A 144,179-nucleotide genomic window follows, 5' to 3' on the forward strand; every position below is an offset into this window, starting at 1 on the left:
TAGTTGTTTGTGATTCTATTAGTAATGTTATCTTTTTTTTTAAATTAATTAATTAATTTTTGGCTGTGTTGGGTCTTCGTTTCTGTGCGAGGGCTTTCTCTAGTTGTGGCAAGTGGGGGCCACTCTTCATCGCGGTGCGCGGGCTTCTCACTGTCGCGGCCTCTCTTGTTGCGGAGCACAGGCTCCAGACGCACTGGCTCAGTAGTTGTGGCTCACGGGCCTAGTTGCTCCGCGGCATGTGGGATCTTCCCAGACCAGGGCTCGAACCCGTGTCCCCTGCATTGGCAGGCAGATTCTCAACCACTGCGCCACCAGGGAAGCCCAGTAATGTTACCTTCATTCTGAAATTTTTATAGAAATCTTTTAAAACCATTTGTCCATCTGTTAGAGTTAGTTTAATTAAAACTACATAATATAACCTGTAAATCTAATTAATTGGCCACGTGTAAATTCCACAGTATGCTAAACTTTTACAGGTTTCTGGTAACTGACTGTACTGCTGAACTGAATGAATAAGCATTTTCAGAACTCTAATGAAAAACTGATGAACTCATAAAAGTGCTAACAAAAGATCAAGATGAAAAAAAAAATTAATTACATGGGACTGAGTGAACTGATGAGGATGAGTATAATTTTTGTGACTTTCTGTCTGAATTTAAAAAAAAAAAAAATCCCACAAGGACTCAGAGGCAAAGAATATACAAATCAATTTTAACTGCAAAGTAAAGGAGCTGTTACAGTGGAGGATTACTGGACTGAATGTCAATATTATGACATAGTATGAGTGTGTTTCATGTTTGGTAATTGCAATCATTGTTGCTTTTGTTGTGGTCATCCATGTACAATGCTTGGTGTCAGTCTATTTATCTCTTGTAAAAATAAAATACAGTGTGTGTGTGTGAAAAAAAAAAAAACAAAAAAAAACAAAACAAAACAAAACAAAACAAATACATTACTGTCCACCTTCTTTCTCTGAGGGCACCTCACCTTGTAAGTGCTCATGACCATTGGACAAATGGCCTATGGGAGGTCAACAGTGTCTGTGTATGTTAGGTATTAGGAAAGCCTTGTTTCCGTTTTACTTTTTCATTTAAAAGATATAATATGCAACACACAGATCATTTTGTGGCTTGTATGCCCACTTTCTAGAGCCTATGAATTAATCTAGTGACTGTCAATGGAGGGTAGGGAGATGAAGAATCACCAAAGAAACTTTTTCACAATCAACATGTACATACTACTTCTCCACTACCCCTGGTGAGGATCGTGATACTAGATTCTAATGGCCTTTTACCCATATATAAAGAGAAAGAAAGTTCCATAAATGTAAAGACAACTGGCTGTCCAGAACTGAAGGTTATAAACGACAGTAATTCCCCCAGAAGAGTATTCTTTTTTTGTGTTTCTTCAATTCCGTTTTTTTTCTTCTCCCACTTCTTAAATCATAGGCTTTCAAAAAAAACCTTGTAAAATTATGTGTAGGCTATAATTCCAATATGTGAGAAGAAATATCCATATGAAAAGAGTTGGGAGAAATAATACCAGAAAAATGAAAGTGCTAGGTCATAGAATTATGAATTTCATTTTTTATGAACTTTTTGTTATTACTTTAAAGCCAGGCTGCCAAGGTCTGATCCCCTCCATCACTTAATTTCTCAGGGCCTCTGTTTCACTATCTCTAAAACAAATGTGTTGAACTAGTTGGTCTCTAAGGTATTTCAATGTTAACATTATGTAAGTTGTATGTGTCTGAAAAATTTAGGGGGCAAACTAATTTTTCACTTGAAACAAATACTGGTAAAAAAAAAACATTTTAGGTGTTCTTCTCAGAGTTCAAATGATTTTGTATTTATTGAGCATTTTCCATAATCCAGAAGCTGTGCTAGGAGCTTTACATGTATTGTTTCCAATCTTTATAGCAATATTCAAGAAAAAAAATTACAATCCCTCTTTTATCATAATTCATAGCTGACACTGAATTCAGCTAATAAATGACTGAGCTGGGATTTGAATGTACATATGGCAGACTCTAATGTTCGTATTCTCTCTACTACATTGAGATTGTTGAGGCTAGTTCTTTAATAGACCTGTGAAATAGATATGAAAAACTATGTATTCTCTTACTTTATCTTGTGTGTGTGTGTTGTGGTGGGGGGCAATAATGAGAAGAGGCAAAAAATGATAATGATTTTCATCATTGTACAGCATACTCCTATATTACTGAAAGGAATGGAAGATCGTTCTTTCTCAAACTTGGCCACTATGTTTGGTTTTAGGCTGACCTGCATAACAAGTAACATGAAAAATATTTTCTACAGGTGTTTTTTATTTTCCTGTATCTTTGTAAACTATTGTGTATGTGTGTGTACACTATCATATATATTTATTCTTGAATGTAATTCCACATAGGTGGCAACAAGTCTGTTGCATATTTCATGCTCATTTAAAAAGAAATCTTACAAGATTTCCATGTATTATGGAAAGATCGACATCTGTCCCCTATTTAATTAGGTCCATCCTGGTTATGTTAAATGTGTTCTAGCTCCCGTTAAGAAAATTCTGTAAACATACATGAAGAAGAACCTTGTAAAAAATGAATTGTCAGCAAGAAACAGGAGAGATTTAAACAAAGAAATTCCAAGGAAAGCTTAACTGAGAAATATCTCAAACCTGAATGCTTAGACTGAATAAAATAATAACCCTTCCCCTTCACCTCTCATGACTAATCCACACCAAAATGCAAATGTAACTTGAAACCAATTGTTTTGGAGGCTTCAGAAGTTTGGTTAATTTTTCCTTCCTGTTACTTTTCACTTTGAAACACCTTTTGGCTTCTGGGATCTGACTGGAGCCAGGAGGGGAAATGCCAAAATTCTATGGGGAAGGCTTGTTCTTAGGGTAATTTAGACCTAACTTGAGGAAGTCAACTCTTGCTATAAATTTTATGTTAAAAAACTGAAATTTCCAGTGGGTTGAACAAATGCAAAAATTGCAGATAATAAAACAAAATTTAGATAATAATGCAAAAGTAAGGAATTGTCAGACACTTCATGGCGGTGAGGGGTGGAGTTTAAGCTTTAGATCTTGAAGCTTGGGCTCTCCCCTTTGTTTTACCATTAATTCAGTTATTGTTTTCAAACTTTTCCTCTAAATTTCCCTACCTTAAATATATGCAGCAGTAAGATCTCTTCATGCCCAATCATTAGGGATATACAAGCCTTCTAAGGGTGTGCAAATACTTTTTTTTTCATTCACTCAGCAAATATTTGCTTGCCATCTACATGCCAGGAGCTAGTCTAAGTTCTGGGTATATAACAGTGGAAAAACAAGAATCTGACCTATGTACCTTAAATTCCAGTGGGGATTAAACAAATAAATATATGTTAGATTGTATTAAGTGCCATGTAGAAAAATGAATCTATGTACAAAAATATTTTATATAGAGTGGTTGGGAAAGGTCTTTCTGAAAAGTGACCTTTAAGCAGAGACCTGATGGAAATGAGTGAGTGAGCCATGTAGATACCCTAGGGGAAGCGTCCCACAAAGTAGGACTAGAAAGTCTGAAAGTCCTATGTGCTTATGGGTTTGAGAAGCTGTGAGAACAATGTGCTGGGGAGGAGTGAACATGGAGGAGAATGGTAAATGACATGTTCAGGGTATGAGCAGGAAAGAGATACTCAATTTTGAGTCTAGAGTACATGCTTATACAGAAAAGAAGCAGTAACCAGCACAGTCACTGAAATTGTTGCTGTTCTCCTGTGATTTAGGAGCACAATTGAAAGCACTCTGCTACTTGAGTTTAGAATTACAGTCTTCCCTTCACCAAATTTGTCAGGACAATTGGCAGGAATGTAATTTAAAAGGAGGAAACCTAAATACACAAGAAGAGGTAGAAAGCTTGTTTGAACAAGAGGAGGAGACAATTGGAAAAAATTAATTCCCCCCAATTAAGCTATGAATTTTCAACAATTGAATCAAAATCCCAAAATGATGCTTCCAATTCCTCTTTTTCTTCTCTTCGCTTCCCTAACCTCCCTCCCTTGCCCCTCCTCACTTTCTGTTTCCTCCCCTTCCAAAAGGTTACATGCTGTATGATTACATTATATAGCATTCTTGAAATGACAGAATTATAGAAATAGAGAACAGATCAGTGGTTGCCAGTTGTTAAGGAAGGGGTGTAGATGAGAAAAAGTGGGCGTGGCTATAAAAGGGCAAGATGAGGGATGTATATGGCAATAAAAATGTTCTCTCATATTGACTCTTTTAATTCCAGTATCCTGGTTGTGATATTTGTCCTATAGTTTTACAAGATACTACTATTTGGGAAAATTAGGTAAAGGGACACAGGATCTGTGTGTATTATTTTTTTACAACAGCATGTGAACCTACAAGTATCTGAAAATAAAAGTTTACAAATTTAAAATAATGAGCATCGTGATGCTGGAGGACAACCGGCACTCTTCCCCTCGCGTCTTTCTGTTAAGGCTGTTCTGACACCAAATTTTCTACGGCATGTTTATCCCTTGGTGCAGTAAAGCAACATTATCCATAATTTAAATTCACTGGTACTCTCTTAGGCAAGCAAGCTGTGATGTACCCAGTTGAGAGCAGGAAAACCACCCAGAAGAGCCAAAATAGTTTTCAGAGGAGCAAGATAATCTGAAAATTCATATAGAAAAGGGCCACAAGGTACCTTGGAACATTTTTGATGAAGAAGAAGTTAAATAGATCTCTCTTTTCCCCCCTGTTTGCCAAGAGACCAGCAGAACATGAGATTTTCCATTTCACCAACTCTTCTTCAATACTTAGTGCTATCAGAATTTCGAATTTTTCCTAATTTGATGGGTGTGAAGTGGTCTCTTTTTGTTTTATTTTCTTAGAAATTTTTAGGAGTTCTTGATATATTCTGCGTACTAATCCTTCTCAATATTATGTGCTGCACATGTTTCTCAATCTGAAAACTTGAGATTATGTGAAATAGTTTCTATACTATAGATTTTATCTTGTTTAAAATTTTGTTAAAACTTGCCTGAAACTATCTGGCATTATAAACCTTTAATTATTACAACTGTGTGTTGCAGCTGTAGGAATAGACAAAAATTTTAACAGAGAAAACTAATCAAGAAATATACCCACACTTTGAATTTGATTTATGATTAAAATGGCTGTATGTCCCAGTTTGCATGGGACTATCCCTGGGACTTATGCCTGTTGTCCAAGCATAATTATTAATAATGCACTTTTCAGTTTCAAACACCTTTTGGTTTAGATGCAAAATATATACAGTCATCCTATATATATGAGAGAGGTGGACCTAGAAGTAAATAGAGATATCATTGGCTATCCATATTGAAGAGAATAAAATTTTATCCCTATTCAACACTAACAAAAATACATTCCATATGAATTGAAAATATAAATATGAAAGAAATCTTCATAACTTTTAGAAATAATTATGAGAAAAGCTTTACAACATTAAGATGGGGAAGAATTTCTTTAAAATGACATGAAATCACAAACCACATTAAAATAAAAAAAATTATCTTTTGGAGAAACTTTGGAGAGCAACTTGACAATGTGTGCAGAAATTCAAAGATGCTCAAACCCATCTCTAGATACACAATGAAGAGACCTTTTGACCTTGTACACCAAGGGACGTGTATGAGACATTTACTGCATCAGTGGTCATAAAAATTTAGAAACAACCTGTATGTGCAACAGTCTGAGGATGGATAAATAAATTGTGGTATTTTCATAAAATGGAATGCCATGTAGCAATTAAAACAAATGTACCAAGTAAAAATTTGCACAAAATTGTATAGGAGGAGTATCTTTGCCTTTCCTCTCCTAATTGACTCGGTCACTTGTTTTCTACATCTGCATCCCAAGGTTGCTGAAGACACATGTGCACATCTCATCAAAGATTATTTTTGTGAAAGTGAGAAAAGAGGGACATTGTATACTTTTATATTTTAAGATTTATTAGCAAACTCAGAATTTAAAAAAAAAAAACCTGTGTATAGCATGTTGTATTTTAGCCACCCAGTTATATCTTAGATATAACAAAGAACAAGATCTTCAAAAAAATTCAAGGGTGCATATTAGAACTTAAAACACTTCCAAAATTTTTAGCCTATCCTATGTTAAACTCATTAAGTAATATAAAAATATAGTAGTTCATATAATATTTTAGAGCCTCCATAAAAGAAACATTGCACATATAAGGTGATTTAAATATGTACTAAGTTTTCTTGGATCAAACTGTTAGTTGTACCCCGTGACTACGTGTAAGACTTGCTTTAATCTAAGTTTATTTTTACATCAAAAGTCTTGTAATCCCTGTATCTATTTCTGACCTTTGGTTATTGAAATATTTCCTCTAATCCATTAAATGAATAAATCCATTAAAGTAATATTTACCCTTGTCTCATGGAGGGTTGGGTATTTCCACTGGGCTTGAGGAGTGTTTCTATTTTTCATCTTTGGTTTCACTACTGGCCACTGTAACTTTACCTCTGTGTTAAAACTGGCTAAAGGAATTTCTGTCCTGAAGCAAATCATTTGCTTCCTGAAATTGGCAATTTGATGTTGAGGAACCAATCCAAGGAACTCCAAGGTCTGGGTCATAAATAGTATCTAAGGTGAAGGGGAATGGTGGTCTTGTTCTTTGTCAGCCCTAATTTTCTTCTTCATCTCTGAGCAGAATATCTGTCTCATATGTCCCCTTATTCCTCCTTTTGCCTCTTTTCATGCCTCACAGATGATAGAGTACTTAATGGGAGGGTATTGGGGCAGGGATGATGGCAATGAGGTTTTTAGTAGAATAATTAAGGACCTATTCCCTTCTACTTCATATTTCACGAGAATTGGGTTATATTGATGATACTATGAGTTGTCCTATTTGAGACCTATTTGAATAATTTATTTAAACATGTCTTTCATAGAAATACCATACTTTGCATTTTATTCTGTATTTCTTCAGAGGCATTCAGAGTGTGCTCATCACAATATAAACTGACAAATACCAACATGCTAAATAACAGTGTGGAGTGCCCTTTGACTTGTGAGAAGCGCTGTACCTCATTTCTTTGACTGGCTTTTGCTGTGTGGTAATTGTCAGGGAAACATCTGGTTACTGTCACATATTTTAGTATCCGATCTCATTGCATGACATTTTGTTCTGTGACATTTAGTTCCCACTTGGGACTTGGAACTGGAAACCTAAAATTAAGTTTCATTTCCAACATAATAATAGGGAATTGTCCTGGTTAATGATGTTTGAGGTTCCCAGTAATGGAATTTCAACATAGCACATTGGAAAAAATAATAGTAAATTGTTATCTGTGATTTTCTTTACAAAAATACAAATACTTAGACAGGTCCCAGAAGCTGTTTGGAGGGGCTACTCTGGAACTTTTCTTAGTCTTGAGAATATTATCCTTTGCTTTTTAGACTCATGATAAATAGAAACAAACTCTCTTACGGTGAAGTTCATATACCTACATATCTCTCATTTACCCTTTACATGGACATTTTTTATTCCTGTAAGGAAACATTTAGGAATATTCAATTTGAAATGTTTGAGTATACTTTTCTAGCTTAGGTTTTCCACAACAGAATTGTGTCTATCATGCATTCTCTCTGCTGGTTCTTTCATAAAATAAAAAGGAAAGATTTTAGACAAATTTCCATTTTGCCTCTGCTTGATTTTGGCCATTAGCTTAGTGTCCATGTGCCTCTAGTTCATATCCTGGACTAAATGGGAAACCCATTCTTACTTTCCTATGCTGTTGGCTCAAGCGAGTCCTAACAACTGCTGCTTCCCTCGTCAATTTGTTCCTAGGAAGTGTTGTGTGTCCTTAGGTTTCTCTATTGGACTTATTAAACTCACATGTTATTTAAGTTAAAACTGATGCAACCATCATTCAGAAGAAGGGGTAGCTGGTTTGTTACAGTTTTGTTGAATAGTCTCCACCTTAAAAACAAACAAACTGCACTTATAGGATGTTTTAGATCTAGTTCCAGAGGAAACAGACTCTGTGATGGAGATTTGCATGTAGGAAGTTTATTGGAGAGTGCTCTTGGGACATCTTTGAGGGGTGAAGGAAGCAGGGTTAGGCAGAGGAAAAACAGCTGATCTGGGATGAAGTCTCAACAAATGTTTCAGCTGGTCCCACAGGGCTGACCCCCATTGAATTATTGGTAATTGAGCAAGAGGACAAGGGTTTTATACGTGACAGTGAGCTGTCATTGGTTGTGGCTGCCATAGAGGAGGGGCGTGCAACTTACTTTCAGCATCTGGGGAATGAGTGCCCAGGTCCTGAGAAGGGTATCTGGGCAGTGCACCACCTGATAACTAGGCAGGATTCTAAAAGCTGAATTGTTGTCTTGGAAACAAAGATGATAGGCATATTTCCCCTCATTTCCCAATTTATTTACAAACATATTAAGAATTTAGCAGGAGGTAGGTGGCTGCACAGTGCAGAATACGCAAGATATTTTTATCTGTTTGTGTGTGTGTGTGTGTGTGTGTGTGTGTGTGCGCGCGCGCTCCCTGTTCCCCGTGTGTTTAACAGCTATCACTTTCACTTTCTATGAAAATGAGGCTTTGTTGGGGGGAAAAAAGCTGAAATATTGCTAAACCATTGCTATATTAAGACATATATAACTTTTCTAGAAACTATCATGCTTAGAGTGTGTACCCTTAGTTTCAAGTGAATATTTTAAAACATCAGTCCCTCTTGGTTCTTAAACCAAACTTCCCACAGACAGTGTCATCTCCATAACTGAAGTAAGAAAGCTATGTCCCTTTCTAAGTTATCTTGGCCTCCTTCGTTCTGATGCCTCAGAAAGCCCATCTTTCCAGGGGAGAAAATTGAGGTTCAAAACCAAAGTACCTCCTCATGAGCTTGCCTAGGACCCAGTAATCCACAGTGCTGAGAGAAGCATGATTTTAACATACATTGATGGTGTAGTCGATGGTCAGAAAAATGTTTCCTGGGAAGAAAGAAATAATACACGAACTGAGCCTGAAATCTGTGTAAGGAAGTAATCTCTTGAGAGAATGTGGAGATTTTGAAGGTGACTCAGACATTATTTTAACACATTAGGAAATTTTTTATAAATATTTACCATCGACCAGCAAGAGGGCAGAAAATCAACATGTACTGAGTACTTACTGCTTGCCAGTCATTATACAAGACAGTTAACTAATATAGTAACATTCAATCCTTACTACTGTTGCAAGTGTTATGAATTATTATCCAAGCTTTTTGTTCATTCATTTTTTAAAAAATTTATTTATTTATTTTTGGCTGTGTTGGGTCTTCGTTTCTGTGCGAGGGCTTTCTCTAGTTGTGGCGAGCGGGGGCCACTCTTCATCGCGGAGCGTGGGCCTCTCACTGTCGTGGTCTCTCTTGCTGCGGAGCACAGGCTCCAGATGCGCAGGCTCAGTAGTTGTGGCTCACAGGCGCAGTTGCTCCACGGCATGTGGGATCTTCCCAGACCAGGGCTTGAACCCGTGTCCCCTGCTTTGGCAGGCAGATTCTCAACCACTGCGCCACCAGGGAAGCCCTGTTCATTCATTTTTATCTTAAAAGAGGTAAATTTTCTATGTTTGCACTGCTAAAAAGTGGCAGAGCCAGGATTGAAAAATAGTCTCTCTGATTGAAAAGTACATACCATTCCTCCCAAAAGAGTATCTATAAAGAGAAACATGTCATTTAAAATAAAACACCTTCATTATCCTTAGAATTACATTTCTGAAAAGAATTGATAAAAAAATTGGGTTGTAAATGGTGTGGATCTGATTTTAAAAATTAATTTTTATTTTTTATTTTGGTAGAGTGCCCATATAATAGAGAGAAGAGTAATTTTGAATCAGGAGATCTGCATTCATTTCCTGGCAGTGAGCTCTGGGAAAGAAAATGAACTTCAACTTTATCACTTACAAAATTAGGGTGTAAAAGTAGGATGTAAAAGTAGAATGTCAACTAATTTACTGCATTTCATACTGGAGACAAATCTGAACAAATCAGAACTATGTTGTGTCCCAGAACCAATCTGTGATATTTTGAATGTCAGGTACTCTTGTGGTTACATGAAACATTGGTTTAGCATTGGGTTATCCCAGAGTGATTTTATCTCTGTAGCAGACATCTATTTTTTTGAAGGCCTGTTAGCTTTTTGCTTGTTTATTGTACAAAAGAAGATGGAAGTTCAGATGGTAAAGAAAGGAGGATAAAACACTGAACACTGTAGAAATCCTGGATATTATTGGCTTCGCCAGTAAATGATCAGAGAAGGAGAAATAATTGAGGAAAGAAGGGTTGGCAAATATGACAATAGTTACAAAATGTCCTTGTAGTTTTTTGGTACATAACACAAGCGTTCCATTGTTTTATACATCATTGATTCTGGATGGATTTACTAAAATTTTTGGAGAGGGCACCCGTTTTACCCACCCATCTTGTAGTTGCACACAGTAGGATGACAGGAACCTATTCAGTCATGTATTTGGATTCAAAAGTTGACTCTGCAGTTCTACTGGGAAGATTAAGATTTTAAAAATGGAAACTAGGGTTATAAATTAGTGTGTGTCCAGGTAACTACCTCTGGTGTAAACTGCTATATATGGGATGAAACGGAAAGTCACTTGGATCAAAACATGCTTGGAAAGAGGTAAGAGCTGGGTAAGAGAGCAGCTGATTTCTAAGGTGAAGAATATTATTAATAAAAATATAGTCTCCTAATGTTCTACTCTGAAGTGAGCGATATTTATTTATATATATAAATTTTGATATATTAGCCAATTCCATTTAACAGTCATGTCTCCTTTATAGTCTAATTCCAAATATTTTTGAAATAAATATAATTATTTAGATGTTAACTCATAAAAATTGTTATAAATTACCAGGAATTAATGGAGGCTACCATAAATAGGTTTATATTTGTATGTACTAGTTTGATTTTGTTTTTTGTTGTTTCTCTGGTTAACAGAGAAGGTCAACGTTTAAAATTATAAGAACTCCCAATAGAATATCTATTCATCACTAAATTTTCTGGCCTACATAGAACTCATCTAAATTGCATATTGAGACTTAAGTCAGATATAGTTATTTGATTTCTGTCATATTTGGGGTCATTAAGAAAATGATAAAATAAATTTTGTAGAAAAGTGTGACATGATTCTGGGTATATTACAATCTATGGGTTGATTAAGTAAAGATTTATTAAGCAAAACTGTTTATTGGATTTTGTGGTGACATGGCTTAGGAGTTTGTTGAGATTGCTTGATATGAAGGTTAGTGTCAAACAATTCTGTTGTATTGACAAGAAAGCCTTATGGTTCCAGATGTGCCAGAGCACCTCCTAAACTTGAGTTCTAAGGGTCTTAAGTTACAGACTCTGTATTAGTTTTCTCGGGCTACCGTAACAAAGTACCACCATCTGGTTGTATTAAGCAACAGAATTTCATTGTCTCACTGTGCTGAAGGCTAGAAGTCTGAAATCAAGGTATTGGCAGAATTGATTCCTTCTGAGCACTATGAGGGGGAATAGCTTCTAGTGACTTGCTGGCAATCATTGGTGTTTCTTGGCTTGTGGACTCATCACCCCAATCTCTGCTTTCATGTTCATATGGTGTTCTCCCTGTGTGCATGTCTGTGTTCAAGTTTCCTGTTTTTATTAGGACATCGGTCATATTGGGTTAGATGTTCACCCTAGTCTAGTTTGACCTCATCTCAACTAATCACATCTGCAAGGACCCTATTTCCTAATAAGGCCACATTCTAAGATCCTGGGACGTCAAACCTTACTAGGGCCTATGTTTAAATTTTGTTTTAATTTTTTCCCAGTAGTAGGAATGAATAACTTAAATGATTTGGAACCATTAATTTTATCACTAGGGAATATTCATAAGCATGGAGAAAATATAACTTAAAAAAACCCATAGGAGTGTGCAACAATAATTTCAGGTACTCAATATTGTCTCCAACAATCTCTACTAGTATTACTGTGGAGTCTATACTCATTTGATACAGCTGAAGTAGGTATTAGTTTAAATAAAGCCTATATTTTTCTTGTGAGTCTAATAAGGAAATAGATTTGACATAGCTATTTAATGTCACCTGGAGTCAAAAATTAGAAAGAAAGATAAATTCTTGCAGTTGAAATATGGTGATTTGACTATTTCTTAGGAGATCTTGGAGGATGGAATGCAGAACTCTCCTAGGGTAAGATGAGGAAGGATCACAGATACTGACTTTAAAATACTAGTATTTTTTTTTTTTTTATGCAAAATGCTCCAGTTTTTTTTTTTTAATTTTATTTATTTATTTATTTTTGGCTGTGTTGGGTCTTTGTTTCTGTGGGAGGGCTCTCTCCAGTTGTGGCAAGCGGGGGCCACTCCTTATTGCGGTGCGCGGGCCTCGTACTATCGTGGCCTCTCTTGCTGTGGAGCACAGGCTCCAGACGCGCAGGCTCAGTAATTGTGGCTCACGGGCCCAGTTGCTCCGCGGCATGTGGGATCCTCCCAGACCAGGGCTCAGAACGTGTGTCACCTGCATTGGCAGGCAGACTCTCAACCACTGCGCCACCAGGGAAGCCCTAGTATTTTTTTTTTAAGAGCGTGTTTTATTTTATTTTTTTAAAATTTATTTAGTTTATTTATTATTTTTGGCTGCATTGGGTCTTCGTTGCTTTCTCTGGTTGCGGCAAGCGAGGGCTACTCCTCGCCGCAGTGCGTGGGACTCTCATTGCGGTGGCCTCTTTTGCTGCGGAGCACGGGCTCCAGGCGCGCGGGCTTCAGTAGTTGTGGCTCGCGGGCTCTAGAGCGCAGGCTCAGTAGTTGTGGTGCATGGGCCTGGTTGCTCCGCGGCATGTGGGATCTTCCCGGACCAGGGCTTGAACCCATGTCCCCTGCACTGGCAGGCGGATTCCTAACCACTGCGCCACCAGGGAAGTCCCCAAAATACTAGTATTTTTAAAAAAATACTACTTAGTTTCATTTGTTTCCTACATGAGGGTAAGCTTGCATTGTAAAATGCATTTTACATCCAATTTTCAATTTATCAGGAAAACAAGTAAGATGTTATTTGTATCTTTACTTATTTGCAATACCATTTGTCAGTGTTTCTCATTTTTCTCAGTTGGAAAGCTCCCTAATAAACAGATATTTTTAATATCATTTTTATAGATATTGGCTTAAATATTATTGTTTAACATATTGATAGTGTCATGGAAAAAATGGCAATTGAAAAGTCTTTTAAATACCAGGTGTTTAAATACCAGATGTTAAAATATTTTTAATGTTGAATTGATAACCCTTAACACAAATGCCTCCTGTAACCATAAGAAGTAGTCTTTTTTTGATTTATAATACCTCACGAAACACTGATTTTAATTTACTGCTCCTTGAAAGACCTCTCTGAGAATATTTGTATTGTCAGCAGCTTAAATTGACCACAGAAATGATCACTAAATAATTTCAAAAATTGTGAGATTATTTAGGCATTTAAGATGTGTATAAAGTAATTAAAACCAAACTTTAGGAGGGTTAGGGCCTTACCATAGTTGGTTATTCTACAACTGGGGTCGCTGCCTAAGTTGTACGAAGGCCTATGCTCAATTTACAGTTGTAATGAGGAACATGGGATGTCTTGATTCTTCATTTGCTGTTCTCATCTCTAGAGGATGCAATTGCCTATATTAAAACATGAACATAGGCTCTTTTGTGGAGGATAATAAAAACATGTAAGGTAATACATGCCACATGCATAGATGGTTGGCATATGGCTTTTCTCTTTGAGTATGGAATTGTTGCCCTTAGCTGCTATCATGGAACAGCCACATGGAAATGTTCATTATTAGTCACTTAGGAATGAGACCAGTTCCTTTGATCTCATTAGTTTGATCATGATTATTCCACTTTAACATGGTGTTTTGTAAAGGTGCTTTCAGTAGATTATTCACTTGCAAGGGCATTTTGTGTTTTATTATTTTCTAATCATCCGAAGAAAAGAGATATTGATGTTATAAAGCTTTTTTTCTCTCATACTGAATATATACAAGACATAGTGAGAGACATAGAGCACATTTTCACTTTTTCTTTTTTATTTTACAATTTAAAAAAAAACAAATGGCATGTGAGTTTCAGATTTTTCTCTTCACGTTGACATATTTGAAAATACTAGTACATACTCTTGGGATAAATATAAAGAAATACTTATAATGTCATGTTGTGATATAGACTGATATTTAGTATGAGAACCACCTTTTGATTCAGTGCAAACTTGCATTCATCTCAATGACCAGTTTGCAGAATTATAGTGAGCGTGCCTATATTCAGGGCCCTATTCTTGGCTTTAATACAAAACAAAATGAATACAATTTCTCCGTTTTAAAAAATGCCTTTAAAAATCTTGATCTCTCTGATTTGAAGAAAAAGATGATGCCTAATTAGAATTAGCAAAAAATGCAAGATTGTCAGTAGTCTCATTTATATAGATGTAGCTAAGAACTGTTTTTGTTTTTACACCTGCCCCGCACCGCCCTTTCCTTGGTACACTGTTATTCACCAGTTCCAGTGGTATGGGCTGCCAAAATCCCCACGGTGTAGCTCTGGATCATGTAACTGAAGCTTGGCCAACCATAGTGCCCATATGCCTTGTCCTGCTGTTTCCTCTGAAAGTTGGTATCTTATCCAAACTTGGCCAATAAGAGGCATACCTTGGATGTTTCCGTTTTGGAATCTTGAGAAAAGGAGGTATGAGGTTTTGGGCTTTGGAGTTGGAAGAAATGAATGGGAGGCAAGCGGTAGCCAAGCAAATAAAGCCAATCAGCGGTAAGAGTGCCGGAGAGGAAGAGGATTTTAGTTGCTTCATGTCTCAGTTCTGGTGGAACTCAGAATTGCCCTTTTCCTTCCAGTATCTTTCCAAAATACCCTTCTTTTGTTCTTACGGCTTAATTTGTTTTAAAAGTCCTGTCTAGTGAAATAGACAAGAATCCTTAATCAACAGGATACTTGTTTGCATGTGAATGCGTTACTTCTAATGCTCTAGATATCTTCTCTTAAATATTTCATGGCTTCCTACAAATATCTATATTCAAACAAAGTTTGGATCAGCTAAAACATTCCCTGATAAGGCAAAGGTAATTTTTATTTTTGCTGAATAATCATAAAACCTGAATTAAGAAACATCCAAATTATTAGAACTGTGCATATTAATGATGATCTATTTAAATAGTGTCCACAATCTTGCTTGGACCCTGGACCCAACTTGCATTATTATGTATTTTTTTCTCTCTACTTTTCAAATCAAACTCATTGGCTTACTCTATCCCCTTGAAATCAGATTTTGCAGCCTCCTGGCTTTCCTCCAAAAGTCTTTCATTGTTTCACAAGCTATCCTTGTTTTTAATTCATCCTTCTTTATCCACTGTGCAAACTAGGTGGACCTGAATACTTAAGGAAAAATTGAAAGCATTTGTTTGTTATTAGAGTACGGATAGCTGACTCACACATGTAAAACATTAAAGAAACCTTACAAATGTTTGAGTGATTTTTTTTCTGTTGTTGTTGTTTGGGCCTGTGGGGCATTTAACCACATCCTGCCAAGCACACAACACATGAGCTTCTCTCTTTATTACCAGGTATAGTTTTAGGCTAATAAAACAAACAAGGCCAATATTTTCATTTTCTTTTCCCAGCATTTTTATTGATTCACTTAAATGTAACATACTATACACTGTTCAGCCTTTTGGGAGGTAGGAGGAGGGAGGGAATCTATATCTTTATGAGGAGTCTCCTCGAAAATCAACACTCAGATGGGCAAACATTTGTGGCTGACGCACCTTGACACTGTAGCCAAGGGTCACACTTCCTACAGAGACAGAACTCCCAAAATCATGATTTTCTTTTTAAACATATGACATTTAGGACTGGAGCTGCTTTTCCTTCAGTAGCACAATCCAGCTGCAAAGAGGACTAGAATTCTATCCCAATACCAAGCAAAGATGCCATTTTTAAATGTGGAGAATCTCATTACTCCTTACCAAACGGTTTCTGTCTTTCTCTCTGTCAATGTGTGTGTTTTGGGGGTGAGTCAGGGGAGAGGTGAAGGAAATGTTTTCTATCTTTGGCTTCTGCAAGCTTTGATACATTTTGCTAGAAGCTGTTTTACTGTTTTGAGTACTATAATGATGACTGTTTACACATAGTCTCTTGGTAATCTAAATGGCTATGTGAAATACGAATCCAGTTTGTGCCCTATTTGCTGTTACCATGGTCATCTAATACTGTATTTGTCTCACCAAACATTTAATTTTGGTTGTGGGTGGTCCATGTTCATGTGTCAGGTGCAATTATTATTTTAAAATAAAACATTAAAGATAATCTAGTTCTCATAGGAATGCATTACATTATAGCTCTCAGACTCAGTTACCAATTAAATTTTAACATACAGATTCCAACCACAAAATTAAACATTTTTAGAATCCCATTTGTCAAAAAGCAAGTTGGAAGCCAAGTACCATAAAATGCAACTTTAGCCATAAGGCAAAACACTCTGCCTCAAATGCATTTCCTTTGAAATCCCAACTTTTTAAGGAATGAGAAAAATATGACCTTTTATGGGATTACTTTATGGGAAAGTTTCTTAATAAAGCTAATTCTTAAATAACAGATTAACTGGAAGTGCTGGTTAAGCATTGACACAATTAAGTTATTAGAGAAGATCACAAAACACCAGCCTTTCTAGAGGTTAAACTTTAGTAAAAAGACACATTTAGTGAGTCTTTCCTTTGTACCAAAATACTGTGTCCAAACAATAAAAATAAACAGACCTTTTCAAAACAAGAAATATGAAGATAAAACTGCAGCATCAATATAATCTTATAGTTATCACTTAAAGTATTTAGAGCAAATAGTATTTTTCTACACTTTTAAAAATCACTACAGACACTGCAAATAAGGCTTATGTATTTATTTAGTGGAATACTATGTGACGAGGACTGGTACGCTCTTATGTACTGTTTTCTATTCCTGCTCTAACAAAGTGAATTTCAATAAGGTTACATTATGGAACCTTCCAAAGCTCTTTAAATTTACAGAAAATAAGTTTTATTGGGTTTTGTAAAGACTAGATCATACAGCTTGAACAGCTTGAACAGGTTTCAGTATATGGTTACACATATACCAGAATATATTTGCTCAGTTTAAGCCCCTTGGAGGGTTGCACTTCATACCAAATTCTTTGATAGTTCCTTTGGGGGAGATTCACTATGTGAGACTTATAAAGTGTTCTTATATATGCAGACAGCCTCTTCATCACTTACCACTGTGACATATGGCCAAAAAATCATTAGTAAATAATGAGGCTAGGCTACTAAAATGTATGTAACAATTAACTTTCCTTCTTTTAATATCTTGGAGACCCACTGATGTATTGAAAGAGAAGAATTTGGCCTTCTGGTCTATTTCTTAGGAAAGGAAGCCTTAGGAGTGATGTATGCTTTTAAATGATGGCAAACATCTCTCACTCAAGCCATGCCATAGCACTGTCATATTTATTGTTGATGGTTCTTATGGCAGAAGTGCAGATTAAGTCAACTGATAGCACATGGGGCACTCACACTTTTTCCCCGATTTTATCTCCTACTCTTGAAGTGTTTGCCAAGTTTTAAAAACACTTTGCCATGAACATGCATGTGGTGTGCTAAAGAAAAAGAAAAGGTAAATCAGAGGGCAGCTGATGAGGATACTCTTTAAAACCCCAAAGATATTTAACATCCTATTAAATAAATAACTTAGAAAGAAATAGAAAGGGATGAAGGCAGAATGCACAAGCATACCATACTATTTGTTTTGTTAGAATAGTTTTACACTACCATGTTTATATTTTTTAATCCTATCCAATTCTTCCATGATGCCACGCCCAAAGCTCCTTTGGTTGTGCATATGATATGACCCAAGTGCTTTCCAGTAAATGCTTGCGTGTCTTACTGCTCATTGAATCATTAGGCTTGAATGAGCAATGAAAGTCTTTGATATGAGTTCGTATTCCATAAATAACTTTCCCGAAGATCATTCAACAGACTGTTCCTTGTCCTTTAAGTTCTATCTCAGAGGTTAAAAACAAAAACATAAACAAAAACTTAACCCAAAAACTCAGCCACAATATTATTCACTTAGGAATAACTTCCATCCCATTTGATCTGCTTATATCTCAATTACAAAGCAGGACACAGAACTAATTAAGAGAACATCATATGTCAGCAGAGAGTACAAAAACCTTCCAAAGCCTTCCTTTCTTTCAACCAAGCAGATACTTGCACTGTGTCTTTTCCTTCTGAGCTACTATCTTCACGAAGAATACCAACTATGCCTGGTAAAAGAGCCTTTGGTTATACTGCATCCACAAACATTGCCTTCCTCTATGAGTGTACCACCATTGGAAGAAAATGAGCTGAGGTGTTTTTCCTTCGTGTTTTCTGTCCTCTCCTGGGAGCTCCTTTTCCATTCAATGCCACATACATTTGCCTCCCATTGTGCTGCCAGTTAAAGGATGCATAGGTATTGTATCCGTTTTCCTCAATCCTCTCCTTCAGCTTACAGTCATTGTTAAATTCTTTCTGCAAGGGAAAAACAAAATCTTTTATTCCTATGGTGATGATACTTGATTCTATTTCACACAAACCATCCAGAGAACTCCAGTTCCTGGGCTTTATTTACTGTTGCCATTTGTACATAAGTTGTGCACTTAATACAAAATGTCAACAACAGAAGAGTAAAACTCATAAAGACAAAACAGATTCTACATTAGAAGGCATGTGATTTATTTTAATCTGTCATCATAACCACATATTGGGGCCCTTTTAAAAAGCTGATGGGCTTTGAACATGACATGTTTAAGTGCCTAGAATGATTATTAAGAAGCAAGCATTCCAGTAACAATATTTGTGATGAGCCAATGATAAAGAATGTTGTTATAATCCTTTTTTTCAGACTAATAACTGGGATTCCATGGGAAAAACAGAATTACAGGAAAAAAGTGGGCTTATCAAGTTTGCAAATGTTATCTAACTATAAATCCACAATAAATACACACACGTTGATAAGAAAGCAGATCTTAAAGCAAAACCATAATAGCTCTAGATAACCAAGAGGCCCTGGGAGTGAGGGATGTCCCTATCTTCCAAATACCAGATTTCTCAATTTTGTAAATTATTTACAATTTTCCGTAACTTGGAATTTTGACCAGTTTTACTCTGAGGTTTAGGAATAGTTGAACAGTAGGACATGAGACAACCTTGCTTTGTGAATTTCCATGTCAAAGAAACTATAAATCTGGTGACTAGCACTGCTTATATTGTATAAGCCTGAAGACTTGGATCCTGGGAAATTCCACTTTACAGACAGTCCTTTGGCTTTGTTTCAAGTGGCCAAGTTTTTTAAGGGGATCTTTTGTGACAAAGATTGATAACTCATTCATTTTAGAAATCCAGATTCTCACTCTGGAGTTAATAACAAAGAGGAGATACCTCACTAATCTCAAAACTCTGACTTCAGAAATATCCCTTTCCCCTTATACCCAAACTAAAGCAGTTAAAAAGCTAAGGAATTGGGGCTTTTGCCCTTCTGGGTCTATCTTCTCTATGCAAACCAAGGGCATTGTAGGCATCTTTCAGCTGAAACTTCTACTAGGCAGTTCAGTTTTTCTCACCTCAGCACTTTTGGAAATTTTGACTAAATTCCCAATTCCTGAACGTGTGTATATTTAAATATCCAGGTTTCTGCAGGCTAGATCCTAATTTTGAACATTATCACAACTGTAATGAGCAGGTATATTTTATGTTAATGTTACCAGTTTAAGCTTTGTTTTCTGGAATTTATTTATCTTCTGTGCTTCTCTTCTATAAAGAATATTTAAATGTAATGTTCAAGTAACGACTTATTTGGTTGAAAGTAAGAAGAAAAGGTAAATTATTTAAGGTAATGATTTTAAAATAAAAATTACGCCTTAGAGAAGATTTGAATCCTTAATTTGAGTTTATTTTTTTCTATTTATTCATCCTAGTCTGTCTAAAACTGTATGGTTTTCAAAGCAGAGAGGGTTTTATTTACATGAATAATTGTATTTTTTCAATAAAGAAGGCGTTATTTTAGAGACTACAGAAGGATTGAGGTTATTTTAGCTGATTTTATATTTGAAAGGGAGCTATGTATAAAAAAGGTAGGAATGGATGCTAAATTATTTTTCCTCCCGAAAATTAATTTATAGAACAATGTTTCTGAAAGTGAATTACACCTGTATCAGATTCCTCATCTCAGGTGTTTTGAATATTTAGACCATTGGTCAAATTTTTGTATCAGAATCTCTGGAGGAGACCTAGGAATCTATTGTTTACAGCATTTAGGTGAATCATAAATATTAAAGTTTAAAAAAAAATCTAGGCTAGAGCAAGATCTCAAAAGTAGGGTTTTGGTAGTTTAGAAAAAGGTTTTGGATTTCCTCAGGATACCAGGGAAATTTCTTCGGTTTTTACACCATGCCCTACAAGGGCTTGTCCTCTATACTTCAGTTTTATAATCTATTTACTTAATTCCATCTGTCAGAAGAAAACTCAGAACTCAGTATACAATAGTATACAATAGACACATTGCTCAGAGGGTGAATAATGAAAATATAAGAGAGAGAATTTTCCCAAAAGGGAATCAAGGAAAATATTCAAGAGAATAGAATATATAGCATTGGTTTAATCAATCCCTCTGGGTTTTTGCCTAATTGCTATTTTGAAGAAGGCTATGGAATCAATGGAAATTATCTGAAAAAAAAAATAGGAATTACAAGAGTTGTCAACTGATACACAGAATATATAGGATGTGTACTCATGAATTTTTTTTTTTTGGTATACCCTTTAAATGCAAAGTTCCTAGTCCTATTCTGCTCTAAATAGGACACTGAATTTGAGTAGATTTTTAATTTAATTTTGAACAAGCCATACTTTTTTTACTCTTCCTGGTGGTAATGCAAAATTACAATAACAGTACACTATGGTTAGAGAATGAGCTTCTTTCTGAGACAGGCTGAAAGTGGAGTGCATCGGCTATGATGGGCTGAGCTACTTGGAAAGGTAGTTAGGTTAATGCATTGCTCTACTGCGTGCTGAAGAAATCATGTGGGACAAGGCAAACCCTGTCCTCTTGAAGTCCACAGTCTACTGGGAGAAGACAGTCAACAACCAACACATTATTGAGAGACATATCTGATAAATGCCATTGTAGATCATTAAAATGGTATGATGTGATAGAAAGCAACTGAGCATCTACATAAGAAATAGAGAGAGAATGAAATAATTCATAGGCCTTAGAGCTCAAGAAGAAGAATAGGCACAGTGTGTGAGCTATGTTGGGATAGAAGAAAAAAGTGGGGGAATGGAAGGAAAAGTATTAAATATTTTTATGACAGTTCATTTGAGAGCTATCCATTTTCCCTTGATGTCACCTTTTTAAAGAAATATACTTTATCAATTAAAAATTATTTCAATATTTTTTTGCAATTAAAACTTTTACATTTTTCTCTCTCAATCTAAATTTTTATTAGGTTTTACTTTAAAGCATTGGTTTTGACTATGCATCAGTATCTCTTCAAAGAATATGTGCCTGGACCTCTTACTCAGTAATTCTTATATAAGAATTAGGGAGGGAAGGGACCTCAGCATGTTTATTGAAAAGAAAAACAAAAAAATGTCTCTAAAGTGGTTATGCTGTGAACTCCCAAATGGAACCACTTTTTAAAATGGTCCATTACTCTTCTAGGCTCATTAGTAGAGCTACCTATAATGGAAAAATTTAACTAAAAATTTTCTGACCCCTTCACCCAAAAAGCATTTATCCTAGTCAAAGAGGTTCACCCAAGGTATGCCTGACTCCCCAATTATAAGTGGATCTGATATGAATGAAATACAAGGCTATTGTATGTCCAGACCAATGATGGAATCAATTTCCAGTGACTCTCAAATTGTGGGTACCATACCAGGAGCATTAGGGAAACCTGGGACCTTGTTAGAAATGCAAAGTCTTACAGATTTGACTGAATCAGAAAATCTGGGAGTGTGTTTTAACAAATCCACTGAGTGATTCTGACACTTACTTAAGTTTGAAGGCTGCTTGCCCTAGGCAGGCACTGCAATCATCCTTATATAATCAACACAATAAGTTTATTTACACATTTTAAAGTGATATTCCCTGATACTTGCTATGGAACACAGGGATGTATGTACTCAAAGCACTGGCTGGGTACCAGCTCCGTAACTGAATTAATCATTATTGTTTAGGTAAATAAAATTCTGGAGTTGATTGAACAGCACAGAAGATGTGGAATTTCCTGACGTGTCTCCCCATTTCAGATTTTAACGGAATACAAAACACCCATGCCCTCGTTTTATCTTCAGCTATAACACATACACACAGAGTATGTGGTTTTCTACTCAGTCCAAGATCTTTGTTTTCGATGATCCTTTCCCAAGTTGTCTGCAGCAACCATGACAATCTGACCAGGTGCTTCCGTGAGAGTCTGACTGGTTAGCTCAGAGCATTCAGAATATTAGCATTCAGAGCACTGACTGATGAATGCCAGCAACAGTCTGTGTGGTAGACTAATGGGTGAACAACAGAGGAGATTACAGAGTTGGAAGAGCTGCCTTGCCAGCCCTTGAAACGCTGGTGACCAGCCCTCTGTGGTTCTATTTACTAGCAATAGAATGATAACAAAACTATTTAATGTCTGGGGGAAACACTGAAAAACTGTGGTAATAATTTACTGAAGTGGATTTTTCAAATAAAAGCAGAATACTTACTGAGCCATAGAGTTTCCCCTTCTTGTTCATGGCTAAATAATAGTTGCTGTTAATGGCTTTGACGGCAACAACTCCAATTTCCACTGAAGTTATCTCCAAGATACCTAAAACATACAATTTAAAAAGGCTAAACTTAAAGAGTCACATAAATTTAGTTGAAAGAAAGAAAAATCAGAAGAAATTATTGTTTATTTTTTGATGCCTCCAAAATCAAAAATTAAAATAATTGGGGGAAAAAACCCCAGCCTTTTCCACTGTGCCTAAAAACACAGCAACAATATGGAAAAAAATAGTAAGTCTTTAAATGAATTCCCTTGCATTTTACTCTGTGCATATAGGGGAAAATATTGTTTTAATTAAAATGCTTCCTTTGCTAACTCTGCATTTTCAACCCCATAAATATTGAAACAGCTCTGCTCATCTTAGCCTAGGTTTCACAAAAACTTATCAGAGCACACATCTGTACTATGGTATTAAATTAAACCTATAGCATATGTCAATAATATGTCAGATTTACTTCAACCTGTAAAAACAGCGGTAAACTGTTTCTTCTTTGTAGGACTCTTAGATAAACTGAATCTCTTGGCTACATTTAAATTTATAAATTTATTTTTGGCAAATGTGTTGACATTCTGAAATACGGAGAGACTAATCCCAATATACACATTGTCTTTAAAATAGCAGAATCACTACTCTGGGTTGGGAGAAAATCCATTAGTATTTTTTAAAGTTTTAGTTTCTTGTTTCCTAGAAGGAATGAAAAACTAAGGGAATTAGGAAAAGATAGACAAGAGATCTTTTCCCCTAATAGACAAGTTTTGGTTGGTGCATCTAAAGATAATTTTCTCTGAAAAGTTGGTAGGTAAACTGTCTACTTAAAATGCCCACCTAGTTTAGGTTAAGGAGACCTCAGGTCCTAAACCTACTTCTTATTTTTAAACCCTTGGGAAAGCTTTCTCAGGGCAGAGAAGCAGCACTGTGGTTAGCAAAGTTCTCTGAATCCAGACTGAATTTGAATCCTGGCTTTGCATTTAGTAGTGAATGACCACAGAAGTCACTGAACTGCTTATGTCTCAATTTCATTTGCAAAATGAGCAGCATATTAGTATCTCCCTTATAGTTTTGTGATGATTAAATGAGATAGTACATATAAAATAATTAGAAATTGCCTAGAGCTTACTGCCTCCTTAATTATTATGAGAGGAAAGTTTTCCTCCAACAGTTACAGAGTTTGAAGCTTCTTCAACAAACTGTGTAAATCCTGAACAGAACATGTAAATTCCCACTGGCTTAGCCCATAAAATCTGAAAGCCAATATACGTTATCATTTATCCTGTACTTACTATCGTAAAAAACGCCATCCTAAATGTGGTCCACAAATTATGTTTATACTCTCCCTAGAGGGAAAGAGTGTCTTGTTCTTAAGACATGGACACCTTCTTTCCTTTCTTCACAGGTTGACAAGCCATGTCATGGCCAATAGAAATGCTTTCATGCCCCCAAAGCAAAGCTGACATCACTAGAGAGACTTGTGCCAGAACTACATGCCATAGAACATTCTGTTCTTATATCCTACAGCAAGCCTGTGACCTAACACAGCACACCTCCTCATTAATAGAGTGAGACAGATCTCATTTGGCAAGCTTAAACAAGGAAAGATTGTGAAGAGTGAGGGAGACAGTATCTGTATTTTTTTTGTTTTGTTTTATTGGAGTATAGTTGATTTACAATGTTGTGTTAGTTTCAGGTATACAGCAAAGTGATTCAATTATATGTATGTCTGTGTGTCTGTGTCTGTGTATATGTTCTTTTTCAGATTCTTTTCAGTTATAGGTTATTACAAGATATTGAATCAGTATCTGTACTTTAAACATCCCTTTTCCTTATACTGGTAGTTGCCCTCAAGGTACAAACACATACACACATTTATTTGCACATTTAAAAAAGTACTTTCTTGTACTTTATTTCTTTAATTCTTCTAACAGTCATCTAAGGAGGTATGATTATTCTCAATTACAGATGAAAAAATGGATGATACTGAGGTTTTGTAACTCACAAGGTGATAAAGTGACATAGGTCTGTAATGAGGGACCCAACACCTAAGCCTCTCACTTTCAGACTATTTTGCTCTCCATCTCTGACTATTTTGCCTCTCCATCATATCTCCCGCTTCTTTCCCATTTACACAAAGGAATTCTGCTAGAAAACCAACTGACATAATGACTCATCGAGATAATAGTCTTTAACAAACTAATATGCTTTTCCTCCCAAGGATCTGGCAGGCCACAGAGGATGATGCCTGAGTCTCAGAGAAGGAAATCTAATATACTTTATTTATGTCACAAGCAGAGGATATAGAACAAGGTAGTGATAAGAATCTGGGGCAAAATATTTAGGCTGCTATTTGCTTTGCCTGCCAAAAAGGCAAGTAAGTACTATCAGTAAATTATAAGGTGTTCCCTATGTATGCTTTTGTAACTGGAAATTGTTAGAATGAAAAAGGTGGATTTCAGCAAAGAATTAAAGATTTTTGAATGTGAACGAGAAGTAGTGGGATTAAGCTATAGTAACAGACTGAGTTGGCAGAAGCAAAAATGTTCTGGTGTAATAAATATTACCGAATCTTTGATTGATTATTTCTGAGAGTGCGCTGCACATGGTAGATCATATTTATGCTCAGAAACCCTTGGGTTTCTTTCTGCCTTGCACAAAATAGGAACACAATATTCAAAGAATTCATCAATCAATTAACCAATTTTCTTACTCTGCAATCAGTTAAAGCTAGCTTGAAAAGGTTCAGTATGCTTCAAAATAGAAAGAGGAAGACCTGGATGATTTAAGTCCTTTTGAGTCCTGAAGATGAACTTTTGGATACACCATATGTCAGTAAGTCATAATTTGATAATCTCGTGGGTAATGGACAATGACATATCTTTATTGTAAATATCTGTGAATGTGTGACTTTCTAAGGAACTCAAGTCTAAAGGACTTGCCTATTTTTTCATGAAGAATCTCTCCCATATTCTCTGTTCTTTGGTGAGGATGATCAAGTTTGCCTATAAAAGTATTTTTGGAAAGTATGTTTGACAGTTGTTGGATTAATAACTTATAGTTCTATGGGTGTATAATTTGATGCAAAATTGAATGCCAACTGAAGCAAAGCCTGCCAGGGGAAAGTGAGGAACAAGGCAGGAAGTTGTCAGAAGTAAGGTTGGGGAGTTGTCAGTCTCAAGTTATCAACCATCTTCTACAGACTCTAAGAATTTTGGCAAATATGAAATATTTTATCTAAAAATATATAACTTTTAAAAGAACATATTAGAAAAAGCCAATTTTCAAAGCAAATTCCTTTAATAATAGCAATATATTAAGTTTATTTTGAATTATATTTGAAATCTTAAATAATAAAGTTTGATAATCAATATAACAAAAGTGATTGTGACAAAAATCAGCTCCTGTTAATTGGCAAATTCTACCTAATGAGGTAGCATCACCATAGTAATGGGGAGGATTTTGCAAACTGATGAACTCCAAATGGAAATAACCTAGACATCACAATTTTCATGTAAATCAGTTTTTCTTTTAACTTTAGGGCAAGAGTTATGTTTTGATGAACCACTGAGTTGTCAGTCTGAGGACGTAGCCATTCAAAAGCATTTTTCTCAGTTTATGCCTCTCATCCTTCTCCAGAAGAGAAGCATCTGACTTGTTTTCTCTCCAGCAATTACATTTGACCAAGACTACTCTTTTTGGGCTATGATAATAAACAAGCTATTGGCCTAGATGGTAACTTTCTCCTTAAATACCTTTTCATGGATATAACAGGAGAAAGAAAGTAAAAGTCATTTAAGAAAATGGATATATACAGGGGGGAAGTTAGATGTAAAAAATAAATGCAAAATCCCATTATCCTCTCCTAGATAAGCAGAACATGAATATATAAATAAATCCTGGAGATTATTTGAGTAAATTAATTCTGCTAGCATGTACCTAGCACCAATGTGCAGGGCTTGTGTTAGCTCTCACGATGGAGGATAAAAAAACAAACAAGACACCATCTTTACCTTCAAGGAGTTTTAAAACTGGGTAGCATAAAGACAGGAATAATTTAAGTAATTACAGCACAAAGAAAATATATTAAGTGCTCTATTAGAAATAAAATATGTTGCCATGGCTTTAAGTAGTAAAGAAGTCGTCCTGAAGAAGGTGGTTGGTATTTGAGGTGAAACTTTCAGGGGGTAGGATTTTAATAGGTGGGAATTGAAAAGTCGAGGGGAACATTTTAGGTAGAGAAAAGTGAAAGAGTAATGAAAGGCATGGAGGAGGGGAAAGAGCTCAGTATGTGCCCTAGCCACCGTTGGCTCTCCACACCGATTGCACTTTGTGGGGAACACTCAGTAAAAGTAAGGGTTCTGCTTCATTGAGTAGCAATGATGCTCTCCCAGGTGAGAAATGTACTTTTTTTTTTTAAAAATTAATTAATTAATTAATTAATTTGGCTGCATTGGGTCTTCGTTGCTGTGCACGGGCTTTCTCTAGTTGTGGAGAGCAGGGGCTACTCTTCATTGCAGTGCGCGGGCTTCTCATTGCGGTGGCTTCTCTTGTTGCGGAGCATGGAGTCCAGGTGCGTGGGCTTCAGTAGTTGTGGCTCGTGGGCTCTAGAGCTCAGGCTCAGTAGTTGTGGCGCACGGGCTTAGTTGCTCCGTGGCATGTGGGATCTTCCCGGACCAGGGCTGGAACCCGTGTCCCCTGCATTGGCAGGCAGATTCTTAACCACTGTGCCACCAGGGAAGTCCTGAGGAATATACTTTTCAAAAAATTTATTGTGAAACTTGGAAGCAGCTCAATAAATGTCAGAGCCTTATGAATTCAGAATCAGTCACATCTTACTTTTGTCTAAACATTTTAACTCAAAGTAGATATTAATGCTATATATAGTTTGATAGTTTTAGTCAATGTGCTGAAACATATCATGACTAGTATAAGATGATACACAAATCCTGTCCTCTCTAATCTAAGTCTCTTTCTTCCCCATGAATTGTTCAGTGGCCCGAATAGTTCTATTATATACTAATATAGAAAGACCTACGGAGTGCCTTGGCTTGTTGTCATATTTACACCGTATACCTCCGAGATTCTGTGGCCATACCCAATAATGAGGGGCTAAATGGCTCCAAATATGGTATTCAGTTTAGAATCACTGTGGGTCTATCTCCTTAATTGTGTATCTTTCTCAAAGAACTGTAGTAATCATAGTGGTCTTTTTAAGAAAATTATTAGAACAGTGCATAGTTCATAATATGTGCTCAATATGTTTTTATTGAATGAACAAATGAATCGTAAGTGGTCAGTCCAATGACTGGCTGAGGAAAGAAAAACTGGGTATTCATTAAATAATTTTTTTTTCTTTTGACTGTAATCATCTTTGTAAAATCTTGAGATGAATTAGCAATTCCACATCCAAATAAAATGAAATTAAAGTTAGAGGAAATGCCAAAATGTGTGCTTCAAATGAAAAGTTGGTGAATTATAAAATATAAATGCTTATTATTCCTTTTACGTAAATTATAACAAAGGCAATGATAAGGATTGTTTTACCTATTTAAATACTTTTCTCCAAAGTACTATTCTATTCTCAAAGTACTATACTATTCTAGCAAACACTTGATTTTTAGATTTCAAAAGTATTTTAGAGAAGTATACCTTTTAGTCCACACAAAGGAATTCACTTCCATACAGACTAATTTTCTAGGTAGCTAAAGTTTTTCAGCTCTCAGACTTTATTGATTAAAAAAAAAATAACTTGGCTCCTAAATCTTCAAGTTCACTCATTTCCTTGTTCATATATGGAGATTACTAGTCACAAGTTTGTTTTTCTTGATGACATTAGCACTGATGGCTTTCTCTGCTGTGCAAGTACATTGCTCTCATGAGCTTCTACATTAAACTGCTAAATTAATATGTGATCTTGTTAAAATTGAATGAAAAATATGAGCAAGGTTTGGAGATTTTTCTTTTCTGAGTACAGGACATGAGGCTTTATGTAGAAACCTTAGTATTTCTTTTTGATAGGCTCTCAGTTATATTCTGGAGAGTGGATATCTACACAAGTGTAATGTTAAAATTCTGGAGTAAACATAAAATATATAGCTTTAAGTCTAGAACAAACTGCATTTGTTTCATTATAGACATAAGATTAGATATTTTTATGTCTACGATGAAACACATGTAATTTTTCTTATGTAGTGAAAATTATAACAGCTAATTCACAAATAACTTAATGGAGCATAATTTTGCTTTATAAACACTAGTGTTGAAAAAATTATACAGAAATTATTTCAGCTGGTAGTTCATTTACACCCTGGAATTTGTTGACAACTTGATTCCACTCATGGTTCTTGAGCATAAAATGCTACTTTAGATCTAGAAAGTCCAACAGATTCTAGGTCTGTATGATCATGTCCAGAAAAAATACACAGAGGTTTTCAATAGCTAAATAATTGTCATCATATTAATTAGAAATATTTCAAATAATGTTTTCACCTCTCTTTAATGTGAAACAGAGCTAAATTAAGTGAAGCCTCAACACATTATGTGAACTGTTGAACTCCCGCACAGCACAAAGGACTTTCCTGAACACTGTGCTAAGAGACTCAGTCAAACTTTACCCTGGCTTCCAACCTAACTAGGCTGTGTCCCTAAAGGTGACTCCAGCCACCATGCTTAAGAAAATGCAATGCTGCCAAACTGAATTGTTCCAGCCCCCCTTGCCAAACTATTTTCAGTAATTCTCCATTCCACTCCCTTCTGTAATGTTCCATTTCCACATAGCCACTAGTCTCTTTTTTGTCCCCCCTTTATCACTTCCCCATAATCCCTTTTTGTTCCCTCTCTGTTCTCCCTTAAAAACTTCAGTCATCTTTGTCTTAGTTGGAGTTGAGCTCAGTTAATACTCTAGTCTCTCTCCCTTCCTGCAGTAGTCTAAATAAAATCTGTCTTGTAACCTTTAACAAGCGTCTGGTGATGGATTTTTTTGTTTGTTAGTTGGTTGGTTTGACAGTTATGTGAGATTAAAAAAAATCTCACAAGGATTATGGAGTAGAAGACTGTCACCAAAGTCAGGGGTAGCATGTGCAAGCAAAATAGTTCACAACTGGTATGTGTAAAAGGGAAGAAAAGTATGGTTTTTTGAAAACTGGGAGAGGAAAGCACCTAGCTGAAAGGTAACAGAACTATGTTAGTATCTCTTAGCTTAAGGGTCCACATGCTTTACACTTGTTTGGGATTGCATATTTGCTTGGAGACCCTAGCTTAACTGTATTGAAAGAATGTCAAAATGTACCTGAGTAATTGCTGTATATTGAGAGTAACTGGAACAACAGCAACATTTGTGATATTAATTTTATCTTGTATCAGCTACTTATTTTCCCATCTCATTTCTCTCCATATACACTCCCTTCTCCCTCTCCATCCTATCCTCTCTCTGTCTCTGTCTCTCTTACACACACACACACACACAAATGCAATAGGCAGCTAATAACCACACACACAAACACACGCACATTTTTTAAAGGAAATAGCAAAGTCACGTTTCATGTGATGAAATTAATAGAGGAGACACAGGTGTAAATGAGAGGGAAATATTGGAAGCTCTAAAAAGCAGAAGAACTTGGCTTAATAGCTCTGCTTCTTAACTAGCTGTGTGACCTTGGATAAGTCAAGACTCAGAGTCTTGGTTTCCTCATTTGCAAGTTGGGGCTAAATGCCTACAGCTCATAGGATTGCGTAGAGTCTCAGACAGTGTATATTGAATAGATATTTACTGTCTGCTGAGTCAGAATGGTGTCAAGTTTACCAGTCTTCTACACCAGTGGTTCTAAAACTTGATCATGCACCAGAATCAACTGGAAGGCTTGTTTAAACAGATTGCTTGGATTTTTGATTTGGTAGACCTGGGGTAGGGCCAGAGAATTTAAATTTCTAGCAATTTCCTAGGCAGTGCTGATTCTGCTGGTCCAAGGACCACACAGTGTTCTATACACTACATTCAGAGACAGAGCAGGCCTTTGATATAAAAAAGCATTGACAGAAGCATGTGCAAAGAAGCAAAACCACAAACTGGAATAGATGCAAATAATGGTAGCAACTTAACATCAAAGTAAAATTGTTAAAGAATGTGGAAAGAAGTACTGGGTTTTTCTTTTGCTTGTTTTTGATAGGTGTGGGATTCAACATATGCATAACTGAGATAATGTGGATTTGGAATTCGTGTACAAGTATAGTACATTGTTGTCTATAGTCAGTTTTTTGAAGACTTGCAATAAGATTATTAGCAGAATCTTTATTTTCTTCTCCTCAATAAGGGTGTGGAAATGCTGGTGGAAATGTAAGTGCCTTCAGCTACCCCTAAAGAAGTATTTTATAGGCATTCTCATAGGGCTAATTGTGTTGACACTCTAAGAATTAAATGACTGTATGGCTCCCTTAAAATTATGCCGATGGCCAAGAAATTGCTACAGATCTGTAGGGATTCACTTGATCTTCCACCCTCTAGAATAATCTCACTACCTTTAAAGGGAAGATTCCAGAGTGGGCTAATCATTGATCTAGATCTGGTCCACCTTGTACTATTATAGACTCTGGCTGCCTTTTCAGCATAATGCAATAGAGCTATTTAGTTTTTCTATCAGCCACAGTTCTTTCAGATACCCTTGACATTCATTTAGAATTGCAGACAGAAACAGGACCTACATTAGCAGAAAATCTTTACCATCCCTATATAAGGAGATATATCTTTGGCAATTTGCTACAGTACAAAATGACCTTTTACATTCTCACCTGGTACTTCAAGTCATAGGATAAGCTCAGTGACTAGCTTGGTCTTATTGATGAGTATGGTGGCAAATTCTAAAACATTTCTCAATTTAAGGCTATATTTTAATTGACCAATACTGTATGTAATTTAACCATTGTCATTGACCTAACATTAAAAGTATCAGAAGCAACACAATCTTCATCTCATTATTGTATTTTTATTACAAATGAAATGTGACTCTGAGATCTTCCACGATGATCGTTAGTCAATAAATATTTGCAGATGGCCATCTAATGTGGCTCTTCATGACACTGTACTAGATCAATAGATTTAGTAAACTTAGTATTTTCTAAGTTTTTTTCCTCACTAGCAGAGATTTTTTGGTTGTTCATTTAACTTTATTGCGCTGTGTCAGGACATAGACAATTACTAATATTGTGACAGTGCTGTGTTTTCAGACATTACTTCTGTGTTCTCAGGGTAGATTCACAATGAGACATAAATTACATGTTTCTAAGAATAAGAATTTATTTGAAATTCTTGAGAATTTTCCATAGTAAGTACTGATATAAATTTAATTTGAAAAATGAGAAAAAATTGTAAGCCTAATTTTGCATGAAATAAAGACCTAGAAAAGCTTGTGTGACTCTGGAGATAGGAACCCTCGCTCTACTTCCAACTAACAGTAATCCTGGAAAAAGAACACTGGAAATACTTACATGTTTGAGTCGTTTGCTGTGACCCAAGATAATTGACATTGGATCCCATTTTACAATGGAATAAATGGTGGAAAATATCATAAAACAGAAAGAGAGGCTGAAGATACACTCAGAAAAGCCCAGCACGATGCATTTGAATGGTAGGTAATAAGGCCATAATAAGGCAGAGAGTAAATACGGAAAATATTTCTTCTTGAAAGGTAAAGTTATTTCTGTGTCAGAAAATATATTTATATATAAAGTTTTATAAAGCTATTTTTCCCCCCATTTCCTTTAGTAAACAAGTTCTTCAAAAAATTCTAAAATGTTAGAATTCCTGATTTCTTGCCTGGGCATCCAGCCACACCCCACTTTGGCCCTACTCTTATTATGTCTCCTGTATTTCACATTTGGGGAAGAAGCCTGAGGGAATCCTTATGTGGTTTATGTCTCCTCACTGAGCATTGGAGGGAAGGAAATTTTCTTTCTTTCTTTCTTTCTGCTATTCTGTGTAGAAAGGTTGGTCTAAATATCAACCATGTGAAAATAAGGGACAATCACTGCAATCTTATTGCTGCTGGAAAAATCTACAGACAATGCAAAAGAATACTAGAACTGTGTTATGTACTAGAAAAAGCCAACCAAGTCTCTAAATTAGATCTATCAAGATAAGGAGGCTTTGGTAAGCATATCAATTGTGATATTCCTCTTCCCCACCCCCCAAAATGAGTTATCATAGATTATTTTGAGAAATATTCTTGGTTCAAACAAAACTTCTGATCAGTCTAATTTAAAGCACAGATTTTAAAGCCTCAAAATCAACTAAAATTACAAAATAAGAAAACTTCATGTCATTTATTTTAGTGAGAAAAGTTCAGGTCATTTAAGGCTTAAGAAAAAGCTGGGTCTTAGCAAATTGTAGAGTCAGAGAAGAGCTTGATGAAATCTAGAGATTGTCTGGTTTATCTCTTTCCCTTCTGTAATAGATGACACCAGGGGACCTAGGGATATCCAGGGACTTATCCAAGCACCTCTAAAAGATTACTTAGAGCCTGAAATAAATAGTTAGTACATGTTCTTTCTACTACAACGTGAGCCTCCTATAAACATTTAAAAACTGTTGGCAGCCAGGCAAAAGTTTTCTATCTACTTAATGTTTTATAGGCTAATTTATCTTGCTCGTTACACAGAAACAATTCATTCTAGTTGAGCTTGACCACTGTATATTTTATTTATAAAGGAAGAAAAAATTTAAAAGCCAACGTAAAGGGTTAGAGGAATTATTTCATGACATATTTTGCTAAATGATCACCAAGTCAATATATTTACTCTAAAGTTATTCTTATAAAATGTCTATAACATTTACTAAAGTTTTAATGAATTTCTTTAATACAACTAAATGTAATATAGAATATCTTTTCTCCTCAATTTAACGAAAAGCAGAAAATGGGTCAGTAGAGCACATCTTTTTTTTTTTTAAATTTCTGAATTTTATTTTATTTATTTTTTATACAGCAGGTTCTTATTAGTTATCTATTTTATACATATTAGTGTATATATGTCAGTCCCAATCTCCCAATTCATCCCACAGTAGAGCACATCTTGATGTTGGATTTCTAATAAGAAAAAGTCTTACTTGATGCATTGAAGTGTTCACAATGTTAACTAAGCATGAACAGCCCTGAGTAGTTTAAAATACTTAATGTAGAACATATTTTAGAGTTCAAGCTCAAGGCTCACTTTGAATATGTATTTTGTAAATTTATAAAGCTTTTAGCACGATATGGAATGGTATATAATTAGTTTCTTTACTCTTTCAAAGATTCTTCCCATAGTTACTTGGGTAGTGGATAATTATAATACTAAGATATATAAACACAACTATTTAGTAAGTGTATTTTTATTTGATTATGCACAAAGACAATTTACCTATTTATATATCCTTGTCAAACTGAAACATTTGTTCATTTGCCATACATAGAATTATATATTGCAATAAGGAATTCTGACTTCTGCTAAAAAGGCGAAGTTTAATCAAGATACTCAGGGAAGGTCATAGCTCTCTGGACATTGACCAAAAGGATGTCCTTTTTTTGGTCAAACACCAAGGTAGAAGTCATTTTGTCTCCAAAGTTCATGAAAATGCCCTGCCATTTGCCACACAACTGGCAAAGAAAACAGATCCCTTAGGTTGGAAATAGAAGACAGCATCACACATTCATTTCTAGTCACTAGTAAAGCACACAGTCAGTATTTTGCAGAGTACACTGGAGGGAATACTTTCATAGAAATTAATATAAGGGATTTTCCTGGTACTTAAAAAGAGTATTTTGAGACAGCATAAAAATTAAAATTAAAACTTAGTGTAAAAGTCAGACACAACATGGGAAAAGCAACATTGGGCTAGGAAGAGATGTTTTAAGAACAGATGTGCCTTAACTACGGGTAGCAGAAGAGTATTACTCCTTTAGTGAGATGCAACTGATGATTGATATTAGAACCCAACGTATATCCTTTATTATTCTTTGTAATTATACATGGGAAATGAAATATTATGTACGGTTTTCTAACTCTCACTGACTATTTTTGTTGTTTCACTGTCTTGAGTTGACAAGCTATAAAGAAATTACTAGACAGGATGAATTCTACCTGACGCATGATTTATCTTTTCCCATGGTTGACAAAGACCAGGAATTATCTTAATATAACATCTTATTTAAAAATCAGTGCTTAAATTGGTTTAAAATAGTATACTTTTGAGAAAGAACACACACCCTTTAAGAAAAAACACAAACTATTTGACCCAAGTTTGAAAGTGAAAACTGATGGATAAGAGAACGTTATATGTAGGTGCTGGTTCCAAATAATCAACAGGACCATATAAGAGAGCTTTAAAAACTGCCGAGGGCTTCCCTGGTGGCGCAGTGGTTGAGAATCTGCCTGCCAATGCAGGGGACGCGGGTTCGAGCCCTGGTCTGGGAAGATCCCACATGCCGCGGGGCAACTCGGCCCGTGAGCCACAATTACTGAGCCTGCGCGTCTGGAGCCTGCGCGTCTGGAGCCTGTGCTCGGCAACGAGAGGCCGCGACAGTGAGAGACCCGTGCACCGCGATGAAGAGTGGCCCCCGCTTGCCACAACTAGAGAAAGCCCTTGCACAGAAACAAAGACCCAACACAGCCATACATACATACATACATAAATAAAAAGAATGTAAGCAGACAAGAATATCATTAAAAAAATTAAAAAAAAAAAAAAAAAACTGCCGAGAGGCAAATAAGTAGAGTGATATATAATGTGTGTGTGTATAATATATATGTATTTCAGACAAGTGTTATTTCATACTCATCTTGATGCAAGTCTTAGTAAACTGTTATGAATAAAACATGCTGAACATTCAGCATTTGAGAGTAGAAAATAGATTATAACTACTATGTACTTGAGTTCTCATGCATATAAGACATGCTTTCTGGTATCCAGATTACAGGGGAAAAAACAGAGAGAGGAAACCAAAAACTAAAAGTTAACAGAGAAGAACCACAGAATTAAAATTATTCTACCGACTTGATTTTGTATATCTTGCATTAAAATACATATCCAAACCATGCTAATTGCAAATGGCTCACTGTATTCAATTAAATTTTATTCAAAATTATTAAAATCTTTAAAAATTTGGAAAAAGTATTCACAGAAAAGTTATCTTAAACTTCTTTGTAGTATACGTCAGTTCAGCTGGATAAAACTCCATATATTATATTTTGAAGAACTGTTTCCACTTATGTTTATTTGTCAAAATCTGAAAGCATTTCCCCTAAAAGAAAAACTCTCAATATTATTTAATTCATATACTCAATTGCAAGAAAGTATTTGAATTGATTTGCTCAATTCTGACTCACTTGTTTTGTCAAATAATTGTTAAATTCAACTGAAATAAAATAACTAATTTATAAAATTTATGGTGAGTAAAATTTTAGTGCATGGATATAAGGTAGAGAAAAACAGAAGCTGAAAAGGACAATACAAATTTGAAAATAATTTGTCAAATTGTCATCAGATTGGCAAAACACATTTAGGTAAAGTGGTTGGTTGGTTTTTTAGCAAGTCAGGTTAATAAATTACTGGAAACATCTATAAAGAAGAATGAGCAACATTCAACAGTTTCATACCATTCAATTTCTATTGTAAATGTTTCTTCTCCCACTAATTCTGGTAGGTCAGAAAAAAATTGTGATTGTAATACAATTGGATTTAGTACAAACGTTGAAATATTTCAGTGTATATTATTCTTGGGTAAAATTCAAAGTAAACCTTGTTTATTTGTTTTCATATAAGAATCTTTACAAATAGATGTCAAATATAGTGTCATAGTTTAAGAAGGGTATATATTTGATGCCTCCATATTTTACCAAAACAGACTTAGAAATTCAAGACCCATGAGATGACATACATTTCATAGTTACTGTTATTAAATAGATAGATGAATAGAAACATGTACATCTACCTTACATAAACAAACCAGTGAGAAAAACAATTTTTTAAATTTCAAAAAACTAAAACAAAAATAGACATTCTCTTAAAAAGCTTGAAAAGTTTGATTAAACTATGGCAGAACATGGAAATGGAACTCAGGGTTAGAACTCTCAAGAAATTTTTACTTATGGAGAAGTTACAGCTGTCATGTAGCTGAACTTATTTCTTTATGCATTTTGATACAAGGACTAGGCATATTTTTATGTCAAGGAGAAGTTCAGTATGTAGATGAGAACTATGGTGAAGAAAGAGGAGAGTGCCTTTGGCTGGAGGTAGGAAGAGCCTCAAGTTGCCCTTAGTTTATTGAAAGCATGACTCTTCTATTTCTCCAAATGGGCCACATCTGTGCTGTCAGGACCTAGCCCATAGCAGGTACCAAACATATAATCATGGAACAAATTAGTAATTCATCTGAAGGAACTCATGTGCAAAGTACCAGTTTCAACTTATTTTCCTCTGGAAAGAGGAAGGGAAAGCTCTTCTCCATTGGCAGGTATTTGAGTGTGCCAACTCTACCCAGAGTACTCAGTGGGGTAAAATCAAAAGCCAGTTCATCTTCACCTTCCATGGCAGGAATATAGAGGAACATTCCACCCTCTGCACCCCCCATCCTGTCCCAATTTGTCTTCTAACCTCAAACATTATTTTGTGGATGTACATTCAACTCGAAGTAAAGCACAGGTATCTTGAGGGACTGATTATCAAATGCGACCCTATGAAAATCACATTGACAAATATTTGATGCTTTCTGTGTATGAAAGCCACCTACTGAGCATAAAACGAACCACTGTGACATGTGTGTTATAGGAAGAGAAAGAATAAAATGGAGCCCCAAGCCTAAATTATTCTGCTCAGTCTTTTCCTACTAAATTCTACTCGCTTCAACCACAGCAAAAGCCAAGAACCACTCTGTTCCCTTTCCTTTCATAGGTGTACAATCATGGGAACCTGTTTTAAAAGGTTTAAAAAAGAAGTCTCCTAACCACAAAGTCCAGTATCTCAGTCCACAACCTGGATGTTTTTTGCCTCAGAAACTTAGTCAAGGATGTTAAGGTAATGAGGTCTGCTGCAAATGTCCAAATATAAACAATTGCTTGCTGACTCTAAAACCCGAGTGTTTTCATCTTGAGTGCTTAACAGCTTTCTGACATGGTGGGAGATCCTATCTTTATTCTTCTAGCCAACAAAAAGCTTTCTCATCCCTCTTTGCCTTCTCAGTCAACACTTTAAGTCTGGAGGTTTGACAAAGTCTTTATGTGGAAAGTTAAAAGCTACTGAGAAGAGTACAACCATTTCACGCCCTTCCTCTTTCATCATCATCAGCTCCTCTTTTTATTGTTTCTCTAACATGCCAGTTGACAAAAACAGCCGCTAATAATTATGTTTGCAGTACTAGGCTATGTGATCTAATTGCACAGACTTGTGCCACATGTCTCGTCCAGTTACACAAACTTGATTTCCAGAAAGACAGCTTCAGAGACACTTTCTTAGCTGTCTTCCCACTCACAAACTTCAAGGGATGTGCACACTATGCTGTTAAATGGCTGTACCTGAAAACCGTTTTCATGTTTTTTTCTTTCACCTTCATTCAACCCCTCCAAGAATACTGACGTTTCTGTAGAGTGAGCAGTGTACTACTCTTTGGAATCTGATAGTTTTCTTTTTTAATTGCCCTTGCTAGCTAACTACTTTGTAAGGTAATCACGTGAAAAGTCAGAGATATTTTTGACCTTTAAATTGAAGCAAAATATCAACACACTAACTTTTTTGGTAGACAAGATTTTCTGGCAAATTTAGTACAGGCAGAAAAAATATATAATAAGTTACTTTCTTTGCAAGATACTTTTTCAGATTCTTTACATTTCCCTTTTCCTTACTATAACCTGAAAATCTCGCTATGTTAATAAATAATTTTAAAAATATAAGGAAAAAGCCATATAAGGAAAATTATCTCAAGTAGATTTCTACCCAGAATAACTTGACTTATTTGAAGAACTGATATTATTGATGAAGATTTTGCTCTTACTGTTGGCAAATAAGTGCACCAGATTGATTTCTTATGACTTGGACCAAGTCTAGTTTTCATTGTTTGTTGAAGCAGATCTTTTCCTAATTGGCTGATATATTTTGATCATAGGCTTTTAGCTTGACATCACTGTCTTCTACTTTGACACCACTGATCTAAACCAGCACCCATTCCACATGATAATCCAAATGAAAAATATCACAAAATGAGCATGTATCCAATATCAGAAACATTTGCTTTGACATTTATGGCTCAGACCTTCTAAGTAGTTTTGGCATGGTCTAAACTAGACCATCTAGTTTCCAACACAAAACAGCTGGTTTAGGTGGCAAAATCTTGTCAAGTTAAAGCACCCAACCCTTAAGAATGAATAATTGCCAAGATCTTGTTCCAATTCATCTTTCGTCTCTACTGAATCTGGACAAATGACTGTAAATTTGCGCCAAATTCCTCTTCCTAAAATGGGCAGCCTGGCTTCCCACGGAGACATAGAGTTTCAGAGCATTAGTGTCCCCAGGGTATCTGTCAGTACAAAGCTGGTCTAGGATAAGCCACATTAATAGCAGTTTCCTCTTGTCATTCTTAAGCTGTCTTTTTATATTTATGAGCTCATCCATATGAGTTAAATGTTTCACATTTTTTTTTGCTACTTCAATATTTATCTGATACTTATTCAAAAGCTGTAAGTTTTTTCATCCTTTAGTAAATAGCATTTCAACATTTCCCAAAGTATTGGATTTTCAAAAGAAAGTTGGCTAAAAGAGCATTATAAACAAGGTGCAAGGAGACACTGGTAGTTGATACTTCTCTTTCTCAACATATGGCTTATGTTACAACTGAGCAGGTTCCCAGCTTTTATCTCTGGGAGCTGTGAAGTTGACTGCTTATAAGGTCTCATTGTCTAATTAATCCTTACTTAAAATTCACCTAAGTAAGTCTAACATGGATAGGAAGTTGGTTTCTGTTACTTGTTCCACCTTTCACCCTACCACACATCTGGGACATATTCAGTTTAAGATCAGGTCCAAGCCTTTTGGCATTAACTACCTCAAAACATTAAGATATCACCAGCAATTTGCCTCTGCATCAGAAAATTAAAAGCATATTTGAGATATAAACATGAGTATGCCACTAATATTACTGGCAATAATTGAGAGCTATTCTTTTATTATAATGTAAAAAAAAGAATATTCTCAGATAAAATAAGTAAATTAAGTCCAAATGGTAATATTAACCTCCTAAAATAACTGCTTATATGCTTTTATATGAATGCTAAAAAATAGTTTATTAAATGCTACTGTTTTTCTTTATTGTTGTACTGTTAATGGTAGAGAAAACACATATCTTATACAAATAGTATATAATTGGTTTATGCCTTAGGAAAATCAAAATTACAATTTAAGTTGTTTAAATTATAGATTATGGATTACTAGCTCAGTTGATCAGACATCATCATTCTTTTCCTAAGATTATTTCCTTTTTAGTTTAAAATGGGAAAGTCAAAACCTACTTAGACCTTTTACTTTAGACTCTGCTCCAATCTTAGCAGCTGTGTTTTGCATTTATATTCTTGATAATTAAAGTGAGCTTGTGGGTAACTCATTATAAACAATTATGATGTAAAATTATGACAGTTGATTAGGACATCATTTATACACTGCAGCTAAAGTTAAGAGGAGAGATGGGTAAATCAGGACTCTGAAAAATTTATTCGGGAGCTAGATTTAAATTTCTTTGTGAAGCTAGAAATTGAGCAAGATTAGATATTCCTTCAGGGAGATGAGCTCCGTGCTTTGTGACCACCTAGAGGGGTGGGATAGGGAGGGTGGGAGGGAGACGCAAGAGGGAGGAGATATGGAGATATATGTATATGTATAGCTGATTCACTTTGTTATAAAGCAGAAACTAACACGCCATTGTGAAGCAATTATACTCCAATAAAGATGTTTTAAAAAAAGTAGATACTCCTTAAAAAATTTATGCTCTTATTTTTGGAGCATTTTTGTTGCTGGGGTCACTCCACCAAAACTTTGCTTCACATTTTTTATCCTGGACCTTTGCTCAAACACTGGAGCTCTGTCTAAGAAACTGCTTGTATTATATCCATCAGCATTCAAATGCTTATGCCTAACTAATTTTATGTGATTTTAGTTTTTATTAAATAATTGCATTGACAAGTTAGAGAAAGAGAAAAGGAAGAGGAAATTGAAAATGTGGCTCTTTGTGCCTTTAATTGGAGATTCAGAAATTCTTCTCATGCGATTTCCATGTTTGGCTCAATATTTTCTAAAAAGGCATTGATATTTAAAGCATTCTTTAAAAGGTCATTTTGAAGACATGTGAACAAGTTGTACTGAGGGTGTTATATGTGCAATTAGGGTTCATTTTTCTGTAAAGCCTTTCCAGCTTCTTAGATGAATAAGGATCTGCCAGCTCAGTTTTCATTGCCTTCTGTATCTTTTGGTCTGACATAATGTTGATCTCATTTTGCATGCAAAAAACATATGGGGATTGAGAATTAAAAGCAGTTACCAGCCAAGCTATTATAACACACATAACTAAAGACCACCAAGAGCAGAAATCATGCTAGCATCATGCTAAAAGGAATATGAAACAGTACCATGAATATTATGATTACTTAATACTTAGTGATTGGTTGATATTTACATGTGGACACTTAAGGGACTGGAGCTAGAGACATCTATGCTGTGCTTTTTGTTTTTTTGTTTTTTTGATGTGGGCCATTTTTAAAGTCTTTATTGAATTTGTTACAATATTGCTTCTGTTTTACATTTTGGCCCTTTTGGCCCTGAGGCATGTGGGAGCCTAGCTCCCTGACCAGGGATCGAACCCACACCCCCTGCATTGGAAGGTGAAATCTTAACCGCTGGACTGCCAGGGACGTCCCTATGCTGTGCTCTGACAGTAATACAACTGAGTATAAGTAAGTGAAGGAAAAAAAAAGACAAATGCCTCCGTTGCTATCTCCTCCCTCTCAGGAAAAAACTAACAATATTAAACACATCATCTGTGTAAAGCACAAGTATGAACTCCATTTACCATGAATACTACAGAGATTTGTTTAGCATCTTGTTAAAATCTTTTTACTATTGGTAGGGAGTCTGTTGGTAGTAGTTCCAGCTTTGGCTTGGCAAACTGTGAGCTGTATGAGTTTGAAAGGGGCAGTTAACCTCTCAGAGTCTCCTTCCTCATCTGTAAAATAAGGAGGTTGCCCCAGAGGTGATTATCAAAGCCTTTTCCAGCTTTACAATTCTATAGTCTATGAACAAGAGCCAACATTACAATTTAGGATTTGGCACTTGATTTTATACTATGCTAGTGCCATGGAACTGCTTATTTCATTAATCTCACATGTTGAATTTCTCTATGTAACCTGGTTTGACTTTGTTGTTTTTCCTTTAAAGGAACTAAGCATACTATCCCTTTGGCAATTGTGGGTAATTATAAGAATTTTTAATCATACTTGGGAAACACATGCAGTGCCTAGTGGTGCACATGTCCTACTGCCCTCTAGTGGGTGAAACCATATCTTCCCTAGATTACCTACAAGACTGGCTAAGATAGAGCTGCTCAAGCTTTATTCAAATCACCTGAGGTGGGGTTCCAGTTTCTGCAACTCCCAAGTAATTTCACTGCTGCCGGTCTTAGGACTACACTTTGAGTAGCAAGAATTTAAGTGACTAGTGTTCTTTGGCACATACTTGGTTGAAGTAAGGAAGGAAGCATACTCAGCATGGGCTAAGAAGTATGTTTCTAGCTAGTAGAAGAGGAAGGAGGAGGAGAAAAAGGAGGAGGAAAGAGAAGGGCAGGAGGATAAGAAGAAAAGAGGAGGAGGAGGAGGAAATCAATCCACCAGACTGAAAGGGCTCCTGTGGCAAAGCCACATTCCTCTTGCTCACTAGCCATCTCTAGGAAGTTTCTAAGTCTTAATACGACAGTATATGCGTTTGGACTTACATAGTCTCCTTCTAATATTTTATTATATTTTCGTTAATTAACAGATAGGCCTGCAAAATAATTAGAACTAGTTGAACCTGTCAGGATTTTACAACTCTATAATTATGTAAAAACACACATTAAAGCCAATCTAGATAGAAAATATTCACCATATTTGTGTAACTTATTACATGAGTAGGCTGTATTGATGAAACAATGAGTACATACGGCCAGATGCACTGAACTCTTGCATAGTGGGATTTCTTTCCAGAAAGCAGTGGTCTAAGTTTAGCAGCAAAAAACTATCTATCTATGTTCAAAGCACCGTCCTAGGTACTAAGGGTATAGAGCTGAACAAGGAGGACAACAGTGGTCATGAGTTCATTTCACAGAAGGGAAGAGAGAAAATGAACGTATAACTATGATAAAAGTTAAAACTTATAGCTCCAATTTATAGGTATCCCTATGTACTTGACCCTATGCTTAGAACACTGTGGTCATTAACATTGATAGCTGCATTATATGTCCCATTATATACATAAGGAAGCTAAAATTGAAAGAGCTCAGCGTTAAGGTCCAAACTCTTATATGACATCAAATGTGCAGGCTCTGAAGCACTAAATGATGTTGCATTTCATTGGTCTTCAAAATGTTAACTAACCAACTCCCTCTGTGTGATTTGATTTCCATATTCTCAACAGCTGCCTCTTTAGTCTGTTAGCAATGGAAGGAGATAATGCTGAGGCTGCCAGTTTGAATAATAAAAGACGTGTGTTGGATCCCACTATCTCTGTGTTTGTATTCTATGTGTTGGGCATGTTATTGTAGGAAGAGGGAGGAGCTGGCAGGAGGAGGGAAGGCAGAGCCTGACACTCTCATCTGTATTTTAGATCTGGTTTCCTACTCCATCAGAGCTTTCCTTCTCTTACACCAAGTCTTCTGGGCCTCGCTCTTTTTTTTTTTTTTTTTTTTTTCAGAAATAAATGGTCACCTGGTGCAAAGGTGATTCTCATCTCTCTTGCTCCTACAACTAGGAAGGGCAACACTTCTGTTCAATAATAGTAAATGTTACTTCCAATTTTTCTTACCAGTATTCCGCTTTCAGTAAACCTCAGTTACTTGTAACTTTGTGATGCCCTAAATCATTTTTCTCAATGAGGATATAAATGCCTTATCACTTTAGTCTTTGCATCTTCTCCCGTTTTACCTTATTATCCCTGCATTCTAGAGTGAGAACCTATTTGAAAAATACTGCTTTCACTGGCCCTTTCCTCAAGTGTGTTTGGAATATTTTTAGGCCACCTCTACAAAAATTTCTTGAAACCCAAAAAGAACATAAGTTTTCTCCCAATTCACTAAAAAGAAATGCCTGTCACTGCCTCACCCCAACTACGAAGGGGAATATGGCCACTTCATACAAGAAGAACTGAATTCAGAAATGCTTTAGAAGCTTATCAATACACATGTTATTAGAAGTCATATTAAAGAATGTCAATCATTTGGATTAGGCAGAATGACAGGATGGTTAAATGAATTACTTGGCTTTATACAACTGGTGGTTAGCCCAGCTGAAATTCCAATGCAAGTTTTTTCAATCCCAGCCAAATGTTCTTTCCACTAGCTCTAGAAAAATGGTGCTCTGCAAGGTAGTTACCATCTGAGGTGGTAATGCCTGGCAAACAGGAGTGCTGATGCCTGGTATTGCTTAGTTGGTTGGAAAATAAAGATACTGGTCATAAACCCAGGGAAAGCTCAGTGGAAATCGATCATAAATGCTGGGGAGTAAATCATAACTGACCATGAGAAAAATCCCCATAACAAGACCTTTTCTTTCTCTCTCCTAATCATTCTCACTTGCACATTCCCCCTGTTAATGCTGTAAGATTTTTAATAATATAATATTGTATTTGGTTTAATTTAATCCCTTCCACATAGTGCCAGACTTAGAATTTAACTTCAATGTAAAGAATGGTGAATAATAGCACGGGGATAAGTTAAAAATCTAAATACCTTGTATTTTTCTAACCATAAGTTATAAGAACTTATGCCTACAGGTGGGAATATGTAGATCACAACATGACAAGGATATTCATAACAATGGTCACTCACCAGGAGACACTCATGCATCTTAATGATGAGAGGAGATGACCTACTCCACTTTCCCTTAAGCAAGTGCTATTTGATTGGAAAAGTCTCCAGATTTCTTTTTTGTATCAAGAAATGTTGATAATTTTGATAATTGAAAAGCTTCCATTTTGGCTGTATCTCCAATCCTGTTCATATCTAGTGTTCTACTTAGTACATATCTTAGTATATAATAAAAACTCTCTTTTTATATTAAAGACACTTTATCAAAATAAAAGAATATTTAAACGAAAGTCTTCTTGGGAATTCTACTGGGAAGAAACATTTAGATTTTATGATCCCAAAGCTACAGGCCACATACAACTTCTGGCATGCTAAATTTATTCAGTGATTTACATCTTGAACATCGTTAATGGAGATCAATGAAGTTCTATTTAGGTCACTATTTTAATTCATTTTGTAATACAAGCTAATCATAGAAAACAAGTCCTCTATACAAATTCACATAGTAGTTAAGTTATATGCTTAGACTTTTCTTGTATGTTTAGCTTTAATTTACTGTTTTCTTCCCTATTGACTATACATATCAGAAGAGTACAAGTTGTGAAAATGGAAAAAAAATTCTGTAAACAAACTCTAGAGAATATTCTATATTACATATGCATACCCATTTTAAGAACTCCTATAACTATTCATATTCTTGAATATTAAAAGCATCAGAATATAATTAATGAATGTTAATAATGATAATGACTTCAACACCAAAGGTGACCCTCAAACATCCTTAGAACCTATATTCTTCATTACTTGATTCAAACTGAGAAAAAGGTCTACTTTTAATGAGATAAAATACTACCATTACTACCACTACTATTGTAAAACAATTTCTCCAATCCTAAAAATGGCTCTAGGAACCAGTGGTTATACTTGTGAAAGTTATTAAATATTCTAAAACAGGTAAACCCATGCTGTATTAATAATTCCAATTTATTTTGCCAAAAAGCATACCTCTGACACTGAAATATGATATAGTACAAAGAAAGCTACCATTGAATCCTAAATAAACTACTAATTAGTTGATTTCAATAGCACAGTATAGGAAGATGCCATTATCATCAAGTGAGATTTATCCAGCAATTTAAATATAGTTTGATATTAGGTAAACTACACCCATTGGCAGAACTAGTATTTAACATTAACCAAGAAGTTCAGGTCAATGCAATACAGCAAAATTAGACAAAGATTAGAAGAATATGTATTGAAAAGAGTAAGCAACACAGTTATTACCTTTGAGTGATAGGATTAGCTACCTTAAATGGCAAAATAATCTACTGAAAACCTTAATAGTTCCTTACTTTGGACAATTATAGGATATTTAAAATTAATAGCTTTTTAAAAATATGCCAACCACTATTAGAAAAGAAAATGAAAATAATCCCCTTGTTTACAAGGGGAAAATAATCCCCTTGTTTTCATGAGAAAAAAAGCAAGAAATAATCATTAGAGAAACATGCAGCACTTATAAGAAGAAACATAAAATTTTGAGAGATATAGAAGAAAGATGAGTATAAAGAGATAAAATATTGTAAACATTTCAGTTTTTCATTTATTATGTGCTTAATACAATTTCAATCACAATTTCAACATTTTAATTTGGCAAAGTGGTCTTATACTTCATTGGGAAAAATAAATAGTTAAAAATAGTCAAATTTTCCTTTAAAATATGTAATTTTGGTAACATTTTACTTTCAGATAATAAAATATATTTTATAGATACAATAATTTAATCAATGTGAGAAAAGTACAGTGAGATTGATGGATGGAATAAATGGCTCAGACACTAATTATCCTATGTATAAAAATTTCCTCCAAGCAGAGGATGAGTGGACTTCCATTCAGAAACTTGACATGACCTTTTGACACTCTTCTATTTGCTCAAGAAAATGTCAGTTCTACCCTAACTCTTCAAATTGTTAATACTTGTTCTGCCCTCAGCTGGCTGCATTCATTAGTGGCCCCCCTGAGGTTGAATATTCTTGAATTTATGCCTACTCAATATCTTTCAAAAGCTTGTATAAGAGTAACAGTAATTATGAGGGATATGCAATACATTCTTAGGAATATTTTTAAAACTATACTTGAATTAAACTCATCAGAAAACTAAAGCCATGGGCTTGAAAGTAGCAGGTTAATACAATGGAATTTTTAGTGTTGTTCTGTTTGTTATAAAGATATAGTAAAAAATATATTTCACCATAGTACATAGTGTTCTTCTTTATGGTTTCACTGGGCAGAAAATTTGTGATTTTTAAAAATTTGTGATTTTTAAGAACATTAGCTTTTTATATCTGTGAATTCTGAATCCCATAACACACTAAACTTGCCTTTTCTCCCTAACTTTTTGAAAACCTAAGGGGCACTATTTATGGCCTATTCTTTGCATAGGTATAACATTTGAAGGCAGAAAATTTGTGATAACTCATTCTTGACTCTATCTACAATTTCAATTATTATTTTTTCTTTGCTTCATTTTACTTATTTTGCCTTTCTTTTATCCTTTATACGTTTTCTTAAGTAATTTGGAACTAGACACAGTGTAAATAAATGATAAATAATAACAGTATGTCAAATATAGTTTACAATTAAGATAGCATAAAAATTAGAAATAGAGTCATTATAGGGTGCTGGATAATTACCTATTTGGGCAAAAAGGGGAGTTATTGGATCCTTTTCTCAAGTCAATAATAAACTCCAAGTTAATGAAAACATTACCTATGAAAAACAATACCATAATATGATCAGAAGTAAAAATATAGGGAAGTAGTCTAATCTCAGGGTATGAAAAACATAAAACACACTGACAAACTGTCAAAGTGAAAATTATGGATTTGAATATTTAAAAAGTTAATGATTCTGTACATCAAAATACATAATAAAAAGAAAAGGTTTTAAAAAAGAGAATATTCTCTACCACAAATTTGACAAGGGAACTAACCTAAGTCTTTAAGAGCTCACAAAAATTGATAAAAAAATGGTAAACTAAAACTCAAGAGAAAATTGAGCAAATAATATAAATATATAATTCAAAAGAAGAAAAATACAGGTTTTAAGCATATAAAATATTTAGTCCTCTAGTTAGTAAAATAAATCCAGATTAAAACAAGGTAAAATATTTTGCTTATCAAATTAGCTAAGATGAAAAAAATATAATAGCCAGTGTTGGTATTGGTTTGGTGAATTGCCGATAGGCCTGTAAACTGGAACATTTTTAAAGCAATTAAGCACTTGCTAGAATAGCCTTCAAACTGTTATGACCTTAACCAAATAATTTCAGTTTTAGAAATCTATGCCGAAGAAATGGTTACAATTGCCAAAACCAGATTTATGTATTAAATGTACATTGAAATTATTACATAATACTGACAAAACAATCTAAAGTCCAACTAAAAGCGTTAGATAAATCATTCTTCTAACTTATGATTACATATTTTATTTCCACTAGCAATCATAGAAAATGCCAGAAACATGTTAGAAATAACATTATTTAATGATCTGAGGAATTGCTAATAATGTAAGCTTTAAACATGGTACTGTATGATCACAATTCCATAAAAATGACAATTCGACATATATAGTTATATATCAGAAAGGAGGAAGATAATCTAAAATAACAGTGATTATTTCTGAGTGTTGGCTTTATTGGTGATTTTTATTTTTCTTTATAATCTTCTGTATTTTCTACAACCAGTATTTAGAACCTTTTTCCCAAGCATAGAATTGACTTTTGGAAAAGATGACTTAACAAAGTTGAGTGATACTAAAAGAAACAGAAATTATGAAGTTCCATGTAGACCTTGTAGAGTCCCTGCAGTGACAGGACCTCCTGTCTGCCATTTAGAGGAGATAAATGCTATATCTCCATAGGAAGATGGGGCACAGATAATTCAGATTGACAAAAGCATCTGTCCAGCATGCTTAGCTTCCTAAGGCTTTGATGTGTTTAAAAGATCAGCAAAGCTTTCCCTTTGCCTTCCCTCACTACAGCACAAGTTCAAAGAAACATTTATTATGAAGAGGCTAAATTGTAACAGAAGCTTCTCTCTAGCTTTGAATTACAATGTAAAGTTTATCTATAACTTTATATCAGAAATGCCCCAACAGCTGAGTTAAAGTACTCTATTAATTTTCATTAGCGGTTTGTGATTTATATGTTCTGTTTCAAGTATCAAAGACAAATAATAGAGACATTTTATTGTTCTTCAGTGAGGAATGCAAGAAGATAACATAGAGAATTAATGTAGAAAAGCAAGCTATATTTAGGTTGAGATTGTCTAACCATCTACTTAATAATAAATTTAAAGCATGTTAAGAATGTCAATTAGAATTTGGATAGCTGTTCATGTAAAGCCAAATCAATGAATCTAATTTCCTGTTCTTTTAGGGCCAAATATATTTAATTTTAAAAAGCCCCTTTCTGTTTACTATTTTCCTTTCTAAAAGTGACCAAAGAAAACAATGAATATGATTTAAATATGGTATTTTTGAAAATTTCCAAAATATCTAAAGTCTCAAAACAGAGATTAAAATCCAAGCACAAAGAACATTTAAAAAATCTGATTATTGTCATTTGAAGCCTGTACATCTAAGGTTCTACATGTTGTAAAGTGATGGTCGGAATAGATAAATCATTTTAGAATTCAGTAATACAAGTAAATGTAGATTAACCCACCCCTCAAATATGTTACACATAATTTAAGTAGGGTTTAACTTCTAAATGTACAAGTGATTCTGCCCTTAAAATATATTGAAGAAATGTGAGGTTGGGGAAAATAGAAAAACAAAACACAAAATAAAAATTTAGTATAAAGTATTCTATTATGGAAATTATCTTTTTTTTTTATACAAATGGCTTGTGCTCTGCTCTAGCAAGAGAATTTTCCATGTCGTGTATTTGCAAATTATCTAAAATGCAGTGATAACCTCCTATCAACACTCTATATGTGAAACTGTAACCTATTCGGCCCATGCTGAGAAATTCCACTTATTTCTTCCTTTTTCACTTTGAAATTCTTTGAAAGGTGTCCTCTTATCTGAAAGGTCTCCTCTGGCCATTTGACCCCTATCTTTAATATCTTGCTTTCTGCTCTTTGTTCTTCAGCGCCTCACTTTCTCACTTTTGACTGCATTCTCCCCCTCTTACAGACTCCTTATTATTTTGAACAAAGGATACCACTTCAGGCCATCTGCCCCCATTCTTTTTACTCTCCTATCAACACCCACCTTTTGCCTCTGAAGACTCAGGTCTCCACTCTTACACACCTCTTTAAAATAAGGTACAACCTTGCTCATTTCCCTCAACTTTACAGGTCTTTCTCCACTATTTGGTTAAGAGGACAGAAAATGGTAAGAAATAAGAATTCATGGGAGACTGGGAGTGAGAGATTTTAGAATGCAGTCATATCTTTGCCCCACTCACCAATTGCTGGTCTTGCCAAAGTGACCATGAAATTTTCCACTTCACACACATCTACCACTTTGGACAATTAAGGAGGAGTGGCAATAAAGATGAGAAGGATATATTAAAAATGACATTAGCAGTTGAGACCAAAAGAGTAGGTGCAGGGAAAAAGCAGAACTATGCACCAACACAGAACTGGAAGGTGAAATGAGAGTGGCCCAAAGAACAGGAGTGACATGCCTTAGATTTGCTTCTTTTCCAATTTCCTCAAGGATTGCCTGAGAGTTATAAACTTGAGTGAGAGTCATTAACCTTTGAAATCTACCCTCTACCCATACAGTTCTCAGCTCTTAGGTTTTTGGTAATCCCCTTTAACTCTTTAAAAAACACACCCCACTGACATAATATTAAAATATTATGAAACAATAAAATATTGAAAGTTTAAGAACATGGCATATACAGGCATTAAGACAAGGAGTGTTAACCCCAGGACATAGTTAAATGTTTCTTTATCATGATGGCTATAGGTATTATCTTTTGTCAAAGAGATAGTTTTTCTTTTCATTATTCCAACAATAGTAATATATAGATTGCTAGCCTGTAGTGTTCACTTTATCACTGGAGAGTGTTACCAAACATGAAATTCATTTGGGCTCCAATGGAATAGCTGTCCTATTTCTAGGATTTTGGATCTACCACCTTGAATACATTCAGAAATACAGAAAAGAAAATAGAATTAGGATTTTATGTATTCTCCCTTACCCAAAAGGGAAAAAAAAAGACATGGAAGTCAAAGGTAGAATCAGCCCAGGAAGAAGAAAATGCACTTCTCTATATAAATCCTAGAAGTTAACATGAGAACCATCCAAATGGGTTTACACGATGATCTGAAATATATCTTCTATCTAATATGAGAAAAATTTATTCTAATCAGTTCTTCCTTTGTTCTTATTTTTCAGCATCTCTGGGGTCTGTCTGATCTATAAGGTTCCAGAGTAAAAGGTTGCACATGAGTTCTAGGTGAAATAAATGGCAGTAAATGTTTGTTAATATAATAACTATTATAGTATAATGTTTTATAATAGAATTTACTTTTTTCCTATTTATATTATACAGATTCATTGAACATGTGTTCTTGGAAATTTAATATATGTAGTAAATACTGGGCTAGATAAAAATTGGTTGGATTTAGCTTTTAAGGAATTCTTAGAAAGAAGAATTAAAAAAAAATAGAACTACATCACTCAATTCTACTTCATTAGGTTATGGATCTGATTTACTGAATAAGTGAAAGACCAACAACATAGTCCATTATTTTACATATGCAGGTAGGTATATGAATTATAGATAGCTAGTCTCAGCTACTCATTAGAAAACAATGGCACAACATTTATCAGAGTTTACAAGTAAGTGAGTTATTTTAAAACTCAAGACATTGGACGAAACAATGCAAGTTCGATAATGTCCACATTATAGACCACCCCCACTATAAGGGAGTCATCTTGGAAGGGATTTTACACCATTATTTGAAGACCTAAATCAACTAGGGAACCGTTAGTGTTGCTCAGTACAGTCAGCAGCATGGAGGATCGGCTCTAGGAACTGTTGTAGATACTGGAATCTGTAGGTGATCAAGTCACATAGTTGGCCCTGACAGTTGGTTGGAGCTGACTGTCCTGCTATTATAGGACCCAAATGTAAGAACAGAAACATTTGTGAATATGAGCTGCAGTGACTAGGGGGAAATCATGGGACAGTGGATTGAGCACAGAATTTAAAACCAGATAGACCTGTCTGCCTTCTATTATTATTTGGGGGTGATATTAAACAACCCTACTTCATAGGATTTATATAAGAGAATAAATTATTTAATGCATGGAAAGTGTTCAACAAATAATGGATATTCTTATTTCTATATTCTAACTGATCCAGCAGGCTTTGCAAAAATACCTTTGGTGATGACGAAGGCAGAGCTGGGAAGGCAGCATTGTCTAACATAAGCTTTAAAAACTAGGCACGTATTCCTTAATAACCCCATTATACCTTTAATATTTGTGAATTTAATCCTATTTGGAAGTTAGTGAACTTATACTTTCAGTGGATACCACCTCTTGTTAGTTATGCCTTAGTTAACTGTCTCCTCTATAAAGTTATATTATTTTAGTCTTAAATTTGATATTCATAAGCATCACAGACAAATCAATGACCACTTGTGAAGTACCACATATGTATTATTTACTACAGGATACAAGGAAGTGGAAGTCACACTCTAGCATCTAGATCTTACTTTTAATTAAGCCACTCAAATTCACTGAACCCTGTATTAGGCACATTCTATCAAGGGGCAAAAGAATGTTTGAAAAGTTAATAAATATTAGATACAGATGTCCATATGTAATATATATGATGTCAAGTAAATTGCATAAAGAAGAACTTCAACAGGAGTTCAAGAGAACAAGGATTTTGGATTAGGAAGGTTATGGAAGGTTTTATGGGAAAAACAGAATCCATTATTCAGAGTATTTACTGACTGCCAGCTTTAGGTCAAGCACTCTAGTAAAACACAGGCAGAAGGAGGGAGGCAAGGGACCCTTACGGTAAAGGAAATGAAAATATGATGACATTCTTTATAACCTCACCCATGTTAAAGTTCATCTACATTTTAAACAAATCAATTACATACTTTGAGATATTTCAAGAATTTTAGGTTGGGGAATGTTTCTCCTTAGAGGAGTTCAGTGATGTCTGCAGACTGAATGACATCACTCTTTACTCTCCAACAGTAAAAATGCTGCTGCGTGCAGACAGATCAAGGCAAGGCTATGACCAAGGAATCATGGAGGTGGAAAGATATAAATCCAGACGTAGGACCAAGAGGACAAGCTAAGTTGGATGGTCAGAAATCTGGACAGAGAGCAAAGGGACATCTAAAGAGAACAATGAGAGAGGTGAGCATGACAGCACAGAACAGGTATCAGCTCTGAGGCTGAGGGAAGCTGCTTTCTCAGCCTAAGTACTTCAATGCATTCCACTGTCATAGTCCAGTTTTGAGGCTTAACCCAACTTCATCCCTGCGTGGTAATAAATTCAGGTAGATAATGACACCATGTGCAATTAAAGACTAACCATTAGCAGAATAGCATTTGGAAAAATTGTACTTCACACTAGGTTTGCTATAAAACCAAAGGATATATGATTTGAAATTGTTTTAAATATTAACTGAATGGTTTTTGTTTCCTAAATTTAAAACACTGTAAAAATGACAGATTTAAGCTGAGTGATATCTTGGGTAAAAGTTCATTTTTTTCTTTTTAGCAAAATTAGGGTTTTATAGTTTTGTTTTGTTTTTTAAACAACTCCCTGACTGATTTCTTCCTGGGACAAATATTTTGTATTTTCAATACTTAGGATTGAGAGATTACAAATTTTCTTTTAAGATGACTTTCTTTGAAACATTTGCTAATAATAACAGTAAGTTTCAGCATTGTTCTAATTTTATGGTATGTGCTGGGTCAGTGGTTTTTAGGGGTCAGTAGAGGAAAGGAAGTGTTTGGACTTTCAAAGGATTTCATTTGAAAAATAACTTTTTGAATTTGGATAAAAGCACTCATATATTCCTAGTAACTTTCCGGATTCAGGCTACAGTAGTATATACAATTATGTGTTGGCTTCTTTTCATATTGTATATGGACCTCCCTCCAATCTGCATGCCTAAAGGATCTCAGTTATTATGATCAATGGTCCCCTTGCTCATTGTCTGTAACCTGAATAAGCATCGTATCTAATGAATATACACTATTTCTCAGTAATTGTGGAAATTTTGTAGTGATACAATTGATTTTAAAGCATTTTGTAGTGATGAAATTTATTTTAAAGCATACCTACTAGCCTTCCATCATTAGGTAGTTATAAGATTTCATATGGGAGTCTAAAAATATATTAACCTTAAACAGAGTCTGTAAATGTTAAAAGGTTGTGAATTACAGTATATTATTTGATTATAGAAAAATAATAAATGATAGAATGAGAAAATTTGATTTGAGAATACTTTGGGGAAAAATAAGCAAAGTTAAACTGAACTAAGATTATAGTGCCTGAGAATATCAGATTTCAGCCAGATTTTTTTTAGTCTTCTGTTTATAAGAATATTAATACATTAAAATTTTGCATTATCAAAAAATTTTGCATTATCTTTGAACTTCTGCTCATCTTAGCTCAAGCAAATGACCATTACCATCATCAATGTCTGCCCCAGTACAGGATCATTCTCTACAGTATGTCTGGGTATTGCTAATCTTCAAACATTCCTTTGACCTCAAGCTTTTCTCCAATTTTTCTCCATTTTTTTCTCCCCTTCTCAGCAAAGCATAAGTTGTCTACATATACCCGTTTTTCACTTTTCATTCTCTTCCTCAGCTCAGTGAAACTGGGCTTCATCTTGGCACCGTTTCATCAGGCACCAACAAATTCCATGCTGCTAAGTTCTGGTGGTCTCTTCTAGTCTTACCCCCAACTCCCGTGGCATTTGAAATCACTGTTCTTCCACACTTCTAGAAACAATTTTCACACTTGCCTTCTGAGAATTCGCTCTTTGGATTGTTCTCCTATCTCTTTGGTACTCTTTCTAAGTCATTCTTCTATCCTCTCCCCTTGCTCTACTGAATATGGAGATAATTGGGTTGACTTTGGACTCAGACCCAGCCAGGTATTCTACGCTGTCTCCACAAGGATCTCTCAGTTTCATGACTTTAAATTCCATACATATGATGATGATACCCAAACATACATCTCCAGCCCTGACTTCTTTCCTAAACTCATAAACCTCTAACTACTTGCCAGCTGCTCTTAAATTTTAATAGTGATCTTAATATCTCCAAAATTAAACAACTGATTTTTCCTCCCAAAGCTGTTCCTTGCCCCCGCAGATTTCTTCATCTCAGTACAAAGCAATATCATTCACTCTTTCTCTCATCTCTTCACCTCCCACCCCCATTTACTGTCAAACATAAAGATTTGTTTGTTCTGCCTCCAAATTGTGTCTGGACCCTACTACTTCTCTACAGCTCTGTTGTTAGTGCAATCCAAAGCACTAACATTTTTTTCTACCAGCATAATGCTTTCATTTTCCCTCCAACTATCTCTTGTCCACAAATAAAGTGATTAAAAAAAAAAACAAAACATAAATCCCATGATGTCATTCATATATATTAATTCCTTCATTGGCTTCCTATTAAGTTAGAATAATTGTCAGACTCCCGAGTATGGGCCTCGGGAACCACAATCTGCTTTTTAAACTTCTCCCACCATTCTCTCCTTCACACACCATTCTCCAGCCCCTCTGGCTTTCTCTCTCTTTCTTGAAAATATTGATTTCATTCTTCAGGACTCTTGCACTTGTGTCCTCTGCCTGAGCTTTATTTCCCCTGATGTTGACATGGCTGACTCTATCCCATCATTCAGGTTTCAGTACAAGTATCATTTCCTCATAGATAAATACTTTTATATAAAGAATCTATCTTAAAGTAGCTCCACCCTGAATTTCTGCAGTGACAGAAATGTTTGATAATCTGTGTTGTCCAATATGTAATTACTGAGTACTTAACATGGGGCTGGTGATAATCAGAAACTGAATAATTTAATTTTCATTAATTAAATTAATCTAAATTAAAATAGCTACTTGTGGTTAGCAGCCACCGTATTGATTAGTGCAGTTCTAGCATAGCACTTCATTCTATTTTTTAAAAATATAATTTAAAATCATAGTATCATTTTTAAACTTGTTGATATACTTTTGAAAAAATATTTTTCTTCTCTACAGTATAAGCTTCATAGAATAGGAACATTTTTGTCTGTTTGCTTCTATGTACTCAGAACCCAGAAGAGGGCCTAGCACATAGTAGGTACTCAATAAATATTTGCAGAAAAAATAGATAAATGAATGAATGGATGAACCCATCCCCTCTGTTTCTGGCTGAAGTCAGGCTGGTGTTGTAGTATCTTTAGTTCAGACTATTGATAATAGTTTCCTCCCTGGATGACCTCATCCTACTTCTGCCTCACTCAAATCTCTCCTTCATGTCACTAAGTGATGATTTTGAGTTACTTCTGTGATCAAGTGACACACTCCTGCTTAAAACACTTTGGTGTAGGTCACTATCATGAGCATCCCTAAATGATATGGTGACTTCTGCATAGATGGCTCTCCCCACCTCTCATCTTACACTCAAGCAATACTGAGGTACTAGCAGTTTTCACACATCTTAGGCTGGTGGGAACAACCCTTCCTCTTCATGTTTGGCAAATCCTCATGTATCCTTCAAAAACCCAAAGAAATGTTTTGTATGATGATTCACCTACAGCAAATCTTCCTTCTCTTGCTGAGGATAGCCCCTTTGTGTGTGTACATTTAATACCTTATTCATACTTTGATGGCCACATGAATATATTGTACTTGGTTTCAGGGACTGTGGTTTACTTTTATAACCTTAGCACAGAGCAAAATTCTAGATGTAGCACTTAGTAAGTGCTCCGTTGATAATTGTTAATTAAATTCAGCTCATGTCCTTATAGCAGGGTTCCATTGTACTGATGGATGGGACCCAGTGGGTCTGGCTCAAGGCTTTTATTTTTCCTACAGAAAAGTAATTATTTTCTTCCATTTTTACTACATAGAACAATTGTTTTTAGTGTCTGAGTAATATGATTTTTATTTATGTTGTGGCCATATTATATTTTTATTGAATTTAGAAGGTAAATATAGGAGTCCTCCATACAACCATTCTGCAATATGTCATTTTTCTTAAGACTGTCAGATTTTGGTGTAAAATGTGTATAGAACCTGTCAAAGTGAAAATATTTTACAACTATGAGGATAGTTAGAAGATCTCAAGGATTCTACTTGCCTTCTAGCTATACCATGGATGAGGTGGTTAGTAAGGCATAGCTAGTCTTGCAACATTTCTTTAAGGAAATGTGTGAACTATTCCAAAGAGTTGTGCATTTAAAGGCGGGCCAGCAGTGAGCTATTAAAAATGTAATTTTCTTATATGAAACCACTGATGATAGTAGGATGAAATATTCTATAAGTATTAAACAAAGCTAATGCTAATAAAACGGACTAATGGAATAATCCTACCACAACAGGAGCAGAACTAGAGACAGAAAAAAGGACACTGTTTTATTCTAGCCGGGCTGCTAACAAAACACTACAGACCAGATGGCATATAAACAGCAGAAATTTGTTGCTCACAGTTCTGGAAGCTGTATATCTGAGATCCGGGTGCTAGTGTGGTCGGATGAGGGCCCTCTTTTCAGGTCACAAACTTCTCATGTCCTAACAGCACACAAGGAGCTAGGGAGTTTCTTAGGATCTCTTCTATAAGAGCACTAATCACATTTATGAGGGTGCCGCCCTCATGACCCAGTCACCTCCCAAAGACCCCACCTACTAATACCATCACCTTAGGGGCTTAGGATTTCAACATATGAATTTTGAGGAGATACATTCAGATCATAGCAAGCACTTAACATGGGATCTGTACTTCATAATAATTCTGACACTAACTATGCATATTTGTTTTTGCCCTATCCTCTAAATTGTAAAGAAAATTCAGCACAAATTTCTATCACTCCTGTCCCAGATAAGGCGTAACCTGTCATCCTTCCTGTTATCTCTGGAGGTTATTAGGAGTAAGTTGCAGATTTAGTAAATAAAAATACAGAATGCGTAATTAAATTTGAATTTCAGATAAACAATGAATGACTTTTTTAGTGTAAACATATCCCATGCAATATTTAAGACACATTACCTATGGCTCTAAATTCTTGTTTGCACTAAACTCTCAATCTTATGTGCCCACTAAAAGTTCAACCACACTTTCCATGAATCTTCTCTTCTTTATGCTCACACTGCTTGTGTGAGCTGTTTCACACTGTGAAACAGGGCTTCTTTTCTGTAATGTTCCTCTAAACTCATTCAAGGCCTTTGTGTATATAGTGGGCTTCACTTAACATTTACATTTGAAACTAGGGAGAGGATACAGGTCATAGCGGTTTAAATAATTTAAGATTAAATAAAAGATGTGTTTATTTTCTAGCATACTTTAATCACACTCCCTACCCCCTTCCTACTTTTCACTATGACCAGTTGCTCACTACCCACTTGTCTCCATAGTCTTTTGTCTCCTATTTTGTTTCACCTCCTTTTTTTTTTTTTTTTAATTTTTTAAAATGTTATTTATTTATTTATTTACTTTTGGCTGTGTTGGGTCTTCGTTTCTGTGCGAGGGCTTTCTCTAGTTGCGGCAAGTGGGGGCCACTCTTCATCGCGGTGCGCGGGCCTCTCACTATCGTGGCCTCTCTTGTTGCGGAGCACAGGCTCCAGACGCGCAGGCTCAGTAATTGTGGCTCACGGGCCCAGTTGCTCCGCGGCATGTGGGATCTTCCCAGACCAGGGCTCGAACCCGTGTCCCCTGCATTGGCAGGCAGATTCTCAACCACTGCGCCACCAGGGAAGCCCTCACCTCCTCTTTAATTTCTTCAGCTTTCTCTCCTGTCTTGCTACTCAGCCCAGTAGCGGTTTCTAAGTTCACATGCAATGCAATTTCGCCATCTTATCTTCTTCACCATCACTTTATAGGTCACTTCTTCATGGCCTTAATTTTTTAACAAATAGCAGTTCTTCCCTAAGAGCTACCATACACACACACACACACACACACACACACACACACACACACACACGCACCTTTGGCAAAAATCACTTTATTTCCCTTGCTGGAATGTAGTCTCTTTATTTTGAAATCAAATTAGACTTGGCCTAGGTGTATATGTCATACCAGTTTGACTCATACTAGGTTTTGAAAATAGTTTAATATTCTAATTTTACTCTGGTTAAATATCTTGAGAAAAAACTGGAAAGCTGTTTGGGAATATGTGTTGGTAACTTTAAAAATTTGAATACTCTTTGACCTAAAAAGTTGGCTTCTACGAAATCATTTGAAGACAGTGAAGCTGAGTGGCTAAGAGCATCGTGTTTTGAATCATACAGACAATCCTTGTTTTGTCATCTACTAGCTATGGAAAATCTAAGTCATGTTTATCTGAGAGATTGGGATAACAAGAATATTAAACTAATAAAATTATTTTGAATATTTTAACTATTGACATATATATTTCCTAAATATATATCTAATAAATATATATTATATGTAAATGGGTAAACTATGATATAGATATGTCAGAATCTTATAGGAGTCTTAAACTAATATTTATGAATATTTTTAATAATATGAAAAAGTGTCCAAGAAGAAACAAAGTTATAACCAGGATAAAATATAGTATGTACAGTATGATATCCACTAGGAATATCTGCATAATATAGAATTATATAATCATAGATACAGAGAAAGGAATGAAAGGAAATTGACCAAAATAAAACAGCAGTCACCTCTGGGTAGTGAAATTATGAGGAATTATTATTTTAATAACTCCTTATATAGTTCTAACAATGGACATGCAATAATAATAGCAATAAGAAAATCATATATGTGTATATATAAACACATGCATAACACATACATATGTAACATGAGTATATATAATATATATGCTTTTAAATTATATATAAGAAATATATTCAGTTTAAAATCATCAATAATAATTTTTGAAAGAAGATTATTTTTATTCTATCCATGGTTCATTACTTGAAAAAAAAATCAGTATGTTTAGCAAATAGCTTATTAAATAACTATAGTAATTCTTGGTTTTGATTCATGCTTTAGATGGCAATGCAGTTATATATATATATATTTTTTAGGAGAATGTTTTTAGTAGCTTACATGTTGAGAAAACTTGTTTATATTTGCATCATTAGGTAGCTTAGAAAATAATGCTAAATGAAAACTGTTATATGTATTACATTGCCCCTAAGAATTTTAAAAGTACCTAAGTAAATATTGAAATTAATATTGAAAATTAATCTTCTCAGGTCAGATTGCTTACTCTGGTTGTTAAATTAATAAAAAATAAGCTAATTCAATTTAGCCCATGTTGAAATTTGAATTCTCTTGGATTTTAAGTACTCCTATTCAATCTTGAGAGAAGATAATCCATGATATGAGTTTCTTATTTACTGACTCCAAATACACTAATCAGCTGCACAAGGCATGCTTTAAAGACATGACAGTGTCTATGAATATTCTTACATAAAAGACTGGCTTAAATTATCATCCAATGATAGACAGATTAGATAGAGAGATAGAGAGATGAATAACAGATAAAATGAGTTAGGGATTTGTTCTTATATTTGTAATGCTTAGAGTCTATGCTCAATGAAAGATAGTCTCTGATTTATTCCATTTGATATGATCTAACTTGTTTGTAAAGTTAAGTGGTTTTCCAAGTATTTAAAAACAAAAATCTTTTAAGAATTGAGACCTATAGTTAAAATTTGAATTAGAGAATCACAAATACCGTGTGCACTTAATTAAACAGAGATACATGCTACAATGTGTGCTTCCCTTCTGAAAACCAGAAGTATGTAATTTCCAGGCCAGCTCATCGTTGGAATCTCATCTTCTCGAGGAAAGATGGCTTCCAGGTTACCACTGGCTAAATTTCTATACCATTTCTATTGATATTTTGCTACTACCAATAGTTTGGTATTTTGCAGATACTAGACTGAATCGTGTAAATTTCCATTTTTTTACATAAGATTTGGAAGAATATAGTCAATAATACATGATTCAACCTAACAATCTGTGCCAAAAGATGCACAACAGGTGTATTGCTTTCTTCAAATTAAAAGACACACACCATTCACACACATACATAATCTAGAGTTAAATATTTATTGATTTATGTCTTTTTTTTTTTTTTTTTTTACTTTAAGGTGTGAATTTTCCAATAACTAGGAAACTGTGTTTTAATATTAATTCAGTGGTAAAAATTTAGAAGCTAGTGGATATTTGTAGAATCAATCAATTATTTTATTATTACTGATGCCATCTCAGGCTAAGGAGGGCCAGAACTTATAGTCCACGTAAGAGGAGCACATTTGGGGTACACTGACATGCGGGAGGGTAACTGTCATTCAGCCCTGGCCACAACATCGGGCTTGATGAACAAAAAGAACACCATGCTACTGACCCACTTAGCAGGTGAGGGCTTTGGCTTTTAGGAGCTTTTCTGAAGTTTCTGATGCACAAGTGCAGGATGTGTTGAAATCTACTGTCGGAACTCAAGGGTTCAGTAAAAGAACTACCTGTATACAATGCAAAACCTGCCACAGAGGAAACTCATGCCTGACACTCCATGCCCCCATGCAGCAACAATGCAGAGGTGGTATGGCCCTTACCTGGGCCAGGGTACAAGCCAGGCTCTTTGGTTTTGGAAACAAAGTATCAACTGTAGGAACTCTACCTGACTCCTACCAAGCTCCTATCAGAACTTTGATTGAGATAACTGATTTTTGAAATCGGTAGTCTGAAGTCCAGGAGTATCTATCAAGGTATTCTAAGACCCGTCCCTGCATTAATTCAGATCACCAGGAGTATATGATTTGGACATTACCCAGGAAAGTTCTAGGTTCTGTAATTATGGGAACCTAGGCCAGTTGATCCCTCTGTGACTCCTTTTCCTCATCCGTAAAATAGGGATATTAATAGTATCTAACACAAGGATTTTTCTCAGGTTCAAATGAGTTAGTGTATAGTATGTGCTCAGTAAATGCTTGCATAAGTTGTTACTATTAAAAATAAATTCTCAGACTTCTTACTTAGGCTTGTTACAAGAATGGATAAGAGAAACTTTCTTAGCAAAAACGTTTTGGAGTTAAAAAGATTTACCCTTAATATGACATAGTGCCATGTGTAGGTAGAATGAAACTGCATAACTCAGTGTTTTCATTTTTCTCATGGAGATAATACTAACTCACCTTCTAGAGATCTTGTGATGATTATAAATTAGATTATGTGGATACAGTATCTAGAACAGTGTCTGGTCAATAGTCTTTTCTCGGTTAACATTAGTTTCCATATCTGTAATCCATCCTCCCTCTTCAGTATCCACAAAAGAATCCAATGCCAAGAAATATTTTTATTGTCCAGATGACCTCTCTGTTATTGTTGTTGTGGTAGTGGTTGTTCATTTTTGCTCTGTTCATTTTACTTTGGCTTTTTGTTGAGAACTATGTGCTTTGTTCTGTGTTTTCTTTTTTCTTTACATTTTAATAAGTTTAGAGCTAAATGTTATGCTCAATAGCAAGCCCAAACATAGTTTCTAATAAAACTATTGCAACTAAGCCCTTATTATATAATCCCTATATATTCTTATTTCCTTATTTTAATGGTTTTGTTTTGCATTTGTATTTTATTTTAAATTGCTTTGAATCCTTTGGCAATTAGGTAGAAATAATAAAAGAAATCCTGAGGGTACTTTTCAAATATCATAATGAGAGCTTCTCAGATACCTTCTAAATTGGAAGATTCTGTTCGTAAAATTGGATGTATCTGGAAAATTTTTCTTTGGCAGAAGAAGCTGAGGGGTAAGGAATTTGTGGAGGCTCTACAATCTCATCCTATTAGCTTTAGGATTAAGTGAACTGTCTTCTAAGTCATCATTGGGGGAGGAAACTCAGTAATTTATCATGAAGAAAAAGGCTCTTATTTTCCTTGCTAGAATGCAGCTAAGCTTGAAAGGGTACTTTTCAAGTTTATCCAGCTAACTCATATGTTTCCATTTCTAAAATGAAATGAAATTGTAACAAATGCACTTATTCCATAAATAATTTGAGGATTTTTCCCTCTATCTTTGTCTCTCATACTAGAGCAGTACAACTAAGTAATAAAATAAAGAATAAAATAAGATGGTGAATAACAAGCTATAACTCTCTGGGATTCTTTTCTTAGTTTAGGTGGATTAGAGTATGTTGGATCTACCTTACTTATTAAATGTTAGAAAGTTCCCTTTTCTTAGGGGAATACAAAAAAAAAAAAAAAAGAAAGAAAGAAACAGAGGGCTTAACAAAGAACATACAAGATTCTTAAATTGCATCTCTAGTAACATTTAAATCTTTTCAAGTAAAACTCGTAATGGGTGATGTGTTAAATGTCTGTGTTCTCAGTTCTTACATGTTTTTGTCTAGCATGCATGTTACCTTAATATTGTAATGAATGGCATTTCTCAGAATGGCTGAGGAAGGTACACTTTTAATTAGAAGTGCTTATTAAATATAAATTTAATATAATCTGTACTATATTATATTTAATATATCTTCCCTGACTCCAACTACCTTACACTAAAGTGCAATTACATTGACTTTTATAAGTCAAATAATTAATTTGCTCTTAAGTCTAATTGTATCTGAAGACCTTAAGAGCCCTCAAATTTTGTTCATTGTCCTTGCAGAGCTGTAAACATCACCTAATGGATGGATGTATCTAAACTTTTCATTCCTTTCAGAAGGTATCCAAGTAGACCCCGGTCTTCATATAATATTAAAATCTCTAACAGTGGTAGTATGTTTGGTTATAGCACCAGGTTGTGTATGGGGATCTGTTGCATTAGAAAAGTTATATGCAGCTGGTGTTTTAATACTAAATCTGTGATGGATAAAACCCAGGGCTACTGGTTTGGCTACTGCCTGCCCTGAGTCACACTATCTCCTCTCCAAAACACATGTAACACATTAACAATCTGATAATTAGTGCACATTCCTGCCTGCTCCTTAAAACCTCACTCCCAGATGCAGCTTTGGTCGGATCTTGTTTTTATTAGCTTTCATGATTCACTACTGTTGTAATACTAGTTCCCTTTTCCATTCATCAGGCTTTCTATCTGGCTAGGCAGTGTTGATGTAAACTCAGGTCTTAAAAAGGCAATGACTTCATCTTCTTTGCATGTACCCAGTCTCCAAATTATGTGTCCATATAGTGTGGAACTATGGTCTGTCTCAATGGCATGAAAAGGAAAATAGGACTTACAAGAACATTTATTTCACTTGTATTTTGAGTTGGAAAAATGGTGTAGGGAAGGAGACAATTGATTCAAGAAGAACAGCCATTGTCTACTGGACTCTTCAGCATGTGTAAAGCCTCATCCTACCAAAACACTCTCATGTATGTGGCCCCAACCTAATATTACAAATGATCTTCTATGGGGGCATTTATAGAAAAGTCAAAGTATATTCCCTTTCTACATGAGATAATAATGTATTTGTTGTAGACATAATAAAAGATTGAACAGAAAGAGAAAACAACTTACAAGGATCTGACATGAATAGAATCAAGTAAAACAGGAAACTTGCTGAGGACTCAAAAGTGTGGGATATTCTGGTATATATTTACAATCTACATTAAAGTGGTACCATTTACTAAGAAAGAGAGAACAAGCATCTCAGATTCCTGAGCTCAAAACAAAGAATGACTTATTAGGTATTAGTGCACAAAGGTATCATAAAAACAAGGAGAGTCCAATGGCCCATATTTTTCTGCAATACTTTAGCAACACTAAAATGATAACAGTAAGTACAACATAGCATAGACGAGAAAACTTCTTATATATGACTCCATGTGGCTATTTTGAGATTAGGGTGTGCTTATATTTAAAGCATCATGATTCTGTTTTCCTAATCTGAATTTTATAAGTAGGATAAATTGAGATAATTATCTTAAGTGGTACTTCAGGCCAAATATGCAAAGCACATCACTGCTTCTCCCAGGAGGCTTGAACCACTAATGCTTTAACAAGGGATTGCTGATCATACAACTCTCAGCCAGAAAAGGGTGGGAGGTGAAGCTGTTACAATCTCCCTTAGGAAATCAATGATTGGAATCTAAGGATTTAATTTCATCTCCATTCCCTAACTTTTACCAACTCCTTTCTGGCTCAGAGTCCATAGGTCAGCCAACGGGACAATAAAGAATATTTTTTGCCAACTTCATTTTAACAAATTTGAGAATCAAAATCAATTAGATAGATGACCATCAGCAATTCAGTTGAGATTGGCTAACTTCTCCCACTGCAAAGGAGTGTTTCTCATGGGCAACATCTAGGTAAGAGGTCTCACCGTCTATTATCAACAAAAAGTTGAGTATGTTTCAGTTTATTGAAAAATCAACTCTCTTTGTCCCCTTTGGGGGAGAGAATTAGACCCAAATTCAACTCAGATTTAAGTCTAAAGTAATTTTATTAGCTGATCTACCTAACACTTTATTACACTATGCATTCAGTGTTGTAAACATGATTTTTGGCAATCTCTTACTTTAGCTCAAGAACTGAGTTGGAAAACACTGGACAACATTTGGATAATGACAATCTCATCTTGTCTTCTTTGGAGAGTAATAATGTAAACAAAATGAGCTTTTCACTGGCAGCCAAATGCAGTGGAGCTTGTGTCTGTTCCTTTTCTAATATCAATGTCTCAGGGATATTTTCTGAGCATGTTTCTGGAGACAGAAATGTTCCATGTCTTTATTCAGTAAGGGGATCTTGTATGGCATTATCAACTGTTTCTCAGTCAGACTCTTCTAGTGAAAAGAATTTCTCAAGAAAATCATTAATATATCTGCTATTTTTAAAAGCAGTTCTAAAGTTCTCTGATACTTTAATGGAGGGAGTGTCCATGAAAAGGTGTCCAGGATGGTTTTAGTTGTTAGGAAGGGCAAGAGAGCCTTATCAAACTGATGCAATATTACTCAACTGCTACTCTGAAGAAGCAAGAATGAGGTGAGAGAGAAAAGAATTACGCACTTCAGACTAACCGGGTGACCTTATAACCCTTTCCCTGCAATATACTTTGCTTTCAGAAATCTAATGTTTCACTTCTTCCTGCTCCAACTGCCAAAACTTTTAGAAAAAGGATTGTTACAAAGAAAAAAATGTATGTGCGTGTAGGTGAGGGATGCCATTTAGATCACTAACACTTATCTGTAATTTCCTAAGATTTTATGAAAAAACAAACATTCTGATGCAATTTGGAAACATGATGAGTTATTTTGGCTGGACAACAACAAATCTCTTGAGTTGGAGTAATTGGATGTTAGACCTGAAAGGGGCTATAGACGTAATCTACTTCAACCTCCTCATTTTACAGCTGAGGAAACCTGAACCTCAAAAGACCAAGTAATTGCGTAGTCACACAGCGCGCCAGTGCTGGGATAGGGCAAAAACTTCTACATCTTGTCATCTGTGTGTGTTTCTTTTCTCACTAGTTTACAGATGTAAAAATTGATCTATATGTGAATTCTAACAGTGAACTTGATATCAGAGAAGTGGATGAAATTAAAAATTTCCAGTTGCAATTCTGTTTAAAGCGTACCAGGTGATACAGATCAAGTCATTTAACCATCTAACAGCCCTATGAGAGAGATACTATTAGTATCCTATTTTACTGAAAGATAACAGGCACCTGAGGTTCAGTAACGTGCCTGAGGTCACATACCTCATTAAGGTGAAGCCAGGATTCAAACTCAACATCAAATCCAGTGTCCTTGCTCTTAATCTTATGGTATTTCACCTCTCTTTATAAGGTGTTTAAGTAGCTTAATGACAAAGATGCCAATTTGGGACAAAATTCTCCTGCTTTCTCAACATCTTGGTGAATATAGGTTTCTTTTTATAGCTAAGTACAGTCTCTTTTTCCTCACAAGCTACCCAATTTTTTTTTTCTGCCATGGAGGTTCTTAGGAAGACCTGTAGGAATTATATATTTCCCTCTATTGCCTTCAGAACTTATCATACCCACCAAATTATAAGATAATGAAACAGGCCATGCAACGAAAAGTGGAACTGGTGTACCCCAGAGTCTGAGTGACTTCAAAAACAGGAGGCTTGATGGAAGACAATTGTATTTCCAGGTCAAATTAGACTATTGGGTCCCCAGGTTTTCTTTGTTTGTTTGTTTGTTTTTTTACCCTTCCTTTGTTTAAGAACTGAAAGAGTGTTACAGATAAGAGGATTGTGACTCATTGAGAATTAGGAAGCTTCTACATGGCAGAAATTCCAATAGATAAGGCAGAACATACTCAAGGGAGAAGATCTTTAACTTATGCTTGTTGGCTAACTTCTTTATAAAACTCCTGCAGGTAAGGAAGGCTCTCAGCACTACCCTATGTACTTTCAAGTTTTGGGTCAACACTGGAATTCTTTCCCTGTGGTGCAGTGGACTGCTGTCCTGGGGCACATAATCTTAAATTAACAACTGTTCCTTGAGATAGAGAATTTATATTCAAGGTTTTGATCCTCTTGGCTCTTCATTATTTGGCTTAATAAAGCATACATTAAGCAAACAGAAAGGCTATTTGAGTCAGAAGCTCTGAAAAACAAAAGGACATTATAGAACACAGACAGCTAGCTGCTTTCTTGCTCTGTTAATAAAGGACTCCGTCCAGATTGTTTATTTAGTGAGCACAGAGTGTCAACTGATGTGAATTGTCCTGGAAACTTTCAGATGTAATTAACCTCAGTAGCCTCATAATGCAGTTTCACCTATAATCCACAGCCCAGTCTGTACCCCAGAAGAATCTCACAGCTAACTCACCCCAGGATTGCAACATTTCATGAAGAATTTGTGATTAAAGCCAGACATATAGACAGTAAGAAACCATGTGGTGCATATTATCTCCACACATCAATTTTAATGGTACATGCTCTACCCATGACAACACTAAAAGTTAGTACATTGTATCTTAAATTGATGTATCTATTTTTAAAGCCATGAAAAATGGAAATTATATAATTAATAGATTTAGCTCCCCAAAATAGAAAATTTCAGAATGATATTCTCCAAGAGCAACTCTGTTTTTGCATACATTTGTTTTTCGTGTGATGCAATACACACAACCCCAAATGTCCAAACCTCAGTGTGCACAAAGGCTCAAGCCTTTCACCAGTTGATTATATGCAGTCTTATTATACCCCAATGAGAGCCTCCTACTAAGATTTGAAATCTTGTAAAGGTCGGGGTGGGGGGCGTGGTACCATCTTACACTGCTTTTGAACCATCCACAGTACCTTGCAGAGTGCTTATATCTAGTTTATGTGCTAGTAGAGTCTTGAGATTTTCTCCCTGCTATTAGGTATGCTCTGAACCTGCACATTTTTACATAAAGGATCTTGCAAGGAAAAATTATATTGAAATACATTGGCAAGATAGTATTAAAAATCAGATGCATATTCAAACACAATGACATATGAGATTCTGGATCTCCTAGGGAAAATAATCCTTAATTATTCTACGTGGCATTGTGCAGCTTTCCAAGGAAATCACAAAACCTTCCACATTACCTGGGAGAGGGGAATTCCATGTTAGATAAGCCTCTTTTGGGCCAGTCCTGCAGACTGAATCAAAGCGAGGGTGTTGTTCATTGGACTTTTCAGTAGAGACCTATCCAACAGCACATGTAATCATTTGCATATGGCAGATACTCTTTAATCGTTGGTTACTTTGCCCCTTGGTTCCCAAGGTAGCTTGTGCTGGCTAAGTAATGGTGGTCTAATTTGACTAGACTGGAAAACCTAACTCCATCTTGAAAATTTGTGATCTGTGTTTAAACCTGTGATTGTTTAGAAAGTGCCACCTTCCTGGACTGAATCCCCTTCTTGGAATACCTGCACCCTTCTATGAACCCTAAGAATTTCCCCTTTCAAATCATCCCAATCCTCACAGTCCTGAAAACCACAAAAAGGCTTTGCATTGACAAGTGTTCATTTGATGCTTTGGCTCATAGTGACATATAAAACTTCATGGGATGATGTTTGTCAAGACACATTTGGAGAATTTTGAAGTCCAAATGTTACAATTCATTGTTCCACTATAAAATGACATTATCTTAATCACATAAGGATCATCTTTAAAACAGATTCCATATAATTGTTTAAAATTCTCCATCAAGAAGTTTTGAAGGGTAAGACATTTAGTGTGTTGATTGAACTTTCCTACCTAACCTTACATTTGAGTTTCTCTAATGGCTCTTGACATGCCCATTTAGCTTTGCCTGCCAATCTCCCACACTCTCTTCCCTGTGGCAACCATTCATTCTCCTACAAGCGTCTGTCCTTGATCCCTGAGCATACTTGGCCACATTTCTCATTTAGGCCATGGCCACCACCTTGAGTTCCTTGCCATCTCAGACACTTGTCTAGATCGCATATTTCCTTCAAAGAGCACCTCTCAAGTGTCTGCCTCTATGGCTTCTTCATGCCTGCCTCTCTATTGATTTTATATACCGTTCCTTTTGTACTCAGTAATTAGGAATTTTTATAGGTACTTATTACATTACCAACTTCAATCTTATAAACTAGATTGAAGACTTAAGCTTGGGGGCTGGAATATTATGCCTGTTTATGTTATGCCTGCAATCATTATTATCACTGCCATTAAAAGTAGCAAGACACCTCTAGCAACCCTATCACCAATTGACTGATTGTCAAAGAATATTAAGGGTATGACTTTCTCTGGGAAATATACTATCTTAATGATATTTCAAGATTTGGGTCTTCTAAGGAGGCCTGGCACTGATGAAAACATAGGTGAATTCCTAATTTTTTTCTAGTTTAAACTTCCAACTTTTTCTGAATAAATGTCCTCCTAGTTATCTCAGTGGCCCAGTATAGAACACAAACCCAAGTGCCCTGAAATATCTATATTAAAAGGTATTCTATGGACTTACGAGCAATAATAAAAATTTTAAATGGAAAGACTTGCCTTGCAGAGGCAACTCTGTGTCAAGATTATTCTTCAGTGTTGAAATCTTGACTGGAATGATGACAATCAGAGTTTGCTAGTTCAGCTAAAAACAGCTTCTGCTGTCCCACAGAAGCTCTATGGGCCTTCTTAGCTTGTAGTTTATTGCTTTCTGAGTTCAAAATTTTTTTTTAAGTTGGAGAAATAACAGCTGAGATTTTTCAGACACTCACAAGAGACTTCTATTTTAATACTGAGGCATTTGAAGGCCACTCAAGGGGTCCACCCAACCCTATCCTCCCCAGAGGCAGTGTCATAGATTTGAGAATCTGACAGTCTCCAAGAACTACTGGGTGCATGGAGATGACCCATAGTGTTAATTAGGAGAGTAAAGCTTGGTGCATCACTCTGAAAACCCAATGAAGAGTAAGAGTTCCACTCCAGATGACTGTTCATCAAATAAGAATTTGGAAGGGGTCAAAGCATCTGGAATTATCTCTCCAGATAATAGCTCTGTTTAGGAGCTGAGCCAGGGAGGAGAGAGAAGTCTGTCTTGCATAGTCTGGCAAGACTTAGAAATGTTGGGCTTCTACAGATTCTTTGTGCCTTACAAACTCATTATTATGTAGCACTTAATAAATCTGCATTTGATATTTTCTGTAAGTTTACTTGAAAATTTTCACTGATTTTGGTTTGTCTGCTCAGCAGTTTTGTAATTTCCATTTCCGAAGCACCTAGATACAATTTCTCATTCCCTTTCATCTGCATTTGCAAAAAGTGTCTCAAATATACCTACACACAAAGCCACCTCCTACCACTCTCTCAGTTGCTCCCTTTACCAGAAAGGTGATCTGTATTTATTTTGTCCAAACAAATCCTATGCTTTTATACCTTCTGCTTCCATTTATTTTAGGTCTCTTGAGAAGGCTATAATCTCTAAAAAATCTTACTAAATCAGGTAACGCACATAGAAGAAGGACAGTATTCCATAGTGGTTGGATTCATGCAGATCCGGCTTGACATCATGGCTCTGCTACTCATTGTCCTCATCAACTTTCACAAGTGATCCTTTAATTCTTCTGAAAAATGGGAAAATATCAACTGTTCCATGTATTTTTTTATAGAATTAACCTAGACATATGTAGAGTTCCTGTAACCCAGCATACAGCATAGCAGCTCTTCTTATATTTCCTCATATTTGATAACACTAATATTATTCACAGTAGCCGATCCTGTAAACTTTTTGTCATATCCTCTGTCCTACGTAGAGATATCAGAGTATCAATGGATGCTATGTGCTAGAGGCTAAATATTGATAATAAGTAAGGCATTTTTAATTTTCCTAAATATGACGAATTGTTTCAATCCTATCTGCCCTTATATGTGCTATTCTCCCTCTATTTACAATGCTCCTAATATCTTGGAGATATTCTATATATGCTTTATCCTCTGCTGAAGAGTTTCTCCCTGGAGAAACTTGAATTGACATTACTCATTTCTGAGTGTTCCCGCCCAAAACGCTCTGAGGCAAAGTTAACTCTTCCCTCTTTTTGTGCCTCCACTGCACTGTTCTTTTGCACTAACTGTATTATATGATTATGTGTTTATGTGTCTATCCCTGGTTCTAGACTGTGAGTTCCATGTGGGAGACAGCAGTGACTAATTTTGTTGTCCCCAAAATATTTCACAGGACTTGGAATGTAATAGGTAGTCAATAAATGTTTGTTGAATAATGAATGTATTCCTGAATAAGTGTGTTCTGTGACTTTTCCAATTGTCCATGACAATATTAATTTTCCTGGACTTCATTTTGGGGAAAAACAACAGATGAATATAATTTACCTAAAAATTACATGTTATAAAAAAACATGTAATTTTGTTTCACTTGCCTCAGATCTCTAAATGCCCATCATTTAATGCACTATTAATACAGTTTTAACTTGCAATACAAAAGATAATGGCTCTTCAAGTGAAAACTTGCATTAAAATAACTGGTGTATCTCAGGTAAACATAATTCTCATTTAATAGCTAATTGTGAATGTCATCAGGACACTTAGATAAGTAGAAGTAATGAAATCGGTATTTAACCTTTCATAAGGATGTAAATTATTACTTACAGTGAACCAGCAAGACTTAGCCGTTAGGCATTCTTGAAATCAATAGCAAGTTAAAAAATATAGATTGGAAGCTTTTTAAGACATCTCAAATAAAGCTTGACCACTCTAAATTTTCTGTGAGAACCTTGGACCACGCACGTTTCACAGAGCTTGGACTTTCACACCAATGATCTTATACACCCAAGGAGCACCAAAAAAAGATGTTTGTTGAAAAGTGAAAAATGAACATAAAGGGTTTGTGACTTTCCAATGAGGTTATTGACAATATCTTTCCAATGAGGTTATTGACAGTATCTTTCTTCATTGATTAATGAGACCCTCTTTACAATATAAAGGAAGTAATTTTTGGCAACCTGGTATTCGTTCTTTATAATTAGAAAATTTATTATTAACTTAGAAGGTACAGTGTCACTGACTACATATTCACTTGAAATCACTCATAATTTATATACACTTGTGGTCTATGGGAAATCTTAATTATTCTTTTTGCTTTCATTAGTTATTTTCTAGGTCACCCCAGATAAATTTTTCCTTTGTAGTTTGTCTCTTCAGCTCTTTCATATGCCCCCACTTACACAAGTAAGATAGCCCTGGATCACATAGTAATGAGGCAACAAATTAGCAACTGGTAATAAACACAACTTCTTTATATTTGAATTGAGTTGTAGAATTCACTATACATGTCAGAAACTGATAGCTTCAGAGAGTACTGCAAAAAGGAAAGAACACTTCAGGGCTCAGATCTTGGCTATAGACTGAGAACTTGGGCTTTGGAGGCTAAGAGACTTCCAAACTCATCTGAGTTACATCTTCTTCTTTTGTAGTTTAAACTTTTAAGAAAAAAAAAAAAAACTTTTTGAAGAAAAAATAGTTTACTGTGACTCTTTCCAAAGTAAAGATGGAAAATTGTGATGGGAAGCTAAAAGCTTTAGAAGTATTAAGGGAAGGTACTAGATTATATCCTCTGTGAGTGGACAGGCACTCATTAACAAAAGATGACAACGCAACAATCCTATGAATATTAATAGAAAGATACACATCTTATATTTGGGGAATTTCATGATATCTAACAGTAATTGAATACAGTTATTCTCCAGATAGGATCAGATTGTCAGTCTCCCAGCCCATGGACTATGGCAATGACAATTTCTGGTTGTCACAAGTGGGAGAGGACTGTTACTAGCGTCCAATGGGAAGAGGTCATGGGTACTGCTAAACATCCTACAACTCATCGGGCAGCCTAGCACAGCAAAGAATTATCCCACCCAAAATGTCAGAAGTGCTGTGGCTAGGAAACCCTATTCCAGGAGAAATATAATAGTACAGTGGAAAGATTATTAATTAGTAACCAAAGGAAGAGAATTCTAGCTTAAGTGCAATATGATTAGTTTTTTCACATATATAATGAAGATATTATCACCTACCCTGCCTAATTCAAAGAGCTATTGTGAAAACCAAATAAGATTATATATATGAAAGAGTCCTGTAAAACAAATAAAGTATCTGAATGAATTCAGCCACAGTATAACTCCTTTTGATTCAAGGAAATCAAGATAGAAATGTGGCAAAATAATCTTTGTGGATGGTCTCCTATGGATGGTTTTTACAATGAAAATGTAAAGGTGCAGGATACAAAACCAACATACAAAAATCAGTTGCATTTCTATACACTATCAACCAACTATCTGAAAAAGAAATAAAACGATCCCATTAACAATAGTATCAAAAACAATAAAATGCTTAAGAATAAATTTAACCAAGGAGATGATAGACCTGTACACTGACAATGATAAAACATTAATGAAAGAATTGAAGACACAAATAAATGGAAAATGTAAAGATTTTAAGTAGGTCATTATAAAGATATTAAGTAGGTTACTCAGTTATCTCTCATGCTCACTGAGAAACCAAGACATAATGAGCTAAAATTAGAGAACCAGAGCTTTAAGATAAATTTTTAATATACATCCAGATATTATATCCAAACACTAGAATTGGCTATTAATGAGTGTCGTAGATTCTCCGATTATGATGATTATTGTCAAATACCAGTATGGGCTTGATATGTCTAAAATGACATAGAGTGGGTTTTGTGGAGGGAGAGTGGAGGTGATGTAAATGGCCTCTGAAAGCTTCTTCCATACCTCCAACCTTCACTCAGACTTTATACCCCAAGATTAGCTGTCAGCAGGCTCTAGCAGATTGTCCTGTAGGATTCCAGACATTGCCACATTAAGGAGCTCTTCAATCAATTGCCTCCTTTTCGCCTCTTCATGCTCCTTTCCTGGTGGTCAATCCAGTTCTCAAATTATTGGCCAAAAGAAAAAGCTTTCTTCTTGTTATTGTCTTCCTTTCTTCATAAATCATGATTCTGTAATGTTATTTTAAAAATACATTTGGAAGGAAACTCAAAACTTTCTTTTTGCACCTCCCCCTTCTTGCTCCATGAAATTCCCACTCCTCTGAGCCATGACTAACATGTACAGCATGCTTGCAATGAAAATTGTTTTTTCCCCCTAAATTTCCTAACTCCAGATTTTTATTCTTATGACTCTAAGCCTTGATTAAGACATATGTTAAAAGTAAAACTCTGTTTCATCCTAGGAAGTTTTCGTCCCATTCCTAGGTTCCTTCTTTGTCACTAGGTACTTGATAGGAAGGTCTAACCTAACTAAACGTTGCAGATAATTTCAGCATGGAGAACCACAAACAGATAATGCTATTAAAGTGGAAAAATACACAAGGTTAGAAGGGGGAAATTAACTACAGACATAATTAGCCAAAAATGTGTGGGTTGTGTGTATCTGGGCAATAAGAGAGAACATTTGACTGTTCCTCCAAAGTACAGAAATAAATGAGAAATGTTAAAAATAATATAGCTTGGGCATAATTGCCCACAGTTGGACAATTTCTGGATGCAAAGAATCAATATAAAGTCTTTCCCTCCCTCCTCTTACTATTATAGCAATCATCTTTGATTTGATCCTTTTGAAAACTGCTCTTCTATCACTCCGGCCATAATATTTCCAGATTTTAGCCAATCTACTGTAAAAGTTCACTCTCACACCTCTGTAACAATTATTTCCTATTTTGTACTACTTTATTTTTTTCCTCCCTCCCCCTAATGGAAGCCAATTAGGATAATGAGGGCAAAAGGTTATGTATACATCTGGTTCCCCCATTTAACATCTTGGTTTATCTTTTATGCTTTGTTGAGAACAATAGAGAGAAGTGGGCAGAAACACCTCCTTGTATATATTTTCAATGCCCCCCCCCCAAAAAAAAGGATTCTACATTTTGTACATATGTGACATCTGAAATAACTCAGACATGGCAACATTAAGGAAATCATTGCTTCTTAGTTTCATGTTTAATTGTCAGAGCCAGGAAAGAAGGAGGTGAAGAAAGAAGGCAGGACTTGCATGGGCTGACACTCTTTGAGGGACCGAGCTGGAGCAGGCATGGCTTTCGTTATATTTAAGTGAATTAGTCTGTTTCCTTTAAACAGGAGAGATTAACAAGCCACCAAGGGCCTGCTGTGGGATTTTGACACTTTTAGTGGCTTGTGACATATGATTTGTGAATATCAATTCACCTTCAAAAGCAGAAAGCAAATCTGCCATTAGCATGAGGTATGTCAAAAGGTGATTTTAGGTTAGTTTGGTTGCAGTTCATTAGGATAAGATGAGAAAATAAATATTTTATTTGATTCACTATTTGGATCATTTTTAAGTTCTCCTTTGAGCTTAAAAAATGGCTACATGTAGATGTAGGAGTTTAATATGGATGACTTTCTTTGATAAGGAGAATACTTCAAGTCTTGAACTTGGAAACTATTGAGACATTAAGTAAAAGGGAAAAGATCAGCAATTCCAAGTAAACTTGTCTTAATATTTTGCTTTCTTAGTGAAAGAGTATGTCTTTAGGCAGTTTGGCATCCAGACAACTATTTCCCAAACTGCAAGAAAACAGAATAAATATTTTCTTTTCATATATGATTAGATTAAAAGTATCATCTTTGATATTAAATGAATGATATAAAGAATTTTAAGCTGAAAGAATTGGTAGAAAAATGAACTCATACTATAAAATTTATTTTTGAAACATTTCCAGTTTGTCATTCTTTAAAAAGGTTACTACTGGAAAGGTTCATATATTTTTTGATCTGTTTCTTATTTTAGTCATTGTGAAGACAAAAGTGATCGGGGCCAGATTTTTTCAGCTGCAGGTACAAATCTGTAGATGGCAAGAAGAGATATTCTTTGGTCTTTATGTAGACAAAGTTGAGTCAAGAAGCATAGAATACTATATAAGGCTCCTCCAGCTATAAAATTTAATTTGCTGTTGTACCACAATGCCGTTTGCCTCTGCTTGACTAAAGGATTTCAAACTGGACTAGTTACAGGTTGTATCTTATTGAAGGGTGCAGTATTATGGTGTTTAAGTATATGTGCACTATAGCCGCTCTACTATGGTTCAAATCCTAGTTCCACCACTTATTAAGTATAATACTTCAGTGAAGTTACTCAGTCTCTTAGTGGCTTCAGATTTTCCCATCTGTAAATTGGGATGACACTAGTATCCACACCCTAGGGTTGCTTGAAGATTAAATGAGTACACATGTGAAGTATTTAAGAGTAGGTATTCAGTATCATTAGCTGTTATTATTATTTTATCTCATTCTAAAAACAGCTGAAACAATATCTAAAACCATGGCACTTGATATCAGTAGTTGAGAATAGTCACCCAGTTTGCATCAATCATTCAATGCTGACTAATAAAATCCCTGTTACCTTAAAAACAAAACAAAACAAAACAAAAACCCCTTTACCTGTTTATTCAATGGATTCTGCTGATGTCCAAAATGATTTTTTTAAAAAAGCACAACAATGTCGCATGAAGAACCCATATGTTAATTAAAACTGAACTGCCTCACAACATTTTCCATGATCAACACAGAAAAACAAAAAATTTTTATGTAGTCAGTCTAAGAGATTTTAGAATATTACTGAATGCTTCATTTATTTTTAATGTAAAATAAGAATGAAATTAATAATAAATTTATTCCAAGTTCTAATTTTTCTTTCTAGTATCCGGCTCTGCTCCATCAAAAAATTTCACTGTTACTAGTTGAAAACATTGTTAGTTCAATTAAAGTGTTAGTCACTGAATAAGGACATGGGACGGTAAGAAGATCTAGAACAAGGAGCATTTATTCTATAATCATTGTCACCAAAAAAGAAAATAATATGGCAATTGATGGTGAATAAAATCAGCAGTGTTCAATTTCAGATTCTTTAATAGTTGAAATAATTTGATGCCTTCTTTGGAGCACAAAACATTAGGGCAAAAACGCCTTGGGCCAGTTGCTTCATATAGCACGACAGGATATAACAAATAATTTCAAACCCCAGGAAGTCTTTTTGGATTGTGAAAAGCCCAACCACACTAGTTTAGGTTGCTGAGTACAATAATGATCTCAGACTAATAAATTATGGCCAGTGTCAGTGCTTATACACTGCTAAGCTCAGCTGAACATATTCTGATTAATCTTATTAAATGATTTTGAAGCCTTCAATACAAAGAAAAAATATATAAAAAGAAAAAAAAATACACGGAGGAAAAAAAAGATGCCTCCAAGGTGTGCTAAGTGTTTTCAATTTTATTAACATTTCCAGATTCATATTCCCTGTGACTTAGCAGTAAACATTCCATTTACATTCCATATGGACTGTAAATCTGGTCCAAGGTGTCCTTTGTAAGTATAAAGAAATGTCACTGACACCTGGAGGAAACCTATAGTTTGCATACTCTGGAACATCCAAGGTGGACATAGTCACAGCTTTTACTGTAGTGCCAGTCTCAGTCATACGAAGAGAGGGTCATACACAGGAACTGAAACAAAGGTACTTTCCACAGCTGAAAGAAAAAATTCCTCATGATAAAGAGAAATTCCTCTCAATAACACATAAGACATTAAGGAGCTGTGTAAGTTTGAAAGATCGTTCCCGAGGAAACTATAGAATCTCACCAATATTCCTTTTTCACTTTTTCAGCTTTGGAAGCTGTACTATAAACTCAAGTGATTACTTTGAAGGCTAGGTTTCTGCCAACACTCTTAGGATTAGAGGCGCTTATGAACAAATTCCTGTGGCTTAAAAAAAAGAAAAACAAGTGAGAAGGATCCCTGAATCTCTAAAAGTTTTTTTACGCAATTGTCATTTGGTGTAGCACCCCCAGCTCTTCCTCATATATAGCAGTGGCAGAGTATTCTGACATGATGAGTACACAGCCAGTTTTAGACGGGTACTGTCTCTTCTTGCCCATCACCCCAGATGTAGCGTACACACATCTCATACACTTACTGTAGTGAGCTGAAAACTGACTAATCTCAGATTTATCAGAAAATCTTCCGCCAACCAAGGGGTATTTAACTTTAGCATATGTCTTAACTTTAAAAATTACTTTCTCTTTACAGAATATACTATCGCTTTCTTCTTTCACAGAATATGTGCAAAAATGGAATATGTCCATGAAATTCATTCTGCCAAATTTTTCAGATTATCCCAAACTCAAAACACCTTTGGCCTTTCATTCCTCACCACTACACTTAACTTAGTGTCACCCTTAATTTTATTGTTTCTTAGAGGTTCATTGGCATTAAGAATTGCTTGGGGTGTTTAATAAAGTTCAAATTCCTGTGTGTCCCCTCTTATCCGTCTCCTCTTCCCTTGTGCAGTACTTCTGGAATAGGACTCCTAATGTGCATTTTGAGCAAGCACCTGGTTCGTTCTCATCATGTGGTCCATAGGCCCAACTTTGAAAACTACCTAGCATTACCTATTATTATTAGCTGTTTCAAATCTGGCCTCTCCTTTTGCTTCAAATCTCTTTTCTAATGACTTATTAAAAGGAATCTTATTTTAATTAAGAGAAATGGGTAGGGGACTTCCCTGGTGGTCCAGTGGTAAATAATCCGCCTTATAATGCAGGGGTCGTGGGTTCGATCCCTGGTCAGGGAACTAAGATCCCACATGCAGCGGGGCAACTAAGCCTGAGCGCCACAACTAGGGAGCCCAAGTGCCTCAACAAGAGAGCCTGCGTGCCGCAAACTACAGAGCCCATGCGCCCTGGAGCCTGCACGCCACAACTAGAGAGAGAAAACCCACACGCCACAACTAGAGAGAAGCCCATGCGCCACAACGAAAGATCCCACGTGCCGCAATGAAAGATCCCACATGCCTCAATGAAGATCCCATGTGCTGCAACTAAGACCCGACGCAGCCAAAAAATAAAATAAATAAATAAATAAATAAACAAATAAATAGATCTTTAAAGAAAAGAAAAAGAGAAATGGGTAGGGGCTGGATCTCAAACCATAACTCGCAACTGTCTCTCTGTCCATTCTACTGCTAAGAAAGTTTCAGAAGCCTGCTGTAGATCCGTATGTACCTATATTATTTGCCTGGTTTCAGAGACTATAAGTACCACCAGGGCTGGTAGGATTGATCCTCCCCATTAGCATGCTCACTGTGCTTGAGAAAGTCCTGGATCAGATCTTATACCCAGTTTCCATGTACCAGAGCCCTATTCCTAATTGCACTCACCTTTCCCATTTCACCACCATTACTTCTCTTCTCAAAATTACTGTAACCCCAGCACTCAGTTAACAATGAGTGTTAAGGATAAAAAGGAGTACGCTCCATAACACTCTAAATTAGGAGATGCCACTGTCAGCCTCAGCTTGGAAAAAGCCCCATTACCCTAAGACATGACAATAAAACATTTACTTATTGTCTACCACTTCATAGCTTCTATTACTGTGAGAGAAATTAATTTTCTGGAAGAGGAGATGCCAGTTTTAGAATCCTGCTTTTCCAGGCCTTACCTTAAAATTTCAAGATACAGAAACAGTCATGATAATAAACTTTAGGAGAGTTATACTAGCATGGAAACATTTTGAGATGTGAGAGGCTTAAACATGGGATGTTGCATGAATTCTATCCATAGTGAAAGAGGATAGATGATGCAGGGTATAGTTTCAATGAGAGCACAAGTATAGTAACTTCAACATATTTAAACATGAAATATTTCAGAAAGTACCACTTGCTTACATTTTAATTATACTAATTATCCATTTATAAAATAGATCTTTTATCATCCTTAACTGTAAGTTGGAAAGGTTCCCATGGTTTAGCATGCATCTTCTGGACAGTGGCTTTTGGACCACTGAAGAGGAAGAGAACAAATATTCTTTAATCCAGATTGAATTTACAACCCAATGGAAAAACAGACCACCTTTATAGCTAGGTTCTACGTCAAACAATCAGAGCTCTTCCTTTGGTCTTGTAGTGCCCAGCAGTCAAAGTACTAGGTGCAAATAAACTATATTTTTAGAATAATGTTTTACAGATATATAGTCATTTAAACTTGTCATCAATTTAGATTCAACTAAAATATGGGGTTCCATTATGAGCCTAGTACTTTTCTAAATATTTTTAGATAAATTATTTTAATCTTCATTGGTCAGAGGAAGAATCAGAAGCTCTGAGACCTATCTCAGTCACACAAGTAGTAAGTGGTGGATCAAGTGTTAGAACTTAAATCTATTTGATTTAAGAAATCAAGAAAGCACTAAGAAAGCTTAGTGTTTTCTATTATAAGATACTGTTTTTGTCAAATCGCCATTAATTTGGGCCACATAAATCTGTCATAGTTTACTGTATTATTTTCCTAGGGCTGCTGTAACAAATTAACACAAAGTTGGTGGCTTAAAACAACAGAAAGTTATTCTCTCACAGTTCTGGGAGCCAGAAATCCATTATCAGTTTCATCAGGCTGAAATCAAGATGTTGGTGGAGTCATATTCCCTCTGAAGGCTCTCTCAGAGAGAGACTCTTCCTTGCCTCTTCAAGGAAGGCACATTTCTTGAGGCACATTTCTTGGCTCATGGCCTTTCCTCTATCTTCATAGGCAACGGTATAGTATCTTCAGATCTCTCTCTGCTTCCATCATCAAATCACCCTCTACCTTCTGTGTGTATGTCAAATCTCCCTTTGCGTCTATCTTATGAAGACATTTGTGATGGTATTTAGGGCTCACTTGGATAATCCAGGATAATCTCAATCTCTTCATCTCAAGATTTTTAATCTAATCATATCTGCAAAACTTTACTACATAAGATAACATTCACACATTTCAGTGATTAGGACCTGATATCTTTGTTTTTGTTTGTTTTTTTGTTTTTTAAATTTTTATTTTATATTAGAGTATAGTTGATTAACAATGTGTTAGTTTCAGGTGTACAACAAAGTGATTCAGTTATACATTTTCATGTATCTATTCTTTTTCAGATTCTTTTCCCAATTAGGTAGTTACAGAATACTGAGCAGAGTTTCCTGTGCTATACAGTAGGTCCTTCTTGGTTATCCATTTTAAATATAGCAGTGTGTACATGTCAATCCCAAACTCCCTAACTATCCCCCCCCCCACCCTTCCTCCTGGTATCCATAAGTTTGTTCTCTAAGTCTGTGAGTCTGTTTCTGTTTTATAAATAAGTTCATTTGTATCTTTTTTTTTTTTTTTTTTTAGATTCTGCATATAAGTGATATCATACGATATTTCTCTTTCTCTGTCTGACTTACTTCACTCAGTATGACAGTCTCTAGAGGACCTGATATCTTTGAATGGTCATTATTCAGCATACTACAGTCCACCTTCTGGGCTGCCAAAATTTATATCCGTTCCATACACAAAGTATATTCACTCCACCCCAACATCCCCCCAAATTTCCACACATCATAGCATGAATTTCAGTCCAAAATCTCATTTAAATATCATGAGCTCAAAAATCCCAAGTCTCATCACCTAACCTAAATTAAGTATGGGTGAAACTCTAGGTATGATCCATATTGGGGCAAAAGTCCTCTATATCTCTGGATCTGTAAAACTTGAAAATAAAGTATCTATTCCCAAAATACAACAGTGGGAAAGGCATAGTACTAGTGTTACAGACATTCCCATTACAAAAAAGGAAAGGGAAAAATGAAGGAAGAAAAGGGTCACCAGTCCCAACTAATTTCAAAAGCCAGCAGGACAAATTCCATTAGGTTTCAAGACTTGGGATTAGTCCTTTGTGGCTGGAGGGTCCTGCTTCTGCATCTGTGGTTCTGCCTTCTCTGCCCAAGGCTCTGCCCTCACCATGACCCTTCCTTTTCTTGAAAGCTAGTATGTGTTTGCAGCTGAATGGTTTTGTCAGCCTGTTTCCTGCTTGTAGAATTTGGGGAGTCTGACGGTTTTCCTTCATTTTGTCCTATCTCAGTTTCTTTCAGTCCAAGCAGGCAGTGTTTCTGCTGATATAACGTTCTCAAAAACTTTGTGGGTCTCCTGTGTATATCACAGGCATTCATGTCAGTAGACAAGATGGTGCTCCCAGATCTTTGATAATTTCTATTTCTGGCTTCTGTTGAGGTGGCTGAGGGAACCCGTCAGTCACATGCACTAGCATAAGCTGTTCAGTCACACCGTTGGCCTTTTCTTTAGAGCATACTTTCCGAATAGTGAATCTTTTAATTTAGCATCTTTTGCAGTCTGGATAAGTTGAGAAGTTCCCAATCAAGTGTTGGTTCCATTTTACTTAACAGTTCTTTCTTCGCTTTATCTCTTTCCTCTCACGTTTTACTGTAAGCAGCAAGAAGAAACCAGACTTCACCTTCAACACTTTCCTTAGAAACTTCCTCATTTAAATTTCCAAGTTCACCACTTACTGCTTTCCACACAACTATAAGACACAGTTCACCTAAATATCTGTCACTGTATAACATGAATTTCCTTTCCTCCAGTTTCTAATAACGTGCTCCCTATTTCCCCTATCTCTCATCAGCAGCATTTTTAATATTTCTATTTCTACCAACATTCTCTCTATGAAGATACAGGTATTCTCTAAGATGACACAGGCTTTCTCTACTGTGCTCTTCACTTCCTTCTGAGCCTCACCAAAGGGCCTTTAATATCTATATTTCTCCCAAAAGTACATTTAAGGCAATCTAGGCTTTTTCTATCATGTGCTCCAAAATACTTCCAGCCCATACTCATTACCTAGTTCCAAAGTCATTTCCACAGTTTTAGGTATATGCTACAGCAGTACCCCACTCTGAGGTATCAAAATCTGTGCTGGTTTCCTGTGTCTGCTGTAACAAATTATCACAAATTTGGTGTCTTAAAACAATAGAAATTTATTCCTTCACAGTTCTGGAGGCTGGAAGCCTAATATTAGTTTCACTGGGCCCAGTTCAAGGTATCAGTAGGGCCAAGCTCCCTCCGTGGGCTCTAGGGAGAAAATCTGTTTTTCTCCTCTTCCAGCTTCTATAGCCACATTCCTTGGCTCTTGCCTCCTTCATTTGTCTTCACAGCCAGAGCTTTGCATCTTTATGTCTCTCTTTGTCTGCTTCCATCATCAAAGTGTCTTCTGCTATCTAATCTCCCTGTGTGTCTAATCTCCCTGTCTCTCTTTTATAATAAGAACAAGTGATAGCATTTAGGACTGACCTTGATAATGCAGGATAATTTCCTCATCTCAAAATCCTTAACTTTATTACATCTGCAAAAATTTTATCATATAAATGTAACATTCACATACTCTGGGGATTAGGACCTGATATCTTTGGGTGACTGTTTTTCAGCATACTATAGTTATTATCTCCTAAAATAGGTATGCTCCTAGAATCTAGTCCTTAACCTTGGAAACGATTGAACAAAAATATTTTAATAATTGTATTTGGTTTAATTCATAGATTAAGTTTCTGAGGCCAAGATAAAGTAAATGATGTGCCTGATTGCACAGCAAATGTTTTGACACAGCCAAGACTATGAACCATATCTCTTTACTCCCACTCTTTTGCAGTATGTTCTTCTCTAAATGAATCACCAAGAATTGCTCATTTCTTAATTGTCACCAAATTACCCCAGAACCCAAACACAACTCTGAAGCTATAAATAACTATCCCACAGTCAGCATCAATTTTAAAAGAGAGTAAATTCATCATGTATCTCTACTGAACAGTCAGTAGTAACCTGAGGCAAATCGGAGAAATATGGGAAACAACCCATTTCAAGGATTACACAAACTTTCATTCGGAAGTTAGTATGAATGCAAGTATTTAGCATTTAGTTAAGTAATGAGGCCTGATTTATTTTTCTAAGTTCTCAGAATTGTAGAACTTAGAACTCAATGGAATTTTAAAAGATAATTTACTTCAACCGCATTTTTCAGGTGGGTAATATGTTAATCACACTTTCCAGACCAGGTGACGTGACCAAGGAAAGTCTTAAGTGTCTTGGCTCAAGGACACGCGGTTAAAACGAGAAATTTATCTAATAAACATATAGAGAGGACCCATTATATTCCAGACAGTATATTAAGGGCTGGCAGGCAAAGGTCAGTGTGACGCATACAGTGCTCACCCCCAACAAGCTTTCTGTGTGTGAGGAAACTAGGTGGGTAAAGTAATCAAGTGTGAGATTGTGTTAAAATACTAGATACTGAGTGTTGGGTTCTGTGGAGACAATAGAGTGGTCAGGAAGGTTTCCTAGACATGACATCTAACTGGGACCTGAAAGAAAGGGGACAAGGGGCAGGAACATCACTCCAGCTGGACCTAGGAGTGTGTGCAAAGGCTGCATGTGAAGGAACAAGGTATGTTCGGGAGCTAAAATCAACTCAGTATGTCTATGATGGGGAGTACAGTAAGAAAGGAGGTGGGGGTGAGGGCTTAGGAGGAGCAAATCCTGAGGGCTTTACATGACATGCAAAGAGATGAAGTTATTATTCTGAGGGTACTGGGAAGAAACTGAAGTATTTCATAGAGAACGGGCTTGTGTAGATTTGTGCCTTACACAAATCAGAATGGCTAAGACTAGGGTGATTTTGTAATGCGGTACTTTGAGAGTGAATAGGGTGCTACTGATAACATGCCAGAACAAGAGGCACATCTGAGACTGCTCCGGGCAAACCAGGACGGAAGGTCACCCTAGCCAAGGCTGTCCTAGGTTTGAATCCTGCCTCACTTACGGTAACTATATAACTTCAGTCCGGCACCATAACTTTTAGACTCAATCTTCTCATCTAAAGATAGTATGGGGGTAACAGTGACTCTTTTACCCATTTCACAGAATTTTTCTGAGGTCCAACTGATGAAACCATTAGAATTCTTTATAAACTATAAAATAAAGTAAGGTGGTATATGATATCGCTTTTCTGTTTAATTTTCTATTATCTTATGACTTAGGGGTCTTTTCAGAAAATGGGATAATTAAAAACAACACAGTAGTCACAGCATAAAACAGTAATAAGAGCTAACATTTTTGAGCTCTTAAAATGTGACAGACCCTATATTGAGAAATTTACATTTGTATATTTACAAACTCATCCTTCTAACAGTGATGAGGTAGGTGATATTATTATCCTCACTTAACAGTTGCACAGATCAAGTCCCTGGGAGTCGTTTGTCCAAGGCCACACAACTATGCAGTTTTAGAACCCAGATTCTACATCAAGAAGTTTGTCTGCAAAGCTCATGGTCTTAATAGTGGGTGCAGTTGCATATATGCTGTCAGCAGCCTACTCCCTTGAAAGACTTAAGTATACTCTTTCGCAAGAAAAAGAGCTGTAGTCGATTTTTTTTTTTCCTAATCACCTAAACCAAGTAAATCTGAGACAATTTAGAACGGCAATGACAAGAAAAAATATACAAGTGGAGCAAGTAATATTGATGCCTCAGTAGTTCCCTTTGGGAATCTGCTGTGAAATTGTAAAACCCCCTCCCAGTGATATGTGTAAGTTAAGAACTTCTGCAGGAGGAGCTATTTTAAAATTTTAAGTAGTGATCATTTAGCAAATCAGGAATGCTAAAGATGATGCCATTTGGTATAGATCACAGGAACTACTTTTTCATGTCCCTAGTATGAAAGTAGTTCTGGGTTTTTTTGTCAGATCAAGCTACAGTTTTCATATTTTTAGGTTATGTCAATTATACTATAATTTATACCCTTTTCAAGTATCTCTCTGCCTTCTCTTTTTTCTTTACTTCAAAAAGTAAAACAAATATATAATAGAGAAGGCCGATTTTAAATGCAAACTATATAAGTGTAATATTTTAGCAGGGAACTTAAGTCCTCAAATCTAAGTATATTTACATACTTCCTTCTCATATGATGGTACATTCTAGTGTATTTTGCTTTGTATTTCATAAGATACCCACCAATTTGTAAATTCTGCTCCACCCCAGTGGCCTGCCTGTTGTTTCCTGAAAACTTCATGTAAGGTTCTGTGCCTTCTTTTAGAATATTCTTACTCCTTTCTTCTTATCTAATTCTATCTGGAGTCCCTTATCCTCAGTGTGATACTCCCCTTGTCATTCATCCCTCCCTCAGTTACAGGTTGCTGTTTACTTAAATTCCATCCTGCTTCTTTGGAGTTTAGTATAAACTGCCTTATATTACCTTCCAGCCGCCTGGGAAGATCTGTCTCTACCTCTAGATTGCAAACCCTTTGAGGGTATGGGCCAAAAATTTCACAGTCATGGGATGAGAAACAAGAAGTTTAACTACAGAATATCCTGAAAGCTGAGCACCTGTGATAATTCTGGTTCAAAACCATATCATAACTTGAAATATAAGATTTATTCTGAAATATTTAAAAATTGAGTCACTTTTATTTTTTCCTTTAATGCAGTAATCTGTCTTCTTCTAATCTTCATGGTTACCTGTTTTGTCCTTATTTTTTTGTTGTTGTTGTTGTTTTTCTTTTGTTCTATTTTATTTTTGTGTCCTTGAACACATTTGTTACCTTCTATTCTTTATTTTTAGTTCTTCACTCTCTCCTCGTCTTCAGTTTTCAAATGTCTGCTACTAGTCTCTTAATGAACCAGACCTCTGTGCTTCCCCCAAACTGCAGAACATTATGGATACTGCAATTCCAAATCTTAAATTATTTCAGATATTCTAATATTTCTGTTTTTAAAAAATGTCAAGTGCATTCCTCATTCCTTCTTCTTTTTTCTAATATTTATAGTTTCCACTTCATCAAGTAATCTGCTGGTTGCTTTCTTGATACTTTCCCTTGAAATAAGAGAAGCATCACATTTACTTTTCCTTTATATAATACCCATTTGATGAGGGCACCATTAAGCTACTACAAACACTAACTTCAACTTCTCCAAACTTCTCACCAAACCCCAGGCTCAGTGTGCCTTTTCTGTACTTCTTGGAGGAGGCACCAAACTCTCCCCATGCTGTTCCCTTCCTCCTACCTCCCATCTTCAGAAGGCTTCTCTAGCCTAGAATAGTTCCCAATTGTTTTCTGTTAGAGTACCCTGCTTGTTTTCCATACAGTTACCCCAATTTTTCATCACATATCTCTTTATTTGTTTGTTTGTTTTGATATTGTCTGTAGAGTGAAGCTCTGAGAGAGCAAAACCAGCATCTTTGTTCAGCATGTATTTAAGTGTCAGTATCTGACACAAAGCAGGCACTTAATATATTTCTGTTGAATGAATAAATGATCTCTTTTAATCTCTACCATGTAGAAAAGAGATAGGTATTGTTAATATCCTTGTTTTACTGATGACAGCTTGCCCAAGTGATACACAATTGTCTGGCAGTTTGGAGCCTCAAATGCACCCACTTCTGTGTCTACAAAGCTTACTTTTGATCCAGGCCCATAATTCTAATCACTTTTAATCAAAGCTCACACTTTTAACCCCTCTACCCTTCTGCCTCTTTAGCAGGAACTCAGATTTAGCCTTCCTTACTCTGATACCCTGGCTGCGATTACTTCTGTGGGATTCCTTTTAGATCACAGGTTCTCATTTCAGTTAATTTAACATCCAGTTGAATGCCAGGGATTGGGTTATATTTCCCTCACACCTTTCTTGTCATGTCAGCCCTTCTGCAGCGCTACTCATTAGCTTGATCTCCTTCCTGAGAGTTCAAAACCCTTGTCTTCATCACTCCAGCAAAGCATCTCCTCCTCCTTTCACAGTCTATGTCTAAATGCTCTATGGCCTCTTCTGCTTTTCCTCTGGCTTCTAACATTCTAATTATATGTTCTTTACCATCTCTCTTGCTTCAGCTTTAAAGCATTTATGTAGTTTCATTCGCCAACTTCTTATACCAGAATCTGATTAATATCCCTAGCACTTTTTCTCTTCATCTTTGTGGAATCACATCCTTTTATGGAGACATTCCAAAAAATGCCCTAGAAATCTGGCTTACTACATTGCTAACTACTGTTATTAATAACATTATAAATATATCTCACTTCAGACCATAAATAGTATAAAAATTAGTGTCATGTTTCCTCATGTTGCAGAATATTAATTTTTCTTTTAATAATTCTATCAATAAATCAAAGCTATCCCTATAGATAGATGGAAATCCATCTGTCTATATCTGTATCGCTCTATCTATATAATTTGAAACAAACTGTAAAAAGAAGTTGGCTTTTAATTATTATTAGAGTAACAAACCAATCTAACATACGTAAATAGTCAGATTCTGCATATAATAAAAATAAATCTAATTCAGCAATCAGTGCCAAAAGGTTCTTTCTTGAGAGAAGTATATGAATACACATAGGCTATGAATTTAAATTTTAACTCCTGTCAGTGTCTCAATGTTTTCTAATAAAGCTACGTGCATTTCTATATTTGGTCGGCCTGAAATACACATGCATGTACGTTTTACATTTTTCCCCTTTGATAACCAGTATTAAAATGAGAACATTCGTTTCATTTTAAAGAGCTACAGTTGGCAGGGGTGTACAGAGAAGCTTTATAATCTAAGTGAGGTTCTGGAAGTTGGAAATATTAAAGACCTCCAAATTAGTGTTCATCTTTTTGAAGTAAATGATGACTTCAAAAAGAAGCAAAATAATTATGTGATTTCCTAAATCATCTTCACTTTCTTCCTCTTATAGGAGTCCAGACAAATGCAAAAAGATCAGAAAATTGACATAGTAATTAGTAAGTGTTGCATATACTGAAACAACTTTTAGAAGAAAGGTGAAATGAATGTGTAGGGAGAGTTACTGGGAACAGAATATTTAACCTGAAGGGAAAATGCAGATTGATGATTTAGTAACTAGACAATCAGCATCCATTCTCAGAAGATGCTTATTCATGGTTTGCCCACTTCACTAAAGGCAAAGCTTTAAGAAATTGGCCTAAGTGCTGGGATAATGGGACTTCATTGGAGATTCAAAATGAGAAGAGGCACCTGATGGAAGAGGCACCTGATGCAGTATGTTGAATTTGCATTGCTGAAGACTTTTTTGCATAGAAAATAAACTACATGTTTTGGTTGCTGATGTGCCCAAGTGATACATCCAAAAACAGCTAGGCTACTGGTTCTAAATGTAACGTGGGATGCTAAGGCATGATAATGGATGACTTTCCCTTGCTTCCGCGGTATGTAAGGGGTTTAGACATGAGGGAAAAGGAAAAAAGAAAAAAAAGAAAAGAAAAGGAGGAGAAAATAATGAAGTGGTGAAGGGGTGATAAAATATCAGGGATTCACAGTGCCTCAGATGGCTGATATTTCAGATGTATAACTGCCTCAAGATAGAACTATTAGAAAGCAGTTGATGGGTCTTGAATTGTAGATTCTATGAACATGTCAGGTTATCCTCAAACAGGGGCAGTGCCTCAAAAAAAGGTTAAGGATGAACTAACACATATGTTTATCAGTAAAACATGTTAACCTAAGGTCCTTGAAAGAAAATAATAATGATGATAGAAAATAATTATTATTATGGACAAATGCCTGTTTAAAAGAATTCTTAATTTTGCAGTTAGGATTAATTAATTAGAATTATTAAAGTTAATAATATTTTTAAAGTTCTTAATTTTGCTCTTTAGAATTAAGTTCCAGTTAACCCCCACTATTCATAATTAAGTTATCATTGTAGTGAAATTATTAGGTTATACTTAGTTGACAGTTACGTGAAGTTGGGGATATATTGACTTAATATTTTCCCTCATCTATTATGGTTAATTAAATGATTCATTAATATCTTAATGTCATTGCTCATTGTAGGAAGCATGCCAAACATTTGAAACTTCCTCATTAATGATAACACACATACTGACAGATTAGATATAGGTAAAGGTAGACAGGTTTAGGCTGAAGAATTATTAGGTGAAGTATAAAATGAGGCAATACTTTACTGCCAGCACCATGAATCTATCACATGGTAATTGGATGCACGTGTTAGCAGCAGTAAAACGTCACTGTCCAGTGGTCCACCTTACATGGGAATCTACTCTGAGTGTCATCTTTGATTTATTGTTCCAATTAGGACATAGCGTTCAAAGAAAGAATACAACTGACCTGATTTAAAAGCAAGGAAATCTTTAAGGCCATTATTTTGTGGGTGACCCAGCTCCCTTTTAGATATCTTGAAATTTTCTATTTGTGCAAAATCTGTACTAAATAAATACTTGGTTTTAAACTAATTCTGTAAAACATTGACACATTTTATTCATTAATTCGGTACCAGAGTGTCGCTGGTGGCTTCCCAAGATGCAGGTATATTTTCTCACACTAATTTTAAAGGCACGTTTCTAGGTTATCACTTGTTATACCGACTGACCAGCACAGGTAGAGGTAATAGGCACTGAAAAAACAAGTCCCAATTATGAAAAGTAAATATTTTTAATCTGCAAAACCAAGTAACAAACACCATTTGTCAAATGGCAAAGGTAAATGATCTTAAAACATTGCAATATATCAATACATGAAAAATTAAGATACTTCTGCATAAAAAGCTTGAGACAAAATGAGTTTCATTACTCTGCTAGATTGTAATAAAACTGTATTAAAATTAACATAAATCTTATGCCCAATTTTACTGGAAAATTAAAGGACAACTTTAATTTCTGGGAGGGAAATGCTAATGTTTTACTTACACTAAGCAAACATCAACTATTAATGCTGACAAATGTTGGAACAGTAATACTAAAAATGTCATCTGAATTACTCTTCATTGCAAAGTTCACAGAACTAATGTTAAGATAGATTAAAATCACTTTGAACTAATACGCGTGTATTATTCTTCCTTCTGAAGCATAATAAAGACATATCATTTGTACTGCAATTTTGGATAAGTGTACAGACATTTAAGGCTTAGGAAAGATGGAGATATTCATAGGCAGCCCATAAATGTGAGGAACATTAGCTCCATTTCAAATGAGCCGTCAACTTTTTTCCAACATTTTGGCTTGTGGAAAGTCAGACGTTTGGATAATAAATGGGGTTTGCCTCTGAACATTAAGGTAATTGTGTAGGAATTTAAAGTGCTCATTCAGGTTCTACCATAAGTTCATTAAAAAATGAAGAAATGAACTGGAGTAAGGCTTTTTGCTCTAAACTGGGTAGTAAAAATGTAGAGGAAAAATGCATGCAATGGAGTTTCCTTCATTGTATAAGGCACAATTCTTCTTCTTTTAAGTTCTGTGCTTAAACATCATTTTGAAAACACCTGCTTTTAAAGAATGGTACTTGCCTTTCGGTAATAGATTACTAAAATACTCAAGACCTAGAGATTGGTGTCTCTGAATTCTCATACTCCGGTATTTGGCATGTGATTTCTGCCAACTGTTTTCTTGAGTTTCTTCTAGTAGATGGTTATAAATCAGGTTTATAAAGAGGAAACTCTGTAATTGTGCATTTTTAATGGATTTATGATAAATCCATCAAAGTGGAGGGTCCATATGGTAGGAATGCAGTAAAGGTAACAGGACAGTGTCATGTAAACATTAAATAGTGCCTTCCACCTTCATAAATCCTCGATCCTCATGATTAAATGCTGCCAGTTATAAATTATGCAACCAAACTCTAGAAACAACCACAACTTACATGAGACACCAGTGGAAGCCATAAGTTGTATATAGGTTTTCTTCCCAGAAAACTGTTGTATATTTATTAGGAGATAATATTCAAGTCCTTATTTTCCTCAAAAATGATTTTCTTATTTAACTTCCTAAAATAAGCTCTAGTCCTGATTAAAAAGTACTAATGTAAACCTTATTTACAAGACAATAATCAGTCATTTCTATGTGGTGAAATACCTTTTTGATTTGCGGAGTCATTTTAAAGCTTTAGGTCTCTAAGATTTGCTCCTTTTAGAGTCATACATCAGAAGTTTCTTCAACAGCCCAATTTCACACTTGTACTTACAATCAAATTGTTTTATTACATGTGGGAACAATTAAACATTTGGCCCTCAGCTGTAAACAATTACTATATACAACGATATTCATGGATTTTTCTTAGTCATGTATTCCTACTGCCTTCTGTGAGATGGATGTATGTGTACATTGTGTGTCCATGAGCAGTTACATTCTCAAATATAACATCAAAAGAGAGATTTCACCTAGAGAATGCACTAACATTGTCTGATACCATGTAGACACCTGCAATGATAACTTTAACATACTCACTCTGTTCCACTGTCATTTTACTGCTCTTCCAATTTCCTTCTGATGAACAGTTGGTGTGCATAGCAAAAAGCAATTAAGGATCTGGATAATTTGTTTTTTAGAGTTTTGTGGTGTCTACTTCTGATATATTGACATCAATGTTGTCAGTAGTAGCGAGGTAGAAGAAATAAGTAATGATAAAACCAAATCGACTTGGGCTTGAATCTGGCTCTGTCAATTTCTAGTTGAATGACCTTGGGTAATTTACTTTTTTTCAGGGTTAGTTTTCATATTTGAAAAATGTGGATAGTCCTATCTAAATCACAGAACTATTATGAGTGTTAAATGAGGTATATATTTAAAGAAATAGGGCACATACTGCATACTCAGTGCACACTGATTTCTCTAATGTCTCACATACTCCTTTCCTGAAAAGACTCATAAGCACTGTGGCTTTCCATTTTGAGAATATCTATCCTTGGCTCTCTCAAGTTTAGGGATGCATTTTCTTTTCACTAGACTCCCCTTTTCTATAAGTGACAATCAGGGGAGTAGCCCACAGCTGTTTTACTCACATGGACAGAAATAAGTCCACCGGTCCCAGTTGCAAGGGTACCTAACAGCTGTATCCAGCCTTTCTAGTAGGCCAGAACTGGAGCCGAGTGGTAACGTTTCAAGGGCAAAGCTCTAGATGTAAAGAATGATATAACAAACCTAAATGAGCCCGAGCATATCTAGTGACAGATATGCCACGGCTATTCTAAATTATTCAAGCTTTCTCAGACTTCTAGCAGGAGAAACATAATTCATCACTGTTCCCTTTATTCTACTCTCATATAATGGCAAAGGAGCAAACAAAAAACACCCCACCCCTAAAAATTTATAATAATCACTCAAAATGGAGAAGAGTTTCTCTAGCACATGTAATATTTTTAGAACCATCCAATTTCTGGGAACCAACTTTGGAGGTAGAAGTTAAAAATGATTTTTCAGTGCTCACGGGTGATTTCCTTACTTCTCTTTTGTTAGCATTTTGCTGGCAAAAAGCCAGTAAAACAGTTGTTTAATTACCCAGGACATCACAAACATGTAACCTCTTAGATAAGCTGTTACTGTATTTTAGCAGCAGTAATACTAGGGTCAAAAGTAACAAAGAAAATTAAACTTCAAATAAGCAAACCTTAAAAGAACAGCTTTGTGTATTGAGAATAATTAATAACTTTTTTAGGAAAATGTTACTGAAATGTGGTTTTTGGACAAGGAACTGACACTCTTCAGAGGTTAGTTACCCTAATATTTAACAGGCTACCATTTGGTGGGCTGGCTGGCTGGTTACCCTGTAGGCACAGCAAAAGTTTGTTCTCATGTAATTATGCAACATTTAGACAATATCTTAATGATACCATGTAGTTCAGCTGAATCAGTCCAGCTGGAAATTGTAGGAGCATTCTGATTACCCAGCCACATGTGAAATTAAAGCTGTTTCAACCTCTACTATTCACTTGCTATGTCTTGATACAGATGTTCTTGGAAAACCTAAACTATTTATGGTTTGACATTATTTAACATAGCAAGCTCCACCCCCTTTCATTTTCAACCATTGATTAGGATTGCATTACTATATAAGATATTATAATTTTAACAGGGACTATTAGTTATCATTTATCACATGGGAGACGTATTAGTATATTTTAGACAGGGTGAAAATTTTCCACACTTGTTTTTACACGATAAACATCGTATACTTTTCTCTTTGCAGATAATTCTTGCTGTAAAAGATATTTGAATGTGTACACTGGAAACCATTTACTAAATGGTTCATCACACAGTGATCATTATTTTAGAAAATAGTAATTTAAGTTGCATAAATAAACTACTATAGATTGCTCCTTACATCACATCATAAAGACACTTAAAATACAGCAATAGCAAAGTCAAGTTAGTGTAAAACAAAATTTGCTCAAGGTTAACACTCTGAAATTTTATTATATTTCTTTGAGTTATTTCCATGAACTAAAAATACAAAGAATTTCAGTCCCTGTGAATTTTTTTTTTTTAACTCCCAGCTCACTCTTCAGTAAGTGTTCAGGCCACTTCTTCCCCATCGTCCTACCTGGATGATATCACAACTATTTTGTTTTAGAAGTGAATAAAAGTATTAAAATTTTAAATTAATAACCATAACATCTATACATCGTATCTAATAAATTCAGGTAACAAATTACTTTGGAGCAAAAAAAAAAATGACATTATTTCAGCCACTTCTTATGAATAAGAATGGAAAAAATATAGTTAATGGACTATAGGTACATCTCTGGTAGTAAACATCAAATGGAATACTTTAAAACACTTACACAAATCTTGTTTATTACTTGTAAACATATTGTTAATTTTAGTAAATGGAAATAGCAGCTGAGGAGGAACAGAAGTTAATGTTGAAGGTATGTGAGTCCCCAAATAAGCAAAATGTCTTATTTCTTGTAAATCTTTATTTTAAAAAGATAATGCTAGGTTCTGGTTAACTGTCTTTCCCATTAATACCAGATACTTTCTAGGCTAAGGAATCATGAAGTATATGACTCATGTATTTAAGTTAGCTAGCAAATATATGCTTGGAATTCCCAAACAACTGACACAAAAAAATCCTTTGAAAAGGTGACTTGGAACTACCATTGAGATAATGCTAAATGGTCATTAAAGATGTTTAAATGTTATTGTCTACTGTCTTCAGTGTGCCACTACATAGCCTCAGGATCCTTTCAAATTGCAATCAATAGAGGATGAATAAGTCTCACCACTTGAAAGTAAGCAGGAAAGGAAGCCAACAGAGTAATCTGGCTTTGCTGGACTGATTCAGGAAGAGACACAATGTTCACTCCTCCTCTTCTAGTTCTCCCTCCCCCTACCCAACCCATGTCCCTGCAAGAAAGAAAGAAGAGAAAGAGCTAAAGAAGGAAAGAAAAGAGGGAGGGAGAAAGGAAAAAAGCAAGAAGTCCAAGGATGGGGCATAATTTGCACTGAGGTGAAAACCTCATCCTATGGGATAAACCAACACCATGGAAACAGACTTACGACTTTTACTTTGAAAATAAAAGAATGACAATGAAATTTGTGTGAGGTCTGTGTGACTCCAGTCCCAGATGTTTACAGTGCTGTAGTACTATGGCTCTGCAATATGAGAGGTTTCAGAAGAAACGAGTACAACAGGACACCACAAAGCAGCGCATATGCTATTGACAATGCAGACATGAGCATCATGTTACCAAGAGAGAAGGCAGGCAGAAGACAAATAGCAGCGGTGGTGCCTGAAAAGCTAACTTCATGGACTGCAATCACTCAAACCAACATGAGGGACCAAAAAAAAAAAAAAAAAAAATCAAAACCAGAAAAATGCTTTTGCTCCTATCTAGAGGGGTGGTAGGGTAAAGGGATGGGGGTGGGGGAGAGTGAAATTGACTTTTCTTTCTTAAATAAAGTTCCCATAAAGTCCCTATAATTGACAGAGGATAATTATTTTCAGCTTGAGGAAACTGTCCTGAAACTCTTAATAAGATTGCCAGCCAAAAGAACAAAATGTGTTTACTTGAGCCATTTCCAGAAGGGAGGGAAAGGAGACCTTGGGATGAGGTGGGGAAGGGCGATGGAGACAGAGAGGGGCATCTATGTACTGCAACAACTCTTGGGCGCCCTGCGTGGTCCCGCGAGTGACAAGCCAGAGAGACGGGGCGGGTAGGGTGGCGAAGAGCCTGGGGGTGGGGAGGGAGCGCGCTGCGGGGAGGGGGTGAGGCGGCGCAATGTATACACCCGGGGTGGGGGGGGGGTGATTTAGTGTGAAAGTATTCCACTTAATCATTTTACAGGAGTTGGGGACGTAAATATTTAGCTGGCCACATCTGGAACAGATTCCCCCCCCCCGCCCCGGGGTGGGGTGGGGTGGATAATTGGAAGGAGGGGAGCGCGCATTTGTTACTTACTGTACGGGCAGTTCTCCTTCTTGGTACCGCTGACCTTCCCGTTCTCAATCTTGAGAAAGTACTTGGTGAAAGAGAAGAGCTTTCTCCAGCGGACATCTCCTTGGAGGTGATTGTAGCTCCGCACATGCCTCCCCGCACTGGAAGGAGAGGAGAAAGACGAGGAGGACGAGGAAGAAGAGGAGTTGGTGGCCTCTGGCGACACCATGCCCTGACCAAGGGCTTGGCAGGTGACAGGGACGGAAGACACTAAGAACAGCAACAAGAAGCAGCAGCAGCAGCCGGGCAGGTGGGGAAAGGCTGAGGCACAATGTGTCAATATCCATTTCCACATTGTACTGAAACTCTCGGCACTGGAAATTGTCTCATCAGAAGGAACATACTGGAACGGTAAGACCCGGTGCGAGGCAAGGAGACAGCTGGAGGTGGCGGCCGCTGGTTAGCTCCCTCTGGGCTCGGACCTGGCCAGAAGTGAAAGCACCAACATCCATAACTCCTCGGAAGGGCCGGCTGCCTCTTCTCGCTCCTTTCTCGGATCCGCTGCCGCGCGCCCCTCGGTCTCCCGGTGAATGTGGACGTGGGTGGCCGCAGTGGCAGGAGCTGGTGGTGGCCGTCGTGGTGCGGGTAACCCTCGATCTTCGCTCCCCCGGGAGTTACTTTGTTCTCCTCTTCACTCCTTTCTTCACCATGTTAGATGCAGAAAAAGGTCTGAAAAACAGATGACAGCACGGTGAACAAAACCCGAAGGGGCTGGGGTGGGAGGCTGGGGGAGGTATCTGCGCCCTTCTGCGGTTGGCACCTTGTGGTCCCTCTCCGCACAGCTCCAGCTCGCTGGCCAGTTCTAAAAGTGAGTCCCTTTGGGTTGTCAGAACTGGAGTCAGGGGCCCGGTCGCCGTTGTTCTCTTCCCCCTCTTGCTTTCTCTTTTTGGTGGTGCCTGTTGATTTGAAGCCTCCAGAAAGTCACTTCTTGTTTGGAGGGGATGGCGGTTGGTGTTTTGTTTGGCCCTATTTCCCTCCCCCCGCCCCCCCACCCCTTCCTTTGGAAAGCCCGCTTGTAAACAGGTTGAAGCCTGGAGTCTAAATGTCAGTGATTCTAAGCCAGAGGTGGGCTCTGCCTCTGCTGGCCAAACCTCATTTGCAGGGGTGGAGAAGCGGGGGGCGGGCGGGGGGAAAGGGGGTCAAACGGCGGTGGGACATCTGAAACCCTCGGCTGCTGGGAACGCCGAGGAGAGGGAGGGGGGAGGGGGCAGGGAGGGGGGAGAGCAGGGGAGCGAGGAGAAGGGAGCGCGATGCCTCTGCCTGGAGCTCGGGGGCTGCGGGTCCCTTCCTCGCCACCCGGGCCGCCGCAGCCTGCAGCCTCCGCCAGCGCCTCCAGCTTGGGCTAATTGCTGCGGAAGCGTCCTTGTGCTGCAGCGCTGGTCACCGGAGCGAGCAGTATCCTCACGCTTTCCCAATTTTGCTGTCTTCCAGTCTGAACCAATCCCCTCTGGGGAGCCCCTTTCTCACTTGTTTTCCAGTATAGGATTTTTTATTTTTTTTTTCCTTTCGGCAGTGAAGTACTTGAGAGCCACCTGGAGCCTGGGGCTTGGCTGACTTTTTTTTTCCCCCCTCGCTCGCAGAAGCAGGGGAGGGCTGAGGGAGAAAACAGAAGATGCTGAGGATAAACCCTCCAAGGCAGTGGATTATAAACTGGTGGGAGCGAGCAAAGAAAAGGAAGACATAATTAGCTTCCTTTCCTCCTCTTCTGCCAGCTTCCAAGGAGGTCTCTGCTTTAATGAATCACTGATTTCTCGCTTCCTTTGCTGAAGTAAAAAGTTCACACTTTGGCCCTCTCTGACTTTTAAGCTCAGGGAGATTTATCACCACCCTTAAAAGTCGCCTCTCTCGGCGCAAATGAAATCAGGGACCGAAATGACCGATTTCTGATTGCTAACAAGGGTCGTTTACAGAATAACGCGTGCACTTCAAAGCGAACTCACTTTATTGAGATTGCGAAGATTTAACCATACAGTTTTGCCGAATATTCTGCTGTTTTCTAGGCAATTTCCTTTGCACTTTGCCATCAAGAGAGATGGCCCTTTCTTCTGTCTTCGAATTTTAATGTTTAAAGGGCTCTATTTTACAATATAACTGTACCACCAGTCTCCCTCTCTTTTTCGCATTCACCACCCTGAAACTCCTTCATTGCTAATAAACTTGCTCATGTCTCAGGTACAGACAGAATCAAGTCCCTGGCTAGGCAGCCTTTGCCAAGGATTAAGAGGCACAAAGAAGGAGATACTGTGATAATCCGTTCCAACCTGAGTAAGAATTCCTAGAGAATCTCTTTAAGAATTACTCTAAACTAGGGACAGCCTGACTGGAAGAAGTGACTGAAGATGTATTGAAATAAAGTATTTATGTTCTGTAAGGCAGTTGGACCTTTGTGTTATGTTGAAGCATGTGAAATTGCCAATATTTTATGGTTTTTGACCTTCAAAAGTGGCAGTTTCATATGGTTCAACCTAATTTTTAGGCAGCTATCCTAAGAGGGTGAATCACTTCAAGGTGAACTTGGGAGTTTGACCTCTGCAACTGTAATTCGGAGGGAACTAACTACTCAGGCGAGCTTGTGTACAAGCCAGAGTCCCTGCAATGTGCATTTGGTCTCAATCTTCATTGAACAGGAGAAAAGACAAAGAAATTTAAAAATCTAGCTTTGGAAATGGGCTTTAGGAATATTGCCTAATTATGTTGTTTGGTGACTTGAAAAATGACTTTACACACATGCTCTTACAGTTTCCTGTGCATTCAGAGCCTTTGAAACAGAACATCTTAATACTAGAATCAGGATTTTAACTGAATTATTTATAAACCATTGCAATGCTTATTCAGAAGAATTTGACAATGTGGTGAACACAGTAGATTTTTATATTTAACGTAATAGCTCTGATTTCTGTAGCTATTAATTGGAGAGTTAAGCAAATAAAGAGCATATGTCAAACAAGTCTGGTTCTTTCATTAAAGCATGGATATTTAAAAATAAACTCATAGTGCTAATTTCAATTTTCTAGTTCACAGTTTTACACCTGAGCTGAAAAATGCCTAAAAAAAGAGTGTAGTGTTTCTAAGGAAATAGAGTTTCAGCCCAGTTGTTCAGCAGAATGCAAATGTTTGAATTGACAAGTAATTAAACCTACATTTTTTTGAAAAAAAAAATATGTTTGATGAAACCGTACAATAAAATCCTGCCATGAAAAGTTACAAAACACAGAAAGTTATTATTTTGAGGTTTCTCTGCACTGGGCATCAACAGTATTGGTGCCAACTTGAGATCCTTTCAGTTCTTTTAACTCACAATAGACAACCCCCTACCCCAAACCTTGAAAGTAGTCTCTCTGTCTCTCTCTGCCTCTGTCTCTCTCTCACACATTCACACTCTCTCTCTGTCTCTCTTTCACACACACACACATCTACCAACTTTCTTCTCCAGTAGAAGAAGCTGTTCAGACATTTAAGTTAGAGGTTTTGTGTTTTTATTCTGTCCTAAATGGGAAAAATACATCTTTAAAACTGCCATACTAAAATCTGGTTGCAGCAGGTGCAGTGTTTAAAAGTTCTAGAGCCCTTTCGCCTCTCTTCTGTACAGCGTGATGACAGGAAGGGCATTTACAAAACAGCCCAAAGGAAAAGCTGACATAGCTTTTTAGATTATATCTCATTCTTCTTTCTCTTTTCTGTACAGCCTTTCTTTTATAGCACAGTTGAATCCCTAAATACTCCACTGCTTTGCATTGTTAGGTCACCTCTTAGGTTAGCCCGAGAAAGCCTGAGAAAAGTTCCCCAGGAAAGATGCACTATTTAACGGAATTCAATCTCTCCCAATAGATTTGAATCACTAACATAAATGTATGAATGTAGATTATATCTCTGTAATGAGGCCTGAATCATTCTCAGTTACTTCAAAGGACTGAAATTCTACCTTCCTTTTTTAGCAGCAATAATCAGGTCTTAATGGATTCCTTTATTAATTGTTTCTCTGCAACGATTGAAAAGGACAGTACAAGCTTCAGATTAGAATGGTACCTACTAATTCTAAAAGGCAGTTTTTCTCTTTTTTCCAACCTCTGGAAGGCATGCTTTATTTCTATGCCCTAAACATATCCAGTAGTGTTAGGCTAAATCTTTACTGGGGGAAATAGACGTGGCCTTTTGTTAAACACGATGTCTTGAGAAATTATTGAGGCTTTTAAAAGCAAGACTATGGCAGCAGCCATTGAAGAATCCTAAAATGTGGTTATTTGACCTTAGAGAAGCAGTTTGTGTATTTGCTTCCAGATCCTTCAGTAGCTATTCTGTTGAAGCAGTTTACGTTTTAAGTGTGTATTTCCTGGATTCTTTATGTTGCCTGGCACTATCTGTGGTTCACTTACAAGACGTGTGTTCTATTATGTGCGATGTTATTGGCAGTGTCAGTAAGCTGCTTTAAATAATACTAAGTCAGGTCAAAAGTCAGCCAGGCTGTTCTACAAAGTAGACATGTGCAGGCCTCATTTTTGAAGTTTGCAGTGCAGCCTTTATGAGTATGTACTCCAGCTCATTTTTTCTTTTGGATACGGAAGATGCCAGTTTTAAGGCTTTGTTGGGGCTTGTGATCTTACCAGGATGCAGCTAGAGATGATGCTAATAGTCATAATATCTGGGGGAAAATAAAATAGTGGTATCTTATTTGTTTTTAACTAGGGGTTTCAAATGAAAGGAAAAGAGGTCTTACCTCATGGAGAGTAGTGTAATACTGCAGAGCCAGTGGGACTCTTAGCAATAATTGAATCTAACTCATTCATTTCAGAGGTGAATGAACAACTGATGCCCAAGTCACTCAGTGGTAGAACAGAGTTTGGAACTCAGGTACTAGGTTATGGGCTATTGTCCTAATTTTTTTTTAATTTATTTTTTTATAAATTTATTTATTTATTTTTGGCTGTGTTGGGTCTTCGTTTCTGCGCGAGGGCTTTCTCTAGTTGCGGCGAGCGGGGGCCACTCTTCATTGCGGTGCGCGGGCCTCTCGCTATCGCGGCCTCTCTTGTTGTGGCGCACAGGCTCCTGATGCGCAGGCTCAGCAGTTGTGGCTCACGGGCCCAGTTGCTCCGCGGCATGTGGGATCTTCCCAGACCAGGGCTTGAACCCGTGTCCCCTGCATTGGCAGGCAGATTCTCAACCACTGCGCCACCAGGGAAGCCCTATTGTCCGAATTTTTTGGTAACACCTGTCTTGTCTATTTTCTCTTTTCCTCTCTCTGCTCCTCTTCTCCTTATCATTGACCGCTCATCACTCTAATGTCTTGAGATGCCAGTGGGGAAATGATAAAAAGGGTTCGGAGGCTTTACTTATGGAAAACCAATATTTCTTTGTTACAGTAGATTAGCCAGAGAAAAGTAATAAAATAGTTTAGTGTTGAATTATTAAGTACCAGTTGACTAGCCAAATAAATATTGATATTTATTTGGCAAAGGGGGCTATTTTATCGAAGCCTGTGAAATGAACACAATTGGAAAGCAATGTATATACGTATTTCCAGAATATTCAAGGATTTTTTAAAATATATAATCTGAATTTATAAGTTATCCTCCAGAAAATTTATGGCAACTTCTAGAAAAGTAGACATAATTTGATTCTGCTTTCTGTATTCTACTATTAAGTTTCCATAAAGTGGTATGATATTTCAGAGCACAGGTATTGGCTTAAACAATTTTTTTCAAAGTTTGAAACTAATGTAAATTTCCTATTCCCTAGCTTTCAAACAGACTTAATGATCTCTTATTGAGAAGGAAAAATGGCCAAGATGGTGAAAAGGACCTTTTGAAGGAAAAAATATTCTATATAAGGATGTTTAAATCATATAATAAATTGCCAAAAATTCCTGGAAACTGAACTCTGCATCTTGGCACCAAACACAACAAACATATTTCCACAAAGCTGCTGTTTGTCTCCTTCCAGCTGATGGTAAACAGAACCTTCCCTTGACAAAGCTGTGAAGTCTCTGAAGAGTTCTGTTTGTTTTCTGTGTTCTCAGCTGTCCCTTTGTCAAACTGTGCCTCCTTTCACTTCAAGCTCTCTAGGTTTCTTAGTCCTGTATCCTAGATCAAAATTTTAAACATTTTGATCTCAGTCATTTATGTTTGTGAATTGATTGGCAGGTCGTAGTGTTTTCTTTAAAGTTGCAATGTTTTATAACAACAGACATTTATGGTATCTTCATTTCTCCATCCATTCACTAATTGGTTTTTATTTGACTAATGTTTATTGATACCTATTGTATGCCAGCTGGGCATTGTACATTTTGCAGGATTTTACCAATAAATTAGAGCAATTTACCTTGCAAAGAGCATGAATGAATGAATGAATGAACAAATGAATGACTTAGGCACTTTGTTATTGATGGACAAAACAGGGTTATCTTAGGACTCAGACAGCAAATGGAGAGATTGAGAAGAGAAAGAAGAGCCCCTGCAATTTCTTTCTGGTTGTTCTACTCCTTACAGGAAGAGCTGAAGGAAACCCTGAACTCTATTCTCAGCTTCATGAAGGAGCAAGCCTCGATCTCTGGCGGCTTTACGGCCCTGGCACAATCCCTCACAGTTTCTCCTGCACTCTGGGGACTTTGGCTATGTCCTTTCTGCTAAGTAAACCTGACTCGGTTTCTTTTCCTTCTGTTCTCAGACTCCTGGATGCACACTTTGTGTTTTCTAGCTCATTATTTTAATTATTTCCCGCTAAGAGTTCCCTAAGCTATCTGCTGCCATGTGCTTCCCATTAAAACATACATATCATCAAATATAATTTGACCTAACATCCGTTCTCCCTATTTGACAAATTTTTCTCTGATAAACAGACTTTGACAAAGATTTATTATCAATGAATTAGTATTCATAGAATACTACAAATTAGTATTAACAGAAATATTATTGTTTTGGAGGAATGCAATATGCACGGTGCTGGTTTTTCTTGGGTTAGTCCCCAGACCGATTTTCTGCCCTTTTCTGCTCAGCTCTATTCTGACATCTGTGCATCACGAGTGTCCCTTGGACGGATGACTTGCAGTTGGTTTTGGCAGTGGGAGAATGGGATCTTCAGAAGATTAGAGAACTTCTGGGTATTTCTTCCTCTCCTCCTCTTTGTTTCAGTGTCACTTTTCTAGTAGTGGCTGTGTCCCTCCAGATCCTCTCCTGCAGGGCTCCAGCTACCACTGGAGTTCCTACAATTATATTTCCTCCCCTCACCCCTTAAGTGCAAGGAGTGGTAACAGTTCCTCTCTATTGCTGATCTGCATCCTCCTTTGCTCTTTCCTTTCACATACATACACCTCTGTAACTAGTAATTTTGTTCAAGTCTCTTCACATGAAGCAATGAGGGTAAATTTTGTGTCCTAGTCGGGACACCAACTACGGTATATATATTCTGATAACCAGCGTATAATAATATACATTTTGTATATATGCAAAACTCCACAGGGGAGTGTAATTTAATACAAAGTACCTTGGGGACCATCTAGTGCTTGCTTGACGTGCTATATTCCTTGAGCTGTACGAAAGATAACGACACATGTCATTTGCCCTCAAGAAGTGTAGAATCTAGTATTAAGTTTTGATTGATTATCGTGGAAGTTTTTTGATTTGGTGAATGATTCTGAAGTACAAAATTAAAGAGTAGAACATTTTGGTTACCAAATGTGCAATAGAACACTTTTACATAAATAAATTTAGAAAAGGAATTCAGTAAAGTAGAAATTGTGTTCATAAAAAGGATATGTATTTGTGGAAAGCTGTAAAAAGCTCTATATTAAAATTCGCTTTCTTCTTTTTAGTTTGGTATGAAAATTTAACTGTTTCCTAATTTAAATCTTTACTAATCTTTAAAAATCATTAATTTTTTGTGAGTAAATTTGTTGTACTAACTGACCTTTGCTTATAGTTTAGTAAAGAAAGGAGGGAGGGGAATTAATAGTATTATTTTCTATTTTTGTTTTTATATAAAGACAAATCTTTAAGAACAGAGATGTAGGCAGCCTTGAAATATACAGCTGGGCATAAAAGCTGGTTATGGTACCAAAACTCCCCAAATTAAATACATATACAGATAATTTTGTGGGCTGACTACCTTTCAGACAATTCCACAAATTTGACAGAAGTATAATTTCTTATAGAAATCAGTATAGCCTAGAATATATGGCTCTCAGATCAAGGATTTCACTTTTATCCTCTCACTTTATCACCCTGAACAAAGATAAAGCTTTATAGCTGGAAAAGACTTTTAACTTCCTTAGTTCTTTATAAGTGAAAAAAGAAGAAGAAGAAGAGAAAAGGCCTGGGAAGATGAAGCAAACTGTTCAGGATGACAGTGACATCACAGTGACAGTACGTATGCACTAAAACAGCAAATTGCAAGAATTTCAGCTTTCACGTACTTAATGGATGTAATCTCCTTGCAAGAACAACAGTGGCCCCTGCTGAGGCTGTGGGACAGGGAGGGAGAAAAGGAACATTTCAGAATCTCCAGGGCATTTAACATGCTGTTTGGAGAATTCTCAGGGTTTATTCCAATGCGTGCCTTTAGAAGAGCAAGTCCCTGTGGTTAACATATGAAGTTACCCCTGAATTAGGAGATCGTCTACATAAATCCTAGCTAAGGGGTAAAGAGATTGCTCTTGGAATAGTAGTTCAAAATATGTCATTTTAAAATTAATCAAGAATCTATAAGGGCTTCTTGTCTCTGCTATTCTGGCTTTTATGTTCCTATTTCAGTTATCAGTGGAGGTTTGGATATTTTGGTTTGATATATTTAAATTTTATGGGCAGAGAGAAAAAGGACTTAGAAATATTTCTTTGGCTAACTTGTGAGAAAGAAATATTATTTTGTCTTTAACCCAAATTATACTCATTTGTGCATGGATTAGGGTATGCTCTTCCTACTTTATAGCATTACGTTTTCTGGATTTATGTATTTATCTGGTATTGTTTTTACTGTTTTACCTATATTTGCCATGGTTAAAAAATAGGAAAATATATATGAGAAATATTTTAATCTCATATTTTCTGCAATTAGAAACTTAATTGTGGGAAATCACCTTACCCATTCCCTCATTCCTATCATTACACACACACACACACACACACACACACCTTTAAGCACTTCTTGTTAGCTATCTAGTTTTGTTTCAAATTATTGAAAAATAAAGCCTGTCAGATCATTTAGAATTGATTGAAAAATAATTTTTTTAACTCCAAAGCTTGAATTAGGAAGATGGCCAAAAATTACAGTGGCTCATTTTCATTATTTTCTCTTTTATTCCAGTTTTATTGAGAAATAATTGACACACATCTCTGTATAAATTTAAGATATACAGCATGATGATTTGGTCTACATATATTGTGAAATGATTACCACAACAGGTTTAGTTAACATCCATCATATCATATAGATAAAACAAAAAGAAAAGAAAAAGAAAAAAAATTTCTTCTTGGGATGAGAACTCTTAGGATATACTCTCTTATCAATTTCCCTGTATATTATACAGTGTTAGCTATAGTCATCATGTTGTACATTACATCCCTACTACTTATTTATTTTGTAAACCTTTTGACCACCTTCCTCCAAATACATAAACAACTTTTGCACTAGTTCAATATTTACCTATAACAGATTTTTGTTATTTATACAAATTAGTACTGGATGCTCTCTGTTTTAGAGGTCAACTTCTAGATTGACAGAAATAAAACTAGCAAAAGAATTGCTTAGTGGAACAGAGAAAGTAGTCTATTGTAATTGGAAGGCAACTATGAACATTTGGTTTATCAAAGAAAGTTAAATGTTACAGTAATAGAAACTGTAGACAGACTGTGAGTTCTTTGTCATCAATGAATAAGATAGCGGAGGAAGTAGAAAGGAGTATTGACCTTAGAAGTACACGTTGAAGTCCAGGGAGGTGGAGTAACCTGCCCAAATGGCAGGATTCCCACACAATCCTGTGAATAGAAAAGCACTGGTACGCAGATTGAGTACTTTGAACCTCAGAAATGCCAGTTAGCAAAGTTTGGGGGTATCTGTTGGGAGGATCTAAGGGGTAAAAACAGTGGTACTTTGTAATGATGTCTTTTTGTATTTTTCTTTTTTAGATACCTCGTTTTATTATTTCTTCCAGAAAGTTCAGGGTTCTGAAGGTAGGCTCAAATGAAAGCATGTCCTCTGCTTCTTTATTCCTTTTCTAAATGCAGACATTTGTTCTGCACAACTGCTTCTTCTGCTTCATTATTGATATTGCAGCAGTAACAGTAAAGAGAGCCTTTTCCCGTAACTTGGGGGCTGTGCTTTATGTGTTAAGTTGCCCTTCTCCTTTTATCCCTTGGGGACAGAGACCTGACTCCTGAGCTAATTTTGTGCCAAGATAAAAAATAATTTGGTTATTTTGCTTAGGAATTGAAGGCTTATGGCTGCACATAGATTCTACATAATTAGTGGAGAAAAAAATTTCAAACTATTTGAGGACATTCCTAGTGAGCAACTGGAACTTCCTTTGGTGAGGATTCTTAACACAAGACCCCAATGTGACCATTAAAACCTGAGGCATGATGCCAAATCATTTTTTCAGAGAACAAAGGGGGTCATGGGGGTAAAAAATCCCTATTTACTCATTGCTTAAGAGTTAGAATTTAGGTAACAAACTGCTGCCATTTTCAACTTTGCTTTTGTACTTTGAGTTTGTCAGTTGAATTTTTGTTAATGTACTTTTAAATTAAGTAAAACTTTAAATTAGAACAAACATGGAAAACCTAAGGACAGGATCTCCCATTATCAAAATCCAAAATAAAATTGACTGTGATGTTAAAAAAAATTATAACTAAGCAAAGCCAGTGGGAAAAAGTGACTAGTTTATCTTTTGGTAAGTAAGCAAGGGAAAAGAAATACAGACAGCAAGGAAGCCACATATTTGGTAAAGAGAGAAACCTCAGATTTTTTTAAAAATAAAGCAGTTTTCAGATTTAGCAATATAAAGTATAATTAGTTTTGGTACGTAAGAACATTTTATTGATAAACACTACCCTTTTAGGCCTACTGAAAATACACAAGGCTATATCCACATGACAGCAGATAGATGTTTTAGGAAGAAATTAATTGCTGTATAAAGTTTTGGGAGCCAGTTTCATTTACATCATTTTTTGTCTTAAAGATATTTGCTTCTGTCATTTGGAAGGAATTCTTTTTTTCCTGTTTGAATTGTCTTTATTACCAAGTAGATTTTCCAAAGCTATTCTGCTGAGTGACTATTAGGGAAAATTGGAAATCTGTGCCTGACACTACGTTGGTAGATGGAGCAAGAAAAAGCTCTGTACCCTCTAACTTCCATCAGGAAAGAGCAGAATCTGGAAGTAAATTACTATTAAGAAGGGATGAAGGGAAGGTGAAATATTCTGTCACACAGGCTGTTCCCTACTAGGGCCCAGTGATGGGGGATGGAGAGAGCCCAGCCACTCTGCTGGCATGCACATGGAGGGGGTTCTGATGCAGATCCCTGCCTTTCATCAAAGCAGCTGTAAGACCAAGAGCCTGAGCCTTGGCACTTTCCTCTTTTGGTGGAGAGAAGTAGACGAGGCACTGTTCTCAATTCTAAAGGTGTGTGAGGTTCAGTGGAGGAGGCTGGAAGGTTAGGTAGGAGCATGACAGGAGGGAGTGGTTGCTCCTTTGGTGCACATGTTTTAAAAGCAAAACCACTTTCAGAACCCTAACATAAGTCATCACTCTTTTCTTGTAATGTTTTACTTTCAGCACTATTGTATGGATATTATCAAAGTTAGTAATAGTAACATGCTTTTGTTTAAAAGGAGGAGAATCTTTTATAGAATGAGAAAGTAATGTGTTTGAAACTGGGCAATATATGGAAACTCAAATCAGTCTTTGCCTCAGCAGATGTTGTGTATGCTGTGTGCTGTTGAACATTATTTCGGGTTTATTTTCTGACAGAGGTGTATTTCCTGGAACTGTCTTTTATAGGAAAATATGCAGTTTCTCAGCCTTCACTTTCTATACTTTCACATTGCTGGAGACTGCCCAAGTCTGTCCAGATGCAAGTTAGATGTAGAATGGCAAATGCTTGTTAATCTGTGTTTTAATTATCTCTTCTAATAGTATCTTCTACAGTTGTTCATGTGGGGGGAAAGAATAACTCAGAATATTTGTCAGGCTTTTGTATATTATTATATTTATAAGTGTAATCATTATAATTATTACATTTGCAGGTGAATAGGAAAAGAGGGAAGGGCACTAGCCCTGGAAGTTAGGAAATCTAGATTATATTTCTAGTTCTAACACTAATAATTTTGAGGCCTAGGACTAATATTTAGGTAAAAGAGTAGATACCCTTTGGCTCTAAAATTCTCTAACATGTGAGACCCAGAATAATGAAGGTTGTATGTTACCAGTACTGCATATGGCACTAGTAGGAACAAATAGCATTTAACATTGAAAGTCTGATCTTGTCACTTGAATTATTTGTGGAATCATGGAATGATAGAACTGAATGCCCATTTACTCTCATACTCTATTTTCATTTTTCTCCCTACAGTTGCACAGGAGGCAACTATGATCCAGAAAGGAAAAATTACTTGCCCAAGATTATCCAGCTAATTCGTGACAGAACCTGTAGAAGCTGTGTGCCCCAACTTTCCAATAGTCTTTTCTCTGTACCCATCTTTTGAAGCAAATGGAATGTAAAATTTTTGTTTTTAGAAAGATAACAAGTAATAGAGTGAGAAATGTAGTGAGTAAGTGCAAATGTAGATAAAGGGGAACTCTGACTAAATGGATTTTTTTAAAAAATCTTATGCAAGTTACTATAAAAAAGACTTTGGCATAAATCTAGCTACTTAAGATGGGAAGGGGTTGGAAGTCAAGTCCATGGTACTTGATTAAAGATAAGAAATCAAGAATAACCATAGGTGACACTGATGGGATAAGACAATTCTGTTTGATTACTTAATAATAATTATATTTTAGAGTCCTCAATGATACTGAAATAATCTGCAGTTGAATGTTCTCAGCCAGTAGAAATTAACTGAAAAGAAATTATCAAAAAACTACATGAATGAGCAGAAAAATGATAAACTCTCTCATCAGGTGATTTCTAGGAATTTACCCCAAGAAAATAATCCTTGGCCTTCCCTGTCATCTGTGGAAAGATGACTTAAGTTTTAGTACCTATCTCACTCTTGCACTAACTGGACTTCAACCTTGCATATTTTGGTCCTGTCTCCTCTAGGATACTTCTTTAAACACAGAAGTTTGCTTTTATCATCACTTTGTAGTTTTTGTTTTTAATATGCTTTTATTTTGCTTTATTTATTTTGAGAAAACATAGACTTTGTATAAAATCTTAGTCTAATGATTTCTCTTTATCCATATATTTTCTCAGTATGATTCCGTACTACTCCGTATACTTTCCCCTTAGAATGCTCTCCTTATTTCTTATATTTCCATGCTTAGGGGGTTCATACATTGAATTCTTAATCAACACTAATCTCACTTCCATTTAAGTGGCTCTTCCGTTAGCTGGAAATAAAACTGATTTTCACTTTATGAATTTCCCAATCCCACTTTCATAAAATTATCTAGTAATTAATTTTAACAGCACCACATTGCACAATTCTGGGGTCCATCATTCCTGTGTTAGTCTATGTGAAAAATGTCTCCTGGTATTTTGCAATGCATTCGCAATGCTGAGATTTATGTAGCAGACGCTACTGGCTGCTGATCCAAGAACAATTGCCAACCTTTCTCTTTGTGACATAGTTGCTAATTTATTTGGTAAATCCACTCTCCTCTTCAGGGCCATATAACTCACTGAATCAAACATAATATACTATTGTTTTTGTTGGTGATTGGTTTTAGGATGGGCATGTGACATAGTTCTGGAATAAGGGAAGACTTCTGGCAACCTTACTGATAAATAAAGAGATGCCTTTTTTCATATGCCAGCCATTGTCTTATGTAGATGAGGTCTCTGGAACAATGGCAATTTGTGTCTATGAAGGGAGGTGTAGACTACAGTAAGCAGCCATCTGCGGTGACTGAAACTCTGATGGAAAACCACAGGCTTTCTAGTCTGAAACGCCAAAATACAGAGTGATGACCTTAACCATTGGAAAGTGAAGGGCAGTTCTGGAAAGTGAAGAGTCAGAGAATTGTAGTCCCAAGTTTTCTTTACAAGCTCTGCATAATTATCTGGCTAACCACTGAAACATGCATGTGTGGAACAGACCCTAGCTAAAGATAAAATAACTGAGCTGAGATCTGAGCTACTGAAGAATTTGTACTTTGAATCCAATCAAATTAATTAGCCAGAGAAATATAATAGAATCCACAGCATATCATTTCCAATGTCCAGTATATAACCCCAAATCACTCAACATATGAAAAATCAGGAAAATATGACCCTTTCTCAAGAGAAAGGACCATTAGCAGATACCAATACCAAGATAACCCAAATGTTGAAATTAGCATAGAAGGACTTTAAGAAGAAGTCTTAAGTAGATTGAATTATTATAGAAAATTTTATCATGGAATAAACTGCAGGCCCAGAAGGTTACACTGATAAATTCTAAGAAACATTAATGAAGAAATAACCCAATATTACACTAAACATTTCATGAAAAAGAGGAAAAATTTCTCCCAAATTATGATGAGACTAATAGAAAGTCTGACTAAGGCACTGCAAGGGGAAAAAAAGAAGAAAGAGACTAAAGAACAATATCCCTTGTGAATATAGATGAAGTATATATGCTAATAACGAAGTATTAGCATAACAAAACAACATAAAAAGCACATTAAATCTTGACTAAGCAGTTTATCTTAGGAATGCCCATTTTAACATTTAAAACCTATTTTATTAACTATATTAACAAATTACTATATTAACAAAATAAAGAAAAATTATTTCAATAAATGCAGAGAAAACATTAGAGAAAATTCATCACCAATTTATGATAAACATTCCCAGCAAACTAGGAATAAAAGGGGATTTCCTTAATCTGATAGAAGACACATGTAAAAATATACAGCTAATATCATACACATTGGCAAAATATTGAACATTTTCTCCCAAATATTGGAAATAAGGCAAAAATACCCACAGTCATCCTTTGTATTCAACATTGGTTGGAAGTCCTAGTCATTGGAATAAGACAAGAAATAAAAATTTTAAGATGTAAAGATCAGATAGGAAGAAATAAAATTGCCTTTAATTCACAGGTGATATGATTATTTGTATAGAATATCCTAAGGAATCTACAAAAATTACCAGATATAATAGTTAAATTTGAGAGTGATGCAGAATACAAGCCTGATAGGGAAAAAAACACAAACAACAATAAAAAACAACCTATTGTACTTTTACATACTAGCAGTAAACAGTTGGAAAATAAAATATTAAAAAACTGCATTTGCAATCATATCACAATACACATAATACTTAAGGATGAATTAAACAGTAAATGTATGAGATCTCTGCACTGAAAACAACAAAACATTCTTGAGAGAAATTAAGAAGACCTATACAAAGAGATACTCCATGTTCATGAATTGGAAGACTCAGTATTTTTAAGATGTTAATTCTCCCAAAATTGATGTATAGATTCAATGCAATCCCAACCATAATCTTAGCAGATTTATTTGTAAAATCTACAGATGATTCTGAAACATATATAGCAATGCAAAACAATTTAAAATACTTAAGGCACTCTTCAAGAAGAACAAAATTGGATGATTTAAAGCCTTACTATAATTCTGCATATCAAGACAGCATGGGACAGAGAAAAAGACTGATAATGGAACAGAATAGAAATCTCAGAAATAGACCCATATTTGTATGGTGATTTGATTTTCAGCAAAGTGACTTAAGCAATCCAGTGGTAAAGGAAAATATTTTCAACAAATGATGTAATAACTGGGTATCCAGATTAAAAATAAAAAGAAACTTAGTTGAGATTGAGGGTTTGGAAACCAGAGTGTAAGCTGTTTGGAAGTTACCACTCCATCCTAACAACAAGTAAAAAGCTGAACAAACTGAAAAATCAACAATTCTTCTTAGATCTGTTAGAGGTTCCGAGGTCACAGTCGAAACCATTACCCCAAATATTGAAGAGACAGACAGGTAGATAGAGAGTCACAATTTATGGAAGCAGAAATCTCCACAGGAACAAGTGCCAGGGTAGAAAAATGTAAACTGTAATTGGCAAATTGCTGGATGATCAGTGTGTATGACTTTGAGAGTTAAAAACTCCATGGGAACCCAGTCATAGGTGTGCTCCCACACTTCTGGAAGGAGTTTTACTTCCAGGAGCTCTACCAGATGCTCAGAGTAAATTTTGGAGAAAAACCTTATGCTTCTGCAAGGGGAGGAAAAAGGAACCATTTTGAAATATGCCAGAGCATTCTGGTCTTCTTAATGAGGACTTCTCTCAGGAAAAACTATTTTAACAGAGCCTAACCTTCTGGGTTTTATCAGAACCTAACCTACCCAGGGGAAAGGAAATATCCAACTCTGGCCAGCTCTAGCCTTCCAGGTAGGAGAAGGGAAATACCCAAATCAATTTTCCTCTACGCATTCTGTCCCACCTAAGGGCAGGGGGATGTAGAATTTAGAAGTAATGATGAAGTTCACAGTACAGCAGATAGATTCACCAAAAGACTGAGACATAATCATAGAACTATAGAATGCTTCTTCTCCCCTCCACACACAGAGGGAACTTCCAAATTTTGATAAAGAACAATTACCAAAAACCTATAGCTAACATCATTCTTAATGATGAGAAACTTGAAGTTTTCCCATTAAGATCAGGAACAAGGGAAAAATGTCCCCTATTACCTCCTGCTTTTCAACATTGTACTATCAGTACTAGCTAGTATAATAAGACAAGTAAAATAAAATAAAATACATACAGATTAGGAAGGAAGAAATAAAACTGTCTTTGTTTGCAGATGACAATTGTCTATGTAGAAAATCTGAAGAAAAAAAAAATCAACGACAACAAAAAAACACCTCATGGAGATTATAAACATTTATAGCAAGGTTGCAGGATAAAAGATTAATATACAAAAATCAATTGCTTTCCTATATATCAGTAATGAACAAGTGAAATTTGAAATTAAAAGCACATTTATATAAGCATCCCCCCAAATAAAATACTTAGCTATAAGTCTAACAAAATATGTACAACATCTATATGAGGAAATCTACAAAATGAAGGCGAATGAAATCAAAGAAAAACTTAATAAATGGAGAAATATTCCATGTTCATGGATAGAAAGACTCAACATTGTCAAGATGGCAGTTTCCCCCACTTGATCTATAGATTCCATGCAATTTCAATCAAAATCCGAGCAAACTATTTTGTGGATGCTAACAAGTAGTTGTAAAGTTTATATTTATATAAAGAGGCAAAAGACCCAGAAGAGCCAACACAATATTGAAGGATAAAACAAAGTTGGAGGACTGACACTACCTGACTTCAAGACTTTTTATAAAGCGACCAGTAATCAAGACAGTGTAGTATTGGTGAAAGAATAGATAATATATCAATGGAACAGCCTAGAAATAGACCCACATAAAATAAATATAGTCAACTAATCTTTGACAAATAAGCAAAGACAGTAAAATGGAGTAAAGATAGTCTTTTTAACAAATGGTGCTGGAACAGCTGGACAGCCACATGCAAAAAAGTTAAACTGGATATAGACCTCACAACTTCCCCAAGATTAACTCAAAATGAATCATAGACCTAAATGTGAAATACAAAACTATAAAACTCCTAGAAGATAACATAGGAGAAAACTTAGATGACCTTGGGTATCGCAATGACTTTTTAGAAACAACACCAAAGGCATGATCCATGAAAATAAACTATAGATAAGCTGGACTTCATGAAAAGTATAAACTTCTGCTCTGCAAAAGACAGTGTCAAGAGAATGAGTAGGTAAGTATAGACTTTGCAAAAATATTTGAAAAAGACATATGATTAAGTACTGTTATACAAAATATACAAAGAACTCTTAGAACTCAACAATAAGAACATGAACAATCTGTTTTAAAGATGGGCAAAGGACTTTAACAGACACCTCAGCAAAGAAGATATAACAGAGAGCAAGTAAAATATAAAGAGTTGTTCAATATCATATGCTACTAGTAAATTGCAAATTAAAATCCAGAATGCTGACAAAATCCAGAATGCTAACAACACCAAATGCTGATGAGGATGTGAAGCAACAGGAACTCTCATTCATTGCTGGTAGGCAGCCACTTTGGAAGACAGTTTGGCGGTTTCTAACAAAACTGACCATATTCTTAACATATAATCCAGCAGTCATGCTCCTTAGTATTTACGCAAATCAATTCAAAACTCATGTCCACACAAAAACCTGCTAATGGATGTTTATGGCAGCTTTGTTCATAACTACCAAAACTTTGGAGCAACCAAGATATACTTCAGTAGTAAGTGGACAAATATACTGTGGTACATCTAGACAATGGAATATTATTCATCACTAAAAAGAAATGATCTAAATCAAGCCATGAAAAAACATGGAAGAACCTTAAATGCATATTACTAAGTGAAAGAAGCCAATCCAAAATGGCTACATACTGTATGATTCCAACTATATGACACCTTGGAAAAGGCAAAACTATGGAGACAGTAAAAAAAATTAGTGGTAACCAGGCTTTAGGGGGAGGGAGAGATGAATAGGCAGAGCACAGAGGATATTTATGGTAGTACTGTACAATACCGTAATGGTGGGCATATGTCATACATTTGTCAGATGCCATAGAATGTACACCAAGAGGGAACCCTAATGTTAGATATGAAGTTTGGGTGATGATAATGTGTCAATGTAGGTTCATGGATTGTAATAAAAGTACTCTGGCACAAGATATTGATAGTAGGAGGAGGTTATGCATATGTGGGGATAGGTTGTAAAATGGAATTATTGAGAAATGCAGACTCATGCATTCAGTCTTTTGACCCCTCACTCAGTCACCAAAAATGGGCCTTGGTCCTGGAATTCTTTTTTTTTTTTTTAAATGAGGACTTCATTTTTTTTTTTTAATTTATTTAATTAATTTATTTATTTATTTTTGGCTGTGTTGGGTCTTCGTTTCTGTGCGAGGGCTTTCTCCAGTTGCGGCAAGCAGGGACCACTCTTCATCGCGGTGTGCGGGCCTCTCACTATCGCGGCCTCTCTTGTTGCGGAGCACAGGCTCCAGACGCACAGGCTCAGTAGTTGTGGCTCACGGGCCTAGTTGCTCCGTGGCATGTGGGATCTTCCCAGACCAGGGCTCGAACCCGTGTCGCCTGTATTAGCAGGCAGATTCTCAACCGCTGCGCCACCAGGGAAGCCCGGTCCTGGAATTCTTCCTTACCAACCAGTAAAGGGCCCACACAGCCCATGCAGGGCTTATAGCTTTGTGTGGAACTATCTTTCCCTTTCAGGAGCAATGAGCGTTCCTTTTTTCTGCTTAAGTGTAGGAGTCAGTTGCCCTCAGGTATTCCCCCAACTTTCAGTATTTCATATTTCACAGGGGAGGGGTCAGGGTTTCTTCCACAAAGGCTAGAGAAGGATGTGAGTAAGCAAATTGTTCTACATTGGCTGCCAGGAGAGACCTGTTGGCTACGCGATACCCACACCAAATATTGAAACTGATCTTGCTCTGTCTCTTCTCTATTTAAATAAAGTATCATTCTATCCAGTGCTCGGCTGTATTGTGTTTCCCCTGGTGACTCTGATACAAAGATGCAATGGGCAGAAGTGTTTGTAGTCTTGCCCTGTGATTGGTAATTGGTGGTACAGAGCACTTTGACCAACAGGAACTCTCTGTACTTTCTGCTCAATTTTGCTGTGAACCTAAAACTGCTCTAAAAAATAAAATGTATTACTTTAAAAAAGCAGCTTAATCTCTACCTCACCCTACACACAATAATTAATTGAAGATGGGATATTGACCTAAATGCAAAAGCTTAAATCATCAAACTTTTAGAAACAATATATAAGAATTTTCTCATGATGTGTGTATAAGCAAAAGGCAAAAGTTTCTAAGGTTAAAGAAAGCAGTAACTATAAAATTGATACATTATACGTTATCAGAAGTTAAAAATTATGCTTATCGAAATACACAATTAAGGAAATGAATAGTCAAACCACAGATAGGGAGAAAATATACACAAATGTATGTCTGCCAAAGAAGTGGTGTCTAGGATATACAAAGAAAATCTGTAACTCAATAAGCAGAAAAGGAAACAACACAATTAAAAATCAGCAGAATATTCTAATAGACATTTTACCAAACAAGATATACGAAAAGGGCAGTAAGCACATGAAAAGGTGTTCAACATCGTCAGACATCAGTAAGGTAAAAATTAAACCTGATTTCTCAAATTTACTGTGAAATGTATCAAAAATAGGATAGCTGATTGGCTGGATGGAATGAGGAAAGAGATGGAGACACATGATAAAGCAAGTAAAGTAAAATATTAATGGTCAAATGTAGGTGATGAGTACTGAATGTTTACTGCAAAGTTCTTGCCACTTTGTTGTATGTTAAAATTTTTCGTAATGAAACCTTGGAAAATGTAAGGACAAAAAATGCAATGATAAGAATTGAACATAAAAAATGATTTTCATTCAATTATAAGATATCCAAAGTGATCTGGAATATATAAATTATACATTTTATTTAAATGTGATAAATGCTATAAAAGAATAAAGCAGGAAAGAATATAAGGATTGGGATGTGAAAGGTGATTAACAATTTTAAATAGGGTTGTTATAGAGTTCATTCTGAACACTTGATCTGTCTTAAGTTAAAAAGAATTACTCTTGCTATGTGTTGAGAATAGATTGTAAGGTAACAAAGGTAAAATAGACCATTTTGGCAGATAGGGCCATGATCTGGAAAAATAAATAATAGCTTGGACCAAAGGTTGTAATATTAAAGGTAGTGAGTGAGAAGTGGTTATATCCTGGATACATATTAAACTATAATCAACCTGATTTGCTGATTTATTGTATGTGTAGCATGAAAGAAAGAGAATAGTCAAGGATGGCGCTAAGTTTTTTGTCTTGAGCAAATGGAAAAGTTGAGGAGAGGGAGAAAGAGGGGAGCATTGCTAGAGTAAAAATGTCCTTGAGTAGGACATGAGATTCAGTGCATGAACAGATCAGATTTAGAGAGGAGAATGAATACATCATTTATGATGGGAGGGAGGACATGGTATATGATACAGATCCTGGCCAATTGTAAATCTTAAATCTCTTTGAAGCAGTTTGTGAAAGTTCACCTCTGATTGCTTCTATTTTCTCAGTAAAGTGGGAGGAAAGGTCATCAACTGAATTCTTTTTAGCTTTTAATATTAGAAATCAGCATATGGGCTTCTCTGGTGGCACAGTGGTTAAGAATCTGCCTGCCAATGCAGGGGACACAGGTTCGAGCCCTGGTCTGGGAAGATCCCACATGCCGCGGAGCAGCTAAGCTCGTGCACCACAACTACTGAGTCTGTGCTGTAGAGCCCACGAACCACAACTACTGAAGCCCGCGTGCCTAGAGCCATGCTCCGCAACAAGAGAAGCCACCGCAATAAGACAGCGCACTGCAACGAAAAGTAGCCCCAGCTCACCGCAACTAGAGAAGGCCTGCGCGCAGCAACGGAGACCCAACGCAGCCAAAAATAAATAAAATAAATAAATTTATAATTTAAAAAACCCACCAGTGACACTAAAAGAACTCAAAACCTCCACACTGTTTAAAAAAAAAAAAAAGAGAGAAGAAATCAACATACTCTTTGACCCAGAAATCCCACTTTTAGGTATCTATTTACAGAAATAAAACACTGGCATATAACAACACATGTACAAAATATTTTAGTGTAGTATTATTTATAGAAACGTCTTTAATGTTAATCATTCATAGAAAAATATTTTAATACATTCTGGGTTATCCATGTTACCGAATATTTTCTCTTGGTCTGGTGCGATGCAAAGGTATGAAAGGCAGCTTTCTCGCCCTGGAGCAGGATAACTCTTAGGTATAGCCTATAGGGGCAGGGTCTTTGCTGAAACTGCGTTCTTGCTTGGCTTTCCTCCTCCCTGTCCTGCTTCTCCCACTCCCTTACTGGTTTTCCTGGGAGTACTTTCTTTATAAATCACTTGCCCATGTATTCTTGTAGCTGTGTCTATTTCAAGGAAATTTGATCTAAGAAAGATATAATCAAAAAATATGCTTTTAAATTCTCACCCTGTCATAATCAAATCTTCATTCTTTAGTCTTCTGTCCTGATAGCCAACAACTAATTAAACTGTTCCAAAAGGGGCTTGATGACTTTGGGTTCTTTTAAGTTTCTCAGATTTTATATAAATTTGCTTTTAATAATTGCTTGTTGTCCAGCAGTGACTTCAGTGTTGAAAATTCAAAGCTCTATTTGAAAATTGAGGCAATAAAGCACATGTTTAGGAAGAGCCAAGTCTATCAGCTTTTTTCAAATGAAGTTACATTTGTTACCACTTATTTCACATTCCTAGAAATCTTCTCTGGTAGAATTAATTTCTATACTAGATAGTTTTTAAAGCCAATTTGCTTGCTGTCTGCTATGTCCTAGGTCCTTTAAATATACTGGTTTGTCCACCTTATACCCCACCTAGAACAAGGATAGCCAAAGGCATTAATCCTGGTCATTACCTCCTAGTTCCTAATTCTGTCCTGTTGTTTCTTGGTGTAGCCTTGCCTGGCTTCTTGGCTGTCTTAGCTTTGACTATCGGGCTTTTTTGGTCTGACAGCACAATTGGACACATTTCTGCAAATTGACCCTTGGCATCTCTTCTTGGAACACAAGTGGTATTTGGACTCTGGTGCCATGCACCACATATGCAAGCAAAGGCACTTCTACCTTCTGAGGCGGCCCCTCAAACTCCAGCCAGCTGGGCCAGGCCTGTCTACGCTGTCCTTCAGGAGGAGGATTGGAGAGTTGCTGCTTACTGACTTTCCCAAATGTCATTGCTTAACCAGTGTTCTGAAGACTGAGTTTCATGAACCTTGGACTGTTGCCTATGGTTATAATTCTAAAATATATTATCCTTATTTTTAGTTGTTTGTTTCCTGAATCTTGAAAACACCTATAATCTATTTACATTTGTTCTAATCTTACTTCTGATCTTGATTTTAAGAGAAAATCTAATATCTAAGATCTATAAAACCCCCAAGTGTTATTTTTGAGTTCTAAGATGTACTTTTAAATTTTTAGTGAAAAAGGCTTTGTAATCAATTCTCTGGAGATTACCGAGAAGACAATAGTTAGCACCTACCATAACGTAGTTTGCAGTCTATATAAAGAATATTATATCTGGTTTATAAAGTGACAAGTCATTTTATTTTTCTGAGCCTCAGAGCTATATATATTTGATGAATAAATGATTTCTTCTCAGTCTTTGTTCAAATTTTACCTCTCACCTAGAATTCTTTCTTCAGCCCCTATGCCTACATAAGTTCCAATTAATATTCAGGTTCATCTCAAATTTCTAGCAAAGATTCCAGAAAAGTTGGAGTTGAGGTATAAGGTAGGATTGGCAGGTATTTTTTAGCAACACGATTACCAGAACACATGTATTTGCTCCAAGTGATTTTTTTTTTTTTTTTGAGGGTTGAGAAGTTTCCTTGTGGGGTGGAAAACTGTACTTTATCCAAAATGTTAAACATACAGGTGTAATTAATGGTTCAGTAGAAAGCTCCAAAAGCCAAGGTACATGGAGAACCTTGAACCCTTGCAAAAGTTTTTAGATTCAGCAGCATGGACTGAAGAGCAGAATGGAATGGCAGTTCTCAGTTTGGTGTGGTGCTCAGTCCTAAAACCAGTCCCAATCTAACTACCCTAGAAGCATGTGTAGAGCCTGAGGACATGAAGGGCTGCTTGTGTGGATTGGAAGAGCTATTCCACCACCTTCTGAAACACTGTGAGCTGTGGCAGGCATAGTCAATTATCCTTCAAAATTTCATGAGTTGTTACTGGAAAGTGACGTCTAGCATAAGATTTCCCAGCTCTCCGTGTCTTTAGGTATTAGCATGTGACTGAGTTCTATCCCACTGCATATGATAGGAAGTGACAGTGCTACCTCCAGGCCTGGATCATAAAACTCCCTATGGTGCTCCTCTGTGTTCTTTTCTCTTTCCTACCACCTATAATGGACTTCCCAGGAAACTTTGGAAACCACGTGCTGAAGATGGCAGAGCCTTCATCAGCCTGGGTTGCTGAATGACTATATGGGAGGTGGCTGCCCTGCCAACCTGTTGTCCCACCTAGTATTGTCACATGATCAGAAAACACACTTCTATTGTTTTGAGCATTTTACAATGTTGAATCTACATGGTATAATTGTGAGTCTACTCTTACTAGTACAAATGCCCAACCCATCCTGCTGTGGAACCCCATCTCTTCCAATTGACCTTAATATAGTGGGATGGAACATTGCAAAGGCTGTTGACATATTGCAGTACTGTTAGGGTTGAGAGCATTAATGTTGGAAATGAAAAGGTAAGGATATGCACCTTTCTGAGATTAGAGGTTTACGTGAGATAATCAGCAGTGAAGGTGAATGTAGAGCATGGAGTAGCAGAGAATAGTGGGGAGTTACAGTTCAAACTGATGTTGGAACGTATAGAAGACCCTTCTTATTGCCATAGCAGTGGGGAGGGTCAAAGCATTTGAGTTCCTGAATGAGCAGATGGGATGTTGGAAATAGCAATATCCAAGCACTAATATTAATGTGACCTAAGATCTGTCGTAGATTGGTATCATGCTGTCCTGTAATCAGGCACAAAGCAGGCATTCAACAAGTGCTTGAATCAAAAGATGAATGAGTGCTGTGTTGATGACAACTGAAGACATATATTGAGAGTTTGCTAGTTACATAGACCTGTACTCTGCAATAGAATCTATGCTCTTAGCAAAACCTAGGCATTCAGATCATTCTATTATTTATAGACATAGTAACATGTCAGAACCTAACTACTCATTCATTCACTCAGGTGTTTAAAAATATTCATTGAACATTTGTCCTGTGTATGACATGGTGCTAGGCACTGGTGATACAGGGAGGATTAGCACAGTCAAGATCTCTGTCTCTGCCTGGGGGGAGCTTATTTGCTAGTAGGGAAAATAGACAGCATAAAAATTATTAAGTGAGATGATAAATGTTGACATTGGTATTATGAGGGAAATAAAAATGACTCTTTAATAGAGAATATCAGGAAATGTGAAAATAAGAAGGTATCAGACATGAGAAGAATGTTCTAGACAACAGCAAGCACAAAACCACTGTGACCAGAAAAAGTTTGGAATGTCCAAGGAACTTGGAAAAGGCTGGTGTGGGTGGAACATGGTATATAAATGCTGGTCAATATAAAATCGCAAATGTTGCTGGGACCAGATCAGTAAAGACCATAAGTCATGGTGAGGATATTGAGTTTTATTCTAAAGAAAATGAAAGTTTTAAGCAGAGCAGTGAAATGATCTGAGAGTAAAGTAAGCAGTTAGGAGTCTATTGCCAAAAATAAAACAAGAAATGATGGTGACCTGAAGTGGTAGTAGTAGAGATGCAGAGAAGTGGATGAACTTGAGGAATGTGTTAGAGGTAGACTCAGTAGGATTTACCATGCTGGTTAAAGGAAAGGGGGAAGTCTAGGATTCCTCTGAATTTCCTGCATTGTAGCTGGGTGGATAGATGATTGGGGATGGATCAGGTGTAGGACAGAAAATCAAGTTGTCTTTGACATGTATTTTCCGAAGTGTCTCCCAGCAGAACACAATGATGTTATCATCACACCTGTGCTGTCTTTACAGAGAAGGTTTAGCCTTATGATAGACTGTATCTATTAACTCCATTTAAGTTTGTTCACGCATTTAACTCAAGAGGAAAGATAGATGCAATACACATACACACACACACACACACACACACACTCACTCTATTGATTCTGTTCTCCTTGAGAAACTTTACTACCATACATAGCTACAGGTGAGGTGGCTGTCTGTATCTCCAACCTCAGCTAACTATCTAACAAATTAATGTGCGACTGAAGATGGTGTAGGGAAAACTCCCACTGGCATTTGAAAAACAACTCAGTGAATTGGCTGTATCGTAAATACGTAAATTACCAGCCCATTCCTGTAAGAATTAACATCTCAGCAGAAAAACATAAGTATTCTCCATGTGATACAATAAAATTTATTTATTCGATCTCAAATCTATCACTGAGACCAGAGTGTTCTCAACTTCGGCAGACATTAGCATCATCTAGGGAACTTGTTAGAAGACACCATTCTCTGATCCCTACCCCAGACGAATTGATCCAGCTTTCTGGAGGAGGGGCCTAGGCACATGTAGTTCTGTTTTGCTTTCACTCATGCAGTGACTCTAATGTGCAACTAGTCTTTAGAACCACGGATTTAGACTAAAAGTTGTGACATGGTAGTCATTAAGCTTAACCAAGCCTGTTAACCTGTCTTGCTGAGCTAGCTCTGCGTTTTTAAAAAATAATAATTTGAATGCTTTGCAGTATGTATCTATTTTGCAGTTCACCATAGGTCCTGCTCCTCTCTGTACCTTACACCTGCCGGTTTACAAATTAACATTACCTTCCATGTCTCTGATGGCTTTTGAGTTCACGATCCTGGAACTCAAGACCAAAAATTATATCATTCACAAATAAATGTCTCAGTTGAAATTTACTAAAATATAAAGGATTGCAAGATAATTTAAAGTAATTGTTTAGCATGCTTACATTAATACCATAAAGATCTTGGTTTTCTGATGATGATGCAGGAGTAGGGGATGAATGTTCTGAAACAGGATTGTGTTGGCTATTAGTTTACTCCCTGTTTATTATATAAATTAAATCTGATGGAGTTGTAATAATGTGTCAATTCTATGGTCTAATAAAAAATACATTTTTGTTAGGAATGTGTGGTTAAAAATCTTCCTTAGTGTTTAAAGAGACTCAGAGATGACATTGATAAGATGGCTTAACAAAAAAGATGCAAAATCTGGGGTAGTTACAAATCTCACAGCTTTGTCATTTGACCATTCTTTGCCATTTGGGCAATAAAATCTATCCAAAAACCTTACAAAATTCAAAACTGAATTAATGACAGCTTTTAGCTGGACTTCCCAGGCGGTCCAGCGGTTAAGACTCCGCTTTCCAGTGCAGGGAGTGTTGGGTTGATCACAGGTCAGGGAACTAAGATCTCACATGCTGCGCGGTGCAGACAAAAAAAAAAAGAAAGAAAAAAAGATAGCTTTTAGCTGAATGTTGTTCACAGAAGTTTTAGTTATATAGCATTTCCCTAAATCAGGTTGGTACCTGTCATTAACAACATTTACCCATAGCACTGCTTTATATCTATAAAGCAACAAATTATATTATAATGATAGTTAGTAGGGGCTGTAGTTAGTGGTTTGGTCATTAGTTTTGATAATATGAGAAGAGTTTCTCAAATTTTAGAAACCTATTTTGACACCAAGTTCAAAATTATCTATTGTATAATGAGTTAAATCCTGTTACTTATACTGCATTTTAATTAATGGGGAAGGGCCAAATAAAATGCTCTTTGTTTAGAAAAACTTAAGACTTTGGTGGGCTCAGTGTAGCTGACCCCAGTCAATGGCCAGAGCTTTGGTTTAATTTTCTAATGGTATCAAATAAAAGTCGAGGCTATAGTTCGTGATATCAGTCCTTTTCCTAGATCTAATGTTGGCAAAATTATCTGCTGCATTTCATTTCAAACTAAAAGCATGTGGGGGATTCTTGGACAATTCATTTTATGCAGTTGCTCGTTTATCCATATAGAATGAGTCTTTGAAATTCTGAAGCATTTTGCTTAGTCTGTTCATTCAATTAATAGCTATTTGCTTTGGTAATCAGTGCCTCCCTTCCATGCTTAAATATCTCGTGAGCATTATCATCAAGTTCTGGAGCTTTAATATTGTCTTGGCCCTGACAGCTATAATAATCTTTTCAAAACAAAGGAAATAAATAATTCATAAACTGGAAAATAGGCCCCTGGATAATTGAGTTCATAACATATTTGAATAGATGTTAGGAATCAACAGACCACATTCTGTTTTAAAGTCTCATTATGGTACATAGATATTAATGTACACTGTATGACTCAGAGACCAAGACACAGTTATTTAAACTTAGAAGTATAACCTTTCCAAGAAAGGATACTTCCCCCCTACTAAGATTCTTCTGAGTTTGGCTCTAAAACTAATTGGGAATTTATCTGTTTAATCATGATGCATATTGATTAACAAATTCTCTGAATTTTTATTAAGATTCAAATGGATAATTGAAGCATCATGATATGGTATCTTCTGTCTAGCATTATTTAAAATGTATGCAATATGTTTGGGATTAAGAAAAAGATTCTAAAGTACAGTTATATATTCTATTTTCCTTTAAATTGCAAATTATTTTAAAAGTATATAAATAAAAACTGATCATTAAAATTCAAATGAATACATCTTTTCATCACATTGCAAATTATTACTAATAATTAGCTCAAAGAACTTTATTTACATAATGTGACTGTGCATTGGTTGTCCTTTTTCATCAAGCAGAATACTTATGCCAAAAAAAAAAAAAGGCATTTGAAGAGCAAAGAACTCTAATATCATTCATGTAGAGGATATTTAAAAGGTATGACAAGCAATTTTCCAATGTCACCATCCTTTGCCAGAAACCAAGAGTTTCCAAGAACAAGGTGTTCCCAATTATAAGATGATATGCTAAGATATAAACGAATAAAGCTGGTAATGACTCTTTCTCATTTCAAGATTTTGGCTTTACTTTTTATTATCTTATTGTTATTATCTTTATTATTTCCATCTGTAAATTATAATAATAATACTAATTTGTTTAATTATTTCTCAATTAGGATGAAATGGGAAGAATCTCATGGCTGATGATCGTAATGTCTTATAAAGTTTATATAAAAAATATATTGTCTGTATTCAACTCATAAGAATTTTCATTCACTTTTCTGGGAATCCGACAGAACATCTCTATTTTTAAAATCTTTCACAGCCAAGGTTGAGAGCCATTGGATTAGATTATCTAGAGTATGGATAATGAAAAAGAGGGAAGAGATACAGTTACATAAAAAATGAAAATTTTATTAGCTGAAAAATACTTTTAAAGGTTGATTACATATGTTTACATATTCAGAGTAATACTATGAGAAACAAATTAAAGGGTAAGTGAAGTAAGCCAAGGTGGCCAGTTGAGGGTCGCTCACCACCCCTGGATTCCAGGAAGCAGCAAGGAGGAAACTGAACATTGGTTTCTGGCAGATTTGGAACATGATCTCATTAGAAATGTGAAATGTGTGTTTCTATGGCAAGAAAGCCCAACAAAAATCGTCTTATAACTTTAACCATTACACAGGACGATTCAGGAGGGTAATTTTGGCAGTATGTTGGGAGAGAGATTTTAGAACTGTATACAACAACCTCAGATTAATGCTGCTAAGCAGAGTTTTATGCTAATTACATTTATGAACATAACTCTGTTCTAAGAGAACTTGAGAAATATTGCCTATATAGAAAGAACATTTACTAGCTTAGTATACTAGATATTTTAAGCCATAACATATACTAAACATTTAATCTGGGTCTGTTACTCTGGGTCTATTCAAGCAGTTGATGATAGGGAGTCCTAATATAACTGTTAAACAACCAATGTTGTATAAAACATGCTATTCTGTGTTAAACAGATCTGGACTGTTTAATAGATCCAGAATGAATGGATCATTCTCCATTTTCAATTGATATAGTCTGATTAAAAGCAGCTGAGACAGTGATATCACAATAGTCTTTTAGAATAAAAGGGAAAAATTGGAGGGATGAGGCAGCACAGTTAAACAGAGTTAAACTATTATAATCAACATTCTGGAGAGGATTCTGAAGAAGCAGGTTGGGCGGGGGAATAAACAATCAAACATAGAGAGGAGATATTGCTTTTCAAGGAAACTTCTTAGGCTAGGCTCTTCCAGAAGGGATGATGTTTCTTTTAAAACCAGAGTAGTCTATCCAGCACAAGACCAGGCTTCTAACAAGAGGAGTAACCAGAAGGACAAAAAGCTCACTGGATAAAGACCCAGCTATGAATAATGCTGCTGCTAATGATGATGATGATGATGATGATTATGATGATGATAATGATGATGATGGAGGATAACATTTACTTTGTGCTAGGCACTATTCCAAGCTCTTTACCTATATTAACTCATTCAACCTTCATAACAGCACTATGGCATTAGGCACATTATTATCCCCGTTTTACAGAAAAAAAAAACTGAGGCATTATTTCATTATTTTATTCATTAAATGAATATTAAGAATGTATGAGGGAACAGAAAAACATTCTGATGAGAAGTTAACTAAAAAAGATAGAAAAGATGGTGACACTACTATTTACATTTCATTTTGTCCTAAAATTTGATTCATTCAATGAATAATTGAGTACTTAATGTATACCAGAATCCAATCACGCAAGAGGTACACGATTCAGATATGGTTCCTAAAATTCCTGGAATTTATGATATTTTTAGGAAGACATGTAATTTCACAAATAATTAATATTTGTTCACTTTTTTCATTGCTAAATTGAGCCTCAAAAGATCAGGAAGAGTCACCAGCCTAGGAGATCAGGGGTTTGCTTAATATTTAGAAAATTGTCAGGTGTATGGTTCTCAGTGTCAGTGAATTAAAGAATTCTGTTTGATGTTTTGACACTGTGAATTGATATTTATTTATTTTAAATTTTTTAAAAAAAATTTTATTTATTATTTATATTTGGTTGCATTGGGTCTTTGTTGCTGTGCACGGGCTTTCTCTAGTTGCGGCGAGCGGGGGTCACTCCTCGTTGCGGTGCATGGGCCTCTCACTGCGGTGGCTTCTCCTGTTGTGGAGCACGGGCTCCAGGCACATGGGCTTCAGCAGTTGTGGTGCGTGGGCTCAGTAGTTGTAGCTCACGGACTCTAGAGCGCAGGCTCAGTAGTTGTGGCGCACAGGCCTTGTTGCTCCGCAGCATGTGGGATCCTCCTGGACCAGGGATCAAACTCGTGTCCCCCGCATTGGCAGGCGGATTCCCAACCACTGCGCCACCAGGGAAGCCCGATATTTATTTTTAATGTAATAATTTGTTAAGACTCCATATGAAACCCAAGTGTAAGGCCATGCTTGCAACCAATAGCAACAACTCATCCCTAATGGCCTCCAAGTAGAGAAGGACAAAGTATAGAAAACACTTAAAATCTGTTTTAGGGTTTATCCCTAAACACACCCACATATACACATGATAGGATCAGTCATAACATCTTTGAGTCTAGCAAGATTTTAAAAAAACAAACTGTGCTTTTTTTTTTTTAACATCTTTAGAGTATAATTGCATTAGAGTGGTGTGTCATTTTCTGCTTTATAACAAAGTGAATCAGTTATACATATACATATGTCCCCATATCTCTTCCCTGTTGCATCTCCCTCCCTCCCACACTCCCTATCCCACCCCTCTAGGTGGTCACAAAGCACCGAGCTGATCTCCCTGTGCTATGCGGCTGCTTCCCACTAGCTATCTATTTTACATTTGGTAGTGTATATATGTCCATGCCACTCCCTCACTTTGTCCCAGCTTACCCTTGCCCCTCCCCGTATCCACAAATCCATTCTCCAGTAGGTCTGCATCTTTATTCCCGTCTTGCCCCTAGGTTCTTCTGACCATTTTCCTTTCTTTTTTTTTTTTTAGACTCCATATATATGTGTTAACACACGGTATTTGTTTTTCTCTTTCTGACTTACGTCACTCTGTAGGACAGTCTCTAGGTCCATCCACCTCACTACAAATAACTCAGTTTCATTCCTTTTTATGGCTGAGTAATATTCCATTGTATATATGTGCCCCATCTTCTTTATCCATTCATCTGTCGATGGACACTTAGGTTGCTTCCATGTCCTGGCTATTGTAAATAGAGCTGCAATGAACATTTTGGTACAGGACTCTTTTTGAATTATGGTTTTCTCAGGGTATATGCTTAGTAGTGGGATTACTGGGTCCTATGGTAGTTCTATTTTTAGTTTTTTAAGGAACCTCCATACTGTTCTCCATAGTGGCTGTATCAATTTACATTCCCACCAACAGTGCAAGAGGGTTTCCTTTTCTCCACACCCTCTCCAGCATTTATTGTTTGTAGATTTTTTGATGATGGCCATTCTGACTGGTGTGAGGTGATACCTCATTGTAGTTTTGATTTGCATTTCTCTAATGATTAATGATGTTGAGCATTCTTTCATGTGTTTGTTGGCAATCTGTATATCTTCTTTGGTGAAATGTCTATTTAGGTCTTCTGCCCATTTTTGGATTGGGTTGTTTGTTTTTTTGATATTGAGCTGCATATGTTGCTTGTATGTTTTGGAAGTTAATCCTTTGTCAGTTGCTTCATTTGCAAATATTTTCTCCCATTCTGAGGGTTGTCTTTTGGTCTTGCTTATGGTTTCCTTTGCTGCGCAAAAGCTTTTAAGTTTCATTAGGTCCCATTTGTTTATTTTTGTTTTTATTTTCATTTCTCTAGGAAGTGGTTCAAAAAGAATCTTGCTGTGATTAATGTCATAGAGTGTTCTGCCTACGTTTTCCTCTAAGAGGTTGATGGTGTCTGGCCTTACATTTAGGTCTTTAATCCATTTTGAGTTTATTTTTGTGTATGGTGTTAGGGAGTGTTCTAATTTCATTCTTTTACATGTCGCTGTCCAGTTTTCCCAGCACCACGTATTGAAGAGGCTGTCTTTTCTCCATTGTATATTCTAGCCTCCTTTATCAAAGATAAGGTGACCATATGTGCGTGGGTTTATCTCTGGGCTTTCTATCCTGTTCCATTGATCTATATTTCTGCTTTTTGTGCCAGTACCATACTGTCTTTACTACTGTAGCTTTGTAGTATAGTCTGAAGTCAGGGAGCCTGATTCCTCCAGCTCCGTTTTTCTTTCTCAAGATTGCTTTGGCTATTCGGGGTCTTTTGTGTTTCCATACAAATTGTGAAATTTTTTGTTCTAGTTCTGTGAAAAATGCCAGTGGTACTTTGATAGGGATTGCATTGAATCTGTAGATTGCTTTGGGTAGTAGAGTCATTTTCACAATGTTGATTCTTCCAATCCAAGAACATGGTATATCTCTCCATCTATTTGTATCATCTTTAATTTCTTTCATCAATGTCTTATAGTTTTCTGTATACAGGTCTTTTGTCTCCTTAGGTAGGTTTATTCCTAGATAGTTTATTCTTATTGTTGCAATGGTAAATGGGAGTGTTTTCTTAATTTCACTTTCAGATTTTTCATCATTAGTGTATAGGAATGCAAGAGATTTCTGTGCATTAATTTTTTATCCTGCTACTTTACCAAATTCATTGATTGGCTCTAGTAGCTTTCTGGTAGCATCTTTAGGATTCTCTATGTATAGTATTATGTCATCTGCAAACAGTGACAGCTTTACTTCTTCTTTTCCAATGTGGATTCCTTTTATTTCTTTTCCTTCCCTGATTGCTGTGACAAAAACTTCCAAAACTATGTTGAATAATAGTGGTGAGAGTGGGCAACCTTGTCTTGTTCCTGATCTTAGTGGAAATGGTTTCAGTTTTTCACCATTGAGGATGATGTTGGCTGTGGGTTTGTCATATATGGCCTTTATTATGTTGAGGAAAGTTCCCTCTATGCCTAATTTCTGGAGGATTTTTATCATAAATGGGTGTTGAATTTTGTCAGAAACTTCCTCTGCATCTATTGAGATGATCATATGGTTTTTCTCCTTCAGTTTGTTAATATGGTGTATCACGTTAATTGATTTGTGCGTATTGAAGAATCCTTGCATTCCTGGGATAAACCCCACTTGATCATAATGTATGACCCTTTTACTGTGCTGTTGGATTCTGTTTGCTAGTATTTTGTTGAGGATTTTTGCATCTATGTTCATCAGTGATATTGGCCTGCAGTTTTCTTTCTTTGTGACATCTTTGTCTGGTTTTGGTATCAGAGTGATGGTGGCCTCGTAGAATGAGCTTGGGAGTGTTCCTCCCTCTGCTATATTTTGGAAGAGTTTTAGAAGGATAGGTGTTAGCTCTTCTCTAAATGTTTGATAGAATTCGCCTGTGAAGCCATCTGGTCCTGGGTTTTTGTTTGTTGGAAGATTTTTAATCACAGTTTCAATTTCAGTGCTTGTGATTGGTCTCTTCATATTTTCCATTTCTTCCTGGTTCAGCCTCGGAAGGTTGTGCATTTCTAAGAATTTGTCCATTTCTTCCAGGTTGTCCATTTTATTGGCATAGAGTTGCTTGTAGTAATCTCTCATGATCTGTTGTATTTCTGCAGTGTCAGTTGTTACTTCTCCATTTTCATTTCTAACTCTATTGATTTGAGTCTTCTCCCTTTTTTTCTTGATAAGTCTGGCTAATGGTTTATCAATTTTCTTTATCTTCTCAAAAAACCATCTTTTAGTTTTATTGATCTTTGTTATTGTTTCCTTCATTTCTTTTTCATTTATTTCTGATCTGATCTTTATGATTTCTTTCCTTCTGCTAAAATTGGGGTATTTTTGTTCTTCTTTCTCTAATTGCTTTAGGTTTAAGGTTAGGTTGTTTATTTGAGATGTTTCTTGTTTCTTAAGGTAGGCTTGTATAGCTATAAACTTCTCTCTTAGAACTGCTTTTGCTGCATCCCGTAGGTCTTGGGTCGTCGTGTTTTCATTGTCATTTTTTTCTAGGTATTTTTTGATTTCCTCTTTCATTTCTTTAGTGATCTCTTGGTTATTAAGTAGTGTGTTGTTTAGCCTCCATGTGTTTGTATTTCTTACAGATTTTATCCTGTAATTGATATCTAGTCTCATAGCATTGTGGTCGGAAAACATACTTGATACGATTTCAATTTTCTTAAATTTACCAAGGCTTGATTTGTGACCCAAGATATGATCTATCCTGGAGAATGTTCCATGAGCACTTGAAAAGAAAGTGTATTCTGTTGTTTTTGGATGGAATGTCCTATAAATATCAGTTAAGTCCATCTTGTTTAATGTATCATTTAAAGCTTGTGTTTCCTTGTTTATTTTCATTTTGGATGATCTGTCCATTGGTGAAAGTGGGGTGTTAAAGTCCCCTACTATGATTGTGTTATTGTCCATTTCCCGTTTTATGGCTGTTAGTATTTGCCTTATGTATTGAGGTGCTCCTATGTTGGGTGCATAAATATTTACAATTGTTATATCTTCTTCTTGGATTGATCCCTTGATCATTATGTAGTGTCCTTCTTTGTCTCTTGTAATGGTCTTTGTTTTAAAGTCTATTTTCTCTGATATGAGAATTGCTACTCCAGCTTTCTTTTGATTTCCATTTGCATGGAATATCTTTTTCCATTCCCTCACTTTCAGTCTGTATGTGTCCCTAGGGCTGAAGTGGGTCTCTTGTAGACAGCATATATATGGGTCTTGTTTTTGTATGCATTCATCCAGTCTATGTCTTTTGGTGGGAGCATTTAATCCATTTTCATTTAAGGTAATTATCAATATGTATGTTCCTATTACCATTTTCTTAATTGTTTTGGGTTTATTATTGTAGATGTTTTCCTTATCTTGTGTTTCCTGCCTAGAGAAGTTCCTTTAGCATTTGTTGTAAAGCTGGTTTGGTGGTGCTGAGTTCTCTTAGCTTTTGCTTGTCTGTAAAGCTTTTAATTTCTCCATCAAATCTGCATGAGATCCTTGCTGGACACAGTAATCTTGGTTGTAGGTTTTTCTCTTTCACCACTTTAAATATGTCCTGCCACTCCCTTCTGGCTTGCAGAGTTTCTGCTGAAAGATCAGCTGTTAACCTTATGGGGATTCCCTTATGTGCTACTTGTTGTTTTTCCTTTGCTGCTTTTAATATTTTTTCTTTGTATTTAATTTTTGATAGTTTGATTAATATGTGTCTTGGCGTGTTTCTCCTTGGATTTATCCTGTATGGGACTCTCTGTGCTTCCTGGACTTGATTGACTATTTCCTTTCCCATATTAGGGAAGTTTTCAACTATAATCTCTTCAAATATTTTCTCAGTCCCTTTCTTTTTCTCTTCTTCTTCTGGGACCCCTATAATTCGAATGTTGGTGCGTTTAATGTTGTCCCAGAGGTCTCTGAGACTGTCCTCAATTCTTTTCATTCTTTTTTCTTTATTCTGCTCTGCAGTAGTTATTTCCACTATTTTATCTTCCAGGTCACTTATCAGTTCTTCTGCCTCAGTTATTCTGCTATTGATCCCTTCTAGAGTATTTTTAATTTCATTTGTGTTGTTCATCTCTATTTGTTTGCTTTTTTAGTTCTTCTAGATTCTTGTGAAACGTTTCTTGTATTTTCTCCATTCCATTTCCAATATTTTGGATCATCTTTACTATCATTATTCTGAATTCTTTTTCAGGTAGACTGCCTATTTCCTCTTCATTTGTTAGGTCTGGTGGGTTTTTATCTTGCTTCTTCATCTGCTGTGTGTTTCTCTGTCTTCTCATTTTGTTTAACTTACTGTGTTTGGGGTCTCCTTTTCCCAGGCTGCAGGTTCGTAGTTTCCGTTGTTTTTGGTGTCTGTCCCCAGTGGCTAAGGTTGGTTCAGTGGGTTGTGTAGGCTTCCTGGTGGAGGGGACTAGTGCCTGTGTTCTGGTGGATGAGGCTGGATCTTGTCTTTCTGGTGGGCAGGTCCACGTCTAGTGGTGTGTTTTGGGGTGTCTGTGGCCTTATTATGATTTTAGGCAGCCTCTGTGCTAATGGATGGGGCTGTATTCCTGTCTTGCTAGTTGTTTGGCATAGGGTATCCTGCACTGTAGCTTGCTGGTCATTGAGTGGAGATGGTTCTTGGTGTTGAGATGGAGATCTCTGGGAGATTTTCACCATTTGATATTACGTGGAGCTGGGTGGTCTCTTGTGGACGAGTGTCGTGAACTTGGCTCTCCCACCTCAGTGGCACAGCCCTGACACCTGGCTGGAGCATCAACAGCCTGTCCTCCACACGGCTCAGAATAAAAGGGAGAAAAGAAAGAAAGAAAGAAAGAAGAAGATAAAAATAAAGTAAAATAAAACAAAATAAAGTTATTAAAATAAAAACAAATTAAGAAAAAAAATTTTTTTATTTAAAAAAAACCAGACAGAGAGTACCCTAGGACAAATGGTAAAAGCAAGGCTATACAGACAAAATCAAACACAGAAGCATACACATACACACTCACAAAAAGAGAAAAAGGGGAAAAAATATATATATCTTTGCTCCCAACGTCCACCTCCTCAATTTGGGATGATTCGTTGTCTATTGCGGTATTCCACAGATGCAGGGTACATCACGTTGATTGTGGAGATTTAACCCGCTGCTCCTGAGGCTGCTGGGAGAGATTCCCCTTTCTCTTCTTTGTTTGCACAGCTCCTGGGGTTCAGCTTTGGATTTGGCCCCGCCTCTGCGTGTAGGTTGCCTGAGGGCGTCTATTCCCGCCCAGACAGGACGGGGTTAAAGGAGCAGCTGCTTCGGGGGCTCTGGCTCACTCAGTCCGGGGGGGAGGGAGGGGCACGGATGCCGGGCAAGCCTGCGGCGTCAGAGGCGTCGTGACGTTGCAACAGCCTGAGGTGCGCCGTGCGTTCTCCCAAGTAAGTTGTCCCTGGATCACGGGACCCTGGCAGTGGCGGGCTGCACAGGCTCCCGGGAGGGGCAGTGTGGAGAGTGACCTGTGCTCGCACACAGGCTTCTTGGTGGCGGCAGCAGCAGCCTTAGCGTCTCCTGCCCGTCTCTGGGGTCCGTGCTGATAGCTGCGGCTCGCGCCCGTCTCTGGAGCTCCTTTAAGTGGTGCTCTTAGTCCTCTCTCCTCACGCACCAGGAAACAAAGAGGCAAGAAAAAGTCCCTTGCCTCTTCGGCAGCTTTTCCCGGACTCCCTCCCAGCTAGCTGTGGCGCACTAACCCCTTCAGGCTGTGTTCACGCCGCCAACCCCAGTCCTCTCCCTGCGATCCGACCGAAGCCCGAGCCTCAGCTCCCAGCCCCGCCCGCCCCGGCGGCTGAGCAGACAAGCCTCTCGGGCTGGTGAGTGCTGCTCGGCGCCGATCCTCTGTGCGGGAATCTCTCCGCTTTGCTCTCCGCACCCCTGTGGCTGCGCTCTCCTCCGTGGCTCTGAAGCTTCCCCCCTCTGCCACCCGCAGTCTCCGCCCGCGAAGGGCCTTCCTAGTGTGTGGAAACTTTTCCTCCTTCACAGCTCCCTCCCACTGGTGCAGGTCCCGTCCCTATTCTTTGTCTCTCTTTTTTCTTTTTTCTTTTTCCCTACCCAGGTAATGGGGAGTTTCTTGCCTTTTGGGAGGTCTGAGGCCTTCTGCCAGCGTTCAGTAGGTGTTCTGTAGGAGCTGTTCCACATGTAGATGTATTTCTGAGGTATTTGTGGGGAGGAAGGTGATCTCCGGGTCTTAGTCTTCCGCCATCTTGAAGCTCCTCCCAGACTGTGCTTTTAAAGAGGCTTTGCCTTTATCCCTTTTTGATTGAAGTTTTATTTTGTTTTTTAAACATATATATTGTGGTTTCTTTATATCTAGTAACATAGTCTTGGAAAAAGTTTATTTCTTCCTTTATCATAGGTAAATATTGATTTCACATACTCTTGCCATTAGTGTTTTTTCTTTTTTCTTTTCTAAATGTAGAGTTGCCAGATGTAACACAGGTTGGTCGGTTACATTTGAATTTCAGATAAATTATGATTTATTTTTATTATTATAAGAAGATTTTTAATTTGTTAAATCTGGCAAACTTAAATTGGCTTTCATAAGCTATCTTTCTGCTATCATTTGTTAATTCATTCTCTTTTTTATTCATGTATTTAATATTTATTGAATATCAATTACATATCAAGTACTCTAAGCATGTGGGGATATATCAGTGAAAAGATAGAGATTTTGCTGTCATGAGGCATATATTCTTATGAAAGGAAAGACAAAGGAGAGGATTCATAATACTGAACATTTTGAGAAATTAGAGGATAAGGATAATTTCTAAAACATTCTTATCTTTCCCACAGTGAGCAGAGTATCTTCTAATTACAAAACTTACTTGGAATATACAGTTTATTGCCCACTTAAGATCTGTAAATTATTTTATCCCTAATAAACTTGCAATATCTAATGTGTTATCAATCAACCCATTAATCAATATTTTATTTTATTCTTCATATAATCGATGCCTGAAAAAGTAGAATAAACTCTTCTATAAACCAATTAGGTTTCATGTGAAGGAAATTTCTCTTCTTCGCCCTGTGTTGTTATTACTGTTCAATATGGTTTAAGTGGGGTGACAGCTCTTGAGATATTCAAGCACAGGCTTTTTGATGCCCTGGTGGAAGAGTCATAGAAGCAATCAGATGGGCAAATGTCCTGAATGGCCTGTGAATCTCTTTTGTAGGAAAAAACGTATTTGCACAGCATTCCCCTGAACCCAATGCCAAAAAACCTCATCAGTGTGGTATAAAATTTACGTCTTCATTCTAGGTTAAGTCCACATTTTCTAGTTGCTTGTTCTAATCTTTCAATTAATTCCCACATGAAAATTGAACATAAAAAAAAAAACCTGAATAAAACAAAACTGAAAATTAAATAGTACTCCAGCATGAATCATTTTAAGTAATGCTCACATTTTTGTGCCATAGGTATTACTGTTATCTCCATTTTACAGAGGTGAAAGCTGAGATTTTAGAAGTTAAGTAGTTTTCCTAAATTCAGAAACTGAATGTAGGAGGTCTGAACCCACAGTTGCTGGCTGTCAATCACCAGGACCTATCATCTCTCCTAGTGAGGGTCTTTGTACCACAAGCTTGTATTTTTCCAAATGATTTTCCCGAAAAGCTTATATATCACATGTATGTAGGCAAATAGATAGAGAGATAAATCAATTGATTTACTGATATAGGACCATTGAACTGAAGCCTAGCATACATTTATTTCAGATGAAAATTTGGGACATATGGTGCAAAATTGGCAAGTACATTCTCAGATTTATATAGTCTATACTCATTAAACTTTACATTTTAGAATGCTCTGTGCAGACATACATATGCAAATAAACTCATGTCTGGAAATAGCATACAAAAAGTCACCGAGAAGCCCCAGACATTATATATTCAAGATGATGTGACTTTACTCCACATGGTTTTCACTACTTCTTCTTTGTCAAGTACTCTACTTTATACTCTTACTTGCGAGCACACCCCTACTCATTCTGGAAAATACTTTCTTTTTGTAAGTGAGAGAACTTCTTTAAAAAAACAGCTCTAGAGGAGGAATTTGGCAAGCTGGGTTCTAGCTCAGGATCTGCAGTTAATTAGTTCTGTGTCTACCTAGGGTCAAATTTCTTCATTTTTCTGGGCCTCAGTTCCTCGGCTGTGAAATGAAGGGGATAGAATTCAAGCATCATATGAAACAGCTAGCCTAGCCCTCCCTGCCTTTCAATGATTCAATCTCATGTTTATCATCCCTACCAGTATGTTCTCTAAATCCTGCTTAAATACCTCTAGAGACATCATCCCATTCTACTTACTCAGTATGAGAAAGGGTTTTTCTTGTGGTTGTTTTTTGTTTTTTAATTTGAACCTAAATCTTTCTCTTTGTCGTTTCCAATTTTGGTTCCATTTTTGTTCTCTTGAGTGTCCGAGATCAAGGGTACTCATTTTCTTATTTTTGAAGACAGCTATACTGTCTCATGTACCCGTCACCCTTCTCAAATATCAGTTCCAGCCTAACAGCTTGAGATATTTTAATTTTCCTTAAGAAATGATTTTGAATCTTTTGCTCTCTTGATCATTTGTCTCTGGACTGGGCTACTTATCGATGGTGCTCTTAAAATGCAGCACCCAAAATGAATCATAGTAATAATAATGATAGTAAACAATAGCTAATACTTAGTACTTATGTGCTAGCCACTGTTTTTAAGTGTTTTATATATACGTATATATATTATCTCATTTAATTGTGCAGCAGTACTATCATTGTTCACATGGAACCTGAGAACAAGAGAGGTTAAACAACTTGCCTAAATATATGCCGTAGCTGGTAATGTCATGAATCCAGGTAATCTGGGCAGCAGAGTCCATGCTCTTAATTACTGGGATAAACCACATTTTCTAAAACTTATACTTGATATATAGTTTGTGCAACACTCGGTTGACTAGGACTTAACATCTCTCTTATTCTAGACATTATATTTTGATGAGTACAATTTACGATTGCATCAAATGTGTATGTTCTATGTGTTCAGACTCCAATTTTGAAACCTTTATTAAATATCTACTATATATCATGTACTATGCAGAACATAAGGATTTTAAGGATAAAAATAAGCCATTCTCTGTCAGGTTGGAAAATAGATATGCGAATAAGAAACTAAAATATAATGTTAAATACAGCTAAGTTGTTAAGTAAAGTAAGAAATTTATTCTAAGGTTAATGAGAATCCAAAGAGTATAACCAACTCTAAGAAAATGGGAAATTACTTCAAGGAAGTCGCATTTGGATAAGTTCTTTAAGGATGAGTAGGAGTCCATTGAGCAAAGAAGAAAAATATTGGAAAAAATACTTTGTCTTTATTAATTATCTTTTTAAAAATGTCTTAAATCCAGCCAAGGATTAGCATTATGTCTGTTAGACAGTGCTTCATGGAAACTGCTATTAAAACAAGTAGCACAAGGTTTGGTGATTTAGGGTCTTCTAGAACTTCTATGTTCATCGTGGTTTTGCAAAGATTCTGTTCAGCAATCTCTAATTAATATGAAATATAATCTGTTGAAACGGAAACTCTTGACCTCATTTAGTGAAGTTGTGTGCTATAATGCAGTAGTCCCACCGCTAACTAGTTTCTTGTCCATTGTACCAATTTTAATTCTCTACTTTCTAGATTGTAGATCGTGGTTAGAAGCAAGCTGAAAACTGAGGAGTTTGGTATTCTTTCTATAATGTGTTGACAAGTTAATCTTTTTATAGAGAGCCTATTTCATTGTGTTCTTCTTATTGTAAAAATATCTCTAAAAATTAATTTTATAGGAATGATATACTGTGTCTAAAATACGAGTTGTGGACAGACACATAGTATGGCTAGGCTACTCTTTTCCTCTTACAATGGATATCTTCAAAATCTTCATTCCATTGGTTATTTAGATTGGGGGTATATTAAAGTATACTTAGAGATTATTAAAAATCTACGGTTTGCCGGGGTTAAGGAAGGGGATAGCGTAGAGAGGAATGTGTGTGACTATAAAAGAACAATATGAAGATCTTTATGGTGATTAATGTGGTGATAAAATATTTTCAAATAAGGTCATATACTGACATTCTAGGTGGATGTGAATTTTGGGGGGACATTATTCAGCCCTTTATTCCTAGTCTGCTTCTTTTCTTGCCATGATTCTTCCTGTGGTTGCTCTCCAGTCCTTAAAATAATTGCTTTTATATTGTTTATATATTTTTATTATTGTTTTTGGATGAGTGGTAAGTCTAATACAAGCTACCTTTCTATGAACAGAACTGGACTTTCCACTCCAATTTTTCTTTTTGCAAAGAGAAAAGAAAAGGGACACCTGATAGTTGCTGCTATCTATCAGCTACATTCCCCAGAGTATGTCACACAATGCAGTACCTATGATAAAGTCTCAAATAGAGTAGGTGCCTCCATGCATGTATCCATTACTAAATTAAAATATTGTATTGCAAAAAAAATTAATTTTAGGTGGCTTTAGAAACCTCAATAAATTCTAGGATTCATCAACTTACCAATATTATTTTTTCAGGCCTAGACCTCTCTTCTTATTCCTTAGTTCTTTTTCTTTCTTTGATTTTCTGTGTATGCTATTTTTTGAAATTGAAGCTTGTGGCTATATAGAAATCCCCTTCAGGATTATTTGAGATTATAGAGTCAGAATTTCATTTTTGAAAACTACATTTTATACCATTGGTTTTGAATTTGTGCCATCTTCTTTTTGGGCCTTGATCCAGGAAATCTTACCAATATTTCTGCTGCCTCTGACATTGGCCTTCCTGAAATCCATGTTACATGTCTGACATCCTGCCATGTTTCCTTTACTCATTTGCAGTTATTCTGTGGCCTTTCTATTCAAAGTGAGGTACCTGGACCAGCATCATTAGCATCATGGTGGGGATTGTTAGAAATGCAGACTCTCAGGCCTCCGTGCTAGGCCAGCTGAATCACAATGGGCATGTTAAGAAGACCTTCAGGTGCCTCCTAAGTACATGGAATTAGAACAGCACTGCTTTCAGATGACAGGGCAAGATAACGTTTTCCAAAGGTCTTCGCATTTCCACCCCTCTAACCAAGTCTTCCTTAAGAATGATGGACTTCTGGTAGAAAAAAATTTACTTCAAGGCAAATAAAGAATTTTTCAGATCATTTCCTTTTAGCTGAATATTAATCATAAGAGTAGACTAATATTCATAGAGGGATTGCTATATTCATGGTAGAAATCTTTAAGGATTTATTTAATCTTCCTGTTATCACAGTGGTGTATTTACCATTATTATAATTCCCGTTTTACAGATGAGAAATTTGAGGCCAATGTAGAGATTAATTTCTTACCTAACATCACAGAGCCCTGCAGAGCCAGGTTCCAAATCAAGCCTATTTGATTCTAAAATTTATGCTTCACATGATGATGTCAGAGTGCCTTTTCTCATAATGGAATGAGACTTTTAACAGATTGCAGGGAAGCTGAAAATTCCCCACACAATTTTGTTTGTCTTCTTTTTCAGGCCCATGCTCTCTGAGTCTTTTAAGCTGCTGCCTCTGCCACCGGTTAATATTCCTGCCCACACCCACCTCTCATGCACCAAACATCCCCTGTGACGGTAATACAAACACTCTCTTGCTCTCTATTGCTTTAATTGTGAATTGCTTATCACAAACTTTTCCATAATATACTAGCTCACCCTTAATCCTTCTAGCTTCTGACTGCTCCTCTTTTCTGCCTTGTCTTGATCTTTAAATCTGCCATTCAATACTGTTTTCCTTTCAACTAAGATCCAGTTTTTCTTCCAGTTACAAGACCTTTAACTTCTTAGGTAAACACTGTTCCCAATATGACTAGCCCTGGACCCCTACCTTGGGGCCATCCCTGGGCACAATTCCAGGGTCCAAGCTCACTCTAGTTCTGAGAGCAGGACCAAAACCTTCTTTCAATAAAGGCTGTAGAACACTCTCTCTAACATTTTACCTTGTTCTCTCTCTTCTTTTACCTTCACTGAGATGTTTTCTTTCATGTTTTCAAAGGCAGAATTAAAGAATTCCACACAAACTTACATCTTCATATGTGGAGTTCATCTACATCTTCTTCTTCCAAGGCTTTACTAGAACAAAGTACAACTTTGTTACGATCATGTTTTAAATCTTAGTGGTTTACTATCTTGAATTATACTCCAAATATTGTTGACGCTCTGGGCTTTGAATAGCCAGTAGAATTCCTGACCCTCTTTTTAGTCATTTTAATTATGAATTCTTTTTTCTGTACCAATGGCATAGCTTGTTTTATTGTCATGGCTGATGGCCTTCATTATATCTAGTTTTATAGTTTTATTTGACAATGTTCTCCATCCCCCTAGACTTTGATTTTAAAGTTAGTATAAACCTGGCAGACTTCCAGATGATTCTGTGCAATATATTCCATAGCCAGGTGTTCATCAATCTGGAAGAATAATCCCTGGTGCAGCAACCAGATCCTGTCTGTACCTCTATTTATTTAGCTAACCATTATTTTTCCAGTCTTCTTTCTATCTACAAAATCCCCAGCTCTTCTAAAATGGGAACATAGATGAGACCTTCCTATCAACAAATCCTTTAGTTTTCTGCTTAAAGCTCTAATTCCTAGAACTGTTTCATAAATTTCTTCTGTTAATTTCATTTATCCCTATTCAACATTGTAAGTAAGTGATGGTGAGTCAGAGGATTTATTCATTGATTTATTCTACTTCAAACTACAGTTATTGAGTGATCATTGTTCCAGGTACAGTGCTAGGCCAGTAAATTGGTATGTCCCAGTGGGCTCTGCATGGAGATGATGGTATTCATTTCAGGAAGCAAGAACAACTACTGATTATCTATGTAAGTTATACAAATTGCTATCTCCATTCTCCTGTTTCTTCCTTGTAGATCCAGTAACTAAGTTCTTCGAACTCTAGAAGACCCTTTTGTCTTTTCAAAGAAGTAGGGCATATTGCTTTCTTTCCAGAAATTATACATCTCTTCCCAAAGGATCCCTCCAGTGGATCAAATTTCCTTCTCCTTCCCTTCTTCCTTTGTGTAAAATTCTTCCATTGTACTTGATCTAGTTTAATTCCCCTCTGCCTTCTCAAAACCTCTTCCCTTTCCATTTCATGCTTAGGCTGCTTCTTTATGTTATCCAGGAAGTCATTTTTCTTTCAATATAGCAAAGGATAAAAATTCGTTAATTTTTAAATTTCATTAATTTAATTACCTTACAGCTACCAACATAATTTTTTACTTCTTCCAGAAAGAAGCCTAGTAGAGTCTTTATATCAATTTCCCCTCTCCCCTACCCCTAGGAAAACTATATGAGCAAACAAATAAGATGTGGGGTTCTTTTAGTTGGTCTTAGTGCCTTCTCATTTTCTGAACTTCCTGTGTGATTTTGATCAGTACCTACCACTAGTATGACAGCTTTTAAACTGTCAAATGTTAAATACAGTCAACAAATAGAGGCAGTTAATTAACTTTTTTAAAAAATACTAATTTTTCCTCCTGTTTTATTTCTCCTAGTTTGCTGGCACCTGTTGCATGAGCTCCTTTGACTCCTAAAATTCCTTCCACTCTTAAGTGTTACTTTTTCGTGTATGGTGGCTGTTTATGAACCACTTAGGCCACTATGTGGTTGAAAATTACATATTCTCAATTGAGGACTGACACTTTAAAGAGAATTTTACATGGTATAGAAGGTACCATTGGGGCATGTTAAAATGAACAAATGTGTAATTACTGGGAGACCAGTTTTACTGTAATATTTTGTTTCAAAAGAGGAAAATAATTCCCTATAAAACCTGAAATAAGATTGCCAATGCATTAAATAAACTGAAAATTTTTATATGCATTTCTAGTGGGAAGTTGATTCTTCTTTCTTTATATGGCCTTTGTAACATGTAAGCTGCGCATTCCTTTAAATTATATACTATGCCCACAACCTGATGATAGAGACCCAAGGTGTCTGCATCAGATCAGATGTACCTTGTGCTGGTCATAAATGGTAAGCATGATGCACAAACCAACTTTGGCAGGATACATTTAATTCAGGAAGCTTTATGTCCATAATCCCCATCATGCAGCTCTTTTTTACATATGAAAGGAATGGAAATTACAAAATGCCTACATTTAAATAAAATTAAGAATGTAACACAACTGAAGTTGACAAAAGAATTTTTTATTTTTTTCATCAGTGTGGTTTCAAAAAACTGGACTGAATTTCGAGGTCTCTGAATCTTTTGTGACTTAATTTAAAATCTTTTATTTATTTTAAATGAAGTAGATTTCTTATGATGTGAAAGGAGTAGTTGAGGATGGAAAATTCTGAAGTACATAAGCATTATAGTTTTCATAGAATTGGAAGTGCTTTAAAATCGACCTAACAGGGACTTACGTGTTTGATTGGTACAGTTGGAAGCGTGTTTCATTTAGCCAGAAACTTCCATTCTAAAAAGTGCAATAGTTCAGAAAATGTGTTTACTGCTTTACAAAAGAATTCTACCCTTAGTTACTAGCATGCAAACAAGTCCAGGATCAAAGTGTCTTATCTCCTGTTCAAAGTGTGTCCCCAGCTCTCTTATTGGTTTTGACATGACTTAGAGTGCTGTACAGTTAACAGTACTCTTTCCCACTTGAGAAAACTAAGTCCTGAATAGGTTAATTTTCTAGCTCACAGATATGTAAAAAGGATATTGAAGGATGTGTGCGTGTATGTCTGGTTTTTAGCTAAATTCGCAAAGTTATGGATAATAGGCATTAAGAATCTCCGTATTCTAAGGAGTTTCAAGGAGATGCCAGACACCACCTCCAGAGCTAAAGAAGAGGTGACCCACTGGGTCTTTCAACTCTTATCCTCAAGATGACTCTCAGGCTATATGAACAGAAGACTGGAACTTACTGAAGAATAGGTTTATGTATTTCATGAGTTTTCAGCCTAGTGTGGAGTCTGGAAGCATTTCATCTTCTCTTTAAGGAAAGGACAGTGGCTGCTCTCCCGCTCACAAAACAAAGGATTCCAAAAAATGCCAAATAGTAAACCGAGAGTTTCCTAAACAAGGGAACACTGGCATTTCATTGGATGTTTGCTGAGCATCAGAAAGTTTTAGGCCTATTTCTTG

General features: G+C 36.2%; 1 protein-coding gene across 1 annotated transcript; it reads right to left on the minus strand.

Moving 5' to 3' along the window:
* Positions 1–17,632: 17,632 nt before the first annotated feature.
* On the minus strand, positions 17,633–98,367 carry FGF10 (fibroblast growth factor 10). Its single transcript, XM_036848046.1, has 3 exons — positions 96,678–98,367; positions 22,858–22,961; positions 17,633–18,630 (listed from the first exon to the last, which is right to left on the minus strand). Exons 1-3 carry the CDS (start codon positions 97,006–97,008, stop codon positions 18,433–18,435), a joined length of 633 nt encoding a protein of 210 aa, XP_036703941.1. The 5' UTR covers positions 97,009–98,367; the 3' UTR covers positions 17,633–18,432.
* Between the last annotated feature and the right edge of the window lie 45,812 nt (positions 98,368–144,179).

Source organism: Balaenoptera musculus, chromosome 3 (assembly GCF_009873245.2).
Source record: "Balaenoptera musculus isolate JJ_BM4_2016_0621 chromosome 3, mBalMus1.pri.v3, whole genome shotgun sequence".
NCBI lineage: Eukaryota > Metazoa > Chordata > Mammalia > Artiodactyla > Balaenopteridae > Balaenoptera > Balaenoptera musculus.

What these genes read in the sequence shown, in the direction of transcription:
- FGF10 (XM_036848046.1), bottom strand. Translation starts at nt 97,008, where the DNA reads ATGTGGAAATGGATATTGACACATTGTGCCTCAGCCTTTCCCCACCTG. An exon ending in GAAGGAGAACTGCCCGTACA is followed by an intron (nt 22,962 to 96,677) that starts GTAAGTAACAAA and finishes TGTATGTTTTAG; the next exon opens with GTATCTTGGAGATAACTTCA. An exon ending in AGGGGAAACTCTATGGCTCA is followed by an intron (nt 18,631 to 22,857) that starts GTAAGTATTCTG and finishes TTTCCCTTGCAG; the next exon opens with AAAGAATTTAACAATGACTG.